Consider the following 144,179-nt stretch of genomic DNA (forward strand, 5'->3'; position numbering starts at 1 on the left):
TTCTGTACTCCATCCACATCAGGGATTTACTACAGTTCCATATGATATTTCATAGTTTTGAAGTCTTTAGTATTGTTCTACAATGTAGAAAATAGTCAAAATACACTGTCAGAAATAGGGTTCATGAGGAGTCCATTTCTGTCCCCAAGGTACAATCAACACCCTGAGGGCTCATTTTTGGACCTCAAGGTACCATTTAGGCGCAAAAAGGTACATATATGTTCCCAAGCAGTATATAAAGGGTCCCAGTACTGTAAGTACTTTCGAGGGAACTGTCCCAGTGACAAGCTGCTGTACCCCTAAAGGTACAACAATCTACTTTGTTTTCTTAGAGTGTACAGAAAAACTATGAATGAGTAGGGGTGTCCAAACTTTTGACTGGTGCTATATATTTGTTTCTTTATTTACCCAAAATGATTAGAAAATTATGAAACTCATTAGTTGTTCACTTTTTTATTCAAAAAAAATTGAAGAAAATTTGTTTTGTTGCATTTTATTTCTGGTGTGTGTGTGTGTGTGTGTGTGTGTGTGTGTGTGTGTGTGTGTGTGTGTGTGTGTGTGTGTTAATTACCAGTAAAGCAATTTATAAACTTGTCCGATATTAAAATTATTAGTGATTTATTGTTGGATGTAGACCAACTGTTCCATCCCTGAAAGCTGGACTGAATTCTAATCATCACCACAGCATGTTCTTAACCCATAACCCCTGATGATTAATTAGAGTGTATGTTACTTTACCTGCACTTTACTCAGTGCCACAATAATGAAGCCAAGTGGCAAATCATCTCCTGATGATTCCAGACCCCAGAGACAGAAACAAGCAACACCTGGGGGATTTCACCCTCCATCCTACATTCACACGCACACCCGAGAACATGTAAAGCAGACATCACACCCTGGCAATTCTTTCACTGTGCGCGTTAAATGTCTAACTTAGATCCTTGTCTAAATCAGACAACTCTCAAAGGATGGCAGCTTCTTTTCAGAGTACATGTACTATTAGGATTTACTGACAAAAGGACAACTGTGTGAAGTGTTTCAGGGGAATAGAAATGATAAGTTCATTAGCACACCTATCAGGTAAATAAAAGCTCCAGTGTGCTGCCCAGTTTCATGTTAACTGACAGCTAAAAAGTATTAGCTAATGTACAGTGATGCTTGAAAGTTTGTGAACCCTTTAGAATTTTCTATATTTCTGCATAAATATGACCTAAAACATCATCAGATTTTCACACAAGTCCTAAAAGTAGATAAAGAGAACCCAGTTAAACAAATGAGACAAAAATATTATACTTGGCCATTTATTTATTGAGGAAAATGATCCAATATTACATGGCAAAAGTATATGAACCTTTGCTTTCAGTATCTGGTGTGACCCCCTTGTGTAGCAATAACTGCAACTAAACGTTTCCGGTAACTGTTGATCAGTCCTGCACACCGGCTTGGAGGAATTTTAGCCCATTCCTCCGTACAGAACAGATTCAACTCTGGGATGTTGGTGGGTTTCCTTACATGAACTGCTCACTTCAGATTCTTCCACAACATTTTGATTGGATTAAGGTCAGGACTTTGACTTGGCCATTCCAAAACATTAACTTTATTCTTCTTTAACCATTCTTTGGTAGAACAACTTGTGTGCTTAGGGTCGTTGTCTTGCTGCATGACCCACCTTCTCTTGAGATTCAGTTCATGGACAGATGTCCTGACATTTTCCTTTAGAATTCACTGGTATAATTCAGAATTCATTGTTCCATCAATGATGGCAAGCCGTCCTGGCCCAGATGCAGCAAAACAGGCCCAAACCATGATACTATCACCAACATGTTTCACAGATGGGATAAGGTTCTTATGCTGGAATGCAGTGTTTTCCTTTCTCCAAACATAACGCTTCTCATTTAAACCAAAAAGTTCTATTTTGGTCTCATCTGACCACAAAACACTTTTCCAGTAGCCATCTGGCTTGTCCACGTGATCTTTAGCAAACTGCAGATGAGCAGCAATGTTCTTTTTGGAGAGCAGTGGCTTTCTCCTTGCAACCCTGCTATGCACACCATTGTTGTTCAGTGTTCTTCTGATGGTGGACTCATGAACATTAACATTAGCCAATGTGAAACAGGCCTTCAGTTGCTTAGAAGTTACCCTGGGGTCCTTTGTGATCTCGCCGTCTATTACACACCTTGCTCTTGGGGTGATCTTTGTTGGTCGACCACTCCTGGGGAGGGTAACAATGGTCTTGAATTTCCTCCATTTGTACACAATCTGTCTGACTGTGGATTGGTGGAGTCCAAACTCTTTAGAGATGGTTTTGTAACCTTTTCCAGCCTGATGAGCATCAACAATGCTTTTTCTGAGGTCCTCAGAAATCTCCTTTGTTCGTGCCATGATACACTTCCACAAACATGTGTTGTGAAGATCAGACTTTGATAGATCCCTGTTCTTTAAATAAAACAGGGTGCCCACTCACACCTGATTGTCATCCCATTGATTGAAAACACCTGACTCTATTTTCACCTTCAAATTAACTGCTAATCCTAGAGGTTCACATACTTTTGCCACTCACAGATATGTAATATTGGATCATTTTCCTCAATAAATAAATGATCCAAGTATAAGATTTTGCCTCATTTGTTTAACTGGGTTCTCTTTATCTACTTTTAGGAATTGTGTGAAAATCTGATGATGCTTTAGGTCATATTTATGCAGAAACATAGAAAATTCTAAAGGGTTCACAAACTTTCAAGCACCACTGTAATGTAATAATGTATGGAGAGCTAGTTAGCTTGTTAAATGCATTAATAAATCTAGATTAAGGGAAAGAAACAAGCATATTATTCTCTTTTAAAAAATTTACGTACGTAGCACGTCCTGTTTGCACCCTTAGCAAAGTCAGCCAGTCATTTCTCGATATCTTTAACCGTGAGGTGACATCTTGTTGAACAGGACAGTTACATGATAAACTGCATGTTCCAGTCAGCCATGCACACTAATTAATCTACCTAGTTCTACCATCAGCCAGATCTCAGCTGATGTGTGTATTGCAGCAGGCAGTGGATTATGGGAAACTACGAATAAGAAACGGATAGCCTGGATACATAAGGTCCTTCCTAGTGATTTGTAAAGCAAGCCCTGCCTTTGACTGGGTTCATAAGAAGGTCAGATATTTGACAACAGAGTTTGTGTGTGATCATGTGATCCATGATCCATGCTGTCCTTACCCAATTCCATCCATCCATCCATTATCTGTAAGCGCTTATCCTGTTCTACAGGGTCACAGGCAAGCTGGAGCCTATCCCAGCTGACTATAGGCGAGAGGCGGGGTACACCCTGGACAAGTCACCAGGTCATCACAGCGCTGACACCTTACCCAATTGATAGATTGAAAATCAATATATATCCAGCTGGAGAGCTTTTTGTAAATCCACACCATGGACTCACAACAATATCTGATGAACAAATTACTGAAATGGTGTAGGATTATGCAACAATGATTCATGTTCATTGGAGCACGTGGATACACTGCCTCCACAACCGGTTTGGGCAAACATATATGCTTATACACACACACACAAGGACAGAGTAATTAATGATAAAGGAAGTGTGTATGTGTGTGTGGAGACAGTGGGAGGTGGGAATTCCTGTGCAACTTGTTTACGTCAAGCATCCACAGTCCACCATTACGGGTGCCAAGCATTTCACTTGTAATCAGTTACTTTCAAAAGCAGTAATTAGAAAGACGGAAAATTTAATTGCATGGTAAAAGGATTTTTTTATAACATCATACCCTTATATGAACCATTGACTGACTAAAAAAAATCCCTCAAAATAAGTTTTGATCACTTTTTAGCGTGCTTTGGAAAAGAGAGTGGATTCCTTTTGTGCCGTGCAAATTGTAGCCCCCCTTTTCCCAGAGTACCTTCTCTACGACTACGATATTTATGTCAGCTCTGCTGGCATTCCTTCACCCACACACTACATATTTAGCAGGGTTATTTTTGTAGCCATCTGGTGGGAGTTTGTGGAAAAGCTAAAAAACTCCACTGGAATCATTACCACTAACTTTTTATGGATGCGGTGATGGTGAGTCAAGCATGCTGGAGCAATGATTTCATGCGTATGTGAGAACCGGTGGTACACTGACTCAAAGCACAACATCATCTACACCTCTGAGGTGCCAGCCTCGCTTAAATATGGCTGCAAGTTACATGTTGCTTTATATGAATATGGATGTTGGACTTTTACAAGTTTATTCCTCACCCACATCCTTGACCACAAACATCCCCAGTTCTGTGACCAGGAGCCAGTGGTGCTTGGCAACTTTTCATGCAGGGAAACCCTTCCACCCACAGCCTTGAGACTGCATACCAAGAGCTGTGTAATCACTGAGAGTTCAGCAGGCCACAGCTGAAGACACGTGGACATACTTCTACGTACATCTGCTTCTATACAGCCAATCTGTCCCTTATGTTGCATGCTCTCTAACACTAGATTTATGGGTTTATACGCTTCATTTCTTAGAGATGGTGCATTGATTACCTCAGCATTTCAGCCATTTATACAAATTTGAAGGTATTTATAAAATCTTATTAACTCTTTCAATAAAGCCATGACAACGACAGCTGGAAGATTCTGTTTTGTTCATTTATGCAATAAACAGTCTTTCCAAGGATGTAAGTCAAGGAAGTGGCTAGGACCAAAACCAGCCAAGGACTGTGTTACACAAAATAATCTGTTGCCCAGCAACACCAAATCTCCATTATCAGCTGAAACAGATTGAGATGGAGAGTAGCCGAGCATGTATTTCAATCCAGCAGCAGGTGGTTTACAAAGCCAAGGGGCACTATTCAAATTTATTTTGGGATATAAATTTAAGGATTTTGACAACGTGTTGGAAAGTATAGCCAATTTATGATCTCAGAGTACCAGGAGAACAGCTATAATCAATGCTGTAATGCTTGGCTTACATACAGTATATCACTTTGGTTGTTAGGATTTGGACCTCAATTACCAAGAGGGTTTTTCGTTTTGTTTTTTTTAACGGAGCCATCAACCAGTTAACTCATTATCAGAATAACAGAAATGGTGTCCAATCCAATTAGCTTACAATAGTAATAGACCCTCTACTGTACTCATGAAATGGACACTAGATCCCCAATGGGCAGACACAGCATCAAATATTCCCTGTCACTGACCACCTGTCACTCCTTACAGCCGGAAAACCACATACCATGTGCTTGTGTGCTGTTTGTGAAGCAGAGATAAAAGAATGGTGTTTATGGTCCAGCAGTTGTTTTTTTGTTGTTTTTTTTTAAGTAGACAGCCTTTCGATTTCATAAAATCGGTGAAATTTAGTTCCCTGTGAAATTTGATCGTTGTGATATATGTTTATTTCTGTAATATCTTTAAAAAAAAAACAGGCCATTCTGTGGCTGGGAAGTTATTTAATTTAGGGGATGCCTGAGCAAATAATGTGCGTGAAATCGTTTGCTTCGCACAGTCAAGCAGACAGAGGAAGTCCATGTGCGCATGCACAGGTTTACCTTCACTATCTTCATCTTTTGGGTTTTACAGCAGCTGACATCCACAGTGTTGCATTACTGCCATCTACAGGTTTAACTTGACCGTGCACTGACAGTTACATCATTTTGTTGCTAAACGAACAGCTGATCACACTGAGGTGCTCGCTGACCGCCGATATTTATTAGTTTGGTCTTGCATTTTCTTTCCTTCGCAACATAATGTCTTTTCTTCCTGCTTTCCGTTACTATAGTCGGTCTTTCACGTTTCATTCACATCCTCCTTTTTTCTCTCCCTTTTCAAATTTGTATCCCACAATGCCTTGCATGAACAGGGAAAGCCCACCACATGATGCATGACGTAGTATCTTGTATTGCATCATGGTGAAGCAGGAAAAAATAGCGGAGAATTTAGGGCCACGTGGCCTAAATTCATTAATTGTTCTATTTAAAAAATCTAATAAAATTGGAAGTATGTGATTCAAATTCAGTAGCTTTCGGCCCACTAAACAAAAATAATTGGGTGTTGGGGAAAATTCTTTTTATGACCTACACTTGAAAAATCTGAAAGGCAGTCTACCTTTAATAATGGCAGTCTGTTATCATGTGATTTCCCTTCCCTGTCGTCTTTCCATTAGTAGGCAGGGATTTTTATATGTGATATATACCGTCTGTCTGTCTGTCGCCATCCTCATAATTGCGGGTCGGCGATCTAGGAAGCTATCAACTAGCTTACCTGAATTCTCTTGGGTGATTACCACCATACTGTACGCAGGTAATAAGTAGGCAATAAATTATTCATAAGAAATGTAATATCACAGGTTATCATGTACTGATATGTGATATGTGTAAGGGATAAAACACGACAGGATGTGCTATTTTTGCTAAAAGTAAATAAATAAATAAATAAATAAATATTTTAATTTACAAAGGAAAGACACATTGTGCTTTTTCACCATTTCTAGTTACATGTAATGTGGAGCAACTGTCATTCTCTCACCAGTCTCTCACTCTCTTGCAGTTAATAAGGCCAAATAGTTGTCATGATACTAAGAAAATAGAAAGTGCAAAGACGTTTGTCTTGGAATGGCAGACTGTCCTAAGACCAATCAAAATCAAAAATGCAAGAACACTATTTATTTATATAATGTGCTGCAATATTATTTAGAAGCATTGCCTGTATAATAATGTTTATATAAGTTATTATGCATGCCATAAATATCTCATCTCATTATCTCTAGCGGCGGCACGGTGGTGTAGTGGTTAGCGCTGTCGCCTCACAGCAAGAAGGTCCTGGGTTCGAGCCCCGGGGCCGGCGAGGGCCTTTCTGTGTGGAGTTTGCATGTTCTCCCCGTGTCCGCGTGGGTTTCCTCCGGGTGCTCCGGTTTCCCCCACAGTCCAAAGACATGCAGGTTAGGTTAACTGGTGACTCTAAATTGACCGTAGGTGTGAATGTGAGTGTGAATGGTTGTCTGTGTCTATGTGTCAGCCCTGTGATGACCTGGCGACTTGTCCAGGGTGTACCCCGCCTTTCGCCCGTAGTCAGCTGGGATAGGCTCCAGCTCGCCTGCGACCCTGTAGAACAGGATAAAGCGGCTACAGATGATGAGATGAGATGAGATTATCTCTAGCCGCTTTATCCTGTTCTACAGGGTCGCAGGCAAGCTGGAGCCTATCCCAGCTGACTATGGGAGAGAGGTGGGGTACACCCTGGACAAGTCGCCAGGTCATCACAGGGCTGACACATAGACAACCATTCACACCTACGGTCAATTTAGAGTCCCCAGTTAACCTAACCTGCATGTCTTTGGACTGTGGGGGAAACCGGAGCACCCAGAGGAAACCCACGCGGACACGGGGAGAACATACAAACTCCGCACAGAAAGGCCCTCGCCAGCCACGGGGCTCGAACCCGGACCCTCTTGCTGTGAGGCAACAGTGCTACCCACTACACCACCGTGCCGCCTGCCATAAATATTTATTTTCATATTCTGTCCCATCTAACCCCTTGAAATGTCAAACACTGTATCAAGACCATTAATTTACAAGTATGTTTTATAAGGTATATTATGTACAATGTGATCGTGTTACATGTTTTCATCAAGAACATTTTTCTGTAAGAGATGATTCACTTTTTTAACACTTTGCATCTTGGAGACTTTATCATAATTTAATTTCAACCGCAGTTAAATACATACCAGATGCTGCCAAATAGTATGATGTCAAATGATCACTTAGGCCTAATTATGAAACGTAGAAATAGAAGACGTTTCTTTCTCTTGTACGTTGCCACAGTGCTAGTAAAACCTGCTATCTTATACAACTATAGGTTACTTCATGTAAAAAATAATAATAATAAAAATCTATTGCCGTATAGACTAATTCAGAGGTCTGTCATTGTGCTTAATGAGTTCAAAAGACAAACAGTGTATAAAGTTTTATGATAAGCTGTGTTTATACTAGCAATCCTAAATTCTTTGGAAACCATTTTCATTGTTACATTAAAGGGCACAGAAAGTGGCATGTAAATCACATTTCTTCGAGTCTGGAGCAAAAAAGAGATGATGTCCAGCTTACACCACTGATGCAAATACCAGAATAAATTTCTCAGCCAATACTAGTTTTGCCTAACATGTCTCTCATTTTCTCTACAGCTGTGTTTACTTTCTCTTTTCCACCACCAAGACCTGCATGATGGTGGTGCGAGAGGTGTATTTTTAGGCATAGCTGAAAAATGATCACCTTGAATCATGTAATCAGCTGGAGATAAATAGGGGGTGTGGTGTTTCTGTAGCTCACTGAGTGTTTACGTAAAGGGCGGTGTCTGTTTTAGAGGCTGAACATTTGCACTACTATATACAGTACCAAGCAAATGTTTGGACACACCTTCTAATTCAATGATTTTATTTCTTTTTATTAATTAAAAGTCACGATGGATGTAATTTATCTTTACTTACTTGAGTGGTTCCTGACATAATCTGGATTACTACAGTCGTGGAATAGGGCTATTTACTGTATTTTTTTTATTTACTGTTTGATCTCAAACACATTAATAAGGCAAGAAATTGCACTAATTAACGTTTGACGAGGCAGAGCTGTTAACTGAAAAGCATTCCAGATGACTACCTCATGACGCTGGTTAAGATAATGCCAATAGTGTGCAAAGCGTCATCAAGATAAATGGTGCATACTTTGAAGAATCTAAAATATGAACTATATTTTGTTTTTTGAACACTTTTTTGTTTACCACATTATTCCATATATATTCCAGATGGGTGGCACGGTGGTGTAGTGGTTAGCGCTGTCGCCTCACAGCAAGAAGGTCCTGGGTTCGAGCCCCGGGGCCGGCGAGGGCCTTTCTGTGTGGAGTTTGCATGCTCTCCCCGTGTCCGCGTGGGTTTCCTCCGGGTGCTCCGGTTTCCCCCACAGTCCAAAGACATGCAGGTTAGGTTAACTGGTGACTCTAAATTGACCGTAGGTGTGAATGTGAGTGTGAATGGTTGTCTGTGTCTATGTGTCAGCCCTGTGATGACCTGGCGACTTGTCCAGGGTGTACCCCGCCTTTCGCCCGTAGTCAGCTGGGATAGGCTCCAGCTTGCCTGCGACCCTGTAGAAGGATAAAGCGGCTAGAGATAATGAGATGAGATGTTCCAGATGTTATTTCATAGTTTTGATGTCTTCAGGATTGTTCTACAATGTAGAAAACAGATAAAATACAGAAAAGCTTATGAACGAGTAGGTGTGTCCATTTTAGAAATCCGCAGGTGACACCTTGGCACTTGGCACCTAATGTATAATCTATAATGTTTTCTCCAATCCCTTTTCAATGTAATATAATTAAGCTTACCTGAGATGAAAACTGTGACTCTTGACCCTTCTTTCAAATGAAATATATGAAGGAAGTTTTCTTTTTCTTTAATTAACATCCACTGGCAGGTTTTGTTCTGTATTAACCATTACAGAAAAGATCCTGTCATGATAGAGTCATGACAAGTTAGGAGAAGATAACACAAAAATTCACACTGGTGTTGTTTCCAGAATTTAAGTTGATATCCACATACTTTTGTACGGTACCATTGGCTGCAATTAGGGCCATAACCTTCTGAAGTCACTTACACTTGCAGTATGCCACACCCACAAAAAACCCAGTATCATTAGAGTAAAAAAAAAAAAATGGCCAAGCACCATGTAACGTTGCACCATTTAATAATTGATGAGGTTGAAAGAGTCCATCTGCAATGTGTCACCACAGCTCATCCCTGAAAAGTAATTGCCACTCTGTAATGCATTTGCTTAGTGGATTACCAGGCCCAGGCTCTGTTTAACTGGTTTATATGCCACTCAGGAATAAAATTCAATTCAATTCAAATTTCATTTCAGTCCAGTTTTATTAGCATAACACTTTTTACAATAGATATTGTCACAAAGCAGCTTTATAGAAATTCCAACCTAGATTTAGATGAACAAGCCAGAGGCAACATCCATTATCTGCCGCTTATCCTGTTCTACAGGGTCACAGGCAAGCTGGACCTGATCCTAGCTGACTATGGGCGAGAGGCGGGGTACACCCTGGACAAGTTGCCAGGTCATCGCAGGGCTGACACAGAGACAAACAACCATTCACACCTATGGTCAATTTAGAGCCACCAATTAGCCTAACCTGCATGCCTTTGGACTGTGGGGGAAACTGGAGCACCCGGAGGAAACCCACGGGGAGAACATGCAAACTCCACACAGAAAGGCCCTCGCTGGCCGCAAACCCAGGACCTTCTTGCTGTGAGGCAACAGTGCTAACCACTACACCACCGTGCCGCCCCCAGTGGCAACAAAAAACTCCCTGAGACAACATGAGGAAGAAAACTTGGGAGGAACCAGACTCAAAACAGAACCCATCCACTTCTGCGTGACACCAAATAGGTGGGTAGGTGGGTCCAAATCATTCAAATTAGTCATTTATTTTGGAAGTCAAACTCAAACATTACTAACCCACACAGCAAACTGACATTGACCCAACGTCTCTTTTGGGTGGACATAATTACACTGGACCAACATTGAGCTGACAGGCTTGCAGCAGATTGGCTGCTGTTAACCCAGAGTCGGTTTGCTACCTGGGAAGTGTCTTGAAACGATACTCAGTATGGGTGTATACTGTAGAGTCCTGATATAGAGTATGAATAAGAGTCTTAGGATAAGCACAGATCTTTAAAATTACATCAGCAGGTACAAATTTACAGCATCCAGAACGTTTTGGGAAGTGCAGATCTTTAGGGTGTCCACAAGGGAACAGCTAGAGGAGCAGAAAGTGAGTCACAAGACAAGTCATAAGAGAGTCATTGGTTCTCTGTGTAATTTAAGCTAAACAATAAGATTACCTGCGTCATCATTGTCAACATTGTTTTGGAAATAAAAGCTGTTGCTTCAGTGTCTTGCAAAAGTATTCATCCCCCTTCATGTGTGTCCTGTTTTGTCGCATTACAAGCTGGAATAAAATGGATTTTTGGGGGGTTAGCACCATTTGATTTACACAACATACCTACAATTTTAAAGCTGCAAATTGGGTTCTTTGTGACACAAACAATAATTAAAATAAAAAACTGAAATCTGGAGTGTGTATAGGTATCCCCCCCCCCCCAAAAAAAAGTCAATACTTTATAGAGCCACCTTTTGCTGAAATTACAGCTGCAAGTGTCTTGGGGTATGTCTCTATTAGCTTAGCACATCTAGCCACTGGGATTTTTGCCCATTCCTCAAGGCAAAACTGCTCCAACTCCTTCAAGTTAGATGGGTTGCATTGGTGTACAGCAATCTTTAAGTTATGCCACAGATTTTCAACTGGATTGAGGGCTGGGCTTTGACTAGGCCATTCCAAGACTTTTAAATGTTCCTCTTTAAACCACTCCAGTGTAGCTTTAGCAGTATGTTTCAGGTCATTGTCCTGCTGGAATGTGAACCTTCGTCACATTATTGTTTAATTATTGTTTCTGTCACAATAAAAATAAATTAATTAATAAATAAATAAATTAATAAATTGCACCTTTAAAGTGGTAGGCATGTTGTATAAATCAAATGGTGCTAACCCCCCCCCCCAAAAAAAAAACAGGACAAACACCAAGGGGGATGAATACTTTTTCCAGAGACTGTAGTTCTAGAAAAAGATGGGAGGGGATGGAAGGGGATAAATAATTTGTACTACAGTTTAAAACAAGGCATGGGGTTTTTAAATGACGACATTCTCCAAGGTTCACCATTTCCCCGACTCTAATCTTTAAGTGATTTGGACTGTACTCTTTATTATGGCATCTACTGACATTATTCACAACCAGTGGTAGCTTCTCTTGGCCATTACTTATCACTTTGGCCCTGAGTGAACAATGATTAACAATTCTATTCTGGGAATTTTGAAGTCTATAAAAATAATATCGACTCATTCATTTCCTTATTACCCGAAGTCCATAATAAACAGTAAAAGCCCCGAACCTAATTGTGAAACCAGCAGATATCTTCCTTGTGCCTGTCACAGGCAATATAATGAGCACAGCCTCATGCAACATGTAAATGTGTTATAAATCTATACACAGGTGGCCTGTGTGTCCGTTCCAGGCAGAGTGCTAATAGTTTCTGTGCCATAGATATTTTGTTAACCAAATCAAATCAAATTTGTAAAGAAAGCTGCAGGGTTTGTTTTTGTTGCTCATCTGGAGCCAAATACACTCTTTCCATCTCTCATTCTCTCAACAACAAACATACAATTACACAAATCGAATCATCATCTCCTCAATGGAAAACTCGTTAGTCAACAGCTAAAATTTGTTATTGCGATTATAACATTTTCTGAGCAAATGATAATCTGTACCATTCAAATCCTATATATGCCATTACTGTTGGTCAGTAAACAAACCTGAATGTGTGCGGTACATTTGGATTTAGCTGGAAAGAATTTTGTTGCTGCAGGTTACAAATCTAACAGTTTTGTTTATTCTTCAGTGGTGTACCACAAGGCTGTGTACGTGATCTCTTTTTATTCCATAATTTCAGTGGAAACAATATAAAGCTCGTTTCTTATTTTCTAACACAACACAATGATCTATTTTAACCAAGTATGGTTTTGAAAATATTATATGGCATGGTGGTGCAGTGCATAGTGTTGCCCCTCACAGTTCCAGGGTCCCTGGTTTGATCCTGAGCTGGGGTTACTCTCTGTATGGAGTTTTACATGTTCTCTTCTGAGTTCTCCAGCTTCCAAAAAACATACCAGTGGACTGGCTATGCTAAATTGTCACTAGATGTGAGTGTGCATGGTGCCCTGTGATGGACTTGTGCCATACCAAGGGTGTATTTCTGCGTCACACTCAATGTCTCCAGGAAAAGGATGAAACTTTCATGAGCATCTGAATGTGAGAATCGTGTGTGTGTGAGAGACAGAGAGAGAGAGATATTAGGCCTGCAACAAACCTTTACATTTTAAATGCCAGATGTGGACAAAGTACCCAACTTCATTACTTAAGTCAAAGTACAGATCCCACTGGTCAAATGTTACTCCAATACAAGTGAAAGTTGTCCAGTCAAATTACTGAAGTACTTGCTTTTAAAAACACTTATGAATTAAAAGTACATTTTCTGTCAATGCATCACTGTATTATTGCCACAACGCTTACAAAACCTAATGCCGTTACCAAAATGAATGCATGCTGTGCATCATGGTGGTTTAACATTAAGCTAGCTAGTCAGTGAAACTCCACCTGACATGCTAGTAAACTCTTTTCAAACTTGAAATCATATTGGGTAGGTAACACTACTAGAAAAGAAAGATTTCTACATTCTGTATATTTGGCAAGATTATGCTAAAACATATTTCTGAAAGGACTTCAGATAAGTTAATGTTATTCATGTTAGCGTAACTGTTTTTACATGCTAACTAACAGTGTCCAAGTTAACTAGCTATGTGTTAACGTTAGCCATGGACAAGGTGATGGCAACTTGGTGGGCAAATCCATAGAAAGTCATTTGACTAACCAGTCTGCATCGCTATTGCAACGTTATCGCTAGCTCTAAAAGCACAGACAACTTCATTACAAGCTTTCTCTTAGAATAAAACCTTTATATACCTCAATATGCTTCCACAGGTTGGATGGCGAGTTTTTGTAGGCCGTGATGTGGTTCGATTTCAGCAAACAAAGCAAACATTTAAAATGAAACAAATCTTTAATCCTTTCAGAAAACTGAAACATGGGTTCTAGGTATGGCCATGAGTGCGTGCATTCTCCAGAAGAACCGCCTGCTTCCATTCTGCCATCAACTGATCGTGTTCAAATAACACTGCGGAGAAATCATCGAACTTAATTTTATACAGTCTGTGGACATGACGTGACCCTAGTAATTACTGATCGGCTGTCTCAGCGTCACCTGTGAAAAAACTAATCACGTTTTGGAAAAAAAAAGAAAAAACATCCACTTTCAAAGCCGCTTCATAGTAACAAGTAACGAGGACCTTGATAGAAATGTAGTGGAGTGAAAAGTACGATATTTGCCTTTCAAATGTAGTGAAGTTAAAGTCATAAGTTTCCAAAAAAAATACTCAAGTAAAGTACAGCACTCAAGTAAATGTACTTCGTTACTGTCCACCTCTGTTACATGCAAGAGAGGCAGTTAATTGCACATTATTGGTGTCTTTTGTCTTTTTAAAAATTTTTAAATTCACATAGATTTTTACAACTTCGGTTTGCTTTATAATCTTTAGCCTGGATTGTATTTATGCATACCTGGTATTTTCATATTCAAGAACATTTTCATTCTCACTCAGGTCGCAGGTGAGCTGGAGCCAATCCCAGCTGACATTGGGCAAGAGGCAGGGTACATCAAGGTCAAGGCTTTTTTATTGTCACTTCAGCCATATACAGTTGGTACAGTACACAGTTAAAATGAAACAACGTTTCTCCAGGACCATGGTGCTACCTAAAACATCACAGGACGACAAATCTACAAATAACAATATAAAGTGCATGTGTGCAGCGAGTGCAAACATTGCAGACTATAAACTACACAAACAACATAAAGTGCAAACATCAAGGACAGTGCAAAAAAAGACAACTAGCACAAACAGACAGTATCGTGCCAACCAATACCTGTCACTCAGTGCATTTACATGCACATAGAGAAAATCGAATTTCTGCCGTAGCTCGACTGAAATCGAAGTTCTAAATGCCATGGAAACACCTTAGCTCGGCTGAAATCGAACCGAACTGGACTGCTCATAATCGAGCAACGCGACCTAGATTATGCGATTGTAGCCGAGCTACTTAGTGCATGTAAACCCTATCGAACTACGTAGTCAAGCTACTTACTTCAGCACTGCCCCTTCCGGAAGTGACGAGTGACGAGACCACAAGCGGGAAACACAACAGCCTCGGTCGGCATGACAACAGTAGTAGAAACGTGCACTTCTGGAGCAATGAGGAGATAGAGTTCATGCTCATTCAGCTTAAGGAGTTGAATATATATATATATATATATATATATATATATAAAATAAAATATATATATATATATATATATATATATATATATATAAAATATATATATATATATATATATAAAATACATATCTCGATGTTGCTGTCCTCGTCGTCGTTCTTCTTGTGAACACGGAACTGATAACTTTGTTTATACTCTTGTATAGCTCTTCTTCATGACGACAACCGGAAGTGCACCAACACGATGGGGCGTGTAGCGCCACCTGTGGCTTGGGTGCACAATGTACCTCACACAATAGCTCGATTTCCTTGTGTGCATGTAGGATTGGATTTCTCTGGCACCCCTGCTGGGACCCTTAGCTCGATTACCGACAGTAGCTCGATTTGGATGTGCATGTAAACGCACTGACTGATAATGTACGGAAAGTTTGAGTGTGCGTTTTGAGGAATCACTATGTTCAAATAAATCTCTCATCTCATCTCATCTCATTATCTCTAGCCGCTTTATCCTTCTACAGGGTCGCAGGCAAGCTGGAGCCTATCCCAGCTGACTACGGGCGAAAGGCGGGGTACACCCTGGACAAGTTGCCAGGTCATCACAGGGCTGACACATAGACACAGACAACCATTCACACTCACATTCACACCTACGGTCAATTTAGAGTCACCAGTTAACCTAACCTGCATGTCTTTGGACTGTGGGGGAAACCGGAGCACCCGGAGGAAACCCACGCGGACACGGGGAGAACATGCAAACTCCACACAGAAAGGCCCTCGCCGGACCCGGGGTTCGAACCCAGGACCTTCTTGCTGTGAGGCGACAGCGCTAACCACTACACCACCGTCCCGCCTGTTCAAATAAATCAATAAATGTAAACATTGTAAAAAGTGATAAGTACTCGTATTGCTCTTCACTGTGCAAAGACTGCAGTGAGTGGTGTGATCAACAGTCCATGAGTATCAGTCCAGTCCCTCAGAGTTGAGGAGTCTGATAGCATATGGGAAGAAACTGTTACAAAGCCTGGCTGTAAAGGCCTGAATGATTCAGTACCTTTTTCTAGACAGCAGGAACAAAGAGATTGAGTGTGGGGTCATCCACAATGCTGGTGGCTTACCGGATGCAGCGTGTGGTGTAAATGTCTGTAATGGAGGGAAGAAAGACTCCGATGATCTTCTCAGCTGTCCTCACTATCCGCTATAGACCCTTTGCACTGATGTCACATTTACCTTAGCAACCATCACTACCCTGTGCCTGGGGGACAAGCGAACTTTGTTCGCATACTGAACCCAAGCGAAGATATCCGGCATCTGTTGCTGTTGTCCGAAGAAATCTACAGCTAAAAAAGCTCCACTACCGGATTACTTGGATAATCTTAGTCAGAAAGAAGCAAAGGCTATATATACGTGGAAATTAGAGTTTATTAGCGGTTATGATCTGTACAAAATTCCTCGAAACGACTGGAGTGACGGTGCAGATTTGTGGCCTAGCATTAGCGTTAGCTACATGTTGGAATATACCTTCTTTTTCCCGAAGAATCCCGACACAGAAGAACACTTAAAAAAAAAACCTTCTTTGTGTAAAGACTTTTTCCTGACATCAGCTTTTGGGGACAGAGTGTTGCAAAAGCCAAAGCATTTACTCTCAAAGGACTCCTACCTGAACTGTGGGCTAGATCAGTGATTCCCAACCACTATGCCATGGCACATTAGTGTGCCATGGGAAATTATCTAATTTCACTTAATTGTTCCAAAAATTATTTATTTACTGCAAATAATTTGTCTTCGTTCATCTATGCTAGCGACATATCGTGACAGGCAGAACAATTATATACTCTTACACTACATGGCAGCAGGTAGCTAATTAATCTGTGTATCTGCCTGTTGCCATTCAAATTATTTAGTAATGCTTCAGGTGTGATAGCGGTGATAGTGAGGGATAAATATTTGAAAAGAAAAAGTACACAATCCAAACTGGGTCCTGGAGAAAATTCTGACCCAGATGAAGGCCCTAGTATGAGTAGAGGTCAGAAGAATGCAAAAAAGGTGATTTTCCACAACCTATCTATGCAAGCTGTGCTTTTCAAGCATGACTGCTATAAAAAATAAAAAAGGAGAGTGACTCAGAGCTGTTGAGGAAGATCTTCGTGTGTGTTTTTCTTCAATTCCTGTGAGTATATCAGCTTTGTGTTCAACTAAACAGGCCCAGGTTTCCCACTGAGCAAGTAAATTGTGAGTAAGTTGAGACTAGATGATCATTGTACTTCATGATACACACTTTTTGTTACATTTTTTTTGGTGGTGTGCCGTGGGATTTTTCGAATGTAAAATATGTGCCGTGGCTCAAGAAAAGTTGGGAAACACTGGGCTAGATGGTATTCCCACCCTTCCATGTCTCAGCAACTCCATGGACATCTAGTTACACAGCTATTTGCACTATCATTTATACAGTGATGCTTAAACAAGACCTGAAGTGTTATTTGTAAAATAACAAAATATCTTGCTCTCGACTTTCAAACAATATTGTCAGATTTTATTTTAATTTTACCTAAGAGTGGATGGTACAATAATTACAAATGCTTACAGAATCAGCACATTCCAGTTGTAGCTGTAGTCATATAGTAATTATAATCACCCTTGTAATAATAATTTCAGTAAACGGTGAATGTTCAGTTCCCTCTTCATTTATTCTTGATTCAAGAGGCACAACTGAGTCACATAGGTTGATAAGTGTGTAATGGACAATAACAATTTTATCCAAAATATTTTTTTCTGCTTCAGTCGATTTATTCATTCATGCAGCTGTTGTAAAGTTCAATGTGTTTGTGTAGAACACTCTCGAGCTATAGGGTCATTACTACACTCTGACTCCATGGTGACATTTTGCACAGGACTGGGTTCCTCTGATAACAGAAACACAGCTCCAGCGCTCTCTGCTCTTAATAATTTCTGTTCTTTCAGGATATATTGTGCATGTCGCTCCTTGTTGGGTTTTTTACTGAATTATGTCCAAGTTGTTTGAAAACAATCTGGGTTTTCCGTGTCGAATAAGGAAGGAACCAAAAACAGCGCAAAAATGAACCACGTTGAAGACAGATTAAGCCTTGCTTACATGAAAGATGGTGTCTGTTTGACCCCCAGGTGTAATTATCACGTGATGAGTGACATCATGCGCAAGGGGTCTATAGGGTCTTGCGATCTGAGACAGTGCAATTCCCAAAATGCTGGACATCCTGGACAGGTCACCTGCCTATCACAGGGCTAACACAGAGATGAACAACCATTCACACTCACATTCACACCTATGGGCAATTTAGCGTAGCCAGTTGACCTAATCTGTATGCCTTTGTACGGTGGGAGGAAACCAGAGCACCCTGAGAAAACCCAGGCAGGCATGGGGAGAACATACAAATTCCACACAGAAAGGCTCTGGGTCGATCAGCAGGTTCAAACCCAGAACCTGCTTGCTGCGAGGTGACAGTGCTAATCAGTGCACCATTGTGCTGCACTATGCAAGAACAAATGATGTATTTATCCATGTATTGTATTATCACAGTCAAGAATACTCAACTTTTTCAATATGACTTCCCTTGCCTCCATGCCATCTGGGCCCATCTGTGCTGCTATAGCAATGAAAATATTAAGACTGGGGTCTCAGGCTTGACAGCCATGCATGTGTGTGTGTGTGTGTGTGTGTAAGAATGTATCATTCACATGGCACAGATGGAGGCAGTACACATGCCACCCCAGACCCAAGGCCTGCAATGTCCAAGCAGCCTAACTAAGAGCTTCATGAAACAAGTCTAAACACTCAATTAAACTCACACAATAAAAGTCCATCCTTCCATCCATCCATAGCTGCTTATCCTATACAGGGTCACAGGCAAGCTGGAGTCTATCCCAGCTGACTATGGGCAAGAGGCGGGGTACACCCTGGACAAGTCGCCAGGTCATCGCAAGGCTGACACATTGAGACAAAAAACCATTCACACTCATGGTCAATTTAGAGCCACCAGTTAACCTAAGCTGAATGCCTTTGGACTGTGGGGGAAACCAGAGCACCCGGAGGAAACCCATGCAGACACGGGGAGAACATGCAAACTCCACACAGAAAGGCCCTCACCAGCCACTAGGCTCAAACCCAGGACCTTCTTGCTGTAAGGCGACAGCGCTAACCACTACACCACCATGCCGCCCCACAATAAAAGTCATAAACATGTTATCACACTGATAAGGCAGCATAACAGGCATGTGGAGTTCCTTCCTTCTTGTATTTCCTGAATATCGTAAGGCAGAATCCCCTCTCACCGGACTTCAGCCTGATATTTCCCCACATAAGTTTTTATCCATATGTCTTGCAGTGACTTGCAATTGTTTACTTTTTACAGAACATTTATTATTGTAGAGCACTGGATATCATCATAGCTTTGCTTTTTGATTGACAGGCTGGCTTGTCAGTCATCAAGATTAGAGGTCATAACCACGTCTCTCCAGGGTTCCCTTTTCTAGTCAGGAAAGATCAGCTGGGAAATTGTCTTCACTGCCCTTGACTGCATTCTCAGATCCAATCTCATGTCGCCCCGCAAATACCACACACTTCCCAGAAACGTTTCCCCCAATTGCCAATAGATGTCTTTTGGAGATGGAGTGTGGCACAGGTGATGCAATTTTAAAAAAAGAAGACCATTTTCACCGCCTGTTTTAGCTGACGGACTCTCCATCTCACCCTTGCACATCTATTAACAGACATGAAGGAGCGAGCAGGCCAACTTAACCTCCAGGAACAAGTCACTCTATTTTCAGCAGTCAATATGCAACACAGATAGGTGGGTGCTAAAGCGGTCCAGATGTCCCCTGCCCCCAACCACCTGGTCTTTTATTCTGGGTGGAGGGCTGTCTTTAGGCTGGATTAGTTTACCGCTGTAGGGTCAGCCTGCATTTTGCCACACACACACTTCACTGGCTTTTGCAAGGTTCTCTCAGTGGTGCAGATAAACCAGCAGCAAACCTCTGCACACTGAACATATCAAATCGAGCTGAACGCTTTCTTCCAGCAGCACCTCTTTTATTGTTGAGCTTCTAGGACAGACCAAGTTATGTCATCTGAAAGTTACAAACAAAAGAGGAACACTTCAGGAAGCTAACATAGTGAGGCTTATGCACAACATGGGATTTCTCTGTCACACTCAGATTGTTTTTGACATTTTTCACTTATTTGTTCCACTGGGATCTGTTTGTTTCACTAAAAAGAACCGTTTGCTCTTAATAGTCATTCCTCGTTACAAGTTCTAAGTCTCATACATATTAAATTCGAGTGTTTTATGATTATGTCTCCCAGGATTCAAACATGGGATGGCAAACCCTGGAACACTTTGAAGGTACAAGTTTTGCCGAGTGAATGAATAATCTCTATTCCACTCCCTCTCATGCTCTTCTTTCTGTTTTCTAGCTTTTTTGATGTGTTTTTATCTTCAGCCATGGAGAATAATCCCATTAGCAATGCTGCTGCATATTCAGCTTGTGGCACATCAGTGCTGGGACAATGTACCGTACAGGAACTGGTGAAATGTTTGCTTGTGTTTAGTTTTCACTCTGATTTCAAGTAGTGCATTATGGTAGTTAGAGAACTACTGTAGATACGTACAATGCTCAGGAGGAACTTATGTGGTTAGATAAACTCCTTTATGGGGCGGCACGGTGGTGTAGTGGTTAGCACTGTCGCCTCACAGCAAGAAGGTTCTGGGTTCGAGCTCAGTGGCCAACAGGGCCTTTGTGTGCGGAGTTTGCATGTTCTCCCCGTGTCTGTGTGGGTTTCCTCCGGGTGCTCCGGTTTCCTCCACAGTCCAAAGATAGGCAGGTTAGGCTAATTGGTGGCTCTAAATTGACCAAAGGTGTGAGTGTGAATGGTTGTTTGTCTCTATGTGGCGGCCCTGCGATGATCTGGCGACTTGTCCAGGGTGTACCCTGCTTCTCACCCGTAGTCAGCTGGGATGGGCTCTAGCTTGCCCGTGACCCTGCACAGGATTATGGGATGGATGGATGGACGGACGGATGGATAAACTCCTTTATTTATATAAGTTTATACATTTATACAAGTTTCTGTTTCAAGTTCATTTAGAGATCACAGAATTTGAAATCCCCATAATGTGCACACAGTGTGTAACTAATGTGGTAGGAAAATGGATAGTAGGACTGTATCAGTGTATCATGTATCATTGAATGATGACACACAAACAACAAAACCTCTCGTAAATTTAACTAGCATTACTTGCATGCTAATTTTAAAATATTTATGCACATAATGTGATTGTCAATTGCTCCTGACAGACTTGTATATATCATGGAAACTCATACTGCCAGCAGTCTGACTATTGGTATGATTTAGTTACGGAACAATGTAGTGCAAGATTACCACACCTTATTCACCTATGAATCAACAATCTGCAAATTTGGGGACGCTGAATAAATGCTGATCAAAGTACAGTTGTGTTTACTAGCATCTGTGTAAAAAAAAAAATTCTTACATCAATGATATCTGAATTTTGCACATACCAATTGTTTATCTAACTGAGACACGATACAACTGCACATTTGAGGGTTTTTCGCATACAAAAGTGGCCTAACAATGGCAGCTTGGAGATGCAGGTAGTCGAACTCACAACCTTCTGATCAGTACCTCAAACCCTTAAATAATTAAACATTAGATAAAGGTTTTTGTAGATATTCAGCTCAAAATGGAAATGTTATGAGAGGTCATTAGGGACATCCATATCGCTAATGCAGGTCCAACCAGTTGCTTGTAATCCTGCTCTTCATGTTGACTCTAATTAAGTCAGTGCAGTTCAATCAAATTAAAATACACGGTGCTATTTAAGAGGGGTATTTTGGAGAAAGTCATATTCACGAAGTGGAAATTAACTGGCTTGCATGCTAGACACATATTTCAATTGGAAGCCTGAAATAAATAGCTTTGTGAGCTCTTGCTGGCCATGGGCGCAACATGCCAGTGCGGAAGTGGCAGAGGGTGCAGCCATTTTAAGGCCACCTCCTGGCATGTGCTGACGGGAGCAGGGCCATTGGAGCTCTCGCTGTCTTGGCAAAGTCTATTATGAAATGGACTGAATGACACAGGTTCCAAATACGGACCCAGGAGAATGAAAGCCAAGTGAACCCTCTCACCCCGGCCGACTAACGAGCTTGTGCTCCAAAACAGCGGAGGGGAATTAACTGTGTGGTTTGTTAGGCTTGTAACGTTAGTCTTCATATCAATTTATCAGTAATGGATAACATGTATGGAAGTTGTAAGTATTCCACGAATGCATTTTAAAAAATTTCCTTTTGTTTTGGTTCCACCTGTGCAGTCTAGGTCACAACACATATGACCTGGGTGCCATCCCGACACATATTTTTGTGCAATCATGCCTGGGTTTGTTCTTGACAGAAGACAGAGCGAATACACAATGGGCCTCATTTATCAAACTGCACAGGAATAAATTAGTTTCAAAAATAATTTGCAAGAGCATCAAGAAATGTGGTATTCATGAAAATCCAGTGAGGTCAGAAAAAAACGTTAAGCCCCTGAGACTGGAAATTTTAAATATATAAAGAGACTCATGAATGTGAAACCCAAGTTGATTGGTTTCAAATTGCAAAATTGACCTGAGTTACTGCAATTTGTGAAAAATGTGGACTTATTATATTATATTATACTAAAAAGACAATTAAGACAAATATGACCAGCTATTCAGTTATGACAAAAGTAATGGCCCCCTGTAAAAGGATATGCTGCAGTGGATGAGGTATATCGTTACATTACAAGACATTACATTACAGGCATTTAGCAGATACTCTTATCCAGAACGACGTACAACACCACCATGACATACCCACAGCAGTGGGCAGCCTGGGGAGCAGTTGGGGGTTAGATACCTTATTCAAGGGCATTTCAGCCATTCCTGTTGATCCAGGGACTCAAACCAGTGACCTTTTAATCCCAAAGCTGCTTCTCTAACCTTTAGGTAATGGCTTCCTGCTGAAAGATTTTGTGCACTCCGTGCATAGGAGGTGCTCTTTCACAGTTTAAGAGTCATTTTTACCTCGCCCGTGACGGAGTAAGCGTGGTGAGGTATTGTACTCAGTATGGTTTGTTTGTTTTTGTTTGTTTGACTGTTAACAATCTAGCGTCTAGACGGTTGCACCAATAGACTTCAGATTTTCAGGGTAGGTGGGCAATGGTCCGTAGATTACCTGATTAAATTTTGGGGGTAATTGGGTCAAGGTGAAGGTCAAGGTCACCAGAAAGGTCAACCTTTCAGTCAAAATAACATATTTTCCATTATAACTCAAAAACGGGTGCCAATAGACAGAAGTTTACTATTATGAGCATATATGAATTCCCATATGGCCTTTCATTTGGCACCATGATCTTTGACCTTGAGTGACCCTGAAAGATCAAACTCAAGGTCACAGATTTTCAGAGGGCTGGAACTTGAAAACGGTTGACGGTAGACAGATATTTACCCTTATCTACTTATAGGAAGTGCCATATGGGCTTTCATTTGGCACCATGACCTTTGACCTTGAACGACTCTGAAATGTCAAACTCAAGGTCATGGATTTTCATAGGACTATAACCTGACAGCTGATGATTGAGAAATATTACCATTATCAACATACAGTATAGGTATAAAATAAGTGCTATTGGGTGAGGTTTGTTTTGCCTGGCAACACTTGTTGTTGTTGTTGTTGTTTTCCTGCTCTGTGAGCTTCACTAAAGGCAAATCAGCTTTATCATGAATGAGTTTGTTGATTTATGGGTGACTGGCATTTACCAACGGACACATGAGTACAAAAAAGGAAATTAGCATGACGAAAACTTTTGTAAATCTGGCCTAAAATTGGTTTGGCCGGCAAAACATTTACACAGAGCTTTGCAAAATGATCCAGCATGGTCCAACATGAAGAGCATCCTATATTTGACTTTTTCACAGGAAGTGTGCTCAGAGACTGTGGGCAATAGGCAGGCTAAGGGATAAAGCAGAGAGGCAGAGGATAATCTGGCTTTCTGCAGGCCTTAACCATCCACTCCTTTTTTCTTATTAGAAAAAATTTGCTGCATTAGCAAAGGACTGTAAAGCCTTATTATGGCTAAGGTTTAGCCAAGTGTAAATAGTTAATTCAGACATGCTCTGCATAAGCATGGCTCAAATTTTAACTTGTGGTAAGCATAAAATTTAACCAGGGTTTAATATCAAAACTCAGCACGGGGTCTGCTAGATTTAGCCTTAAAGAAGGAAAGAGGAGGCCTAGATGGAGACTGTAGATGATTTACTGCTTCGGATTTTAAGAAATGAGTACAAGTCGAGTTTCTTCTATCATCTCGATGCAGGTTTTGCCAACTGTGGACCTGAATGATAAACACTGAACGCTACCAGACTCCTGGAGGTAAAATCACTCTGGGTGGTTCACTCACAGAATTTAATATCAGAAGAAGATTTCGCTCAAGTGCTCGATTTCTTTCAGTCAGTCCTGCAGATATTACCGAGCCAAGTTCCTCAAGTATGTTCTCCTCATGAAATGGACTCACGCTGAGAACTGAAGCAGTCATTAGTGGCAGTGCTTAGCTTTCATATATATTTCTGTCCTCTGTCAAAAAATACATGTATATGTGCTAATCAACGACTTAACTCCTATCAATCTACAATCACTGGCCACTTTATTAGGAACACCTGTCCACCTGCTTGTGCATGCAGTTATCCAATCAGCCAATCATGTAAGTACAGGTTAAGAGCTTCAGTTCATTTTCACATCAAACATCAGAATGAGAGCAAATGTGATCTGAGGGACTTGGACCATGGCATAGTTGCTGTTGCCATACGGGCTGGTTTGAGTATTTGAGAAACTCTTGAACTCCTGGGATTTTCACACACAACCGTCCCTAGAGTTCATACAGAATGGTGTGAAAAAGACAAAAAAAAGCCTTGTTGATGAAAGAGGTCAGATAAGAATGGACAGACTGGTTTGAGGTGACAGGAAGACAATGGTAACTCATATAACCACTCTTTACAACTGTAGTGAGCAGAAAAGCATCTCGGAAAGCACCACTGCTTGAAGAACGCATCGGGTTCCACTCATATCAGCCTGGAAAAGGAATCTAAAGCTACAGTGGGCACAGGCTCACTGAAACTGGATTTCATTAATTATGCTATCCACATTCACTGGATATGAGCAATCACACACTCTGATTGGCTACTCTACTACTACTAGGATATCAGCTCAGATACCGTGAGTAGAGAAAAACAAAATGTCGGAGCATGTTACTGAACCAATCGAGGACGGAATAAAAGCTCTACTTGAAAACAAAACTCCGAAAAATTTTTAAAAATCGCAATAAAATATGGAATGAAAGTATTTCATGGTAAGAACGTATCTTTTTTATTTTTCAAGAATTATTATAGCATTTTTCACAAATTGCTACCATCATTTCACCAGTTTGTTTGCATTCTAAGTGGAAATGATTTTGTTGGATGTTTTGTATGTCGTTTTTATTTATCTCATCTCATCTCATCATCTCTAGCCGCTTTATCCTGTTCTACAGAGTCGCAAGCAAGCTGGAGCCTATCCCAGCTGACTATGGGCGAAAGGCAGGGTACACCCTGGACAAGTCGCCAGGTCATCACAGGGCTGACACATAGACACAGACAACCATTCACACTCACATTCACACCTACGGTCAATTTAGAGTCACCAGTTAACCTAACCTGCATGTCTTTGGACTGTGGGGGAAACCGGAGCACCCGGAGGAAACTCACGCGGACACGGGGAGAACATGCAAACTCCGCACAGAAAGGCCCTCGCCGGCCACGGAGCTCGAACCCGGACCTTCTTGCTGTGAGGCGACAGCGCTAACCACTACACCGCCGTGCCGCCTTGCTATCGGCTCATGTATGACTCAATTTCGTGGAATAACTGTTAAGTATGTGTACCAATCAATGTGCTAATCAATTAATAATGTTATTAAAACATTGGATTTGTAGAGAATATAGCAGGGTTGTGTACAGAATGCTTTAACATTTAGACTGGATCCAGAAACAGTTGACATATGGGCTACGATTTTTAAGACCCATCAAGCCATTAACCTTGTTTTGTTGTATTTCAGTAAATTAAAGATTATTTCGCAATGTCATTAAGACATCAGTTAGAAATGTATGTTCCTGAATTATTTGAAGTAAATCGAGGACTGTCCAGCTAAAGCCTGTTCTACTTTAATTAAGGGCTACAGTCAGCAGTGTCCCCAAGGTAGTGTTCATCTGAGCAGATTTTTCCCTCTGCCCAAAGTGAACCCCTGATATGCTGAGGTGGCATTTCATTTCGCATTTTGCAGCAGCCTGTGAAATTTGAAACTGTCAAATGAGAGATTTGTATCAGACACCACAATTAGCCTTCTTCCATGAAACATGTAACAGCAGCCTGAAGAGCACAGACAGCACACTAGGGACCTTATTAGCATCTTATCCAAGGTACTGGCCAAAATATAGAGGGTATGGCTTTGGATTTTGCTGCCACCTGGTGGTAAAAGCTTTCAACAGCACCCTCTGGGAAGCAGGAAGATGTCGAGGAAGAAGAAGAAGAAGCAGAGGAAGCGGCAGGAAGAGGAGGAGGAGGCAGTGACTCCTAGTGGCTAAGTGGATTAAGTGCATTTTAGCATAATAATTCTGTAAAGCATAGGCTCCTGTTAAACATCCTTTCAACACACATACTGAGTTTATAGTATACAATTGTAGGAGAGTAATGAGTAATATATAATCACACTATCTGGTGTTACCCTGATGAGGATGGGTTCCCTTTTGAGTCTGGCTCCTCTCAAGATCTCTTCCTCATGGTTTTTAAGGGAGTTTTTCCTTGTCATGGTTGTCTCTGGCTTGCTCATTGCTTGATTAAGGCTCATCAGTTTGTCCACAGGGCTTTCTGTGAAACATATTCCAGCCTCCTGCTACAAAATGAGGCTACATTTAGTTTTATAATGTCAAATGTTCTCAAACCAGTCCCGTTCCAGTTTTATTGAACCACAGTGTCTGTCGATTAAACGAAATGCACCGAAGATGCCATATCTCAACGTAGGAATGAAAGGAATGCTTGGCTGTGGCAGGAGGCAGGCAGGCGGTGCAGGGGTCGCTGGAGGCTGGGTAATGGCTCACCACATAACTGGAGCGTGAAACCAGGAGTTTGAAACACAGCAGGGGAGCGGATGCTCATTACGAAGTGCTTGTTTGCTTGATTAGTGCCAGGAAGTTTAGGCATTGTATGAGAAGATCTTCGACGTCTGTGGGGTACAGGGAGTATCACAGATAACGCCTTTACTTAATGAAAGCAAGGGAAGGAAGTAATCTCTGTCTGTTCAAGGCCACTGTGTGCATCCTCATTTTCTTTGCTTGACTTGGCAAACACTCTTTATCTTTCACAATTGTGACAGGTTTGCCTCATTGTTCCAGGCTATATATCAGGAGACAGGCTGACAAACATGCAGTATGTCAGTGTGCTTTAGCTCCTGTGCCTGCTCTGCCCTGAAACAATGCATAAGAACTGAGGCTTTAACTAGCATACCATACTGTAGGCAGGGAGATACCAGCACGGCCAACTGGTATATACTGTATACTCGAGCAAGGCTAAGCTTTTCCTCTGTCAAGGAAAATATGTATAAAAATAAGGCTCGGGTTTTGGCATTCATGTTGTCATATTTGCTGTAAACAGCAAAAAATAAAAATAAAAATTACAACAGCAAAAACAATATTTATTGTCGAATCAAGAACAATAGCATAACAAACTTCCATCCATCCATCCATTATCTGTAGCCGCTTATCCTGTACAGGGTCACAGGCAAGCTGAAGCCTAGGACGACAAACAGCTATAAGCAAAATACACAGAATGGTATAAAGTAGAAGCTGAGGCTGATTTCTATCTAGCCCAGACTGTAGATTCACACAGCTTATTGTTGACGGTCATGTTAGGTGAACACAGAGTGAAACGCTCCCTCGACTTTGTGTGAATTTGGACTAATTTATTTCAGTCTGCTTTACTGAAACATCATTAACGTCATCAGTAGTGATTGAGAATGCGTACATGAAATACAATAATAAAACATTGAAATAGTGGGTTTAATAACTATGAACAAGGTGGATGACTTTCATGAAAGCATTTTGAAAAATCTCTAAAAAAAATAATTAAAAAAAATCAGTGTGTGTGTGTGTGTGTGAGGGGCGGCACGGTGGTGTAGTGGTTAGCGCTGTTGCCTCACAGCAAGAAGGTTCTGGGTTCGAGCCCCGGGGCTGGCGAGGGCCTTTCTGTGTGGAGTTTGCATGTTCTCCCCGTGTCCGCGTGGGTTTCCTCCGGGTGCTCCGGTTTCCCCCACAGTCCAAAGACATGCAGGTTAGGTTAACTGGTGACTCTAAATTGACCGTAGGTGTGAATGTGAGTGTGAATGGTTGTCTGTGTCTATGTGTCAGCCCTGTGATGACCTGGCGACTTGTCCAGGGTGTACCCCGCCTTTCGCCTGTAGTCAGCTGGGATAGGCTCCAGCTTGCCTGCGACCCTGTAGAAGGATAAAGCGGCTACAGATAATGAGATGTGTGTGTGTGTGTAGTAGTTGTAGTAGTTTTATGTCTATGCTAGAAGACTTGAAACCTGATTATTTCATAACATTAATGGCAAGTTACTCAAACTTTTTTCAACCTTCCTGTTGAATATCATGACAGGCCTTGACTGGCTACGAGTAATACTTTTTTTTTTTCTTATAACACATTTGACTACTAAAAACATTGTTGGGTATGTTGTGGAGTAAGAAAGTGTGTAAACTGGGTATTGAAAAGGCTAAAATTGCTCGATATGCGTCTCCAAACATGGATGCAAAAGTTGAAATTCAAATGCTGTTGACAGTCAAAACAATATATAAGTCCAGTTATATGTAAACAAAGAATAAATATATTGTTTTAGGTTTACGTTTTTATTTACTCAAAGAGCAAAACGTCAAGAAGAAAATATAACTGGTTAATGAAATTGTCATATTTTCAACATGTAAAATAACAAAACAAACCACCAAACCTCATTTTATAATTATTTTGGTAACACAAGTCTTGTATAGTACTTCATGCTTTACTCATCAGAGTTACAAGCAGTTATATATCTAAAACTAGCAATCACTGGCATTTCTATTTTTCTTAAGACACCAGCTTGTTTAAAGTTTAGCACCAGGCTCTTTATAAAGCCTTGGTCAGAAATTAAATCTACAAGTAGTTAATGATGTTAACAACCAAACACTGTATGCAGAACTCAACAGAACAGAAGGTCTTGATCAAGATCCTCTCGTGGGGCATTGTGTCTGACTCGGCATTCTACACTGATTTTACTCAGAGGAAGCCGAGAGAAATAATTAGAGTTTTTAGTGGCACAGATGAAGTGATGAAGAATCTTCGTTGCAATGGCTGAAGGCCTGAAACGCCCTGGTAGAGGCACATCATGGTATAAAATAGCTCCCCTTCCTACACATCCTGTTGTCTTTTATTGACGTCCTTTAACAAGCTGCAGACTGAAAGCCTCCTACACAGACATGGCCTGTACATAAAGACCTCCTGGGGCTGAAGATTCTAAAATCATATGCCAGCTCAGAGTATTCTGAAGACCTAGAACCTATCAAAACAATTCCAAGACAAAATTCTGGAAAAGCATCTAAAGCGTCTCTCCATCCATCCATTCATCCATCCAAATTTTTGGCCTTGACACAAAGTTTTACATGTGGCAGAAACCCAGTATTGCTCATCATAACGAGAACACCGTTCGCATAGTGAAGCATGGTGGTGGTAGTATCATGCTGAGTGTTACCCTTCACCCTTAACATTTTGGCAAACGAAATAGATTTTTCCTACCATGTCAGTATTATTTGCTATTTTATGTATATTAATGATACATAATCCAAATTTCATCTATTTCACTTCCAGATTATAACACTACAAAATGTGAACAAGTTCAAGGGGGTGAATACTGATGCAAGCCACTCTAAATGTTCCCTCTAAAAGAGCATCTGGTCCCAATGAGCCTGAAATACAGAAATGGCCCCATACAGAAAGATCTCCTGGGGCTGGATTAAAAATGGACAGAACTGTCTAATTATGTGACAGTTTAGCGTTCTGAGCCAGAAACTTTGTGTTCTCACTCCCAGGCTGGTTCTCTCTCTGCTGGCGACTCAGCACGGCTGTGACGACATTTGTTACACCTATCACAGAGGTGGATTAAATGCTGTCCTGTGTTACTCTTAGTAGCACCAGGCAAGTAGGTGGAATTTATGCGAGTAGTTTTCCAAATGCAGCTGTAGAATCGGTCACTTAATTATGACTTATTTGTTCTACAAGATCTTCTGCTGCATAGCTAATGTAGAAGAGATAAATTGTAAAATAAAACCATGGGCAGTTATGATGCTACGTGATGCTACCACCACCATGCTTCACTATGGGAAAAGCAAGCTCATCCCCTGCATAGCTAATATAGAAAAGAGAAATTGTAAAATAAAACCATGGGCAATTACGCCTACTGATGAGAAAGACGACAGCATTGTATACCAGTGAAATAGTGTCTCTTCTAGCATGTATGCAGTGGGCACAGTAATCAGTGGCTCACTGAAAGGTTTGATGAAGATGAAAATGATGACAATGGCTTGCATAAGTATCCCCCACCCCCTGAACTTTTCCACATTTTGGAGTGTTATAACCTGGAAGGTCCTTATTTACCAACTCACTGACTTTTGGTGAACAACTCCTAGAGGCAGAGTCATGGTACTGCTATATTCTTTCCATTTTTTTTTTTAAATAATGGATTGAATGGTCCTCCATGGGAGCATCAGATTTTGGGATATTCCATAACTGAAATCTGACTGATACCTTTCCAGAACTTTGTCCCAGCCTTTTTTTTATTATTTTTTTATTGTGTTTTCATTTTCACGGTGCTGTTACTTTCGATATTTTATCTAACAAACTCTGCGACCTTCCAGAAACAAGTGTATTTATTCTGAGGTCAATTCAACTAATTATATGACATAAAGTGAATTAACAATTTCTAACACTTTGTTGATTGCAGCTAGTGGGTGACATTACGTTGATATATAGCTAAATAACTATCTGTGCCGAGTTTCCCAAAAGCATTGTAGCACAAAGATCATCGTTAAATGGTAGAGCGAGCAGCACAATGAACACTCTCTCTCTTAGTTAAGATGCTCTTAGCATTAAGAGGCTTTTGGGAAACCCACCACTGTTCTGTTGCATGCTATTTTTGTTTTCCTGGTTATCAAGTGCCTGTAAATGCGTAGTTTTCTTTACAAAAGAAGAACGCAACAGTTTGGTGATGTCATGGGGTTGTTGATTTGTTGCAAGAAAGGGATGTGCAATCAAATATTAAGTGTTATTTACTTTAAGACTATCTGTTCCAATACATTTGCTCACCTAAAGATTGCACGGGCTTACCCCAAAGGTGCCATCTCGATGTAAATATCAGCTAATGAAAGCTGAAATTCTGATTTGTTGCCTCATATTCTGATCTCAAACGGCTTCAGTAAATAGCAAAATCGAAAGAATTGGCCTTGGTGTTCCATTACTTTTGGAGGAGACTGTGTGAGGCACTGGGAAGAGAAAAGCGGTCATACTTATTTCAGTGAAAAACTTGCACTCAAGCTACATGCCTGTTTTCAGTGTTGTGTAGGCGTTTAGGGGAAGGTGTGGGACGGGTCATGGTGATGCTGGGTAGTTGTTTCTCTTGTGGGTTGCAGAGCTGCACAGTGCGCTGCATCAGGGAACTGCCCAGCCCCTGGGGCACAGGCAACACGGCTTCTACCTGTAATAGGTGATGAGAGTTGACGTGGGGCAGAGCTGCATGATAGGGCTCCTCAAAGCCTGAAAATGGCTCAAGCAAATGTGAATCATTTGAGCAGGGGAGGTAGCTTTCCTCTAAAAGGCAGTGAAGAGTTCCTCTGTTCAGCACCTGTGCTCTTTTCCGCACAGGCCTCAGAGGCTGGCAAGCCTGCACATTGTGTCTGGTCTTTTTCATCAAGTCAGGAGTGATGGGGTAAACGCCCTGTACCACTGGACTCTGGAATGTGATTCGGGGATCCTGGGACACTTTGTTAGATGAGGATGAGGGCAGGTGCTGGCAGCTTGCTTTTATATGCCATGTCTTTTCAGGAGGACGGCTCTCACTGAGAGGTGCATACTGAGGAAGACCGGCTAGGCAAGGATGCTGCGTCGAACCCATTTCCACTTTGTTTGGCCTTCAAAAGCAAGAAGAAACAGGACAGCATTAAACTTTGATGTGACACATGTGCACATACAGTAAAAAGAGTGTAAATGAAACACCAAGTGAAACCAGAGTTCAGTTAGAGTCTACGCATGGCCACGTGGGTTTGCTCCGACTTCTTCCTTTTCCTTCTACTTTTCAGCTGGTAAGTGGATTAGCTACTCAAAATTGCCCCAAGTGTAAATGTGTACTGGTGTATTCCTGCCTCTTGCCCAGTGTTACTGGGATAAGTTCTGGATTCCGCCATGATTCTGACCAGGATAAAGAGCTTACTGAAGGTGAGTGAATAAAGTACAAGCAGAGATGGACAAAGTACCCAACTTCATTACTTAAGTCAAAGTACAGATCCCACTGGTCAAATGTTACTCCGATACAAGTGAAAGTTGTCCAGCCAAATTTTTACTTAAGTTCAAATACTAAAGTACTTGCTTTTAAAAATACTGAAGTATTAAAAGTACATTTTCTGTCAACACATCGTTGTATTATTGCCACAACGCTTACAAAACCTAATGCTGTTACCAAAGACAGAAATGCGAATTCACAAAATGAACGCATGCTGTGCCATCATGGTGGTTTAACGTTAAGCTAGCTAGTCAGTGAAACTCCACCTGACATGCTAGCAAACTCTTTTCAAACTCGAAATCATATTGGGTAGCTAACGCTACTAGCAAAGAAACATTTCTACATTCTGTTTATTTGGCCAGATTATGCTAAAACATTTCTGAAAGGACTTCAGATAAGTTAACATTATTCATGTTAGCTTGACTCTGTTTTTACATGCTAACTAACAGTGTCCAAGTTAACTAGCTATGTGTTAACATTAGCCGTGGACAAGGCGATGGCAACTTGGCGGGCAAATCCATAGAAAGTCATTTGACTAACCAGACTGCATCATTATTGCAACGTTATCGCTAGCTCTAAAAGCACAGACAACTTCATTACAAGCTTTTTCTTGGAATAAAACGTTTATATACCTCAATATGCTTCCGCAGGTCGGACGGCGAGTTTTTGTAGGCCGTGATGAAGTTTGTTTTTGGCAAACAAAGCAAACATTTAAAACGAAACGACTCTTTAATCCTTTCAGAAAACTGAAACATGGGTTCATGGGCCATGAGTGCATGCGTTCTCCAGAAGAACCGCGTCCTTCCATTCCGCCATCAACTGATCGTGTTCAAATAAAGCTGCTGAGAAATCATTGAACTTGATTTTATACAGTCTATAGACGTGACGTGACCCTAGTGATTACTGATCGTCTGTCTCAGTGTCACCTGCGAAAAAACCAATCACGTTTTAGAAAAGAAAAGAAAAAACATCCACTTTCAAAGCTGCTTCATAGTAACGAGGACCTTGATTGAAATGTAGTGGAGTAAAAAGTACGATATTTGCCTTTCAAATGTAGTAAAGTCATAAGTTTAAAAAAAAAATACTCAAGTAACGTACAGATACTCAAAGAGTGTACTTAAGTACAGTACTCAATTAAATGTACTTCATTACTGTCCACCTCTGAGTACAAGGTTGCGTAAAACACCAGTTATATTTTGTACTGTACATTTTGTGAAATAAAGATGAGTACTGTTAAAAATAAAAGCAGTTATGAATCTTCAAGGAATTCATCTTTTACCTTTCAGAAAAAGTCAGCTTATGATTCAGTCTCATCTCACTGCTTGCTAGTTAACTTTCTCCCTGAACATTTTCTTCATTTTATTGTTCCACTTTAATTTTAGTTTAATTTATTTACTCTCTCTGCCGTAGAAGCTGATAGTTATGGATATATGTGTGTTCTTCTAACGTTGTCTCCTTCACCTTTCTCTCTGTACCTACATTTCTCTCTTCCTGACATTTCTGAATTTCCGAGCACTTTGTCCCTGTCTCTCTCTCTGTCTCACACACACACACACACACACACACACACACATGGTGTGAGCAACCAGCCTTATCATAAATAAGCAGAAAATAGCTCTGTGTGCTTCTGCTGTGCAAGATATTTGCTGTGCACTTTTGAAATTGCACTCGCGGACTTCAACAAACAAGTTTTTTACTGCAAAGTGAAGTTTAGCTGAAAGCAACAGCAAAAAGCATTGTGATTGTGACACCTGGAATTATTTCAGAGCGCAAAGAAAGAATGATATTTTTTTCGATAAATGAGAAAATTGCAACCTTTTATCTGACATTAGTTTCAGAGTACATTGCCTTGTGTAGCTCATCGTTCTTTAAGAGTGTTTTACCTGCATCCAGCTCGGCATGGTGGCCTCTCCAGAACTGTGGATTTGATGGCAGGAAGAAACCCCCTGGTGCGCGTACATCCAGTACCTTTTACCACCAGAGTGCATCTACAGAAACATTGAAGGTTCCATTTTTCCATCAGGCACAGTTTATATGGGGCATGATCATTTGTTCAGACATTAAAAGGAATGATTTTGTATATTCTAATGACGATATTTCATTAATTACTTGGACGTGACCAGAAGTGGGAGGCTCAAGTCAGAGATGCCTTGTCCTTTGAGGCCTGCGTGTGACCTGTTAACCTTAGATTCAGAGGCCAATGCGTTCATCACCATGGGCAGGCTTTTTAAGCTTTGAATATCATCATCATCATCATCATCATCATCCTGATGTGTTCCTTTAATGAGATGAGGCAGTGTGCCAGTTACATCCTACAGATGATATAAACATGACAAAATAATCAACATTAATACAGCTCTACTTTGTAATATCATCTCAGGAGTTTTCTGTGTATGACTAAATATTTAGCAGTTATTCCACAAAATCGAGTCGTACATAAGCTGGTAGCTGATGAGGCGCTTAGCACCGAGTCGGCTATAAGCGATGTATGATGAGATTAAGTGGAATAACTGTTTTATTCTATCCACATTCACTGGATTTTGAGAAACAGAGCATTTTTATTTTGATTTTTGCAAATTCGATAAATAAAAACTTGATGCAAAATGTCCGACAAAATCATTTCCATTTAGAATGTAAACAACCCGGCGAAACGACAGTAGCGAGTTGTGAAAAATGCAGTAATAATAATAATTCTTGAAGAATAAAAAAGATACATTCTTACCATCAAATATTTTCATTCCATATTTTGTTGCTTTTTTTTTTTGTATTTTATGGGTTTTCTTCGGCGGTTGGCAAACCAACTTAAAGGTGCATTACTGCCACCGACTGGGCTGGAGTGTGGAACAGGCGATATTGGGGGGGGGGGGGGGGGGGGAACTATATTCTCATCTCATCTCATTATCATTATCTCTAGCCGCTTTATCCTGTTCTACAGGGTCGCAGGCAAGCTGGAGCCTATCCCAGCTGACTACGGACGAAAGGCGGGGTACACCCTGGACAAGTCGCCAGGTCATCACAGGGCTGACACATAGACACAGACAACCATTCACACTCACATTCACACCTACGGTCAATTTAGAGTCACCAGTTAACCTAACCTGCATGTCTTTGGACTGTGGGGGAAACCGGAGCACCCGGAGGAAACCCACGCGGACACGGGGAGAACATGCAAACTCCGCACAGAAAAGCCCTCACCGGCCATGGGGCTCGAACCCAGGACCTTCTTGCTGTGAGGCAACAGCGCTAACCACTACACCACCGTGCCGCCGGAACTATATTCTTTTAGCCATTTCTGTTTCTTTTAAATACTTGATAATTTTTGGTGTTTTGTTTTCGAGTAGAGTTTTTATTTCATCTTCAGTTGGTTCAGCAACACACTACATCATTTTGTTTTTCTCTACTCACAGTATATGAGCTGATATCCTAGTAGCCGAGTAGCCAATCAGAACGCGCCATTGCTCATATCCAGTGAATGTGGATAAAATAAAATATTTTAAAAGTAGCATGGGTGTAAAGCAATAAAGCAATGCCACTATCGGTATCTGGACGTGTTTAGTGCTCCAAATATTCATCTCGTCTCATCATCTCTAGCCGCTTTATCCTTCTACAGGGTCGCAGGCAAGCTGGAGCCTATCCCAGCTGACTACGGGCGAAAGGTGGGGTACACCCTGGACAAGTCGCCAGGTCATCATAGGGCTGACACATAGACACAGACAACCATTCACACTCACATTCACACCTACGCTCAATTTAGAGTCACCAGTTAACCTAACCTGCATGTCTTTGGACTGTGGGGGAAACCGGAGCACCCGGAGGAAACCCACGCGGACACGGGGAGAACATGCAAACTCCACACAGAAAGGCCCTCGCCGGCCCCGGGGCTCGAACCCAGGACCTTCTTGCTGTGAGGCGACAGCGCTAACCACTACACCACCGTGCCACCCCAAATATTCATATTTAGATTTAAACCTGAAGTGGGTGTAGCTTAAACCAGGTGTTTTATTCTGTTTTTTTTTTTTTTCTCCACATACATGGTCTTTGAATGATTCTTAGCTTTGGCTCCATCACCCCAGTGAATAACTGCTCTCAAATAGAGGTGTGCACACAATGTTTTTTTCTTCCACTCGTGCAGTTATTTCTGTTTTTACCTGCCCGTGATAATTTCCAAAAATTTAGTTGCTTCTATTTCACAAAACAAACTCGTAGCTTGATTTAAACGATCATGATGACCAGGCAGTTACTAAGGATGAGTCACTGAAGGTTGCATGTTCATGTTAGTTTATGTGCATGTTTGTCACATGAAAATAGAAAACTCCTGCTTGCACAATTTCCCAAAGCGCACCACTAGTCTCAACCAGAAGCCCTGTGAACCTTTCTGACAAGGTTTCTTTAAAAAAAAAGTGCGCCTCATATTTAGATCTGTATTTGTATGTTTGGAATACATTAACTATCCGTTCCAAATAATACATTTGATTACATCTGTAATCAGAAACAAGTAGCCAGTCCCAACAATGTGTCCATGTCATGAAGTAATGCAGCTGTAATCCTTTCAACAGTTACCTTACGCTTTCGGATTGAAACCGGTTCAGAGAAGTATGATGGTACTGGAGAAACCTCACGAGATGGAGACTGACTTCTTCTCGTCCTACGATGGTTTAATTTATGGACATGTACCGCAGCAGGCCTGGTGTCAAGACAAAAGCTACACATTATTCCTCCTTTTTAGACTACTGACTTAAAGTACTGGTACTTGAAATTGCATAGTGTTTTTTTTAAACGACAAATTATGTTCCTTAAGATTTTAATGATCGAATTGCCAGATAAAAAGTTTACTGCTGTCTCTTACCAGTTTGCAGCCTCCTCCATGACAGCGTGTCTATCTGTTATGCCCATTTCCTTCACCTTACATTCCCTCAAGATGAGAAACATTTTAGAAAATGAGTTGGGGTGGGGGGTTATAATCAATAATTCTAAGTCCTCCAATCTTATAAATAATAATTTTTAATTAAAGTTGAGATTTTGTTGTGCAGTGATTTCACTATTACTATAACCAGCATGGTTTCTAGAATTCCATTAATAATGGGACTGCATTAGCATATAAATTGGTGTTTTGCTGCATTAAAGCAAAGCGTGCACCGAGGGGAAAAAAATCTTTCTCTCTTTTTTTTTGTCACAATGGTGATAATTTTTCCATTGCTGATCCAGGAGAATCCTGTGCTCAAAGATAAATTAATCAAGTGCACAATCCACCATGAAATAAACTAACGTATGCCTCTGTTCTTTTCTAACCATTCATGTATTATTTCAATCTCACATCTGACTGTACACGTTCAGCTTAGAATAAAATGAAAGCTTTTACAGCAACACAAAGTAGGAAAAAACTTTTCTTACCATTGCTTTGAGTTTCCGAGTCCCAAATCAAACATAAAAACACAGTTAATGGTAATTTTCTTGTGTGCTACAAGCTAAAGAAAGCATGTAATTTAAAAAAATTAATTAAATAAATAAATAAATAATAAAAAAATTTAAAAAGCTCAATGGGCTGACTTCGTCTTCACAAGGAGTCTTTCTGGTGAAGAATGGACGTTGCCCTGTCCGCTCTAGCATAGCAGTCCAAGTTAGAGCCTCCAGATCTCTAGCTTCTGATTGGCTGGTGCTTCTGAGCAAGACCCCATACAGAGTTGTTGAGAAATTCCTTCTGCTTACAGAACAGTTTGCTAAAGGATCACTACTACAAACCATAAGACTATACACAGCCCCCCCTCCAAAAGTATTGGAATGCCAAGGCCAATTCTTTTGTTTTTGCTATACATTGAAGACATTTGGGTTTGAGATCTAAAGATTAATAAGAGACCATAGATCAAAAGTTCAGCTTCTGTTATCTGGCATTTAACCTCTAGGTGTGTTAAACAACTTAGAACATGGCAAATTTGTTGGCAGACCATCGATTTTTTTTTTTGGTAAGCAAAAGTATCGGAAAGTAAATTAAACACTACATTTTCAGTAAATAACACTTAATTTTTAGTTGCATGTCCCATAGCTAGCAATCCGCTGACATTACCAAACTGTTACATTATTCTCTTGAATGGATGGGGCAGGATGGGGGTGGCTTCTCCCTTCAGTCTCCTCTTCAAGAGGTAAAATGCATGCTCGGTTGGGTCTGCTGATTGACTTGGCCAGTCTAAAACCTGACACTTTTTCCTCCTTGATGAAGTCCTTTGTTGTTTGGCAGTGTGTTTTGGGTCATTGCCTTGCTGCACAATGAAGCTCGTCCCAATTAAATTGGACGTGTTCCTCTGTAAATTGGCAGATTGTTTCTGTAGACTTCTGAAGTCATTCTCCTGCTACCTTCATGAGTTCCATCATCAATAAAGATCTAGCTGCAGCCATGACACTACCTCCATTGTGCTTGACCAGTGAGCTCAGATGTTTTGGATCATGAGATGATCCTTTCTTTCTCCACACTTTGGACTTTCCATCACTTTGGTAGAGGTTAAATTTGGGTTACAGAACTTTCGTGGCTCATCTCCGTATTTCTTTGCGAGTTCCAATCTGGATTTTTGATTCTTAATGAAATGAATGGTTTGCATCTTGTGGTATGACCTTTATATTTCTGCTCTTGAAGTCTTCTTTGAACGGGGGATTGTGATACCTTTACACCTGCCCTGTGGAGGTTGTTGGTGATGTGGTTGACTGTTGTTCATAATGTCATCAACTTTTTTCATTGGCCGACCTGTTCAACATCTGATTGTTAGCATAACAGAGGTTTCTTTCCTTTTCAGGACATTCCAAATTGTTGTATTAGCTATGCCCAATGCTTGTGCAATGCCTGATTACTTTTCTCTCTTTTCTCCCATAGTTGGCTCTCTGGTCTTCATTATGGTTTATCCATTTTTTTTAACAAAAAATGCAGTCTTCACAGGTGAAACCCAGGGCTCATACCAAGAGAAGACATTCAGAGCTGTTAACTGGGTAAACAGCCATTCTAACAGGGCACATCTGGGCAACAAGAAACACCTGTCACTCATATATGTTACAATATTTTTGGTCACTTGAGAAACGGCTTGGTTCAAACAAAAGGCGCCATGTTGTAAGTTGCTGACACACATAGTCGATGTAAATATCATGAAATGAAAACTGAAATTCTGAGGGGAAAAGTATAAAACTGTAGTTTTTCTTGTCACTGGGGTGGTAACCTCAAAGGTATATATTTCATCTACAAATGTTAGTGTTTTTTAAAAATAACTTAAGTTACATACACAGGGTGTCCCAAAATTGGATCCATAGGCAATTATTTAAATCACAACAAATACTCTCTAAAGAATCCTGTCTTGCATATCTGAGAACAACTTCATTTCAAATCTACTCTTGTTAGTTTCAAAGCCATTTTGGATCTGAAATAGAAAGAAAAATAGTAAAGCTAGACGGCTTTTCAATTTCATAAAAGCGGTGAAATTTAGTTCCCAATGAAACTTGGTCATTGTGATATGTTTATTTCTGTAATATCTTTAAAAAAAAAAAAACAGGCCATTCTGTGGCTGGGACGTTATTTAATTTGAGGGGATTCCCGAGCAAATAATCTGCATGAAATCACTCAGTTCGTGCAGTCAAGCAGACAGAGGAAGTCCATGTGCGCAGGTTTACCACCTTCTTTTCCTTCTTCTTTTGGGTTTTACAGCAGCTGGCATCCAGAAGAAATAACCTTTATTTGTCACATGTACACTTCAAGCACAGTGAGATTCATCCTCTGCATTTAACCCATCTGAAGCAGTGAACGCACGCGCACACACCCAGAGCAGCGGGCAGCCACACTACAGCGCCCGGGGAGCAGTCAGGGGTCAGGCACCTTGCTCAAGGGCACTTCAGCCCAAGGCCGCCCCACGTTAACCTACTGCATGTCGTTGAACTGTGGGGAAACCGGAGCACCCAGAGGAAACCCATGCTGACACGGGGAGAACATGAAAACATCCACAGTGTTGCATTACTGCCATCTACAGGTTTACCTTTGACCATGCACTGACAGTTCCATCATTCTGTCGCTAAACGAACAGCTGATCGCACCGAGGTGCTCGCTGACCGCCGATATTTATTAGTTTGGTCCTGCGTTTCCTTTCCTTCGCAACATAATGTCTTTGCTTCTCACTTTCCGTTACCGTAGTCGTTCTTTGATGTTTCATTCGCACACTTGCGCCCTCCATTTTTCTCTCCCGTTTCAAATTTGTATCCCACAATGCCTTGTACGAACTGGGAAAGCCCACCACGTGATGCATGACATCGTATCTTGAATTGGGTCATGGTGAAGCAGGAAAAAATAGCGGAGAATTTAGGGCCACGTGGCCTTAAATTCATTAACTGTCCTATTTAAGAAATAATAAAATTGGAAGTCTGTGATTCGAATGCAGTAGCTTTCGGTCCACTAAACAAAAATAATAGGGTGTCTGGGGGAAAATTCTTTTTATGACCTACACTTGAAAAGTCTGAAAGGCGGCCTAGCTTTAAGTTTCATATAAGGAAAAATGCCTATGGATCCAGATTTCAGGACACCCTGTATATGGACCAAAATTAAAGTCACACTACGTGCACCTTTATAGGTAAAAGTATGAGGAAAAGTACAGTTTAGTACCCTTTCCCCCCAGAGGTTGTAAGTAATGCAGTATCAGTGAAACATGTATAATTTAACGCATCCTTGTAATCACTTTTATTCTATACTGCGGAATCCTATAGATGTGGATAGGAGACCCTATTCAGCAGGCAACTGAGAGGGGAAACAAGTGTGCAGACTAAACATTTGACTTGTTATGGCCTCCTGCTGCATTCCACCCGTGGGCTGATTCCAGCTACAATAATCATTACCTTGTCCTTTCGTTCTTGCACACACATTTAGCATTAACGTACTCGGTTCAGTTGATTTTTACTTTGCTGGTAGACTTTCATTATCGAGCGACTTTTTGAACAATGATGTCACAAAGGTATTTGAAATGTGTAACTGATCAGCAGTAAGCTGCATACATGTCAACCTTTGGTCAATCAAACCTGTATAACCAACCTCCGAAATCCGTATTTCCCTTATAAAATTCGTATAAGATGCAAATTAAAATAATTTTCCTAAAATTTGAATGATATATCCCAGTTACTTTTTATTCAATATTAATAACAAACCTTCAGAATGAATACAAAGCTCCAATGTTTGACAAAAACACAAAGTGTCACACTAATGTTCTGAATTGTACTCCATGACAGCTTTTTTTTTTTTTTTTAGCAGTCTGCACCAATACCTCACTAGGCTGCATGTCACAGCAAGTGTCTGTGTTGATCTTGCCGGAGTGCCCATTCAGAATCTTTTCAGTCGCTAGTGAAAGTCACTCAGGTGGAAATACGCGTTTCAAACAAAATGTTACTTCCCGGTTGGCGGGATTCTCGCAGTGCGGTGTGCGCATGATCAAAAGTGGAACGAAGTCTCGCTACCACAAGATAACGCGCGATTTCATAAGACTCTTTACTGGCTGTCTGTGCTTTCTGTGGTGTACAGTACGTTTGTAAATGTTATGCGCTCTCTTATCATCGTGGGAATTGATTATAGCTCTAAATAAACATTGAAGTTTTTTTAAAGAATCCGTATAATTTTATTTATACGCCCGTATACTACGTTTATTGAATCAAACCCGTATAAAATACGGACATTCCGTATAGGTTGACATGTATGAAGCTGGTTTTGGGCTGAGGTCAATTATTCAGGGTTAGAGGGAAAAATAAAATAGACTTCTTCAAGACAAAGGATAATAATACGCAGCATTTTTCTTTCCCCAACTGAAAAAAGATCAGCATTTTCAACTGTGTGTGGTAGATGAGGCGTAGCATAATATAATTGACATTTTTTCCCCTTTGCCTGTTGGTGCATAGTGATATAAAAATTAAATGATGTATTGGGGGGGAGTATTTTGATGGAAGACAAAAACTAAGAACTGTGTCTTAATGAGGTCACTAATGAGTCCGTAGCAATATAAAAATAAAATAAAATCCATTTTCACTTCAACTTCCCTTTAATACCTGTGATTCTACAGACAGCTTGTCTTTTTGTATTTCACCAGCAACAGCAATGTATGGGTTTTATTACAAATAAGATCCCCGCCGCATATTAGAGCACACTGCTGAAGTGAAACTGAGGTTTATGAAGATGTTGGACTGCTTCCTCTCTCATGGCACATTTCTAAAATCTATTAAAAAGCAGAGACTGTTATATGCCAACAAATGCACCATGCTCTCGCCAAATTATTGATTCCACACTGGCCCACTGCTCCTCTTGGAATTACGACTGATCTAACTTACCCAAAGATATTAAGCTGATGATTTCATTATCATGTCCGTAACTTACCCAAAGATATTAAGCTGATGATTTCATTATCATGTCCGTCTCCATACAGGACAAAACGCAAGCAGAAAATGATTTTAGTGACATTCCTTCCTAAAGAACGTCCTTGCCACAAACACACGGAGCATGCAATTACTTTACTTCTTACCCTCCTGGACCGTGATTTATACTTGGGTAATCAGGGCACCGAGCCGACATTCATCACGTGTGACGCTGAGATGTTGGGTAATTTCCCATAAAAAAAAAAAAAAAAAAAGTAAGGAAGTAGGCATGAAACTGGAATCTAAAGTTAAAAGCAAGTTCGCTAAACCAACCTGGAAAATCTGATATACACGCGCACAGAGCAAGAACTCACTCACTCACATGGGTGGGTGCAGTGAATGTACGCTGTAACAACCCTGCAGATAATAACACAATACAACTCTCCACTAATTTTTATTCACGTGTGTGAAACTCACGTCCATACAGAGCAGTTATAGCAATGTTGAGTCAGATTTCATTTCTGTATGTTTCCGCCCAACAAAACGGTCAGAAAATCTTACACACTGAGAATGTATTTAGGTCAGTGGATGTCTAATACATGCTGTTTACACCATGTAAATCTGCAGATGATGGGAATGTTAAACTCATGTTTAGGGTCAAGAAAAGGGGTGAATAAAGCAGTATTCACTCGCCCGACAGCATCCTCCAACCACAGCACCACGTCTTTAATGGAATATTTCTAACAGATACATCTCTCTGTGAGCCCACCGACCTGGCAACCAGCAATTTAGACAAAAGTGATGAGACAAGAGATGACGTTCAAATTGTACAAAAACACCCATTAAAACTGGTCTGGTAAGAAAAACGGTAACATAAGCAAGAAAGATGGTCCTTAGATCAGGTGGACTGACTTAACGCTAACGTGTACCCCTGTCAATCCGATAAGAGTCTACAGTGAACAACGAAAAGAACAAATCTCCCCCATCAATAACATAAGTAAGCTCACACAGTCTGTCTCGATGATGTCTGTCCAAGTCCCTCAACTCAGCAACAATCAAAGGGAGAGAAACAACAGTGAACAGTTTCTCTATCGGGGCGGGGCGGGGCGGAATAAAAACATGAATGTGGTGATAAGCTTTGAAGCTTGAGACAGTGAACGTCTTCCTTTTTAATAATTTTGAGCTTTTTCTTATTTTAAGCCATTTCTTGTTTTTAAGCTTTTCGATATTTTCCTCCTATAATTGTTGATTCAGTGCAATGCATGGAACAATAAAAGGGTCCCCCAGGATTGTTGCAGCTTTTGTTAGCGAGCGATGGTGTCGAGTGTGCCGGATGTGGTTTAACTGGTGTCCATGGACTCCATGTTGGCCGATGAGGAGTCCCTCTGGATACTGTCGAAGATGGCAGCCAGCTCAGGATTGGAGCTGATCTGTGACTGAAACTCGCTCATCAGGGGGCTCTTCTCCGCCTCAGGGATCGTGAGCAGAGCCGCCACCGCCCGCATGGCTGACCGCTTCAGCTCATCCTGCTTTTCGAACTCCTGCTTTACAGAGTTCGCCTTGACCTAAGGGAACATGAGAGGAAACCCATAAAGAGAAAAGCGGCTCAAAATAGCACTCGGCACTGCTCCAAGCATGTGCTATCGTTCAAACTAGCTAAGGATGGACTGCTTGTGTGACTTTCAGGAGGAACTGCGATTTTTCACCTTTGTAGTGCATGTGGCTCTGAGAGGCTCCACTAGTCTGTCCAACCTCTGCAGCACAGCACTCGGACACAGAGTGGAGAGTCGGGCCAGCATCAGGAATGTCAGCATCTAAGAGGGAAGGGAGAGAAAAATAAATAAAATAAAATAATGGGCTATTCAAGAAATGTGAGATGTACAACATTAGAGTTCCAACACTGACATTTGTATCTGTTTAATGCTCTGAACATCTGAATCCAGATTTAAACCCAAAAATTAGGTGTGGCTTAAATCAAAAGGAAAACACTGGGGGAAAACCCAGCAGTGTTAAGCACAGCATATCTGACCACTTGCTCATGCATATATATATATATATATATATATATATATATATATATATATATATATATTAAAAAGTGCTGTCAAAAATGTCGCGTTAACTTGACTCAATTTTAACGGCAATAATTTTTTTATCGCGAGATTAACGCTCTGAGACATGTAGGTTTTCATAAGCTTTTGAAACTGCCAGGAACTTGGAACAGAACAGAGACTTTGCTTAGAAAAACGATAGCAGCTAGACTGTAATGTCACGCCCCGCACAACCAGAGTCCTCTGCCCTCCCCCCAAAGAACCAGCGCGGGCAGCTCGCGCTGCCGCGCCTCGGGACGAAGAGCCACGGTGCTCGGCTTAGGTTTCGTTTTCCCATCGGCAGCTCCAGCCCGACTTTGCAGTGGCTGTGACAAGACATGTTATACGGAGCCGTAGTAACTCGTCCCCTCACTTTTAATTATCCGAGCGCACGCCTTAACGCAAAGCGTGCGCACGGGTTATAACTCGTGCGCGCGCATTAATATCTCGTGCACACGCCTTATAAGTCGTTCCCACGCCTTATTTTTTTATTCACCATGTCCCCTCTACAGCTCCGTAGTGTTATGCTCTGCAATAAAAAAAAAAAAAAAAAAAATTGGTACAAAGCAAGCCCATTCACTTTATGCTGATAAGAGAATTACAATGGTTTTTCATGTGACAAAAATGTGCAATTAAATTGCGATTAATCGCGAGTTAACTATGACAGTCGTGACATTAATCGCGATTAAATATTTTAATCGCTTGATAGCACTTATATATATATATATATATATATATATATATATATATATATATATATATAAAATAAACAACACACACGGGTAATTCAAAAAGTTCTAAGACAGAAGTTATAAATTTCAAAAGGAATTCTCCGATGGAAACACTGCTTGCAGGTGTTTAGACTTAAATGGATATGTAGAGAAATAGCCTTGTTATTTTCATAAATAAGAGTTTTTTTTCCCCATTTGTCTTAGAACTTTTTGGACTTACCCTCATGTGCGTGTGATTGAGATAGATATACATGTTTATGAGAGAGAGAGAGAGAGAGAGAGAGAGAGAGACACACAGTATATTATATATTAATATACAACCCCAATTCCAAAAATGTTGGGACGCTGTGTAAACTAAATAAAAACAGAATGTGAAGATTTGCAATATCATGGAAACCCTATATTTAATTGAAAATAGTACAAAGACAATATCAAATGTTGAAACTGAGAAACTTTATTGTTTGTTGAAAAATATATGCTCATTTTGAATTTGATGTCAGCAACATGTTTCAAAACAAGTTGGGACAGGGGCGTTTACCACTGTGTTGCATCACCTCTACTTTTAACAACACTCTGTAAACTTTTGGGAACTAAGGAGACCAATTGCTGTAGTTTTGAAATTGAAATGTTGTCCCATTCTTGCCTGATATACAATTTCAGTTGCACAACAGCTCAGGGTCTCCTTTATCATATTTTGTGCTTCATAATGCGCTAAATATTTTAAATGGGAGGCAAGTCTGGACTGCAGACAGGCCAGTTTAGCACCTGGACTCTTTTACTACAGAGCCATGCAGTTTTAATGTGTAGAAAGCGGTTTGGCATTGTCTTGCTGAAAGAAAGAAGGCCTTCCCTGAAAACGATTTTGTCAGGATGGCAGCATATTGCTCTGAAACATGTATACATCGTTCAGCATTAATGATGCCTTCCCAGATGTACAAGCTACCCATGTCATGTGCACTAATGCACCCTCATACCATCACAGATGCTGGCTTTTGAACTGTGCACTGATAAACCGGATGGTCCCTCTCCTCTTTAGCCTGGAGGTCGTGGTGTCCATGATTTCTAAAAAGAATTTCTACTTTTGATTCGTCAGACCTCGGGACAATTTTGCACTTCGCCTCAGTCCATCGTAAAAGAGCTCGGGCCCAGAGAAGGTGGCGGTGTTTCTGGATATTGTTTATATCTGGTTTTAACTTGCATTTGTGGATGCAGTAATGAACTGTTTTCACAGATGATGGTTTTCTGAAGTGTTCCTGAGCCCATACAGTGATCTCCACTACAGACACGTGTCTGCTTTTAATGCAGTGTTGTCTGGGGGCCTGAAGATCACAGGCATCCAATGTCAGTTTTCAGCCTTGTTTCTTGCATACAGAGATTTCTCCAGACTCTCTGAACATTTTGATATTATGGACCATAGATGATGTGATCCCCAAATTATTTGCAATTTTACATTGAGGAACGTTATTCTTAAATTACTGCACTGTTTGCCCACGCAGTCTTTCACAGAGCGGTGAACCCCTCCTCATCTTTACTTCTGAGAGACTCCGTTTCTCTGGGATGCTCTTTTTATACCCAATCATGTTAATGACCTGTTGCCAATTAACCAATTTTTTTTTTTTTTAAGCATTACACAACTTTTTCAGTCTTTTGTTGCCCCTGTCCCAAATTTTTGGAAATGTGTTGCTGACATCAAATTCAAAATGAGCATATATTTTTCAAAAAACAATAAAATGCATCATCAGTTTCAACATTTGATATGTTGTCTTGGTACTATTTTCAATGAAATATAGGGTTTCCATGATTTGCAAATCTTCACGTTCTGTTTTTATGTTGCACACAGTGTCCCAACTTTTTTGGAATTGGGGTTGTAAAAAAATGAGAGATACACACATCATATTCTTTCCACATTCACTGGATATGAGCAAGCGCACACTGATCGGCTACTCTACTACTAGGCTATCGGCTCTTGTACTGTGAGTAGAGAAAAACAAAATGGCAGCGCACATCAAGTCAAATACACACACGTGTGTGTGTGTGTGTGTTTTATATATATATATATATATATATATATATATATATATCAAAATAAGTGACCGAGGTCTTGAAAGTACTGATCTCGGCCCAGCTGGTAAATAATATATTTTTCTTTACCAAATTCTAACAGAAAACGAGAGCACCTGAAAGGGAAAACCTACAAGTGCACTTCCATGGCAGGGAAAAAACTACATTTTGCCGCCTATGTAGTCCCCTATTTATACAAAATTGAGTCATTCAGGATTCAGCCATGTTTTTGCTCAGCGTTAGCAACAGTTAGAGGTTTTTAGCTTTCTCCTGAAATGTTTTCTTTTATTTCTTCTTCCTCAGGGTAGTAAAACTCGCTTTCATGTCGTTATCGCTATCCATGCTGTAAAATTAATGCTATTCTCCTGAGAAATGCTGGCAAAAATTCCTAAGATTTTTGATAATCTTACAAATAGATCTTATTAAAAAAAAAAAAGGATAAATGTTGACAAAAAATGCTACTATGTTTGTTGTTGTGAACAAGCGAGTCACCAGAGGTCCGTAACTGGGGTCCGTATCGTAGGATACAGACCCGCTCGCCAGCCAATCAGAGCGCAGGATTTGATGGAAACCGAACTGCGAAAAAAATAAATCACTTTATCATCCAGTATTTAAAAGAAACAGAAATAGTTAAAGAGTATATTTCCCCCAACTCTCCCCAAATTCTCCTATGCTATACTCCAGCCCAGTCGGTAGCAGGAATGCACCTTTGAGTTGGTTTGCCAACCACCAAAAAACCCTAAAGAAGAAGAAAATAAAATGGCAGAGCGTGTTGCTGAACCATCTGAGGACAAAATAAAAACTACTCAAAAACAAAACCCCAAAAAAAAGGCAAAAAAAAAATGTGGAATTCAAGTATTGATGGTAAAAATGCATCATTTTTATTTTTAAAGAATTATTATTATAGCATTTTTCACAAATTACTCCCGTCACTTTGCCGGTTTGTTCACATTCTAAGCGGAAATTATTTTGTCGGACATTTTGTACAAAGTTTTTATTCATCAAATTTGAAAAAAAAAAAGAAAAAAGAAAAAAATGCTCCGTTTCTCAAAATCCAGTGAATGTGGATAAAATAAAAACAGTTATTCCACTCACTCTCATCATACATGGCTTATAGCCAACTCGGTGTTACACGCCTCATTGGCCATCAGCTCATGTACGGGTATGACTTGATTTCATGGAATAACTTAAATATACAGCACCCCCTGTTCATATCTGTGCACATCCCTAGTCTACATGCCCATTATCTGCAATATGTAAAATGCTACAGAGGCTTTGATATGACTATACTTTATATTTTAAAAAAGAAAAAAAAAAAAAAAACACTTATATTAGGACACACGATCTGAAAGGCAAAAAGCCTTCGAGTCATAAAATATTCATAGTTTGGTGCACTAATGAGGAAATAATGGTCTACCTTGATATCATAATGGTCTTTGAGTCCATCTTCAACATGGTTAAGAAACTCAAAGATGTCAAGTCTATCGAGGCAGCTGTCCAGAAGAGTGTACATGCACTCAAAAGCAGCCTTCCGGATGTCCAGCCCATCATCCACTGTGTGCTTGAATGGACCCATTTCAACCTAACACACACCAAGGAGAAGCTCCGTGAGCTCTGAAAGAATAGCGACATTGACAAATGAAAAGAAAATAAGTTACACCGACCTCTCTAATCAGCTCTTTGCGCACTTTGGTCTCGTTGTATAAGTGAGGAAGTACAGTGTCCAAGAGGTCTCGGATAAGTGAGGGCTTATTATGGGCTGCAGAGTTGAATGTCACAAGGGCCACTCTTCGCACGTTAAGGTCTGGATCTTCCAACGTTTTTAGGAAATCACCTAAAATGATTGTTGTAAAACAGCGAAGAAAAAAAAAAAAAAAAAAGAGAAAATTAATTTCTTTTAAAATTTGGAGAAATGGAAAATATTTACATTCCGAAAGCACAGAGCTTACCTATGCAGTTTTTCAGTAAGGGATCAATTGTCTGTGGGTGGTCTGAAATTGTAAACTTGACAGCAGTAACTACTGAGCTTCTGGCATAGGAAGATCCTGGAAGCAAAAAAAACAAAACAAAAAGGAGTAGCCCTCAGTAAAGAGTACCGCACTGAAAGTAGACAATCAAAGTCAGGTAGGATTCATCGTCCTGCTACTGTCATGCTCCAACAACACACTTTTTTTTTTTTTTTTGGCTCTAATGAGTTCCTTGGTGATCATGAAACAGCTCACATTTTGTTAACCCTTTGAGGTCGAGAGCTTTGCCAGTGAAGCTTGGCAGGTTTAGAATGAGTAAGTGATTAATTTAGATAACTATCTTCGCAAGTTATCATCATCATACAAGCATGATAAACAAAACTTTATACTTTCCGATGTGCCCACTGCCAAATGGTAATGGCATGATAATCACTTTCACTCTTTCAGTTTTGATTGGTTTCTCTTTCGCGGTGGGAAAAATCTGTCAGCCAAAGTTGAGGCTATCTGGAGGTAAAACTTGTTGCGAGAAGGCACACGGATTTTATGCGCTTTGGATGATTCACGACAGCGATTCAATTCCGTCTTGACAACTGTGATAATGACGAGCGGTGCCTTTTTTAAAATTTAAAAAAAAAAAAAAAAAAAAAAAAAGATTTTAAACTTCGACTCGATCCAGCCAAAGATCAACTCAAGTAAGTGTAAATATTTCTTCTATTTATTATGAGCAGATCGGTTGATGTGTGCGCTGTTGTGCATATACAAGAAAAATGACTGAGGAATTTTTTCCAGTTAAAAGTATTTTCCTCAAAAATAGTTAATTTTGCTATACTTTGAATTTAGAGAGTAAAATTTGGAGTTGGAGTGGGAGCAAAAGTTAGAGTAATTGTCGAACAGAGTTGGTTGTGGCTCTGAACTGAGTAAAATAGTACAAGAGTTAATTTCAAGATGCACTGAAGAGAGTCAAATACCAGATAAATTAAGTTGTTGTAAAAAGCAGTTTTAGAATCGTGTGGGTTGCATGGGGGGGGGACCAAAAAAAAAACAAAAAAAAAAAACACATGACCTTACCCATTGTGTCGAACCGTTTTGATCACTTGACTGGATGGGATTAAGAGTTAGCAGTGGGAGGGGTTTTCACTCTTCTCAGTAAATGGAATTTTTTACTCTTCTCATTGAATACCCCTCCCACTGCCAACCCTTTATCCCAAAAAATAGGACAATTTTTCTGATGGCCAGTTAATTGTCCAAATCAATGGAGCAGATTTAAGTTACACTCCTAAAGGCCAATTTATGCTGACAACCCAGTCCTCGCAGACAGTGTCTGCGTAGCCCCCCCACCTTCGCAGACGCTCTGCGCGCACCTCCCAAAAACTGTGACCACCGCAGAAGCCTCGCAGACAGCGTCGCAGACAAGAGGGCTCTGATTGGTCCACTCTACATCCGCTGTACACGCACTTCCGCTTCCCTACTTTCCCGGTTTGTTTTGTTTTCACGACCACCATTTTTAAAAACACGAGCGAAGATGGAGCAGCACGAAGAGCGGTTGATCGAGGAAGTGAGGAAGTACGTACATCTATACGACTCCAGTTCTCGTCATCATAAGTAACCGGAGGATAAACACTCCACTAACCACACCCACCAACTACTCCTAGCGATTTCGCGACTTCGCGCCCCCTTGCGTTGTGGCGGTGAATAACATCGCGCACACCTATTACTCCCCGCTCAACGATAAATTACAACTGTCTGCGAAAAGCTATCTGCGAAAGCCTTGTCGCAAGAGCATGCAGAGGCCTTAAGACTGAACAGAATCACCTCAAGTGACCAAAACGGTTCATCACACTGAGTAAGGTCATGTTTCCCCCCCCCCACACACACACACATTCCAACAGAGTTCTAAAACTACTTTTTACATTATCTTCATTTATCAGGTTTTTTTTTTAAAAGTACAATCAATCATGACATACATACGATAGATATTATTGTAGCTGAACTTGTGCTGAATACAAAAAAAAGTCATAGGACTTTGAAAATACTGCTTAGATTTGTTGAAATTGACAGAGTATGCCAAAATCATTAGTGCGTTAGAAAATACCCTCAGACCCCAGAGGGTTAAATTCAAATCTCGTGCCTGACACGAGGACACGATGTTGTTTAGCTGCCTCAACTATGTTTACTGATGGAAAGACCTAGGACTAAAGTGAGTGTGATGCAAACCTGATAACAGATAGCCCTTTAGCCTGGGCAGTAGCGTCTCAGGGTCTATAAGCGTGAGCTTGCCCAGGCATTCCGCCACCACGTTGCGGGTGCCCTCCTCTGTACACTCGCAGTGTTTGAGCAACAGAGCCCACACGTTCTCCACGTATGGCTTGAGGCCGCCTACTGATGCTGAGCTGATGATCTCCTTGAGCGAGTGCAGCAACAGGTACTGGCGCTTGGGTTGGCCTGAGATCTCTTGCAGTACGAAGGGCAGATACTCAGGCAGGTTGCCAACACTGATGCTGCCCAGTGCGTAGGAGGCAGCTGACTTCACCTCTTCGCTGGCAGAGGAGAAGGCATCCAGGATGACCGTTTTGAGTTCAGGCTGTCCACTCAGGTCCACATGATGACCCACCTCACCCAGGGACAGCAGTGCCAGCAGGCGGATGGAGTCAGTGGAACGCGAGTTCTTGACGTCCTGGATGAACTGACCTACTACAGCAGGGCCCTCTTTAGGGCAGGCACGGGTGAGGGCTGCCACACACTTGGCGATGGAGTAGTACGACTGCTTGTGGGTGAGCGAGGCACTCTGTGCATACACAGGGCTGGTGAGCATGCGCAGCAGGTCCATGTACCCCAGGCTGGCTGTGCCAGTGGTCACTAGAGCCTGGAAAAACTCTAGCATGGCTCCAAGAGCACCACCTTGCAGCAGCGGTGAGCGCACCAGTGCAATGAGCTCTGACAGGATGGAGCCACTGATCTTGGCAAGAGAGTCTGGGTGCACACGGGCCAGCGTAGTCAGAAAGCTGATGGCCATCTGTGAGACATGCATGTCACTTTCACTGATGAGTGGTGGCAGCTCATCGAGCACAGCGTCAATCATGGCTGGCGTCACACTATCACTGTAGTTCTTCACCAGTATGTCCAGCGCTGCCAAAGTACTTAACTTCAGCGCCCGCTGGTTCTTACGCAGAAACGAGGCCAGAATCGGAACTGCGTCGGCTAGGATGGGACGGAGGTCGATCTTGAGTGGTGAGCCAGCAATCAGCGTCAGAGCTTTCACCGTGGTCAGTCTGGTGATCTCATTCCTTAGCCGCTCCAGAAAGATGCACAGCGTACCTGGGAGGTCTGCGCCCAGACTGTCACCGAGGTTGCAGATGATCTGGCCCATGCAAGAGATGGCACGCTCTTTGACCTCCTGATCAATGTCAGCTGCCTTAAGACGCTTGATGGTGCAGGCAAAGAGGTCGCTAATGTAGGGCGAGGCATCAAAGGCATCTGACTGGTCGAGGGGCCGGATCACCCGCACCAGCTGTTGGGTGACCAACAGGGCTTCTGAGGTGATCTTGTAGAAGGGATCGCCCACACAGGCCACGACAGGGGGCACCAAGGCCTGAACATGTGGGTGGAAGACTTGAGGCTGGTGATTGCACAGGATCACATATAAACAGGATAGGGCATCAATCTTCAGATTGGAGGAGCTTGATTTGTCGTTCAGAGAGAATATGATTCCTAAAGGAAAAAGGAGGGAGAAGTTAACAGAAAGGGAACAAAGACAAAAAACAAACAAACAGAAGTTTCAAAATTGTCTAAAACTACAATGATATAGTGATGGGCTTTCACACAACATATGGTGCAGCTCAGGTAACTGCTGTTCCTTCTACCTTGGTATGTAGGATGCCCACAACTAACTCTCCTGGATTTTTTAACAGAACTCAAAGAAACACATCGATACAATTTGATTGAAAATCAATTAAATCAGCTGCTTCCGATCTGTGTATGTCCACTCACCATCCGCTTTATTAGGAACACCTGTCCATTCACGCAGTGATCTAATCAGCCAATCACGTGGCAGCAGTGCACTGCTTAAAGCATATATGCACAGCCATGGCCTCATTTATTTATAAATGCCTTGAGACCTCAAGAACGGCATAGGAATAGTTTTAAGCGTTAACAATAAATCTAATTAATTAATTGTAAAAATTACTATAAGTGATTCACATAGGTAGCGGTCCGAGTGAACGGCGTCGACATCCGTGACGTCACCGCAGGAAGTCTATCGGTCTCGTCGCCATTTCCGCTATACTAAAAACACAGAGCTAACTGCAACTCCGATCCTCCATTTTGAGCTAATTTATCACCATGCCACGTAGATGTATTGCTGGCGGGTGCAGCAACACGACAGAAGGTGGATTTACGTTGCATTCATGGCCCAAGAATGTTCAAACTGCAAAGATTTGGACGCGTTTTGTGAGAAGTTCATGGGCACATTGGGCGCCTACGAAGTGGTCTCTCCTTTGCTCTGCACATTTTACTGAAGACTCGTACGAAACCTCTGATCTGTTGAGGAGCGGTGGCTATAAGCCCGTATTGAAAGAGGGTGCAGGACCAACAATTAAAGGAAAAGAAAACTCAAGTATTTATTTATTTAAAAAAGGAAAGCAAGTTCAGTTGCACCAGTTGTCCTGGAGTGTGAGCCAAGGGATCATCATCTAAAACCTGGGACGGGACATATCGCTCGGACAGTGACCTCCCTGCAGTTGTTGCTAAAACCAGTGATGTCCCGTCCCAGGTTTTAGTAATCGCCTGAGCCGAGCAGTAATGGCGGAGTACTCCGTATGGAGAAAATGGAGAATGAGTGGACCAGCTGTCTGATTTCTCTGCTGGATATGCTCGCCTCAGCAGCTGTCTCTCACCCTTACATGGAAGAAACAAATGAACGGAGAACTGAACGAACAACTGAAAGTCAGATTGTTTCAAAACAAATTGGTCACAAGATCGGCCGTCAAGAAGCGAGAACACAGACGGGTAAGCTGCGACTCATTTGGATACAAAACACCACCACCATTCATTGTTTCCCTGCATTTAGATTAATACATGTAACTTGTATTGCATGTTTAAGTTACCGGTATAAGATTATTTAATTTGCTTCAGAATGTGATCGTCTCAGTTCATCTGATTATTTAAATTAGCCTTTTACGTTTCATCAGTGAAAATGCATGCATGTACATGTATGTTGCATAAGTTATAACACCTATCCTGTTTAATGAGAGTCAACCCACAATCAATGAAGTCAAATCAGTCTTAGTTGAGCTAGTCGGTAACGGTATTTCTTACTTTCATGATAAATTTTTATTGATATGACTTTGGTCTATAGCTGTCAAAGGCCTCGGCCTTAAAACCGGTTACCGCTGTGACATCACACACTCAGGGCTGGCTGGCTCAGCGGGGCAGCTCAAATGCCAACTTTGCTGTCGATTTTTACTCTCAAAAATATATTTTTTTTATTCCCATTTATGCAGCATACAAGAGTCAAGGATGGAGATACTATCCACTCAGAAATTTATTTAAAAATAAAGGTTCTGCGTATCTCCTTTAAAGTATTCACCCCCTATAGTGTTAGTATAGTATAGCTCAGCAGGGCAGCTCGAATGCCAACTTGGCGGTCGAGTTTAACTCTCAAAAATATATACGTGGCATGCAAAAGTTTGGGCACCCTTGCTGAAAATGTCTGTTAACTGTGAATAGTTAAGTGAGCAGAAAATGAACTGATCACCAAAAGGCATAAAGGTAGAGACAAGACATTTCTGTTCAGCATTTTCTGCAAGATTTGTGTATTATTTTTGTTTTGTACAATTGGAGTGTGAAAGAAGAAAAGGAACACCATGCGAAAGTTTGGGCACCCCAATACATTTGAGTTCTCAGGTAACTTTTAGCAAGGTTGCAGATCTTAATTAGCTTATTGAGCTGTGGCTTGTTCAAATTCTTCGTTAGGAAAGGTCAGATGATGCAGATTTCAAAGCTGTATAAATTCTGACTCCTCAAACGTGTCCCTAAAATCAACAACCATGGGCTCCTCTAAGCAACTCCCTCGCATTCTGAATAATAAAATAACTGATGCTCACAAAGCAGGAGAAGGCTACAAGAACATAGCAAAGTGTTTTCAGGTAGCTGTTTCCTCAGACTGTAATGTTATTAAGAAATGGCTGTTAACAGAAACAGTGGAGATCAAGAAGACTTTCTGAAAGAACTGCTCATTGGATTGCTAGAAAGGCAAATAAAAACCCCTGTTTGACTGCAAAAGACCTTCAGAAAGATTTAGCAGACCCTGGAGTGGTGGTGCACTGTTCTACTATGCAGCGACACCTGAACAAATATGACCTTCATGGGACAGTCATCAGAAGAAAACCGTTCCTGCGTCCTAGCCACAAAATTCAGCATCTGAAGTTTGCGAATGAACATCTAAATAAGCCTGATGCATTTTGGAAACAAGTCCTGTGGACTGATGAAATCAAAATAGAACTTTCTGGCCACAATGTGCAAAGGTATGTTTGGAGAAAAAAGGGTGCCAAATTCCAGAAAAAGAACACCTGTCCAACTCTGAAGCATGGGTGTGGATCGATCATGCTTTGGGGTTGTGTTGCAGCCAGTGGCACAGGGCACATTTCACTGGTCGAGGGAAGCATGGATTCGAATAAATACCAGCAAATTCTAGAAGCAAACATCACACCATCTGTAAAAAAGTTGAAGTTAAAAAGAGGATGGGTCCTACAGTAAGGCGATGATCCAAAACACACCTCAAAATCTACAATGGAATACCTCAAGAGGCACAAGCTGAAGGTTTTGCCCTGGCCCTCACAGTCCCCTGACCGAAACATCATTGAAAATCTGTGGATAGATCTCAAAAGAGCAGTACATGCAAGACAGCCCAAGAAACCTGTAGAACTGAAAGCCTTTTGCAAGGACGTGTGTGAGAAAATCCCCCAGGTAAGAACTGAAAGATTATTAGCTGGCTACAAAAAGTGTTTACAAGCTGTGATACTTGCCAAAGGGGGTGTTACTAGGTACTAACCATGCAGGGTGCCCAAACTTTTGCTTCAGGCCTTTTTCCTTTGTCACTTTGAAAATGTAAAAGATTTGTTTTTGGTTAAAATATAAAGGGAATGAGTCGTCTTTAACTTTATGCCTTTTGGAGATCATTTCATCTTCAACTTGCTTAACTGTTCACAGTAACAGCAATTTTGACCGGGGTGCCCAAACTTTTGCATACCACTGTATTTTTTTTTTTTAATTCTCATTTATGCAGCATACAAGAGTCAAGGATGGAGATACTATCCACTCAAATTTATTTAAAAATACAAAAGGTTCTGCGTATCTCCTTTAAACTCGTGCAGAAACGGGTCAAAAGCTTCAGTTAAACGTTCACATCAAACATCAGTGAAGAAAAGGAACGATCTCTGACTGATCGTGGCTCGGTACCAGAAAGGTCGGTCTGAGTATTTCATATGATCATCAATGATCATCTCCTGGGATTTTCACACACAGAATGGTGAACATATATTCAGAAGCAAGAGGACATTTCAGACAGAAGTCCTTCATCAGCTGCTCTCTCTACCCAGTCAAAAAAGTTTGGACACCCCTAATTCAATGGTCCTTCTTTACATTTTATCAATTAAAATGCTTCACGTGTTCAAGTAATGATGGACTGCGTTTGTCTTTACTTAACTGAGCTAGGGATGTTAACCGATGACCGTTTGACCGATGGTTGACCGAATCAGCGTCAACCGGTTAATTATTTTTTGGTTGTCCGTTAAGAAAAAAAATCAATCGTTTTGAAGCTGCCGATTTTGGAGCGGAGAACCTGGAATTCTGTGTTGTAAACGCTTGGGGCATGCCATGCGGTGTAAGGACGACAGCTAACAAATCAGAAACACCCATTCAGTCATGTCCCGCCCTCTCACCCCAGTTGAAGACAGCTGCCACTCGGCAAAAGAAAAGTCTCAGTGTTGGATTACATTTTACTACGATGTTAACCAGGTACGTAACATCAAGGAAATTCTTGACTATCAAAGAAACAAGAACACGGCGCATGAATGAAGTCGATGGTTGATTAGTCTGGTGAATATTAATGTCAACGTAATAATAATACACAAGCTTTGAACTAAAACCTGGTTACTCACTGATGTTACTTAGCATCAGACAGTTGCTATATTAGCTTAGCGGCTAATCAGCTCAGCTCCAGCTATCCCATTCCCAGTGGCTGTGCACAATTAGCAGCCATGTAGCTGGAAAACAATTGCAGTATGAGGTCTCTGTGGCTCACTTCGAAGAAAATGCCTAGTCCGTAACAGTATGCAATATCAACCCAGCCTATTGCAGTTATTAACACTGACTGTATTTGTGAAAAATAAAAAAGTATCAGCTAGACTTCTTAGCTTACAAATTATTTTTTTTAATTATTATTAGAAGGCACATGGAGTTTAGTCCTGCCTTGGCCAGTGCATTCTGAAAGTATGTTTCGGTCTGTAACCGACAATGCATGTTATTGCAGATCATATCTCTCCACACAAACTAAAGGCGCAGATGCCGACTTTTGAAGGGAAGGGGAGAGAATGAAATGACAGCGGTGTCTGGACGGGGAGTGACAAACGCAGCTTTTATGTCTGTGAGCCAAGTCGGTGACGGCTTCAGAGCAACTTCAATACCATGCAGTAATGGCGTGTTGATATTGGTAACGGCGTTATAACGATTGTAGCTAATTAATTAGATTACCCAGCGTTATGACAGCCTTTATTTTAACGCCGTTATTCCCATCACTGAATGTTATGTACTTCTTCTAGCACTTGACTTTATTTTCAACGCCATCATGGTAGGGATGGCGAAAACTAAAAAAAAATCTTGACTGACCACCAAGCCTCATTAGCCGGTTAAAGTCGGTTAACCTATGAGTTTAAAATTCTAGAATTGGAATTATTACAGGGATGCAAACGGCGCGCCTTTTGGCGGATGCCGCCCTCTCCACGGCTGAATCGCGCAGATCCGACCTTCCTTTCCCAAGGGGGGGCGTTGGAGCGTCCGACCACAACTTCATCAAAGCAAATTCTGCATATAAGCAAATGCCGCCACAGTCCATGAAACACAGGAAGTACAAGCACGAGAAGAAAACAGCAAATCAGAAAGCCGCGCGCCCGCGCAAAATTTAACGTGCGCATTCTGATCTACTGATTGCGCAGCTTCCGCGCAAACGCGCGCAGCCCCCCGATCCACTGCCCTCCTTTCACACCCCCCACGCCTCATGGACTGCAACAGCACCCGCCTATTTAGTAATTTTAATACAGAATCCACCTTGAAATTACAATCGGACACTCCAACGCCCCCCCCCCAAAAAAAAAAACAAACGGATCTGCGCGATTAAAAAAAAAAAAAGTCGGCATCTGCATCTTTAGTTTGTGTGGAGAGATATGATCTGCAATAACATGCATTGTTGGCTACAGACCGAAACATACTTTCAGAATGCACTGGCCAAGGCAGGACTAAACTCCATGTGCCTTCTAATAATAATTTAAAAAAAATAATTTGTAAGCTAAGAAGTCTAGCCTGATACTTTTATAAAAAAAATAAAAAAAATAAAAACACACAATAGTAATTTGTAAGCTAAAAAGCCGGTGTCTACACTTTTCTTTCACCGAGTGGCAGCTGGGCGGGACATGACTGAATGGGTGTTTCTGATTTGTCAGCTGTCTTTAACTGGGGCGGGACATGACTGAATGGGTGTTTCTGATTTGTCAGCTGTCCGCTCCAAAATCGGCAGCTTCAAAACGATTGATTTTTTTTTTTTTAACCGACAACCAAAAAAAAATTAACCGGTTGACGTTGATTCGGTCAACCACCGGTCAAACGGTCATCGGTTAACATCCCTACATCATGGCCAACTGAAACTGTCTCTAAGCTGGAGCCATTTGTCCTCCGCTCCAATACAAACCCCTCGACATCAGTGCCGCGTTTGACTAAATGTTTCGCGCTGTAGAAAAGGTAATGTGAGTGGAGGGCAGCAACTGGGACTGAATGTGTGGATGCTCACGGTTAGATTTAGAATAGATTCTAATAATTCCAATTCTAGAATTTTAAACTCATAGGTTAACCGACTTTAACCGGCTAATGAGGCTCGGTGGTCGGTCAAGATTTTTTTTTTTCCCCCAGTTTTCGCCATCCCTAAACTGAGCGGTTCGAGACGTACAGCAGACTAGTTGTCAAATAGGGTTATTTCCTGTATTTTTATTTACGATTTGATTTAAGAAGGCAAGAAATTGCACTAATTAACTTTTGATGAGGTACCTGTTAATTGAAAAGCATTCCAGGTGACGACCTCATAAAGCTAGTTAAGATAATGCCAATAGTGTGCAAAGTGTCAAGGTAAACGGTGGCTACTTTGAAGAATCTAAAATATGAAACACTTTGTTTACCACATAATTCCATATACAGTGCCCTCAACAATTATTGGCACCCCTTGTAAAGATTAGGAAACAGGAAAAAGAAAATTCATCTTTTGGTGAAGTAGCTTCATCAAACACTGAATAAATGAGAAAAATCCAACCCTTCACTGAAAAATTTATTCAGAGAAAAACAAATCCCTCATCAATAAATTACAAAAACATTAATGATGTTCATTTTCAACAAAAACACGTGCGCCACTATTATTGGCACCCCTGGAAATTATAAGTGAGCACAATGCAACTGAAGCATGGTGCCAACTCAAAACAGACAAACCCCAAGCCACAGCGAGGATAAGTATAATAAATAAATACTTCATAACATCAATTCGCTCTCATGGGCAAGACACACCTGGGCCCCCCCATGCCTGGAATGGTATTTGGGGGGGGGGGACCCCATACAACACCAAAAGGAGCAACAATTCTGAGGGTGGAAATGCCCTGTTGATTCATTTGAGCTGTCAAGAAAGATACAGAAATTCAAGTAAATCATTCTTGACGACCATGGTGAGTAGAAAGCATCTCAGCAGGCACAAGACATCAAACCTTGAGATGGATGAGCGACATCAGTTGACCACATTGGGTTCCACTCCTGTCAGCCAAGATCAGGAACCTGAGGCTATAATGGCCACAGATCAATCGAAACTGGACAGCTGAAGATTTTTTTTTTCCAGCAGGGGGGCCTGTAATCACCTGGTCTTTTTCCACTCCTTCACAGAGCCTGTACCCTCTTCCTGTCAGCTCTGGTCATTCTCCTCTGATCTCTCACATCAATCAAGTGGTTCAGCCTGCAGACCCTCCACTCAAAGGGTTTTTGGTTTGGGTTTTTTTTTTTTTTTTTTTTCACAGCAGTCTCTGTAAACGCTCGAGACTGTTGTGTGTGAAAATCCAAGATGATCAGTAGTTTCTGAAACACTCAAAATCAGCTCACCTGGTACCAACAATCACATCATGGTTCAAGTCACAGATCACCCTTTTCCCCCACGCTGATGTTTGATGCGAATATTCATTGAAGCTTTTGATCCGCATGATTTTATGCACTGTGCTGCTGCCACTAGGGATGTTAACCGATGACCGTTTGACCGATGGTTGACCGAATCAACGTCAACCGGTTAATTTTTTTTTGGTTGTCGGTTAAAAAAAAAAATAATCATTTTGAAGCTGCCAATTTTGGAGCGGAGAACCTGGAATTCTGTGTTGTAAACGCTTGGGGCATGCCATGCGGTGTAAGGACGACAGCTGACAAATCAGAAACACCCATTCAGTCATGTCCCGCCCTCCCGCCCCAGTTGAAAACAGCTGGCACTCAGCGAGAGAAAAGTGTAGACACAGGCTTTTTAGCTTACAAATTACTATTCTGTTTTTTTTTTTAAATTATTATTAGAAGGCACATTGAGTTTAGTCCTGCCTTAGCCAGTGCATTCTGAAAGTATGTTTCGGTCTGTAGCCAACAATGCATGTTATTGCAGATCATATCTCTCCACGCAAACTAAAGGTGCAGATGCCGACTTTTTCACGGCTGAATCGTGCAGATCCGATTTTTTTTTTTAAGTGGGGGCGTTGGAGTGTCTGAATAATTTCATCAGAGTAAATTCTGTATTAAAAAATTACTAAATAAGCAAATGCCGCTGAAATTATTCAGACACTCCAACGCCCCCCCCAAAAAAAAAATCGGATCTGCACGATTCACCCGTGAGAAAGGCGGCATCCGCCAAAAGGCGCGCTGTTTGCATCCCTGTTAAACTCATAGGTTAACCGACTTTAACCAGCTAATGAGGCTCGGTGGTCGGTCAAGATTTTTAGTTTTCGCCATCCCTAGTTGCCACATGATTGGCTAATTCAATACAAGTGTTCCTATTTGTATATTGAGAGAGGAGAATATAGAATTATTATATAGATATTCAGTCCTAATTCTAACTGAACAAACAGGTGTGTGTGTGTGTGTGTGTGTGTGTGTGTGTGTGTGTGTGTGAGTGAGTGAGAGAGAGAAAACATTCAGGCCACTCTAAAAATGCAGGGGATGCCAGAGGCACATACCTGGGATGAGCACTGGGATGTGCTGAGTCAAAGCCCCAGGGAGCACGTTTACCAGTTCTGTCAGCATGTTGAAGCAGCACTGCCTGGTCTTCACACTCTTCTCCTTCATTTGTTTATGCAGGGCTTTCACAATCATGGGCACCTACAAACATGCAAAATTGACTTACAACCTCAAAATCTGAAGATGTTTTGCTTATGAAACATGAATGTTATCCCGTGTATACACAATCCCGTGTATACAGGGACCTCCCTGCACTTTTTTGAAATTTTTGAAAATGGGGGAGAATTCAGTCAGTCCCATAAGATTTAAAAAAAAAAAAAAAAAATCCTTTAATGACAAATTTATTCAGTAACTTGAACGAACTAGAACTTATTTTCATAATAAAAATACATAAAACATACATCAACATTGAAAATACAACATCGGGTACATATAGGCTTACATGTATCAACTATATTGTCTCATGACAAGATTTGGCACTCGATATACAAGTACATGTACTGACATTTATGCTAATATTCAAAACCTAGCTATACTCCCTGCATTTCAGGCCCTTCCAAAGACGTCTAGGAACAGACCAATCCAAGACATTATCAGATGCCCCTTTTCCACCAAATCAGTTCCAGGGCTGGTTCGGGGTCAGTGCTTAGTTTGGAACCAGGTTTTCTGTTTCCACTGACAAAGAACTGGCTCTGGGGCCAGAAAAACCGGTTCCAGGCTAGCACCAACTCTCTGCTGGGCCAGAGGAAAGAACCGCTTACGTCAGCAGGGGGGGGCAGAGTTGTTAAGACCGACAACAATAACAAGACCGCGAAAGATGGCCATTTTTAAGCGATGAGAAGCAGCAGCTGTACAAACGCAAAGTCATCCATTATTATTATTATTATTATTGCTGTTGCTTCTTCCGTGTTGTTTTTGCTTCGATATTCGCGCCAAGGTTTATGCAAACGTAGCGACATAACCAACGTATACAACGACGTAACTGACGTATACAGCGACGTAATGGCGTGGCTTCCCTTAGCACCGCGAGCTATGGAAAAGCAAACTGGTTCTCAGCTGGCTCGCAAGTTGAACGAGTTGTGAACCAGCACCAGCACTGGCCCCGAACCAGCCCTGGAACTGATTTGGTGGAAAAGGGTCAACAGAGGGCTGCCCTAAGCTCTGGCCCATCTGTCCGAATTCTTATACGAGCATTCAGTCCAGGCTGGGTTGTTCTTGATCTTAGTTTGGTCTTGACTATTTTCATTTGGCTAGTTTGAATAGTCTCTCTGACTCAACTGTTGAGTGGTAGTGTCAAAATTGCTGCAGCTAGGAAGGTGTAACTCTTGAATTCTTCACATGGCCCAGCAAGGAACCAGCGAATGAAGGTGGACAGTTTCATGTCTCTTTTCCTGTACAGTAGGGCTGCTCGATATTGGAAAAAATCAATATCACGATTTTTTCAGTAAATATCGATATCGCGATTTTTAAAACGATATTTATACACCTTTTTTTAAAGCCCTGATCATCAACACCTGAGGCACCGGGCCACATTTTTATAGTACAGGCCTCATCGGCTACCTGTCAACCCTTCCCGTTGTACCCTGAAACGCCTTTTACTTAAACTATTTACTGTGCAAGCGCGTACTTTGCATAGGTCCTATCGCCTGCACAAGGCTCACGTTCTCCTCACTCAACATTTCCGATCACAGAGGATGGAGCCAGCGCTGCTATTACCAGTGATTACTGCGTAACGTCCACACTGGCTCGTAGCCAGAAAAGGATAAAATCTCTCTCTCACACACACACACTACAACGTAAGCTTGTGTGTTGTTAAGACACCAACATTAAAACACGCACACACACGGACTGGCCATTGGGAGTAGCGGGAGTTTGTGGGCCGGCGGAGAAAAAAAAAAAAAAAAAAAAGTTGCGCGCTGGCCTTTAATATGATAAGCAATGTTAACAGTTTCTTAAAGAAACTTAACATTGCTTATCATATTAAAGGCCAGCGCGCAACTGTTTTGTTTTTTTCTCCGCCAGCCCACACTGAACCACCGGGAAAACTCCCGCTACTCCCGATGGCCAGTCCGTGTGTGAACACGCACAATATAGAGACAAGTCCTTAAGAATTAACATACATGAAAATAGCTCAGCGGCATGTAAACACTCCCTGAAAGTGTAGGTGGCACTGCGGCTAGATGCTACGTGAAATGGCACAAGGCAAACACCATGCTTCGCTCAGTCAACAGACAAAATCCACGAACCCAGTAGTCCTCCTACTACTGTGGGTTAGTGTTCTGTGGCCAAAAACACCCTACGCACAGTCATTCCAAAACATCCCCACTAGTTGCAGGTTATGTCTCAAATACAGATATGCGTTGTGGATTAAGCGATCTATTTTCAAGCATCAGGCTTCTCTTCCTTCATCTTCCAAATGTGGACTCCGCTATCTTTTTGGCATGTCAGCATTGAAATACCATTTGCAGAGATATTTCACTCGAAAAGTAAAAGCAACACATGATTAGGGCTACATGATTAGCAGGGGGACACCGTTTTAAGCGCACGGAATTTTAAAAACAATGTAATTACATCTGAGTCCGTCTACATCGCGCAATAAACCCGTCCTTAGCAGAACCTACTTCAAAGCATGATGCTAGCTGCAGATGCACAAGTCAAAATCAAATGAACCCAAGTAAACATGCCGCGGCAGGCAACATTAATAACCAAATTGCCTTACCTTAAAACGCTGCCTTGACCACAGGACGACTCGCAATTATTCCACTTAAATCCACACGGTTTAACACATCTAACACAGCTAGCAAGCTGGATATGTGCTAATATTGTTGTGCTTGTTTTCTTCCGTAGATGCCATTTTTACATTACCCAGTCCCACATCCAAAAATATGACGTAAATATGTTAATTGTATTATTATAACTATTAGCAAGCAAATCAAACAACATATTAACAAATCAATATATCAAATCACCCGACACGTATGAAAACAGAAGAATTGATTTTTTACTGTTGCGGAGATATCGCGGGAGTAGAATGGATGACGTATGCAAGGCTACGGTGTGCCTTAGGGGACAGAAGGGTTCGTTTTACCTTACTGTCACGTCAATGTTATTGTTGTTTTATTGCCATTGTAGAAATATTGTGCACGTCCCTTTCGACAAATGACAAAAAATCGTTTCATATCGATATTATGAATTTTGATATCGTTTGACACCAATATCGATATCGCGATAAAAATACGATATATTGCACAGCTCTACTGTACAGGAGGTTCAACCTCAGCCAGGAAGTCATCTTGTTGGAAGTATGGCTCCATGTCAGAGCCAGCATGCTTAGTGGAGTAGAAATCGATAACCTCTTCAAACTCATCATGAAGGTGGTTTTGTAGGTCACTGATAGAAGCAGGAACCATCATTGAGTTGAAAAAAAGTCTTACTTGAGCCCTAACAGTTGGCCCTAGCCTCTCTAACATGACCTATCAAAGCCTGTATGAAGGGATCTCATGTACAAAATGTTATTTACCAACTGGGAGGTCCGTATCATGAAATACCGTGACCAAGGTCTTGAAAGTACTGACTGAGGCCCTCTGGGCCAAGGTCACGGTATTTCACCATACGGACCGACCTTAAGCTGGTAAATAATATATTTAATTTTTTCTTTACCAAATTCTAACAGACAACGAGAGCGCCCGAAAGGGAAAACCGAGGCGAGCTGCCATTTTGAATCCTCATTCACGGCTGTAATGCAAGTTGCTTCCTCCTCGGTATACAAGTGCACTTCCATGGCAGGAAAAAAAAAAAAAAAAAAAACTACATTTTGCCGCCTATGTAGTCCCCTATTTATACAAAATTGAGTCATTCAGGATTCAGCCATGTTTTTGCTCGGCGTTAGCAACAGTTAGAGGTTTTTAGCTTTCTCCTGAAATGTTTTCTTTTATTTCTTCTTCCTCAGGGTAGTAAAACTCGCTTTCGCTGTGAAGACTGTCGTTATCGCTATCCATGATGTACAATTAATGCTATTAAGCTGAGAAATGCTGGCAAAAATTTAAGATTTTTTATAAAAATCTTATAAATAAATCTTATAAAAAAGACGAATGTTGACAAAAATTGCTATCATGCATGTTTGTTGTTGTGAACAAGCAAGTCGCCAGAAGTTTGTAACCGGAGTCCGTACCATAGGATATGGACCTGCTCGCCAGCCAATCAGAGCGCAGGATTTAATGGAAACCGGACCACGAAAAAAATAAATTGACTTCTTAAGGTCCTCAGTAGACTTGCTACTACGCAATTCTCTCCTCCCACTCATATCGAACATGGAACATTTTTCCATCAGGAACTTATCCAAATCTTTTAGATGGGGTCCACCTTCTCGGAATATTTGTTCTCATTTTTGAATACAGTCTTTACACCAATCATCAAAGTAATCAATAGTTAACCTATCACCTGACACGTACTGTAATCTTCTCTGGAGCTTAGTAATAATGGCCAGTGAATATATTCGATAGCTATAATACCTCATTCAGCAATCTGAACTAGCACACAATCACATGCATGTTGAGGTACACTCCGTTTGATCAGTGAGGCCAAAAAATTTTTTGAACTTTTTTCGAAAACTTAAGTTGCCTCACTGGCGGCACAGTGGTGTAGTGCTTAGCGCTGTCGCCTCACAGCAAGAAGGTCCGGGTTCGAGCCCCGTGGCCGGCGAGGGCCTTTCTGTGCGGAGTTTGCATGTTCTCCCCGTGTCCGCGTGGGTTTCCTCCGGGTGCTCCGGTTTCCCCCACAGTCCAAAGACATGCAGGTTAGGTTAACTGGTGACTCTAAATTGACCGTAGGTGTGAATGAGAGTGTGAATGGTTGTCTGTGTCTGTGTGTCAGCCCTGTGATGACCTGGCGACTTGTCCAGGGTGTACCCCGCCTTTCGCCCGTAGTCAGCTGGGATAGGCTCCAGCTTGCCTGCGACCCTGTAGAACAGGATAAAGCGGCTACAGATAATGAATGAAGTTGCCGCACTCATTAGCCAGTTTGATATATTTTGTTCTGTTTAGATACACTAGGCTGTACTTAACTAAAGTTGTGTGTCCCTTCGAAGCATTAACATCTTTCTTCTTTTTTGAGCTAGACGAATATTGGTTTTTAAATGACGTGGCAGATATCAGGTGAAAACAGGGCCATTAATTTGCTGTCTGCTAGACAAAATGGCCGACAAAAAGTGCTGCCACCTTCGGTGGGTGGGAAAGAAAGAAAGAAAGAAAGAAAGAAAGAAAGAGAGAAAGAAAGAAAGAGAGAAAGAAAGAAAGAAAGAAAGAAAGGAGAGAAAGAAAGAAAGAAAGAAAGAGAGAAAGAAAGAGAGAAAGAAAGAAAGAGAAAGAGAAAGAAAGAAAAAGAGAGAAAGAAGGGAAACACTGCCCCCCCGATTTAAAAAATTTTGTCCTTTTTTGGGGTGGTGATCTCCCCCCCCCATTCCGCCCACCTAATTTCCCCTGACAATATATACTCTGGTGTGTGTGTGTGTGTGTGTGTGTGTGTGAGAGAGAGAGATCATTCTCTACCTGACTCTGCAGCATTGTGAGCGGAGTCTCGCCTTGTTCCATAGCGTCAGGGTCACATAGCCAGCTCTGGGCTGGCCGCGTCTGTTTTAGCAAGGACAGGTAGGCGTGGAACACGTCAGCCTTTACGTTCTCCTCACGTTCCTTAAAGCGAGCGATAAGCGCCGGGGAGACTGTGCGGTAGAACTCGGGTAGCATCTCGTGCCGGGTGCTCACCACAGCGTCTAGGCATTTAGCTGCCGCTCGCCGCACCTTCCAACTCATGTCATCATCATCGCTGTATTCATCATCGCTTCCTGCAATGGTTCGGAGGGACCGAGTTGGTTACAAGTTGATGAACAACACGCCACAGCCGTAGAGTTAGTTACAACTCCTATTGTGAAAAAAAGTCTCAACACTTTCAAAATCCTTTTATTAAAATCACCTTTAATAGCTTCTGCACAGAACCTGCCTTTAACTACACAGAACAAGACGGCACATGCTCATCACGTGCACTTAACACTGAAACGGAGAAGAAAAACTTTGCCTCTCAATGTCCAAATCAACTCCCGGTTCTCATCTTCTCCCAACAACTAACTATAGGAGTCAGAGATACCATCAATCAGCACTAGCATTTTGATTGACGGGCTTCTACTCTTTAGCCAGTGACCGTCTCGTACAAAATTTCCTTTGCAAATAAAACAAAAGGACCTGTATTTGGCCTAGTCATGTGCTCAAGTTTACACAACTGATATTATTGCCTAAAGACAGTCTGGCACATCCCCAGAACGAGAGGAAAGCCATAACTGGTCTCTTACCAATCTGCTGCTTTCAGGAAGTGACACACCGTCAATATGGAGAAGAGATTTTGGTGCAAGAACCAAACTTCATCTGTACAGGTTACGGGTGTTACCGTGGCTCTTACAGCAAAACATAGTTTTGCTAAAATGATGAGACACATGGAGGTCCTTATCCACCTAGCGAAGGTTGGATAGAGACCTTCATACCTTGGTAGTCTTCATCAACACCGTCTGCATCCATTGCATTCTCATCTTCATCCTCATCATCGTAGTTGTAGTTGGGGTCATAGGTTAAGTACTTGAGGCAGATGTTGATGATTGTTGGGACGTGGGGGTAAACCTCTTTTGGACACCTAGATACAGAAGCGGAGAGTGTGTGTTACTGAATTAGACAGTTCTGAAAACTGTTCACAATTAAAAGCACATGCCAAGTGGGGTTACAGTAGGCGGTGTTCTCTTCCCTGTCTTCTGTTCAGCTCTCAGCCTGCAAGCTTATCTTGGAAAAACACAAGCAGATAATCCTCTCTACATATCTGTCAGTTCTGCACAGCTGAAGAAATAGAGTGTGTTTAAACCCACAGGAAGCACATTTATCGAAAGTACGAGAAGAGAAACGGAGTCTGTGGCTAAAATTCATTTCTCCGACTGCAAGCCACTATAATGAGGTGATGAGGAGATACGGAGACTGAACGAGCGAGAACAAGAAATCCTGACATTTATGAGGTCGAATCCACGGCATCAATCCTCACAGCGGTTCTTTTCCCCATCTGAGGTTTTTTTTTTTTTTTATATGAGGAGCAAAGCAAAAACTTTACCTTACACGTCACATGACTTCAATAAACCTGTCAAGGAAAGATCTTTCCTGCTCTTGCCCTCTACCAGTTTGAAATGACACTATAGGGGTGTTCACACGGCACATATTTGCATCGATGCTGCACTGATGTATTTTGTTGCGATATATCTTACACCGGTGTAAATTTTGTGGAGCGTTCACACGTCACAAACCTGCTTACTAGAGAGAAGCGTGTTAGCACCGGTGCGGCCCCACTTGCGTTCACACGGCAGTTTTTGCGACCGTGCTATGGACCCTTTTCACGTGACGTCACGACAAACGCGGCCGCCATTTTGGACATGTACTACCAGTAGTTTACCACAGCCAACATTGAGGAACGGCAGCAAAGAAAGTGTTTATTTTCAGCAAGACTTCCATCATGCCACTATATTGTTGTGCACCTGGATGTAGTAACCATCAACAAACAAGGCAAGGGTTATCATTTTATCGGATCCCGGTAGATGCTGACCGACGGAGAAGAAGATGGATAGCGGCATACCAACGCTTGTGTAGTGACCACTTTGTTGGAGGTAAGACGAATAAAATTAGCCAGAAAAGGCGTTACATTGCTGTTAACATTCCATTCTAGTTTACTGTAATTATGATCTGGCAGCTATTTACACCGGAGCCAGTGTAAATAGCTGCCGGAGCCAACGTCCGAGCTTACCGGAGCGCGCGCGCTCGCGGCCGGCCGGAGCAGCTCGGACGTTGGCTCCGGCAGCTATTTACACTGGATCCGCTGTAAATAGCTGCCAGATCATAATTACAGTAAACTAGTAGATACAGTTTTCTGCATCTCGCTCCTTTTTCTTTTATGTTTGTCGCCTTCCTCACATTCAAACCGATTCGAGCCGAAGTCCACTACATATCCAAAATGGCGGTCGCGTTTACGAAGGTCACGTGACTGAAAAGGGTCTATACGATAGTAATAATGCGGAAATTAAATATGCGCTTGCGTGAAAATGTACTTCCTTTTCCCGGTTGTCATGGCATCACCAAGCGCCGGGAAAACAACGTGGATAAAGACACCAGTGTTGCCAGATACTGTTGACGTTTTCCAGCCCAAAATATGTTCAAATCCGCCAAAATGCACTTAAAACCGCCCAATCTGGCAACACTGGAAGACACGCAGTTCTGTTGTTGTTGATATTCGCCATTTTGGAAGCGCAAAATACCAGGATGCAAATTATGCAATGCCCATATGTAATCAACTCTCCTCATGCGTAGCGAGTCTACCCCTGTAGCGTTCAGACGTCCCATTTTATATCGGTGCTGCCCCGCAAACCAGCATTTACTCCGGAGTAAATTTCTTAAACCACCTCCCGAGCAGGGTTAGATTTGCACCGGTTTAAGCAGCTTTCAGGGGCTACACCGGTATAACTTTGTACCATGTGAACGCTCTACCGGGGCAGCCCCGGTGCTACACCGGAGTAACAGTTGCCGTGTGAACACCCCTTATTAGGACAAGATAAAGAAGTAGGAGTAATTACTTTCATTAGTCACCATTCAAGCACTTAACTAGCCTGTTATTCTTCTGGGTAACACGATGTTAGCATCTAGATACTCACGCAACCAAAACTTGAGACTGTACAGTTTTTACTTGCTTATATATGACTTGTCATCTGCAAATACAAACCTCCTGACGAAGGACTCGAAGGCTTGTATGCAGTACTCCCTCAGCTCATCATCATCAATGTTACAGAACTTCACCACTAATGGAATGATCTTCTCCAAGTACTCGCCTGTAGAGGATATGAACAGGACCGTTAGCGTTCGTCCATCTATTACGTACATGTCGGCTAATCTTTAAAGCAACAGCTGGAGAGCTGAATTTTAATTTAAAAAAAAAAAAAAACAGCTCAGAAATAAAACAACTTCACAATTGTGCCTGATAATGGTTTCTCTTTTTAGCCCAGATGAATAAAAGATGTCGCACACAAAACTTAATTAAAACTAGTAACAAGAGAGAGAACTACAAAACTGCTTTGAATGCACTCGACTGAAGTAATCTTGCACATCTTAATCGCTGCCGCCTTTGTCTCATCAAACGGAGCTGGTAATTGGCCGATGGTTGAACACGCTCGCTAGTGCAGCTAACCTAAATGACTTTCCACTTCATTTCACCCACGCCACTCTGCGTGCGTCTCAGCAGTGCAACTGTGGGATGCGGCACGGTGACAGGGTGACAGGTAATAACTGCGGAGCTGCAGATCACCCCTCACCTGTCACACGCCAACGTTTGAGAAACTTGTGCAGCCTGCTTCCAGAGACTTATGTTCCAAGTGCAGCCTGGGAACTCTCAGAGATCCCTGACACAGCCAAGTGGTCAGCATTTTTTTTTTTACAATAGTGGGCATCACTGCCCAAGTCATTATATCTATCTATTAACTACTTATTAACCTCATTTGCTCGGTCTTGACGGGGAAATATCAGGCCGAGGTCGACAGTGCGGCTCGATCCGTACAAAAAGATCGAGGTCTGATATTTTCCTGTAAAGGCCGAGCAGGCGCGGTTGATAAGGAGTTCTATGGCTTTTTTTTAATTTCTAAGATTATAATCGGCAGGCAGCCATTATAAATGAGGCAGGACACTGCTTTCAGTCACGTCATATTTGTAACCGAGTTGCTTCACGCACGCAGGATAAATGGCTTGCGGTTTCAAAACAATTTCTGTGAGCAGTTTCTGAATGCTCTTCGTTGCTCATTTCTTGAACAACTCTGTGACGTTTTGTCTTTTGTTTCAGCCGTTTTTGATTCCGTTTTGAATTCCAATTAACCTTTTTTGGTCGTTTTGTTTTTTTGCAACATTGAAAGCCGGCACCTTGGAAAGAAAGTCTGTAAAATCGCCCACAGGCATTACGGGAAAACTGCCCACCAAGGAACCAATCAGAGTGCACGATTTTACCGGAAGTAGCTTGTGCCGTATAAACTATGTTTCCGTTTGAGAGTACGTCATGCGCATTCTGGCTGCCGCTTCTCACTGGAGCTTTTTATTTTATTTTCTCTCTTTTTTTTTTTTATTAAATTTTTTTTTGTGTGCGTTTGATGTTTGTTTTTGTCCGCCGGTGGTGGTGGTGGTGGATCAGCTCCGGACCCAGTTTTGGGTGTCGGTTCCCTCCAGGCCTTGGTTCGCCGTGAGTGATGCCTGTGCTCCTAGCTATGGACTGCAGTGAGCTCGTTGCTCATTTTAACATCGTGGTTGTCCAGCGCTCTGTGCTTTCCTGCTTGGCGTGATGTTCCGAGCGATGTTGCTCGGTGGCGTCGCAGCGGCTGTGCGGGCGGTTTGGGACGTACCAGCGCTCTGCATGGTGGTGCTTCTGTGCTCGCTTTGTGGATCCATGGCGTGGTGTTCTGAGTGATGTTGCCAGGCAGCGTCGCGGTGGCTGTGCTGGCGGTGTGGGACTTGTTTTCGTGCGCCTTTTGGCGGGACTGTGGCTGCTACACCATTGGAATGACATCCTGGCCTCTATTTGGTGGACTCCCCCTTTTCTCCCTATAATTGTAAAGCAACCTTGGGATTTGAGAAAGGCGCTATATAAATTGAAATTATTATTATTAGGGCCCGAGGACCGTTTGGTGCGAGACCCTATTGTTTTTCGAAGGATTATTATTATTATTATTATTATTATTATGCCGTGTTTGGCCTTATATGCACGAAAACTCATGAAATTTGATACACACAGTCATTGTCCTTGCTACTCAGCCACAGACTCTTGGCCCGGGCATGGCCCCGGGACTTCATAGCGCCCCTTTTTCCATTTCCCATTGAAATGAATGGGTAGAACTTTGGAATGATGTCATAAGGCCATTTGGAGTGAAATTACACATGGTCATTTTTAACGTACTCCTCCTAGACAGTTCAACAAATTCATGTCAAACTTGGCAAACATGATGCCAAGATATTGCTGAAGTTGAATTGCTAAGGGATTTTTGATATGTTGAAATATTATAACATATAATATGCCAAGATATTACTGAATGTTGAATTTGACATCTGTAGGATATTGCTGAATGTTGAACTCGATATCTTGTAATATGACTGATTCTCATACTCTTTAGCTGTTATGGGCCTGTCTGATGAACATTTGATGAATATATGACATGTGACGGTTTTGTTGGGTGGCGGGATGTCCTGGGTTGCGGAACCACATGTGCGAGGGCCCGTCAAGGCCACTAGCGGCTTTAATTCTTATTATTACTACTACAGTTATCAGTCTGTTTGACTAGTCACTTGAATTGAATGGGTTAAATACAAGTCAAAAACAAGCAGCCTTATAAATGTCAAACTGAATCTAACGACATCTTTAATAAAAACAGGAGTCATCAGGAGATGACATATCCCCCCTGGGCCCCACATGAAACCCCACACCAAATTTTCCCAAGTTGAACTGGTTGCCATGGAAATACAGAAAAAAAGGGGGGGTGGGGGGGGGGGGGGGAGACACAGAAATCCCAAAATGTCAAAAGGCACAACTCCAGGTCACTTAACATAACGGTCAGGTTTCATGAAAAAAAAAAAAAAAAATTTCCTAATAGTTTGGAGTTATGCTCCAGAAACTAAAATGTTCACTTATGGACGGACGGAGCAAGAGCTATATTCCCCCCCAACCACCATATTATATGCCGGGGGGATAAAAAGTGTGTTTTTGTGGTGAAAATCTTAATAAAAAGCTCTTTGGCTCCAGTGAATAACCACAGCATTACTGAACACATTTGCATAGTCAGATTATGTTCATAGAATAATTCTACACCAAGAGAAACAGCAGGGATCCCAGACTGCAAAACCACGTCTGACCCTGTGCACCATCGAAATAAGAATCTCTCCAAGCGTGTTTATTCCTGCTATTCTACAAATCTGCAATGAATTGTGCAAAATAAACAAACAAACCACCCATGTGCCTAAAGCGAAGTTCAACTTGGAACAGTAATACAACAAATTAAAATGGCACCAACCCAGAATGTGTGCCTCGACCCTGCAGCCCTGTAAATGAATGAATTCTAACAAGATAAATATTAAAGGGGAACAGAGGGCAATATATCAAGTAAATATAACAATAAAACACACATTAACGAACCTTATTCAAGACTTACAAAAGTTTTTTGTTCTAAGGTTGGAAAGTTATAGTGTTTTGAAAGTAGCTCGAGCAAACTATTTCCGCAGTTTGAACAGCCCGCCATGATATTAATTTTATCCAATCAGAATGCACGTTCATTTTCTCTGCGTGACACTCATGACGCATGTATGTGCCCAGTTGTGTTGGCTCGTTGAGGTTGGGAATAGCACGTGTGATTCGGAAAGTAGGATGATTTGTAAGTGATCGGCTACACGGTGCCACAGTGTGTTGCTTTCGGGTGTAATAACAGGACCGATGGAAAGCATAACGATCCTCCAGACGTGTCTTTTCACTCGTTTCCGCTGAAAAACACCAAGCGAGTTCGAGCTTTCTTCTCTTCTTTCGTCATCACCGGAGTCGAGAGTACCTCTCCTAGGTTCAAACTGGTACCCTTCTAAGCCATAGCCTGCTTGCAGTGTGTCTTGCGGGATCTCTTCGTATGATTCGACAGAGCTGTCGCTTTCACTTGATGCGCCCGACGCCATGATTACACGCTTCTCTCCTAGTGCAGTGGGTAGGGCTGACGTCACGGTCTTTTAAAAATGGCGACTCTTGTGCCGTTTAGCGTACCGACTATTATATTTACAATTACCAAGATATTTCGTTGTTTTCTAGTATATAAATTTGATAGAATATTTAAGAATACGTTACTTTGTCACATCAGCAACTGTATATATTATATTTGGTACCCCTTTAACAAAGATACAAATAAATCCATTCTGAGAGCAGATTCTGAATTAATCGATCATTCACATGTACCCAAAATTCAAACATGACTTCAGTGGGTTCAACCGTTAATCCGGGGAAGCAGTGCGGTTCTATTGTAAAAACGGTTCCGATTATTGTTCTAAAATAAATGTAAGGACGTAAATATGACTCCTTTAACTACTTGTTCAAGTCTACTGTAAATGCTCTGTAACAGGAGCCACGGGGAGGGGTCCTGGAGGTTACCAGACTCATCCAGCAAACGTAGAAGAAACAATGAACTGGATTATTAACAGACTATTAAGCTACGTGTAAACACAGGCGAGTCAGTGATTCAGCAACTCAAAGCTAGCGGAACTAAAAGTGTGCCTTGGGAGGTTATTGTTGCCAATGTGATTGCAAATGTAGTGCGTTTCAGATAAGCACTAATTACGGTTTTATCCGGCTCGTGAATTAACGAGGTGAAAAAGAAAAAGGCTAGAAAGCTTCCACATAGACTAATGCTACTCTCTCACCAATTCTGTGGCCGGCTTGTCGGCTGATGGCAGCGATGCACTGGATGTACGTGCGAGTGGTGGACATGGAGTCGTTGCGCGAGAGCTCGGACAGCAAGTGCTCGATGAGGTCGACAAAGACGAGGTTCCCACAGCTCATGACCAGATGACCCAGAGCTATAATGGTTCTCTTCCTAACAGCCAACCGAGGGCTGGTCAACTGGGGCAGCAAGCAGCTCAGGATAGAAGGGTGGAAGTTCACCAACAAGCCTCCTTGTCTAAATAAAATTAAAAATAATAAGAGATATGCATTAGAACATATCAGCTATCTACTGGTATCACACAATATACTGAAAGGAGCTTAAAAGCAAATTTGGTCATTTTTAACACTAAATCTCATCATTAAACCTTGAAGATGAGCAATACCCAAGTACAATTTTACCAGGATCGGAGAGTTGTGTCTGTGCACGCACGCTGCTCTAAATCAGGAGCATCAGGATGTGAACGTTCACAGCAATGCTCCTGATTGCCTCTTCTCAAACTTTGATCAAATTACACCATTTTGTCATTAGGCTGCTTTTCTTATTCGAGTCTAAAACAATACGATATGAATAATTTGAAGAGAAACTAATGACAACATTTTTTCATATGCTATTCACTCAATCCACCTAGATTAAGCCTCAATAAAGTCTTTTTACATCTCATCTCATTATCTGTAGCCGCTTTAACCTGTTCTACAGGGTCGGAGGCAAGCTGGAGCCTATCCCAGCTGACTACGGGCGAAAGGCGGGGTACACCCTGGACAAGTCGCCAGGTCATCACAGGGCTGACACATAGACACAGACAACCATTCACACTCACATTCACACCTACGGTCAATTTAGAGCCACCAATTAGCCTAACCTGCATGTCTTTGGACTGTGGGGGAAACCGGAGCACCCGGAGGAAACCCACGCGGACACGGGGAGAACATGCAAACTCCACACAGAAAGGCCTTCGCCGGCCGCTGGGCTCGAACCCGGACCTTCTTGCTGTGAGGCGACAGCGCTAACCACTACACCACCGTGCCGCCCTATACTAAAAATGTTAATGTGATAAGATGAGAAATCAGAACATTTTCCTTTAACATAAAAATGGGGGGGGCGGCACGGTGGTGTAGTGGTTAGCGCTGTCGCCTCACAGCAAGAAGGTCCTGGGTTTGAGCCCCAGGGCCGGCGAGGGCCTTTCTGTGCGGAGTTTGCATGTTCTCCCCGTGTCCGCATGGGTTTCCTCCGGGTGCTCCGGTTTCCCCCACAGTCCAAAGACATGCAGGTTAGGTTAACTGGTGACTCTAAATTGACCGTAGGTGTGAACGTGAGTGTGAATGGTTGTCTGTGTCTATGTGTCAGCCCTGTGATGACCTGGCGACTTGTCCAGGGTGTACCCCGCCTTTCGCCCGTAGTCAGCTGGGATAGGCTCCAGCTTGCCTGCGACCCTGTAGAACAGGATAAAGCGGCTAGAGATAATGAGATGAGATAAAAATGGGGAGTTCTTGGATTTAAAGGGGAACTGAAGGCAAATTTTTTTTCTCAAAATTCTCTGTCTCATTTTATAAAATGTAGCAGTGCATTTTTGAGAGCTATTTTGTCACTGCTATAGCAAGTTATGAGTGTTTGAAACATGCTATGTAATACATCAGTCCGTATGTCAAAGCAATGGCCGCAAACAAGACTCACAGAGACCTGTGCAGGCATGCCACTGGGGACATCTAAAAAAAAGTGAATGTCAAGCCAGAAGCCAAGACCTTTTCACAGAATTCATAGCACATATTTCAAAATTTGAGAAACGTTTAGAATAAAATGCATGCAAACTTTCAAATTACAAGAACATAATTTTTCACACTTTCAAGAAATCTCATGACCACTGAGGGGTATTTCATCTGACTGGCTCCACTCCTCGGACTAGTGGAGGGCCACTAAAACTTATTAAAAATGGTAATGGTGTTTGATAAGTTTTTTTTTCAGTAAATATTACTGAAACAGGATAGCATTTTTTAAAAATTAGTTAATACAAAAAGACACAATGTACATTATTTCATAGCTCATAACTATTATATTGCTGAAAAATTACACATCAGAAGTCGGCAGCATGCTTTTTCTTGGGTGGTTTACTGTCTGTTACCCCTTTTCCACCAAATCAGTTCCAGGGCTGGTTCGGGGCCAGTGCTGGTGCTGGTTCACAACTCGTTCAACTTGCGAGCCAGCTGAGAACCAGTTTGCTTTTCCATAGCTCGCGGTGCTAAGGGAAGCCACGTCATTACGTCGCTGTATACGTCAGTTACGTCGCTACGTTTGCATAAACCTTGGCGCGAATATCGAAGCAAAAACAACATGGAAGAAGCAGCAGCAGCAACAACAATAATAATAAAGGATGACTTCGCGTTTGTACAGCTGCTGCTTCTCGTCGCTTAAAGGTCCCATGGCATGGTGGTTTGTTGATGCTTTAAACGGGCTCGTGGAGGCTTCCGGATGTTATATCCGCAGCCTTTCTCGAAATGAACCCTCGGTACGTAGATATAGCCTCCTGGGAGAAAGCCCCATTTCAGCGCTTTTCCCAGTGCGTCGTTTTGCTAATGAGAAGCAGGAGGTGGGGAAGGGTAGACGGTGGGGGCGTGCCATGGGGGGAGGGGCTGCCGTCTGCCTCCCAAGCTGGCCGAGAGCGCTCCTCGTCGGGCACGGCCAGGCGGGCGAATGCCCTGGTCCGTCCGCCCTGTCTAAAAAAAATGGTACAACTCGAGCCCATGTACCTGGCTAACTGCAGGAAGCAGTTAGCTGCACAGCTAATGTAGCCATTGCTAGGCTAACGCACCGATTTTAAAACACGGCAAAACGACCAGTTATACACCTACTTGTTCGGTGTTTGTTGCTGATGCGGCAGGGATGCTTGGTACGGACCCAGGCTTCAGTGACAGTTGATGTGCAAAACCTGCCCTGTACTGTCCCAAGTTGGGGAAACATTCCTCAGGAAAATGCTTCCGACAAACATACACCGTCTTAGGTAGACTCAACGGCGTATTATTGAAGTAAATAAAATTAAGCCACTGCGTCTTCAGGGGCTCTCCCGTTGGCAGTAAAAACAGACTCTTTTCTGTGTTGTCACATCCATGTACAGCGCAATTTCCATGTTGTGTCTTCTATGGGCTCCTCACTACAAAATGTAGTCATGTGTTCTGCGTATGCACAGTAGGCTTCGCGCATGCGCAGTAGGCTTGGTAGGACAAACAGCAACTTTTGAGTTGGGCGGGCAATCCATACAGTGGGTGGGAATCCAGAGGGGGGGGCGTGAGGATCATCTCCCTTGCTGACGTAGGCAAGGGAAGAGTTTATCAACGCGCCGTTTTGACGCGCCATTCTCAAATGTTGGGCATAGTTTGGTTTACACATTATGAAATTTCTAGCCGCTGGGGTGACTTAAGAAGGTCAGAGGAACTCATTTTAACGTTAAAAAAAACTCACAAAGTGAAAATTTCATGCCATGGGACCTTTAAAAATGGCGATCTTTCGCGGTCTTGTTATTGTTGTTGGTCTTAACAACTCCGCCCCCCCCCGCAAGCGGTTCTTTCCTCTGGCCCAGCAGAGAGTTGGTGCTAGCCTGGAACCGGTTTTTCTGGCCCCACAGCCAGTTCTTTGTCAGTGGAAACAGAAAACCCGGTTCCAAACTAAGCACTGGCCCCGAACCAGCCCTGGAACTGCTTTGGTGGAAAAGGGGCATTTAAGAAATGACTGCCTGTCTGATTCAGTCCATGAATCAGCTTGTAAGCTGCACTACTTCCTGCCACGTGAAGTGCATCCAAGGCTTTTTTTTTTATCTTTAGCTACTTCTTTACACAAGGCTACAAGATCTTCTACATCACTCATGGCCAGAGTTTTCTCTGCAGCAAAAGCTAAGATTAAAGCCTGAAAAAAAAAAAAAGTTTTAAAAGAAGTTAAAATCACAGTATATATCTGCTAATATCAACATGTACAATATTTAAATTCAGGAAGCATTAAACCACAACATTAACAGTTTCATGCAAAAGCATATCGGCCTATAGTCCATTAGATTCACTAACTGTTCTATCGTGTATTACGAAGACTCACGTACACTAAACTACATTTGATTAGTTAAACTTAGCCTGCAGTCGATCTAAATATTTAATAAGTTTTATCTGTATAAAGTTACTTTAGTGAGGTATTTTCATGACTTTGCACTTGTAAGTAACTCAAAACTAGATCTAAATGTCAAATCAGTAGCATTTCATTCTAAATTTGAAACTTTTCTCTACAATTAGGAGATATTATATTCTTTGCATTGTTTGACAGTTAAGAGGAAAGTGCCAAAAACTTCGGCACAAAGTGGTTTCTTACCTCAATATGCGCTTTCCCGTCCACAAATGGCGTCAGACGCTTAGACTGTGTAGCTGCAGGCTTTTCTGAGGCGTGTAAGTCAACAGGGCTAATGCCACATGTCAGATCTGGTTTTTGTGCATCTTCCCAGCGACGAGTGAAAAAATTACCCGGCAGTTGATGATTTGACCGCTTTTCATACAGTTTCCGTGCGTTCCTTTTGTTTTGATATGGCTGACCAGGGCAACGCAACCACGATCAGCACAGTCAGTCTCTGCATCACACAAGACGCACCTGCATTTACCAGCAACGTCAACTTTCCGGTAATATTCGCCCACAGTAGTGCCCATTTCTTGATCATTATAAACGACTTAATGGTTTTGAACACCATTCCCAATTCCATTTCACTCTGCACCCACTATCAACTTCCCTTGCTCGGTTTTCTTCTTTTCAATCAATCATTTTTGCCATTGTTCAAAATATTCGCTTTCGAACTTCGGAATGCGGTTACCACGTTGTAAACAAGCAAGAACGAGCTACAATATATTCACGTCGCCGATCGGCTACATTACTAACGCTTGACACATTTTCTTCCAATCACGAACCTCGTCTCACACGCATAATCGGAGTCAAGGTCAGTCCGTAAAACACGGAATGGGACACGGAATCGGATGCAAAATAGCAAACATTACGTTTGCACATTTACCGCAAGTCAACACCTCTCCTGATTGAGTATTTTGGCATTTCACAAAATTTTCAAAATTTATTCAAATCCGTGAATTTTCGCGGATCTGCGACCAAATAGCATGCCTGGACCTGTGCGAGACATTGTAGGACGGAAGTAAAATGTACAGCGGAAATCCAAGTGACCGACATCTGCCAACGTTGTCAAAAAACGCGCGTGCCCTCTTTCGAATGCTGACGTAATCAAGCTGGAAGTTTTCCCTGTGTCCAAAACAGGGCTTTGAACCAGAATTTTTTTCCTATTGGTTCGTTCCGAACAGAAACGGAATTTTAACGTTTCCGGTTTCGGGTTCCACCATTAAATAGACGTTCCCGAACCGGGTAGAACAAAAAAATTTCGTTCCCGGAACGGTTAATTACGTTCCCTGTCAGCTGTTTAACAAATGGCTATAAAATTATGTCTCTGTCTCATCCAGCTTAAGCCAAATGTAGGCTAATTCTATTACAACCTTCATTAAATAAGACAAGAAATAATTCAAAACAATTATTATTTCAAATGTTGGCGATTTGGATTCTCAGTATGTCTTCCCATCTACACAAACAGAAAAAGTGCCAAAAATGAAAGATAATTCGTTTAGTGTGTTACCAAAGGCGAGTCAGGCCCTATGCATTGATAGGCTAACAGAGGTTAACGTCATTTAATGTTCGCGAGCCTCTCATTAACGTGGACAAATATATTGATATCGTGTTTTAAATTGACGTTTTTGAATAACGATAGACTGCAATATTTACCTCTTATTTAAGATGTGGAGACGTGATAGTAGTCCACCCTCCCGCTCTCTCCATTCAGTCAGCGAACGTCACACAGGAAGTGAACCCCAGCGGGTCATAGAAACTTGCGCAGGAGAAGAATGACTTTTTTATTTGTAGGCTACGGAAACTTTGAGGAACGAAATAAAAACCGGTATTAACCGGTTACCATTATTTTTAATAAGCGTTTCTGTTCCGGAACATAAAAAATAATAAAGTTTCTGGTTTCGTTTCTGTTCCATGTGAAATAGAAAAAGTTCCTGGTTTTCGTTCCTTGAACCGGTTCAAAGCCCTGGTCCAAAATCTCTCCCTACTCACTATATAGTGAGGACGCCATTTTGTAGTGCTGTCTGAAACCTTAGTGAGGATTATGTAGGAAATGCGCTCAGTATAATATGGATTTATCACAAAAATACATGCATGTGTTTTATTATTTTGAAAACCCACCAGCCGCCTGATCCGTTTTAATTGTGTGACAGTAATGACGTAAACATCAGCGTGACGGACTCGTCCTTATCCTGTCGCCGTTCCAACTCTTCTCTACTCCACATTATTCCATACAACTTCGAACCAATCTCCATCACTGATGAAGCTGGCAAATCTTGAAATGAATCTAAATTGGAATGATTTGGCGATCTGGCCGCTGTGAAAACGGTTTTCAAAACGGCAGCGCCGACACTTGACGTTTCGAAGACTCATGAAGATTGTGCGGATAAGCGACACCTGCCGTGGACCAAACGCACTACATTCAACATGGCGAAAGGCCGAAAAGTGTAATACGAGTCACGATATAAGGTTAATAAAACTGAAAATGTAATTGAATAACACGTTAATTAAGAAATAAATCAAGTTTAAAAATGACTTCAGTTCCCCTTTCAGTACGCCATGCAAAGATCAGTCTGGAAACGGACTCCAAGAGCTCGGCTTGGTACATAATTTACTACATGGTTTGCCTGACAAATGTGTTTTCTAATTTTTGCTTCAGGCTTTGCTTGATGTTTAATAACATACAGGATGCTGGTACAGAGTATGGAAGGTTTTGTTTTTGCATCTAAACCCGTCTCAGCTATTTAAACTGTGCATGCTTCAGAATTCTGTCATGAACGTTAGGAGCGCAATTTGGGGAACATTCAGCGCCCGACTTAATTGCTGACTGCAGAATAAAATCATATGAGGAAAAGAAATTAATGGTTCTATTCGTCAGCTACAACAGCAGCTAAACTAGGAGCTCTACAAACACATGCAGCGCCGTGCTTTTCACTGCAAAAAAAAAAGAAAATGGTCCAAACCATCAACATGACTTAAGGTTGTGTGTCGGAGTGTACCTGCACAGCATGTCCGCCATGATGTCCAGGGCTTCGAGTTGCACTGACACATCCTCCTGCTTGGCAATAGCACTTGTGAGACGGCCTGTGATCTTTTTACAAACACTGGCAGCAAGGGCAGAGCCTGCAGAGAGAGACACGAGAAAGTAGAGGAAAAGAAAAACACCACACACAGACTGTCTGAACTTTACCGTATTCAAAAGAACACTTTTTATGAGAGAAAATCTCTCTCGGAAAGATTACCGCTAGATGCCGGCGGGAGCTCCCCAATCACCGTCTTCAGACCAATGCTGGAAATGTCTCGAAGCTGCTCTTTATCTGACAGCATGTTCGTGCACAACGTGTCCACAATCGTCTCAACCTGGTACTCCTTCACTTTGCTCACGAGTGGTCCCAAACTAGGATACAAAATCACCACCATTTTTACAACAGCCTATAAACAGGCTTTTAATAAGCTCAAAGGTTTATGGTCATACTTATTTTCTAGTGACAGATTTTTCTGTGCTCAACAATACCTTATACCGAGTCTAACTCCGTGTAGGAGGATGATACAGGTTAAAAAGGCCTCGAAGGCCCAATAAGTAATTTATGTCCAGATTAAACAAGATCAACTGTGAGCTACTGCTCACTTACGAATCCCCCCCCCGTTCTCACTTATCAGAACGCAAGCAATCGAAGGAATAGGACACTTATTATGAAATGTTGACTTCAACAAATAATTAACCCTGAAAAGAAGCAAGTAAAGAGCAGTGTTCTCTCCAGGGATTTCAAATAGCATCCTGGTAAACAAACAGTCATTTTGAAATCGTGTCAAAATCCACGCTATAAGTTTCATAAATATGTTCAGTCGGTAAACAGGAAGTCGATGTGCGACAGACGTGACGTCACGACAAACGCGGCCGCCGTTTTGGACGTGAACTACCAGTAGTCTACCACAGCCAACAATGAGGAACGATGGCGAAGCATCGAAAGGAATATAGCCATCAAAGAAAGTTTTTACTTTCAGCAAGACTTCCATCATGCCATTATATTGTTGTGCACCTGGATGTAGTAACCATCAACACACAAGGCAAGATTTATCATTTTATCAGATCCCGACAGATGCTGACCGACGGAGAAGATGGATGGTCTCTAAAATATTGGCAAAATAATGTTTGACATAGCAATCGTGTGTAACGGGAAGCATTTGCATATCCGAAGTGTTGTGTTTACATCAAAGATAAAATAAACCGATATGACAACGACTGCTGCTGCCAGGTTGGGGACACAAACTAGTAGAAAGGAAGTGTGCCAACAGTGCCAACACACTTCCTTTGTGGTCGATTCTGCTTTAAGGTAAGATGCATTTAATTATTCGTCTGCTGTGGGTTTGGAATCGGTAGCCTGACCGATTCGTTCATGTTTGTGGTGCCATTTGTTTGTTGACGCGTGTTGAAATGGAAGATTGGTTGTTGACATGATTTCCAGTGATGCTTTGGTGCTGCTGTGGATCAGATGTGTTGAGTAGCCTGACTGTTTTTTTTTTCTTGCGTGTGGTATCGTTGTTGACGCGAGGTTGTTTTTTGAACATGCCAATGCGGACACGATTTCCCCTGATGAGTTATGACCTCAGACGCGATGCGTGTGTGGAGGTGTGGAGTCCGCGTGATATGTGCGTAAGAGAGGCTTCTCATGTGTTTGGAGATCCGCGCTCTGAGACAAGCGCAAGCACCCCCCACCCCAGGGAAAAAAAGGGACCCCCCAAAAATATCGGCATAGTTCGAACACTGGGTTGGAGAAAGTAATGGCAACTAGCGAGTGCACAAACCATAGAAGGTAAACTGTACACAGCGCCAGGGCAGTGTGATGGTATGTCTACTTTTAGATTGTGTTAGCTTATCAATGAACACACTCGTCACTCGACGAGTTTCACGTCTTTACGACGGATACTTAAATGCGTGTTAGGCATTATTGTTGCAGTCTAAGCAGTCATTGTAGCAGCTAGATGAGCGAGAACCGAAAGGGTCTGTGCCATAAACCGTTATTTCTTCATGTCCAAAATGGCGGTCGCGTTTACGAAAGTCACGTGAGTGAAAAGGGTCTATAGAACCCCAACCTTTACCTCTATTAACAAAGCTTAAGACTTTAAATATTACTGATATCAATAGACTTGAGCTAAATATCTTCACGTTCCAATTTCTTAGAAATTCTCTTCCAGACACGTTTGATAGTTTTTTTAAATCTTAATTCCCAATTTCATGCTTACCAAACTCGACAAAGCGACCAACTACATATCCCCCTAGTGCGAACATCCCTAGGTTAAAAGAGCGTTCAATACAAATGTGTAATTGAATGGAATAACCTCCCCCTCAAAAGTTTTACATCCATGATTAGTTTTAAACGTAATCTCAAAAACCACCTATTTTCATTCCCCAGCCACACTTGACCTTTATCTTTAAATACAGTTCAGTCTTGGATCAAATTGTAAAATATTACACTACACCATGCACCAGGCTTCTGTTATTAGTATAATATTTATTCATCATTCAAAAGTCAATTATACTTTTTTTACTTTATGTATAGATCCTAGGTTACATTTTATTTGTTTCTTATTTTCACTCGTTAACTTATAATTTTGTTATCTGCAATTGACATTGTTTATATTTATTTCAGTTATGATACCAGTCACAGTTTAATGTATAATTTTGTTACCAATTATATTATCTTACTATTGTTAATATAGTTATTCTCCAATTTGTTAAATTTGTATAAATTACTTGTTAATTTAAATGGGGGAAGACTTAGAACAAGCCATTGTGCTTTTTTTCTTCCCCCAGCACGTTTTCTGTTTTTGTTCCATTTATGTTTTCTTGTAAATCTCTTTTATCATGTGCAAATAAATCAATAAAAATAAACCTGAAGCTCAGTACCAAATATCAAGCAGTTGTCATTTGTAGTTGCTGAAGAAAGTACTACGAAAATTTTGTAAATCCATGCTATATGTTTCGTAAATACATTGTCAGTAAACAGGAAGTCGATGTGCGACAGACCTGAAAACGGTATACACAGTATAGAACCCCAAGCTGAAGCTCGGTACCAAATATCAAGCAGTTGTGATTTGTGGTTGCTGAAAAAAAAAAAAAGTGTTACAAAAATTTCGTAAATCCACACCATATGTTTCGCAAATACATTCAGTCGGTAAACAGGAAGTCGATGCGCGACAGACCTGAAAATGGTATACACGGTATAGAACCCCAAGCTGAAGCTCGGTACCAAATATCAAGCAGTTGTGATTTGTGGTTGCTGCAAAAAAGTGTTACAAATATTTCGTAAATCCACGCTATATGCTTCGGAAATCCAGTCGGTAAACAGGAAGTCGATGTGCGACAGACCTGAAAACGGTATACACGGTATAGAACCCCAAGCTGAACTTTGGTACCAAGTGGCTATGATTTGTGGTTGCTGAGAAAAAGGGTGTTTCGGACAGACGGAAATAAACCAGGGACCCCCCTTCCCCGTCCTTCGGAACAGGGGTATCATAAAAATAAATAAATAAATAAATGGAGAGATTTAATTTCCACGTGCAATTGGATAGACCCATCATTGTTCATTTTTAGACTGGGTGTTATCTAAAAATTAATTGCAGGAGTGCTCAAATCATAGTCTGGGCTTTACATTTTATTTATTTAGTCTGGTGGACAAGTAGATCCAAGAACCAGAGAACTAAAACCTATCCTCCTGGCTATTAACGTCTCCAAAACAGAAGTTTTCATTTGGTGTCTGTGTTTAAACATAATGCACTTCTCAGTGAGGTGATATCTGCTGAGGCTGGAACTACACAGCGGAATCCTGCTGCTCTACAACACATTAAACAAGCAGTGATCTAGCTGACATTATAATCATTTTAATTAGGCAGATTAATTAGTGTGAACAGATCTCAGACAAGCTTTTCACAAATCAGGAACATGCAGTTACCCCACAGTTCGACATAAGGGAAAATGATGGTTGGTAGACTCACGGTTTTCAGCGCGAGAACAGAACACCACGACTTCGGGACTTTTTGTCAAGGTCAACATGAAAAAAAAATACCAGAAATGATAAAGGCTACAGCTAGACATTTGTCCTCTCCCTGGGAATTTATGCACACGAAATGGCCAAATGTATGTGGACACCTGTCCATAATACATGTGTGCTTGTTGAACATTGCATTCCAGATTTATTCAAGTCAATTTATTTGTATAGCGCTTTTAACAAAGACATTGTTGCAAAGCAGCTTTACAGGGAAAAAAAAAATGAAGACTTTAAAACATATGAGCTAATTTTATCCCATTCATTCATCCATCCTATTTACAGGGATGAGAATTTTCCGCCGATTGGCGGATTTCCGACTTTTTCAGACCAAAATGATCGTTTTTGAGATCGCTGTAAATCCGTTGAGATTTTTTTTTTGGGGGGGGGGGGGGGGGGGGGGGGGATGATTAATGATCTGTGGTCACCTTATAACGCAGACATCCCAAGTGTCCCGGGAGTCTCCTGCATATTGATAGAAGCGAGCAAGAGCGTGCGCGCGCAACATCTGCATCACGCATCTTAGAATGTGCGCGCGCGAGGGAGACTGCGTGCAGTGTTGCCAGATACTGCTGACGTTTTCCAGCCCAAAATGTGTTCAAAACCCGCCAAAATGCACTTAAAAGCATCCAATCTGGCAACACTGCCTGTGTGCCTGTTCATGTAGCGCATGCCAGACAAAGAGCATCTTGATTGGGTTACTCAGCAAAATAAGCCAATCAGCTTTCAGTGTGGGCGGGCTTTTATCTCTTTTCTCGAGGACCGGAGTTTTCAGTTGTATTGAGTCAGTGCAGCCTACAGGATCAGCATGGCAGAGAGAGAGCGCGCGCCCCAAAAATATATATATCAATTACATGTCATATAAGTGTGTATCTTTTATAAATGGGGTTAGCTTATCTAATGTAGCATGTTGGGGAGAATCATAGTATCATATCTATATTTCTGATGAAATTTTAAGTATGATACCGTGTATAACTCTCCTACTTATTGCTCATTTCATAGGAGGACGGAATTGCTGGCGTGTGCCGTGCGGGAGCGTCTGCCCAAACTTTTTAGGCCGAGATGAACTTATAGTTTTTGATTTAAAAAAAAAAATAAAAAAATGTCCAATATGTAATGCCCATTGTGCATGCCTGTGCTTTAATTCAAAATTACCATCTCGATCTTCAAATTGACCGTATGGTATATGTATTACATTACACAACATCCTGTCCAGATAAAACCGAGTTAGTACACACAACAGTTGAAAGGGAAGTGATGAGTGATGTCGAATGTTGCCTGCTTAATATGCAAGACCTCCTGCTACCATGATAACATCAGAAGAAAGCTTAAGAGAATTATATGATAGAACTTTTTTCTGGTTTGCACTTCATTGTAAAGGATTAGAGTATTCAAAGGCATGAATAGCTAAAATGCAGAAATATAATACTGTAGAGCTCGTTTATATTAAAAGGTGCATTGATTTTTTTGAAATCATCGAATGTGAATTGATTAAAAACAAGTCTCTTGTACCATATTAATCATTTTCACCTGGGAGTCCACCAAGAAGGGGAATTTATTTCCAAATACATTGCAAATTTTTGCTGATAAAATTAATGGTTTTGGGGTAAAAAAAAAAAATAGCCAAAAATCATTAGCCCCATGGGCCCCGCCCCGGTTTTTTCAGACTTTTAAAATATTTTTCATTCTCATCCCTGTATTTATTTATTCCCATCTCTGCTCTTCTGGGAAAGCTTTCCGCTAGATTTTGGAGCGAGGCTGTTGGGTTTTGCTCAGCCACAAGAGCAGTAAGCAAGGTCAAGCACCAATGCTGAGCAAGGAAGCCTGGGGGTGCAGGTACCGGTACAATTCATCCCAAAGACATCTGGGTGGGCTAGAAACTAGAGTTCTTCCACTCCAACCTTGGCAAACCATGTCTTCATGTAGCTCGCTTTATGCACGGGGACAATCATGCTGGAACAGGTTTGGACCTCGACGTTCCAGTGAAAGCAAACTGTAATGTTACAACATACAAAGACATTCTCGACAATTCTGTGCTTCACACTTTGTATCAAAGGTTTTGGGAAGAACCACGTATGGGGGTCAGGTGTCCATATACTTATGCCTTTGACCAGTGTACTCGCTCATTTCCCTTCAGCTACATTCATTCATCCTTTCAATGAGCTAATCAGGTAGCCATAAGTTATTACATGAACTGCGAGTTGGCCTAGTGATTAGGGATGTCCCGATCAGGTTTTTTTGCCCTCCGATCCGATACCGATCATTTGATTTTGAGTATCTGCCGATACCGACTCCCGATCCGAAACTTCTTATAATCCATAAAAAATAATAAAGACGAGGAAAGAAACGGATCCAGGATGTTCCTCGTTTTTTTTTTTATTTAACACCTTATTTTAACATCCAACAACTCCGTTAGCAAACAGAGCACTTACGTGAGGTAGTTTGAAGAATAAATAAATTAAAAACATAACCTTAAAATACCTGGCAGGAATGTAAACAAATTTTTAAAAAAAACCTGCCACAGTGCCAGTAATTTGCTTTTAAGAACGCATCTCACAGTGGTATACAGTAATTTCAATTAAGGAAATGAACGTTTTTCTTGATGAAAACAAGCATTTCTACCCTTTCAGGTTTGAGCCTGTTTTTGTCATCCAACACGTTTGCAACAGCACTAAAAACTCGCTGTATTGTGTCGGGTGTTTGTTTTTCAGGTGCCGTATCAGGTTTGTTGTATTAAATGCGGCCCTTTCCTGTCCACCCCCTGAAATTCCAACTTGACATATTTCACAGTTTGCTATGGCAATGTTGTCATCAACTTTGAAATACTGCCACACCGCAGACATGCTTTGCTTTCCGCTTCGAACTGCTTCCGTGTTCAACTTTGCCGGCAACGGGCAGCCAATAACCAATAGCGTCTCCGCTACAAAGTGACGTCATGCCGCACGTGTTGATGTTGCTGTGTTGAGACAAGAGGTCTGGTCTCACTCTGTGCCAACGCATAGCTATTGATGTGTTAAAAATGAGAATATATTATATAGATATATATCCGATCCCTGATCGGGAGGTAATGCCCGATTCCGATCGAGTCTGAAACCACGTGATCGGGCCCGATTTCCGATCACGTGATCGGATCGGGACATCCCTACTAGTGATTAGCGTGTCTGCCTCTCGATCGGGAGATCGCGAGTTCTACTTGTGGTCAGGTCATACCAAAGACCATCATAAAAATGGTACCTACTGCCATCTGGCAAGGCACGCTGCAGTACAGATGTGAGTGGGGAGTCAAACTCTCGTGATTACCAGAGGACCAGCCCCCCCCCCCACTGTAACCCTAGTTAAGTAATAGGCAAGAGACCGAGGGCTACAGAAACAGATCAGTGCCGCCTAATGCGCCATACAGTGTGGGAAGGACTTTAGACGTCATTACATTATGCTTATACGGCAGCAGGGGCGTGGTCGAGCGCCAGTTTATGAACGGAGGGCGAGGCCAGGGAAGGTGAGTGCCAAAGCGGATGCAGCGGTGTCTAATTAATGTGTGTTTTGCAGTGATTGACGTGGGCTCATAAGGGGAGGGAGAGCCGAGACGAGGAGGTCTCCCGACCGGAGCGTCGTGGTGTGTGTACGCTAGGGCTGCACGATTATGGAAAAAATGATAATCACGATTATCTTGATCAAAATTGTAATCGCGATTATTAATCACGATTATTCTTGATATTAGGGAAATCACTTAAATTTTATTTCACTATATTCAAACAAACAATATGAACAGCTTTCAGTGCAGAATGAAATTTAAAAGAGAAATTCTGATTTCCAAATGACAAATAAATGAAATTTATCCAAGAAATTACCAAAGGATGAAGGAACTGAAAACTCGATTGCAACAATTACATAGCATTATACTGAGGCCTACAAGTTTTTAGCTAGAAAGACCAGCCTATCAACATGCTCTGGCTTTAAACATGAGCGAAGGCAGGTCACAACATTGCCTCCAGTGCTAAATAGTCTGTTGTTCCGACATAGTTAGCTTTTCTCTCTCACCTCAATCTGTTACCTATTCTCACGCTATCACCCCTTGAAGAAGATACCGCTGCACTGAAGCTCTGCGCACTTGGCCAGTGTTGCCAGATACTGCTGACGTTTTCCATCCCAAAATATGTTCAAAACCCGCCAAAATGCACTTAAAACCGCCCAATCTGGCAACACTGCACTTGGCTTGCTTGCTTATTTAGGCGGAGTAATGAAACCTTACATGCGTCGGTTCGCCCCCTAATGGTTTGGCAGAGTACTGGTCAAAAAGTGCTTGATCAGATATGCAGCAGAGCCCGCATTTTAAATGGAAATAAATCGCAATTTTCATTTAATTTAATCGTGGCAGCCAAAATCGCGATTTTCGATTAAATTCAATTAATTGTGCAGCCCTAGTGTACACGCGCACAGATGTCACAAGAGAAGCTGAAAAGCTTCGTGTACAATAAACGTAGGGAATTTGTACCACTACCTACCCGTCACCTTGATCGTGGATGGAGTATTTTCTACACATACGACTAGTTATAAAATACCTGGAGTGCCAGTAGTGCTTCCCAAACTCTATCCTGCATGTATTTTAAAACAACTTGTGCTTTCAGACCCTGACTTGCAATGAAAGTTTCGGTCGACTGGCTGCTGATTCTGAAAGATCGCCATCCTTTAATAGAAACTCATTATTCCATCATGAAAAACAAAAAAACAGTCCCGCCCACAGCCAGACAGCAGCATCCCGGCTGGTGTCTGTAGTCACACCCCCATGACAATCAAACTTTTTGAGTCAGCTTGGAGAAAATTTTCCATGTTTTCTTGTCAGAGAGAAAAAAAAATGTTTATATAAAAAAATAAATAAATAAATGTTGAGCCACTGTGATTTTCTCAGGATTACATGTTAATGAATGTAAATGAAGGCAAATTTACTCTGATGCTTCATCCTAAATCACTCCGCTCTGTCAATCATCACATTTTACACAGCTGTGGTCTCCTGGAACTGCGCTTTCACTGACAGTCTAAAATATATTTTTTAAGTCGCAGTCATGGGGAAGACATGCCTGGCAACACGGTCAGCATTCTTTTATCTTTGTGTTGCAGCCAGACTTCCAGCTAAAACTACATGCAATACGTAAACCCTTACTTAAATGTGACAACCCTGTTACACAACCAGGGAAAACCCTTTTTTTTTTTTTTAATTTGTTGCACCAAAATATACATCTCCATACAATCCTGCCAGTACCATTTCACTGCCAGGTTCTGAACTTCTCCATTTTTGTCTTCCAGAAGTTTGAGGATCATCTTGACCACTTTCCGCTCACTGTCATCGTCCAGCTTGATCGAGTCCTTCTGCAGCTCCGACATCAAGTCATTAGTGGCCATGAATCTGTAGGAACACAACACATCCTGATTAAGCTAGAGACTGAAAGCCTGCAATCGCATGCAAAGGAAATACACAGATTTGCCTGAAGTACAAAACGCGTGTTGATTCGCTTATTAATATAGAGCTCATGAACAGTTGTCGTTTTCAGATGGAGACGGGAGCAGTAAATGCATTTCAAGCTCTTTTCTTCTGCAAGCCCTCCCTTTCCAATCTGTGGTGCAAGAAATACAAAAAATAAAAAATATGCATTGATCCACATTTAATTCATCCGGCAAATCGAGCATCATCCTGGTCTTTCACCATCCTCCAAATGTTCTCGCAGGACCATTTTGTTTGCAAGCATTATTACGGAGTCCTATACACACAAACCCGAGTCATGGAATATTTTTAAAGAATTAAAACAGGTTTTAAAACCAAACTTTCCACTGGTCAGCACTATTTATACAATTTGGAGATCCTGTTCAACACATTTTACAGCAGACTCCTGTGGTGCCCAAGTTAAGGTGGTCTTTTAGACAAGCTATTTGCAGCATGGTTAGTTTTATTTCCATATTCATGATGTATATATTTGGTTTGAAGTGAATCCAAACAGCAGATGGAGTAAGTTCTGGTTGCAATGAATAAAATCCGAACTTGATCTTGCAGTATTTCAAACTAGCAGAGTGTCCAATCGAAGTTCATGCAAGACTGACAAACTTTACCATAGCATGCTTAAAGCATATACGCAGAGCCATGGCCTCACTTTCGTTTATAAACGCCTTGAGACCTCAAGAATGGCTCAGGAATAGTTTTGAGCGTTAACAATAAATCTAATATAGTCATTTTTACGATTAAAGTGATTCATATAGGTAGCGGTCTGAGTGAATGACCTTGACGTCCGTAAAGTCACAGCAGGAAGTCCATCGGTCTCCTCGCCATTTCCGCTATACTAATAACAGAGCTGACTGCAATGCCGATCCTCCATTTTTGAGCTAATTTATCACCATGCCACGTAGATGTGCTGCTGGTGGGTACAGCAACACAACAGAAGGTGGATTTACGTTGCATTCATGGCCCAAGAATGTTCAAACTGCAAAGATTCGGACGCGTTTTGCGAGACGTTCATGGGCACATTGGGCGCCTACGAAGTGGTCTCTCCTCTGCTCTGTACATTTTACTGAAGACTCGTACGAGACCTCTGATCTGTTGAGGAGCGTTGGCTATAAGCCCTACTGAAAGAGGGTGCAGGACCAACAATTAAATAAAACTACAAGAAAAGGAAAATAAGTTCAGTTGCACCAGTTCTCCTGGAGTGCGAGCCGAGGGTTGTTGCTAAACCCAGGACGGAACGGGACGTGACATATCGCTCAGGCAGTGACCTCCCCGCAGTTGTTGCTAAAACTGGTGACGTCCCGTCCCGGGTTTTAGTAATTGCCTGAGCCAAGCAGTAATGGCGGAGTACTCAGTATGGCGAAAATGGAGAATGAGTGGACCAGCTGTCTGATTTCTCCGCTGGATATGCTCGCCTCAGCAGCAATATCTGGCCCTTACGTGGAAGAAGTGAATGAACGGAGAACTGAACAAACAACTGAAAGTCAGATTGTTTCAAAACAATCAGCCACAAGATCGGCCTTCAAGAAGCGAGAACACATACGGTAGGGCTGCACGATTATGGAAAAAATGATAATCACGATTATCTTGATCAAAATTGTAATCGTGATGATTAATCACGATTATTCTTGATGTTGGGGAAAATCACTTAAATTTTATTTCACTATATTCAAACAAACAATATGAACAGCTTTCAGTGCAGAATGAAATTTAAAAGAGAAATTCTGATTTCCAAATGACAAATAAATTAAATTTATCCAAGAAATTACCAAAGGATGAAGGAACTGAAAACTCAATTGCAACAATTACATAGCATTATACTGAGGCCTACAAGTTTTTAGCTAGAAAGAGCAGCCTATCAACATGCTCTGGCTTTAAACATGAGCGAAGGCAGGTCACAACATTGCCTCCAGTGCTAAATAGTCTGTTGTTCCGACATAGTTAGCTTTTCTCTCTCATCTCAATCGGTTACCTACTCTCACGCTATCACCCCTTGAAGAAGATACCGCTGCACTGAAGCTCTGCGCACTTGGCCAGTGTTGCCAGATGCTGCTGACGTTTTCCAGCTCAAAATGTGTTCAAAACCCGCCAAAATGCACTTGAAACCGCTCAATCTGGCAACACTGCTGGCTGGCTTGCTTGCTTGCTTATTTAGGCGGAGTAATGAAACCTTACATGCGTCGATTCGCCCCCTAATGGTTTGGCGGAGTACTGGTCAAAAAGTGCTTGATCAGATATGCAGCAGAGCTCGCATTTTAAATGGAAATAAATCGCGATTTTCATTTAATTTAATCGTGGCAGCCAAAATCGCGATTTTCAATTAAATTCGATTAATTGTGCAGACCTAACAGACGGGTAAGCTCCGACTCTCATTTGGATACAAAACAACAAAAACAACTCATTTACCTGCATTTAGATTAATACATGTAACTTGTATTGTGTTGATCAGTGAAAATGCATGCATGTACATGTATGCTGCATAAGTTATAACACCTATCCTGTTTTAATGAGAGTCAACCCACAATCAATGAAGTCAAATCAGTCTTAGTTGAGCAAGTCGGTAACGATATTTCTTACTTTCACCATAAATTTATTGATATGACTTTGGTCTATAGCTGTCAAAGGCCTCGGCCTTAAAACCGGTTACCGCTGTGACATCACACACTCAGGGCTGGCTGGCTCAGCGGGGCAGCTCGAATGCCAACTTTGCCGTCGATTTTAACTCTCAAAAATATATATTTTTTTATTCCCATTTATGCAGCATACAAGAGTCAAGGATGGAGATACTATCCGCTCAGAAATTTATTTAAAAATAAAGGCTCTGCGTATCTGCTTTAAAGTATTCACCCCCTACAACTTGAACTGAAATGTAATTGAGATTATATGGGGAGGGCGATATTTGAGCAAGTCGTTGTATGCATCCGTATACTCTAATAACGCACGCTTAACACTGACGGTTGGTCACCACACACAGTTGCGCGTTATATTTATTAAACCAATGGGGGGGGAAGGAAAAAAAAAAAAAAAAAAAAAACAAACACCACACTTAACATCCAGAATTCTGGAAGCACAGGTGAAACGCCCATTTGTGACACAGGCTTTACATTCATTAAAACATGAGTGAACGTGTTGCAACGCATTACTCACTGAAGTCAAATACTGGCATCATTTACAGGGTTTAGCGCGCTCATGTGTGTCAAATAAAAGCAGAGATGAGGTGCGTGTGTGTAAAAATCACCAAGTGCTTTCAAACTACGCAAGATAACTGAAGCAAGCTGCAGTTGAATTTACCACTGGCTGTTACTGGGATAAAAACAGGGACGGTGGAGATTGAGGTCACAGAAAAATGCATGCCATATTATTTTGTCACTGTCCAAAAAGCCCTGCTATACAACGTGTGTGTCTCAGTATGAACAAGTATCACTCCGATTTGAAAAGCCTATAATTAATTGTACACGTGTACACAGCTCATACTCGCTCTCTAGCAGAGGGGAAACAGACCAGACACTGGGTTTACCACATCCTCAGTTATGCGTCGAGAACTTTCAGTAGAAATTAATCGGAACGGTTAGATTTATTATCTGCTGGTTGCTCAGTCCATTAGCATGTTTTTATTTAGAAGCAAGGGTATGTAATTTGAGAAACCAGCAAGAATAAGCTACATTTTGAAAGCATCGAGTGAAAAATCCCACCCAATTGTTTCAGCCGTCCCTCAAAGCCACTCCTCCAAAACACAGGAAACGCGCACTGCCCGATTACTGCCGAAGGACGAGACCATGAGGAGGAGCGAAGCACATCGTTGTCTCATCCAATCGTATATTCGTATGGGCGCTGTGTGAGATGGCTGCCTCTCCAGTAGCTCTGTAAACCTCTTTTTTCCACCTTTTTTTTTTTTTTACAAAGACTGTGTTTAACTATATAACATGGATATTTTTAACTTTAACACACAACCAGGAGGCAGTTCTCTCACTTATTCGAGAAAGGAGCTGCTGGCCCTGAAAACAATGGGACGAGCCGGGATACGACACCCCATCCCGGCCGAGCTGAGGAGGAAACCCAGGGGCTGCAAAGCCGGAGCTAAGCTAAAGGCTAGGCTAGCGGACAACCGGCGGCGCTACAAACCATCCATTCCCTCCGTTATCATGGGGAACGTGAACTCGCTGCTGAATAAAGTCGACGAACTTTCCGCTCTGAACAACCAGCAGATTTACCGGGAGAGCAGCTTATTTATCTTTACAGAGACATGGCGAACACACCTTGTACCAGATGCTAACGTGGACCTGCGGGGATTCACTGCTGAGAGCGCCGACAGAGACACTAACACATGCGGGAAAAGCAAAGGTGGGGGACTCATCATTTATGTTAACAATCGCTGGTGTAACCCGGGACATATCGCCGGAAAGACAGTTTTATGTTGCCCGGACTTGAAGCTGCTAGCCGTTAGCCTGCGGCCATATTATCTGCCGAGGGAGTTCAGTCACGTGATCATCTGCGTTTACATCCCTCCGAGGGCAGCCGCAGCCGCTGTATGCGAGAGGATTCACTCTGTCGCAGCAGAGTGAATCCTCTGTCCACACTGTGAGGACATAGAGGGGCTGACACACTGTCTGACAGATTACCTCAACTTCTGTGCAGACGTGGTCTCCCCCACTAAGACTGTACGGTGTTACCTTAATAACAAGCCATGGGTAACACAGGAAGTCAAAGCTGTCCTCAACAGGAAGAAGGCCGCCTTCAGGAGCAGGGACAGGGAGGCGATGAAAGCAGCACAGCAGGAGGTGAAACGCTGCATGAGGGAAGCTAAGGACAGCTACAGGAGAAAGGTGGAGCAGAAGCTGAAGGAGAACAGCATGAGGGAGGTCTGGGAAGGTGTGAAAACCATCACAGGCCACAATACAAAGACCAGTGTCGTTGAGGGGACAGTGGAGAGGGCGAACGAGTTGAATGACTTCTTCAAATCGGTTCAACCAGCCCACGTCCCCCCCCACCCTCTCCCTCACTGCAGCCATCTCTCCTTCTTCCCTCAACACACCTCCCCCCAGTCATCACAGCAGCCCCCTCCTCCCCCACCTCAACACAGACTCCTCCATGCATTACTGCAGACCAGGTCAGAGGTCAACTGAGGAAGCTTCACCCCAAGAAAGCAGCAGGCCCGGACAAGGTGTGTCCACGACTACTGAAGACCTGCGCTGCTGAACTGGGTGAACCACTCCAACGCATCGTCAACCTCAGCCTGCAGCTGGGGAGAGTGCCAACCCTCTGGAAGACATCATGTATCGTTCCAGTTCCCAAAAAGAATCGGCCCAGCAAGCTGAACGACTCCCGACCGGTGGCGCTCACTTCACATCTGATGAAGACGTTGGAGCAGCTCTTCCTCAGCCTCCTCAGACCCCAGGTACAACATGCCCAGGACTGTCTGCAGTTTGCGTACCAGGCAGGTGTCGGTGTGGAAGACGCCATCCTCTACCTGCTACACCGAGCCCACTTGCATCTGGATAAGGGAAATGGCACAGTGAGTATCCTCTTCTTGGACTTCTCGAGTGCCTTCACTACCATCCAGCCCCTACTGCTTCAGGACAAACTGAACAGGATGCAAGTGGACCCCTGCCTGGTCACCTGGATCTCCAGCTACCTCACTGACAGGCCGCAGTACGTCAGGCTGAAGGACATCACCTCTGACACTGTAATTAGCAGCACTGGAGCACCCCAGGGCATGGTGCTGGCCCCTCTTCTCTTCACCCTGTACACCGCGGACTTCTGCTACAACTCAGAGCTGTGTCACATTCAGAAGTTTGCCGATGACACAGCCATCGTTGGGTGTATCAGTGACGACAGAGAGGAGGAGTATAGGAGCCTGGTGAGGGACTTTGCTGTGTGGTGCAATAGGAACCATCTGCAGCTCAACACCTCGAAGACCAAGGAGCTGGTCATTGACTTTGGGAGGCCCAGACCAAGGTCACGACCAGTTCTGATCGAGGGAGTCAAGGTGAAGGCTGTGGATTCCTACAAGTACCTCGGGCTGTGGCTGGACAGCAAGCTGGACTGGACTTGCAACACCAAACACTTATACAGGAAGGGACAGAGCAGGCTATACTTCCTTAGGAGGCTGCGGTCCTTTAACATCTGCAGGAAACTCCTGTGGATGTTCCATCAGTCTGTGGTCGCCAGTGTCCTGTTTTACACCATGGTGTGCTGGGGGGCAGCACATCCAAGGAGGACACATCCAGGCTGGACAAACTGATCAGGCGGGCCGGCTCTGTGGTCGGCATGAAGCTGGACTCTGTGGTGACGGTGGAAGAGAAGAGGTCTATGGACAAACTATTGAACATCATGGACGATGCCAGTCACCCTCTGCACACCGTCATCAGCAACCAGAGGAGCCTGTTCAGTGACGGAATGCTCCTTCCCAAGTGCAGGACGAACAGACTCAAAAACTCCTTTGTCCCTCACGCCATCAGACTGTACAACTCCTCTCTGGGGGGGAGGAGGGGTAACAGGAGGACAGAGGACGGGAAGGAGCAGTAGCCTAGCAATAAGCAATACCAGACAATGCGCAATATAAAGTGCAATATCTTTCCTGCTTTCCCCCACACACACTTACCCTAACCCCACTTCTCGCCCCTTCCCATATCTTATTCTTTTATATATGTAAATACTTAATTTATCTAGAAGTTTTTCTCCATTTCTTTTCTCTGTTTATCTGTAATGATGCTGCTGGAATCTTAATTTCCCTGAGGGAACCCACCCAAAGGGATCAATAAAGTTTTATCTAATCTCACTACCTCATGTCTCATTCATCAGCAAGAAGACACCTGACATTATCATAAGGAATGTAAATAAACATGGCCATTGTTAGTACTCACAGCTGACAGCTCGCTCGCTAGCTTGAGCGACACCATCTGCCGAGACTTGCGGAAGACTCCGGTCGCAAGGAGTGCACGGGAGCAGGTAGCTAGAGGAGCTTATTACAGCCCTGTAATTGCCATAGATCACAGAATCTCTCATCTTAATTGTCAGAGCATTTGATTTGGTCACTGCTATTGGGATGTAAAGAGAAAAACAAGATGACCGAGTTATCCATATCCCCCGCCCTATATACCAATTATATACCAAGTTTCAAGATATTATTTGTCGCATTTTGCAAGTTCTGCTGCAGGAAACCAACCCTACCTCTTTACACGGACCTCAGCAGCCCAAGGCATAAACCCACCGGACCTTTGGTTCAAGTGAGCTAAAAATTTCTCACATTTCTTAGGATCAAAAGGCACATATACATTACTTAATCAACACACATACCAACTTTCAAGACCGGACCACTCATAGTTTTCAAGTTCTGCTCCGGAAACAAAACCTACCCCTAAGACTAACCTGAGAGACTAAGTCTGAAATTGCTTCCATGGAAACATGAAAAATTAAAATCTCTCAAATTTCTGAGTATGAAAAGGCACATCTACATCACCTTGTTAACATGTGTACCAAATTTCAAATACATATAATGAATAATTTTGGATATATGCTCCGGAAACGAACATTGCTCTTAGAAACTCAGTCAAAATCTTTTTTTTTTTAATGTAAAAATTTGAACATTACTTTTTTTTTTCAAAAATCCAAAATAGCAAAACGCACCAGTTCACATGTTGCTTGATATGTATACAAAGTTTCATGAAGATATCTTCAGTAGTTTTCAAGATATGGCCTGGAAATGAAAACGTGACCGGATGGACAGAACCCATTTCTAAATCCCCCGCCAAACTTCATTTGGGTGGGGGATAATAAATATTACAAAGAAAAAAAAATGCTTTGAAAAAAAATAATAATAATAATAATAATAATAATTACCCACCCTAGCTTTAATATTCCAATTCCCACCAACCAACCTACTCTCTCCAAAACACACAATCTACCAGTGTAACACACTTGGAGGAAAGCTCCATCAGCCCTCTTCCACATAAACCCCTTTTCCACCAAATCAGTTCCAGGGCTGGTTCGGGGCCAGTGCTGGTTCACAACTCGTTCAATTTGCGAGCCAGCTGAGAACCAGTTTGCTTTTCCATAGCTCGCGGTGCTAAGGGAAGCCACGTCATTACGTCGCTGTATACGTCAGTTACGTCACTACGTTTGCATAAACCTTGGCACGAATATCGACGCAAAAACAACACGGAAGAAGCAGCAGCAGCAACAACAATAATAATAAATGACTTCGCGTTTGTCCAGCTGCTGCTTCTCGCCGCTTAAAAATGGCGATCTTTCGCGGTCTTGTTATTGTTGTTGGTCTTAACAACTCCTCCCCCCCGCTGACGTAAGCGGTTCTTTCCTCTGGCCCAGCAGAGAGTTGGCGCTAGCCTGGAACCGGTTTTTCTGGCCCCAGAGCCAGTTCTTTGTCAGTGGAAACAGAAAACCCGGTTCCAAACTAAGCACTGGCCCCGAACCAGCCCTGGAACTGCTTTGGTGGAAAAGGGGCAATACACAAGCTGATCGGTGCCGATGACTGGCTAATGTCACTATGACTGATAGATAGAGAGAGAGAGAGAATATGCCATTCCGTCCACCCAGACAGCATGGCTACAGACAGCTCTGGCATCATCAGGATTCAAACTATTTCAAATCCATTGGCATTGTAAACTGGTTAGCAACCACCCACCCAACACTTATTTAACACATTCAGGGATTTTCACGGAAGTGAAAGCTACTCGTTTTTAAACTCCAAACAAGAACACATCCCCTCCGTTTCGGGTCCCCTCCAAAGCCACACCCAGAACGCATGGGAGAACATCTGAACACGACTGCAAGAGCTTTCTAAACTGACAAGCAAGTTAAGATGCATTATAGTCCTGATGGGTTAGACTTTGGTGGTACACATTTCTCTTTATTTTTCCTTCCCCGACCCTGTAATGCCACCGAGACCAGTTTCTCCTCAGAGGAAATTTTACCGATAGCTGTTGGCTGAAGTAACGCAGCCAGTCCGACACTGAAGACTAGCAACAGTGGCATTATGAACCGAACAGAAGGACAGCCAGATGCCACATCTGCACAGGAATACTCAAGACCTGATTTAAAACACATTTCCCTCTCATCTCGCATGTCATAGTTTTGGTAACCTCATCACAACCCACTTTGGGAGAAACACAAAGTAGATTAGCTTTTAGGCACCCGTCCTGCCTGGGCGTGAACATCAAAGCTGCTGTGTCTGAGCTTCATAAGTGAAAAATCAGCATCCAAACCGAGGCGCATGCCTCCATCACACAGACAAATACAGCCTGTGAACAGCTGCTTTGGCATAGGTTTGACAGGAAGCAATTTTTAGAGAGCACAAGACAGGATGAATAATGCATAGGGGTCCAATCAACTGCAGGGTAAATGAACGTCTGCACAGGGGAACAAAATGGTGAGCAGACTAACCTTCCAACGGGGTAATTTTACGCTAAAATAGGAAATCAGAGCACACAACAGATGAAGATTTAAGAAGCATTTTATATACCTTTGAGGCCGATAATGTGATATTCACAGCAACATGGAAGCATCATAAACCTTTCACTACTGGAGGAAACCTCTCCTGTTACACGAATATACCATGGCCAGAACTGTAAGTGTAGAATGTTTATGACATTAAAATTAGGGATATGCCTTCTGCCTATTAATTTACATAAATATACATTATCGTTAATGAATGGATATCCAGTGAACCACTAGAAGGGAAACACTGTGCTGTAATGAGGCCATCCTTAAAAAAAATAAAAATCTGTTTCCTGTCCACCGGGTGAGCAAAAAAATTCAGTCAGGAGGGAGGGATATATATATATATATATATATATATATATATATATATATATATATATATATATATATATATATATATATATGGATAAGAAATCGCAATGCTGCGTTTGCTTTTTCTTTCAGTACTTTATTACAAAAGCAGACACATTTAATAAAATGACAGTTTAATCAACTGAAACTTGTACAAAAACTAAGTTCGCATTTTAAATGGTGACCGCAACATTTGCAAAACTTTTACAAAGGTGCTTAAAATGTCCGACACACGCACTTTTTGTAGTTCTAAATCGACCGTTAGGCCTAGTTCGGATGAAATTACACTATTAAAATGATCACTGAATGATTTGCTTTTCTGAATCTTTACTATTTTGTTGTTCGCTAGAATACCATTTTGCGATTTCACACTTAAGCAAATGTTTGAAAACTCCGGATCGCCTTCCTTCTTGGTGGCTGCCTTTTTTTTTTGTGCCGCACGGCGCATGCGCAGAGCTGATTCAGTTCAGAGTGCGCGCGCACTCGGCGGAGGCAGTAGTGTGTCGGAAGGAACAGAAGCAGAGATGACGCTTATTTTGTCTCCGGTAAACCAGTCTTCTCTCGTTCAATTACGTGCTGGCATCAAAAGACACCGTTGGTTGTAAATGAAACCAAACTGAGTGGTTGGAGTGTATTCTCATACACAAATGGAGAAATGTTGGCTGAGTGTGTAATTGTGTAGCCCCACTGCAGACCGTTGTCGTTGTTAATTCATAGCATGCTCAGCTGCGTGAATGTGTCATGCACCGAAAATAAGAGATTTACAAGCCAGGAACACCTCATGATGCAATACGCAAGAAAGGAAAGAAGATTTACTGCCATTTTACTTTGTATTTGAGGAAAGTGAATAAATAAATGGTCTGTGGAAAATACATTTAATCCTGGGAACTGCGTGCACAGGAGTTTATTTTGTGTTTACTAACCCCTCCGGCTGGCTACTTATTTGTCATGGCTGGCTAGTATGAGCCTTAGTGGAAAGCCCTGGGAATGCGGAAATGTCAAGTTCAATTTTAGATTTACGAACCCGAAAAAAATGTCGAAAAACCGGCGTTAAAAAAAAAAAAATTAATTTCAACCGCACAAACGGCACTCACCCGGCCGGTGGACCGGAAACAGAACATTTTTTAATAATGGCCTGAAATATCACCTTCTAATGCAATTACCTTGGAAAATACCTAAATAGCCAGTGTAGGAAATGGGTGCCCGCCCCACCGCCCGTTGCGGTCAGTTTGCAACAAGGGCGGAATGAATTTATAAGTTGCCAGCCCCACGGGCGGTCCCTCTTTGAGAGGGTTCATCGTTCTCTCGATAATTCATCATATTGAAGGACTTTTCAAGACACTTTCACTAGATTCTGTTGGTTTGTTTACCGACGTGGGCGTGGCCATATTGTTTTCGCTTAGAAATGAAACGAGCGCTCCGATTGGCTGTTGCTTCAGCGGTTCAGCCAATCAGAGAGCTCGATACACACAGCTCAGTCAAATCCACCCCAAGTCTCCCCAAGTCACATCTATGTCTGTGACTTTGAAAACCAGTGTCCTACCACATGAGTTTTGTCAAAATATCACATAAAATTGATTGTTAATTGTTCCAAATATCTGAAAATGTTGTATGACTATCTTGGGATAAAACCACCTGAACCAAAGACCTCTCAAAAACGAAAACAAACTGAAGGAGAGAAAGAAAGCACAACAAAAATATGATAAAGATAAGAGAAGGAGAACTGTTGCGGACAGTTGGAAGCAAGAGTTTGACTGGCTGATATCCGATGACAAACTATCTACTGTAAGGTGTGTAGAGCTGCATATTAAGTTATGCGATATTACGCGGATTATAGTTGAAATTGGGGCAGGCAACTTTTCAGAGTTGCCTGCCCTGTGGTCTGGCTGATATTTTCCATGAATTTCCTACATTGAATAGCATTATACATGTTCAGCTGGCAAAGAAAGATTAAAACCGGAATGGCGAATATTTATTTATTTATTTTTTAAATTACATGAAATTCCTCCAAAAATTGTGAGGGAAGTTGATTTCAGAAAGCAAGCACACCTTGATGAAATTGCCAAAGTTTGTTAAAGGGGAACTGAAGTTATTTTAAAACTTGCTTTATTTCTTAACGTGTTATTCAGTTACGTTTTCGGTTTTATTAACCTTATATCGTGACTTGTATTGGCGTATTATATTCCACTTATCAGCCTTTTCGGTTTTTAGCCATGTTAAATATAGTGTGTTTGGTCCATGGCAGGCATCGCTTATCCACGCGATCTTCACGAGACTTCAAACGTGAAGTGTCAGCGCTGCCATTTTGAAAACTGTTTACACAGCGGCCAGATCGCCAAATCATTCCAATTTAGATTAATTTCGAGATTCGACAGCTTCACCGGTGATGGAGATTATTCCAGACGACTTCGAACCAACGTTGAGGAGAGAAGAGTTGGAAAGACGACAGGATAAGGACGAGTCCGTCACGCTGGTATTTACGTCATTACTGTCGCACAATTAAAACATGCCAGATCAGGCGGCTGGTCGGTTTTCAAAATAATAAAATACATGCATGTATTTTTGTGACACTGAGCGCATTTCCCACATAACGCTCACTAAAGTTTCGGACAGCATTACAAAATGGCGTCCTCACTACATAGTGAGTAGGGAGTGATTTCGGACACAGGGAAAACTTCCGGCTTGATTACGTCAGCGTTCGAAAGAGGGCACGCGCGCGTCTTTTGACAACGTCGGCAGATGTCGGTCACTTTGATTTCCGCTGTACGTTTTACTTCCGTCCTACGATGTCTCGCACAGGTCTCAACGAATCCCGTTTACGGCCATTGCTTTGACATATGGACTGATATATTACAGAGCGTATTTCAAACACTCATAACTTGTGATCGAAGTGACAAAATAGCGATCAAAAATGCATTCCGATATTTAATCAAATGAGATAAATAGAATTTTGATGATAAAAAAATTGCCTTCAGTTCCCCTTTAATAATCAAGGGCATAACTCTCATAAATTTCAATATGTGTATAACGGTCATATAACACAGCCTTTTGCAAAGTTTGGTGAAATTCCTCCACAACTTGTGAGAGGAGTTGATTTCAGAAGAACGTACACCCTCATGAAATTGTCCAAGTTATTTAAATCAAGGGTCAAAACTCTGGTCAAATTTTCACAAACAAAATTAAATTGCAACACACATATTACCGTCATATAACAAGGCCTTCTGCCAAGCTTCGAGAAATTCGTCTAAAAATTGTGAGAGGAGTTGATTTCAGAAGGTGAGCGCTCTTCCCGGGACAGACGGACATTGCCACGACATAATCACTCTTCGAGCCTTTTGGCCAGCAAGGGATAAAAACGATACATACTGCCATCTGGCGAGGCACAGCGCGATACAGACACGAGTATGGCGTCAAACTCTGGTGGTTACCAGAGGACCAGCCGCCCACATAATAGGCGAGAGACTGAGGACTGCTGAAACGGCGATCAGCACCACCCGATGCGCCTTGTGGCATGGGAAGGACTTTGGTATTTATCACACCAGTAAATAAAAACACAAACAAAGGCTCTGTTTTTCAAGTTCGGGTAGGTAATACTTTGAGAAGCATTTTTTGTTAGATTTCTTGAAATTCTTTTTACATCCTGACAGCAATAAATAAAATTCTGACAATAAAAAGGAAATAAATAAATAAATCTCTGTGACAGTCATCGGGCTGTAAAAAGCCAGTCCAATGGTTCATTTCCCTCAGCCCGAATGAAACGAACAGATGTCCGACCTGCACGCACGCAGCCTGTGCTCTCGTTGCGCGTGACCAGAGTCTTCCACAAGGCGAGACAGACAAAATACTAAAGCTAGCGCGCTAGTCGACAGCCGTGAGTACAAACAATAACCATGCTTTGTGTTTACATTCCTTATGATGATGTCAGGCGCCTTCTTACATACGAACGAGACATGAGGTAGTTGGATACGACAACGATGTGCCTCGTTCCTCCAGCAGTAAGCGTTTCATACGTTTTGGAGGACTGGCTTTGAGGGACGGCTGAAACGACTCGGTGGGATTTTTCACTCGATACTTTCAATATCTCACTTATTCTTCCTGGTTTCTCCAAAATGACATACTCTAGCTTTAAATGCAGCGTCTGGTGTAAAATGCAAAACGAGACAGGGCAGCTGAAAACGTTGCTTCTGGTGTAAAACAGGTTTAACCTGCAAATCTGAAGTACCCGATGTGCGTCTACCGTCGCGGCACTTTTAATAGAGTTGTACTCAAGTTTCCCGGAAATTAACGTATTCTCCCTCATGTCCCACGAGCTTCATATCTGACCACCTGCTCCATCCTGCACGAGAGCCAACAACCACCTGCTCCAGAGACTCGACAGTTCTCTCTGCATCGACATATTCCCCACATGCGGCCTTTTCCTATTCATATTCTCTGACCGACTTCCTGAATAACAAATACCCAAACAGAGATTTTAGTATTCATATGCCGGCACCTCAATCAGCAAGCTGGGTATGTGAACGCGCAGAATTAAAAACACATTCACTTGGAATATACTCAAGTTACGCACATGTACATACAATGCACGACTGAAACGGTGACTCCCGAAACGTGTTCAGGAGAGAACGTGGGACGTTTGAAATAACGTTCTGCCCGAGGAACACCACAGGAGCTCCGTGGCTTTCTAACCAGCATGCAGATAGAGGAATCTGTTTTTCACCTCCACGGCATGTAGATTAGGGAAAAATGCATTTCCAGTCCAGTAAGTAACAATACGCAATATCTACAAAATGCACAAAACACCACCGGCATTTCTGAGCATCACTAAACGAAACAGCTATATGACTAAGCAGTGCACCATACTCCCATGATACTGTAGTTATACTTTTCTTTTTGGTCGGCTCACTACTTTCCCCCCCTCACAGCCACACTCTCATTCAGCATATAATGAAAACATGATAAATACCGACAACATGCGCGCTGTTTTACACTGTGCGAATTCAGCAATCTTTTAAGATTAACTTGCGAGCAAAACCAGGTCATGCACAAGATAGTGTCACGCAAACAGGAACAAGCTCTCGGTAGAACAGCAGGAATATCATGTCCATGTCTAAACGGTGAAGGCGAGTTTGGAGTCATTTGCTGGTAAAAGACGACAGCATGGCATGCCCATTCTTCAAAATGAATTTGAGGTAACAAAGATGTTTTTCTGTCCATCAGCATGTTTCTCTGATGCGTCACCATTCTCACGACCATACATGTGTAACTGTCCCATGAGGTTCATACAATCCTATGCTGTCCTCCTATTGGTGACTTTTACACAAGGGTCCGAGCTAGGGATGTTAACCGATGACCGTTGGTTGACCGAATCAACGTCAACCGGTTAATTTTTTTTTGGTTGTCGGTGAAAAAAAAAAAAAAAAATCAATCGTTTTGAAGCTGCTGATTTTGGAGCAGAGAACCTGGAATTCTGTGTTGTAAACGCTTGGGCCATGCCATGCGGTGTAAGGACGACAGCTGACAAATCAGAAACACCCATTCAGTCATGTCCCGCCCTCCCGCCCCAGTTAAAGACAGCTGACAAATCAGAAACACCCATTCAGTCATGTCCCGCCCTCCCTCCCCAGTTAAAGACAGCTGACAAATCAGAAACACCCATTCAGTCATGTCCCGCCCCAGTTGAAGACAGCTGCCACTCGGCGAAAGAAAAAAAAGTATAGACACAGGCTTTTTAGCTTACAAATTACTATTTTTTTTTTTTAATTATTATTAGAAGGCACATGGAGTTTAGTCCTGCCTTGGCCAGTGCATTCTGAAAGTATGTTTCGGTCTGTAGCCAACAATGCATGTTATTGCAGATCATATCTCTCCACACAAACTAAAGGCGCAGATGCCGACTTTTTCATGGACTGTAACGGCATTTGCTTATGTAGTAATTTTAATACACAATTTACTTTGATGAAATTATTCAGACACTCCAACGCCCCCCCCAAAAAATCAGATCTGCACGAGCCGTGAAAAAGGCGCGCCGTTTGCATCCCTGTTTAAACTCGTAGGTTAACCGACTTTAACCGGCTAATGAGGCTCAGTGGTCGGTCAAGATTTTTTTTTAGTTTTCGCCATCCCTAGTCCGAGCAGCCATTTTGACAAAAAAAAAAAACATTTAAAGGGGAGCTGAAGTCATTTTTAAACTTGCTTTATTTCTTAATTAACATGTTATTCAATTACGTTTTCGGTTTTATTAACCTTATATCATGACTCGTATTGGCGTATTATATTACACTTATCAGCCTTTTTGGTTTTTAGCCATGCCGAATGTAGTTCGTTTGGTCCACGGTAGGCGTCGCTTATCCACGAGATCGTCACGAGACTTGTGCGAGATTTTCAAAGGTGAAGTGTCAGCGCCGCCATTTTGAAAGCTGTTTACACAGCGGCCAGATCGGCATATCATTCCAATTTAGATCCATTTCGAGATTTGCCAGCTTCTTCAGTGATGGAGTGTCAGTCCTGTGCGCTGTGGCACGTGCACCTGAAGGCGCACCTCGGGCTGCGTGCACGCCGTGAACAAGGTGCACCTGAGCTCAAATAAGGAACTGTGTGTTTGCCTATTTAAGGAGTGTGCTGATTGCAAAGTATTACTTCACGCGCGTACACATTACCGAGCCTTTCTACCCGCTGTTTTGATTTCCTGTTTCACGATCCATGTGCCCGTTTCTCGTTCTTGTTCTCGCTTAGCCTTTGATGTACTGTTTGTGCCTCGACCGACCCTTTTGCCTGTATTCTCGTTTTTGATCGAGCCTGCCGTTTTGGATTGTTTGCCTAAGTACTGTATATATTGTCTCACTGTATATATATTCTACACTTTATTAAACTGCATACTTCCGCACATGCATCCGCCTCCCTCGCGTACATGACATGGAGATTATTGCATACGACTTCGAACCAATGTGGAGTACAAAAGAGCTGGAATTTATGTCATGACTATCGTGCAATTAAAACGTGCCAGATCAGACAGCTGGTGAGTTTTCAAAATAATAAATACATGTATGTATGTATTTTTCTGATAGATGCATATTATCTCATCTCATCTCTAGCCACTTTATCTTGTTCTACAGGGTTGCAGGCAAGCTGGAGCCTATCCCAGCTGACTACGGGCGAAAGGCGGGGTACACCCTGGACAAGTCGCCAGGTCATCACAGGGCTGACACATATGGCCCTTTTCCACTACCCTTTTTCAGCTCACTTCAGCCCGACACGGCTCGCGTTTCGACTATCTAAGAACAGCTCAGCCCCCAAAACTCGCATGGTTTTGGAGTGGGGCTGAAGCGAGCCAAACCGAGCCGAGTGGGGCTAGGGGCGTGAGGAGACACTCCCCTGTGCACTGATTGGTGAGGAGGAGTGTCCTCACATGCCCACACACGCCCCACGAGCACGCTGGGATCTGTAAACACCGTAAACCCGGAAGAAGGAGAATTATGAATTACGAGAATTATGAAGCCTTATGCGCCTCGCCTCATCTATACGCTCTTGCCAGTATCTGTTGGCGTTGTCGATGACAACAAGCCACAGCACCAAGACCAGCAACACTAACGACTCCATGTCCTCCATGTTTATTGTTTACTCTCCGGGTCGTGACTCGTGAGACAACCGCTTAAAAGATCACTGATGTCACTGTTTGCGCCGCCTAACGACATCATCTGACGTCCACCCACTTTTGCTAACTCCACCCAATGTGTCCACCCACTTCCAGCCAGCACGGTTCAGCGCGGTTGTAGTCGAAATGCAACTCCAACAGCCCCACTCAGCTCGACTCAGCACGGCACGGCTCAGCCCTACTCAGCCACGTTGGTAGTGGAAAAGCGGCAATAGACACAGACAACCATTCACACTCACATTTCACACCTACGGTCAATTTAGAGTCACCAGTTAACCTAACCTGCATGTCTTTGGACTGTGGGGGAAACCGGAGCACCCGGAGGAAACCCACGCGGACACGGGGAGAACATGCAAACTCCACACAGAAAGGCCCTCGCCGGCCACGGGGCTCGAACCTGGATCTTCTTGCTGTGAGGCAACACCGCTAACCACTACACCACCGTGCCGCCCTAGATGCATATTATACGAAACACATTTCCCAAATAATCCTCGATAAGGTTTCAGACAGCACTACAAAATGGTGTCCCCACTATATAGGGCACTATATAGTGAGTTGGGAGAGATTTCGGACACAGGGAAACCGTCCAGTTTGATTACGTCAGCATTCGAAAGAGGGCGCGCGCGTCTTTTGACAACGTTGGCAGATGTTGGTCACTTTGATTTCCGCTGCACGTTTTACTTCCGTCCTACGATGTCTCGCACAGGTCTGAACGAATCTCGTTTACAGCTATTGCTTTGACATATGGACTGATATATTACAGAGCGTATTTCAAACACTCATAACTTGCTGTAGCAGTGACAAGATACTAGCGATCAAAAATGCATTCCGACATTTTAGAAAATGAGAAATTGAATTTTGATGATAAAAAAAGATTTGCCTTCAGTTCCTCTTTAACAATGCCAGGTGCTTTCGAACATTGCTGGTCTTAATTCATGACGAAAGAATTCTTTCACGATCAGTGGTGTGTGTGGAACAGATTTTTTCAGAAAAATCACACTTGCTTAAGAGATAACTTAAAAGATGGAGAAATATTTGGGTTTTTTGATCGATTCTTTCCTTTTCATGAGTGCTCCATACACAACATGACCAACAGTATGTGGACATCTGACCAATACACCCATATGTCCTTGCTGAGCATCCCATTCAGGATCAAGTCACATCTTTTCCATTATAACCACCTCCACTCTTCTGGGAAGGCTTTCCACTAGATTTTGGAGTGTGACTGTGTGATCATTAAGCCAGCGTTTCTCAACCTTTTTGCAGTCACGGCACCCTTCAGAAGTACGCAAATTCTCAAGGCACCCCCATATAAAATATACGCAGTCACGCTGACCCCGGCAGTGACGTTGTGACGTGGGAAAGGGGGCCGTGAGAAATTTTGATGATGCATGAGGCGGCGATGATCTGCATTAGTGTAACTATCGTTTTTTGGAATTTTAATTCATTTTATTTATTTCAATGCTAGAATATATAAATTTTTGACGGCACCCCGGTTGAGAAAGGCTGCATTAAGCTACAAGAGCATTCGTAACGTCGGGTGAGGAGGCCTGGGGTTTCTTCAGTGCTGCAGCTCATCCCAAAGACGGAAACAGAGTTGAGGTCAGAGCTCTGCCCAGGACACTCGAGTTGTTTCACTCCAACCTTAGCAAATCATGTCTTCACAGAGTCCGCTTTGCGCACAGAGATGCTCGTGTTGGGACAGGTTTCCGCCTCTAAGACATTCTAGACCAGTGATTCCCAACCACTGTGCTGTGAGAGATCATCAGGTGCACCGTGGGAAATTATCTAATTTCACTTAATTGTTCCAAAAATTATTTACTGCAAATAATTTGTCTTCGTTCGTCTATGCTGGCAACGTATAGTGACAGGCAGAACAATTAAATACTCTTACACTACATAGCAGCAGGTAGCTAATTAACCTGTGTATCTGCCTGTTGCCATTCAAACAATAGATTTAGTAATGCTTCAGGTGTGATAGCAAGGGATAAATATTTGAAAAGAAAAAGTGCACAATCCAAACTGGGTCGTGGAGAAAATTCTGACCCAGATGAAGGCCCTAGTACGAGTAGAGGTCAGAAGAATGCAAAAAAGGTGATTTTCCACAACCTATCTATGCGAGCTGTGCTTTTCAAGCATGACTGCTTTAAAAAAATAAAAAAGGAGAGTGACTCAGAGCTGCTGAGGAAGATCTTCGTGTGTGTCTTTCTTCAATTCCTGCGAGTATATCAGCTTTGTGTTCAACTAAACAGGCCCAGGTTTCACACTGAGTAAGTAAATTGTGAGCAAGTCGAGATGAGATGATCATTGTACTTCATGATACATACTTTTTGTGACATTTTTGTTTGGTGGTGTGCCGTGGGATTTTTTGAATGTAAAATATGTGCCACGGCTCAAGAAAGGTTGGGAAACACTGTTCTAGACAATTCTTGCCCCTTTTCCACCAAATCAGTTCCAGGGCTGGTTCGGGGCCAGTGCTTAGTTTGGAACCGGGTTTTCTGTTTCCACTGACAAAGAACTGGCTCTGGGGCCAGAAAAACCAGTTCCAGGCTAGCACCAACTCTCTGCTGGGCCAGAGGAAAGAACCGCTGAGTTGTTAAGACCAAAAACAATAACAAGACCGCGAAAGATTGCCATTTTTAAGCGACGAGAAGCAGCAGCTGTACAAACGCGAAATCATCCATTATTATTGTTGTTGCTGCTGCTTCTTCCGTGTTGTTTTTACTTCGATATTCATGCCAAACGTAGCGACATAACTGACGTATACAACGACAACTGACGTGGCTTCCCTTAGCACCGCGAGCTATGGAAAAGCAAACTGGTTCTCAGCTGGCTCGCAAGTTGAACGAGTTGTGAACCAGCACTGGCCCCGAACCAGCCCTGGAATTGATTTGGTGGAAAAGGCGTATCTGTCCTTCAACATTGTAGGAACAGTTTGGGAAAGACATACATATGGGTGTGATAGTCAGGTACGCATCCACAGACTTCTGTGCATCGATTTCAGAATACGTTTTCCGTCACTGGCCGATTCCCACCGCGATACCATGACACCGTTATATTTCCAGTCAAAAAGTTATCATACCGTCAAAGTATCAAACCGGAACAGTCCTACTGTTAGTGAGAGACTTGTGCAGGCTTAACTTGATTAAACCTGTCACTAATAATCACCAACTTGGACACGAGTGGAGCTAATACACTTAACCGTAGACAATATTGTACAGAAAACGGAAAATAAACTGAAGAAAGGCGCAATTATTGAGTAACAGAACAGTAGCTAGCTAAGCTAAGCAGTGATTAGCCACATTCCGGAGCTAGCCGTGTGCACTAATAATAATAAAATAAATAAACAATGCACTGTGTTGTCAATGTGCAACCTTGATTATGGTTTGTAAAGGAAAACCCGTTACTCCTGAGTTAGCACAAGAGTTAGCTGCTAGCGCTAATGAAACTGAACCTGCTGCGATTGAGGTGTTTAGCTAGCCGAAGCTAATGTGCACATAAACACACAATTCGTGCACAAAGCGGGTTTAAAGAGCACAGCTGCGAACACCAACCACACCTCTATACGACTGAAAACATAGCAACACGACGTCTGAGAGTGAAGCTAATCTGCTAAGCTAATGCTAATGCTAACGCTAGCTAACCAACTCAACAAAACAGCGGATGATCCGCGGCCTAGCCAAGTTCCAGCTAAAGCTAAAGCTAAACTAACTCACATCACCGCTTCGAGCTCAACGCGTCAACAGCCGCAACTCCGAGCCATTTATTTCTCTCGCCACATCCAGCATGAAGTGCACAGCACCGCACCGCACCTGAAATCCTTATCGCTTGAAGTCATCTTCTCCAGCAGGTTAGAGATGTGATACGAAGCACTCGCCATGTTTGCAGTGCTCTGTGTGTGTGTGAGTGACACGGCTTTGCTGCTAGCAACCACTTGTAAGTGTGAATGCCGTCTCCTCTGTTTCCTCTCTGCTGTACGCGGCTGTAAAGTAAAGCCCGGTTCTCCACGATTTCGTCGCTTTAACTCGGAACCAAGCGGTGATGAGCGGCTCTACAGACTCCAGGAGACTTTCATCCCGTTCCTCAGTTCGGCCGTTTGAATGAAGGCAGGTCCGACTGCACCGTGCAGGAGAGGGAGGAGCCGCGGAGCCACACCAGCAGCGCCGTTACTCGGGTCAAAGTTGAGGGGAAGAGCCTGTGGGCGGGATTTCACTTTGATTGACAGCTGAATTGTCGTATGGGGTCTGGAAGCCAACCCCCCGGAAATGGAAACTCAGTCTGTTGTTTTCTTTTTGCGACGCGGTAGTGTATTTACAAAGTAGACGCAGGGATGCAGTCGTGTATAAAAGACTTAGGCACATGTAAAGAAATACTGTAGACCAATATGGGTTAAACATAATTAAATGAAATTTTCAACATAAAAAAACTACAAACAGTAATCACCCAGCAAAAGTCAACATTTGGTATGAAACGGCCCTTTCGTTGAAAAAAAATTGAGCAGCGTCTACAATTATCGACAGCTTAACGATCTTTTGGCCATTGCAAAAGTAGAAAAGACTTTCAAGACATAAATTGTGCATGAATAATGACTCAGACTCCCACTGGGGGGGAAAAAAAGAGATGATTACCGATTACTTAGCGTATCTGATCGAGTGACACCGTTCCACAATTATCAACACCATTGTCTACGGTTATCGACACCTTTGTCCACGGTTATCGACACCGTTCCACAATTATCAACACTTTGTCCACAGTTATCGACACCGTTCCACAATTATCGACACTTTGTCCACAGTTATCGACACCGTTCCACAATTATCAAAACTTTGTCCACGGTTATCAACACTGTTCCACAATTATTGACACTTTGTCCACAGTTATCGACACTGTTCCACAATTATCGACACCTTTGTCCATAGTTATCAACACCGTTCCACAATTATCAACACCTTTGTCCACAGTTATTGACACCATTCCACAATTATCGACACCTTTGTCCACAGTTATCGACACCGTTCCACAGTTATTGACACCTTTGTCCACAGTTATCGACACCGTTCCACAGTTAGACACCTTTGTCCACAGTTATTGACACCTTTGTCCATCGTTATTGACACCTTTGTCCAAAGTTATTGACACCGTTCCACAATTATTGACACCTTTGTTCACAGTTATCGACACCTTTTCCACAATTATCGACACCTTTGTCCACAGTTATCGACACCGTTTCACAGTTATCGACACCTTTGTCCACAGTTATCGACACCTTTGTCCATCGTTATCGACACCTTTGTCCAAAGTTATTGACACCATTCCACAATTATTGACACCTTTGTTCACAGTTATCAACACTGTTCCACAGTTATCAACACCTTTTCCACAATTATCGACACTGTCCCACAATTATCGACACCTTTGTCCACAGTTATTGACACCGTTCTACAATTATCAACATCCAGATGATTATTTATGAAAAATAATCGGTATGTGGGCCCTGTGATGACCTGGCGACTTGTCCAGGGTGTACCCCGCCTCTCGCCCGTAGTCAGCTGGGAGAGGCTCCAGCTTGCCTGCAACCCTGTAGAACAGGATAAGTGGTTACGGATAATGGATGGATGAATGAATGAATCAGCATGTGGTATTAAGTTAACAAAACATAGTTTTTATTTAAAATTTGTTTTACACAGACTTATCTTTAGTACAAAATATCTTTTATATAAATATATGGATGTCGGTGCTTACGTAAATGAGGAAGTAATTATATTGTTTGTAAACAAATGAACTGATAATGTTTAACCCGTGTCAGAAAATCTTTTTGTTTCACTTTCTACCCACTTTCTAAGTATTTTCATAGATCACATTGTGTTGATCATTCGTTGTTGTTTGTATTAATTTCTAGTTTTTTAGTTTACCAATAAATGTCAACAGGGAATTGACATCATAACCACATGAAAATCCAGGTCAAAGGTCACATATCATTCCTCGAACCAAAATATAAAATGTCTACTGATATTGTAATATGTGGTAGATATTTACAACAAACTGCAAAAAAAAAAAATTCTGAATGGAATCGAAAAATCTGAATATTTCAAGCATGTAATTTTTTATATGCTAGGAATTTAATTCTGTTCTAATTCTATTTATTGCCATCGGATTCCAAATGCTCTATAAACATTCCATTCTGTTATGAATCAGAAGAAAAAAATTATTATAAATCACAGCACTTTTATTAAAAAAAAATACATCATCTACTTCAACAATGTTACGCAAAGATCGATCCATAACAGTTGAAAATGTCACTTAATTCCACAGGGTGTCGATAATGGTGGACACCGGTGAAAGTGATCACGATTATCGACACCTCACGTGACTTCTCAAATGCACGTTTAGACACAAAATGCCGACTGTCAAATGAAAGAGTAAGAAACAAAGTAGGTTTTGACAAGGAGATCATGAAATATCGGTGACTTTGAGAAGTAAAAACATGTCCATGATCTTTCCACCATGCTTACCTGTGATGATAACGTCCGGGTTTTCCTCAAACTGCTGATTGCGCTCAAAAAAATTCCATCTCAGGTAACAAGCTGTATCATCAGACGACAAGATCAAAGGGTGAGGGCGGGTCTTCCTATTGATTAATTAACCAATAATAACTGTTGTATCTGAAACTCACTATCGTAAAATTGTTTTTTATTGGTAAATCTGAAAAGGTGTCGATAATTATGGACTGTTGATAACTGTAGCCGCCGCTCTAGTAGTCTCAGGTACAATGAGTGCAGTTTTATAAGGAAATGAGCTGTAGGTTTTACTGAGCATCTTGCAGAACCAGCCACAGTTCTTCTGGACACTTTGACTAAAAATATCAAATATAAAAATATGAGAGGGTCAACGACCCATGTGACCTCGATGACTCTCCTTAGGGTTGCTTTTGGTCTACAAGAGGATAAATACCTGAAACTCCCCACTCGTCAGACAGAATTGAAGAAGCCTTTCAGATGAGAGGTGACATGTCTTCAAGGATTTCAAGCAAGTCCAGTTACCTTCTTTAGCACCTACGGATTACGATGACCTGAATGACTGAGAACGTTCACAGACAGATGTATTCATTTGTTTTTGCAATCTGTTGTATGGTATTGCAACAGACAATTCTCCTATGACACAGTGATACAGCTCTTCATGATGCTCTCAGTGGTCCTCATGTGGAATAGAGAAGATGGCGCTGTGTCCTCACCATAGTCTCATCAGGAAATGGAGACCCTGGTGGGACTTTTTTGTCTGGAGAGATGGTGTCAAGGGTCAGGTGAAGCAACTTGGAGACCTCTTGATTGTCACAAAAATCATGCTGTTGATATGATAACTGCAGATCTCCCTGAAGTTAATAATAATAACTCATCGACAAGTTGTTGTTTCTACACCAGTCTTCAAGCTGCTCCACCTTTTGTCTGGATGGTAAATTAGCTTTGTTCCTGATGAGGCTCACCATTGCCGTGCCTTTGACTGATGAAATCACCAAACTATGCTGGACTCAGGCACTTTGGGAGATCCATCCATTACCCATAACCACTTATCCTGTGCAGAGTCGCAGGCAAGCTGGAGCCTATCCCAGCTGACTATGGGCGAGAAGCAGGGTACACCCTGGACAAGTTGCCAGATCATTGCAGGGCTGAACCATAGAGACAAACAACCATTCACACTCACATTCACACCTACAGTCAATTTAAAGCCACCAATTAGCCTAACCTGCATGTCTTTGGACTGTGGGGGAAACCGGAGCACCTGGAGGAAACACACGCAGGCACAGGGAGAACATGCAAACTCCACACAGAAAGGCCCCCGTTAACCACTGAACCCAGAACCTTCTTGCTGTGAGGTGACTGTGCTAACCACTACACCACTGTGCCGCCACATTGGGAGATCCAGAACCTATCCCAGATACAGCATGGATGTGATGCCAGTCTGACACAGAGTCCCATTCTCACACACACACACACACACACATTCATGGACTCGATCACGTCTAGCATAGTCAATCCACATATCTGCATGTTTTTGAGAGGTGGGAGGAAACCAGAGAACCCAATGGAAACCCACATATACAAGAAGAACATATGCAACACCCCAGAGACAGTAGCCTGATCTGCATCACTGTGCCAGCCCTTTTTATATCAGTGGATGCAAAGTTGAAGCAGCATCATATTAAACTAGGCAGGATTATAGTCTATTTTTTCTGCCTGGTTTATGATTTTAAAGCCTGTGAAAACGCCATTCACTTCTGTAGCGCCGTGTACTGGTCCATGACTCAGTGGAAGACAGGAGCTTAAACATTATTTAGATTACACTGAGGGCTCTGTCACCAGTGCATGACACAGTCATACAGCGCGAAGCTACATTTCAGCTTCCAAATCTAACAAACGTTTTTATTACACACACACACAACTGCAATGGCTCTGTTCTGAGATAAGGACTTATCTGGACAATCTTGACTGCAATACAAATATTCCATTATATTGATAAAGTGCAATAAAATGCAAATAATAAAATATGATCACACTGACATTTTGAGTATTCAAGGCAACTGGTCCCAAATTGATTTCCAAAAGCTTTTTGATTACACTGGTGGCAATCTAGTGCCAATTTGTTTCCAATTTGCCATAAAAATCCTTTATGATTTCAAAGAATACCCACAACAGCTGTGTACCAAATGCCTCTTCGATGGACAGCAGGTGGCAAAGGCATAAAAGAAAATTGAGAAATGAGTTTAGTGTTGTGGGGAAGAGCATAACTTTTTTTTGCCGGACACATTTACTAGTTAACACTATGGGTTAACTAAAAGGCTAACTACTAGCTTACAGCTTTACGAACAAAGCACCAAAAAAAGAAGAGAAATTATCCATTCCGCACATATCCATCCATCCATCCATCCATCCATCCATCCATTATCTGTAGCCACTTATCCTGTCATACAGGGTCGCAGGCAAGCTGGAGCCTATCCCAGCTGACTACGGGCGAAAGGCGGGGTACACCCTGGACAAGTCGCCAGGTCATCACAGGGCTGACACATAGACACAGACAACCATTCACACTCACATTCACACCTACGCTCAATTTAGAGCCACCAATTAACCTAACCTGCATGTCTTTAGGGGAAACCAGAGCACCCAGAGGAAACCCACGCGGACACGGGGAGAACATGCAAACTCCACACAAAAAGGCCCTCGCCAGCCCACTGGGCTCGAAACCAGGACCTTCTTTCTGTGAGGTGACAGCGCTAACCACTACACCTCCTCTGTGGAGTGGAGGCCTCCGTCAGTCGTAATCAACGGGCACGTCTCATCAGTTGCAGTTGGAGCATCTTCGGCGGTGACTGAAGAGCCCAATCCTGAACTGGCAGGCAGGGTTGCAGATGTTGCAGACAAAGGTGGCATCTGTGCGTGGGGTCATACGCCTTTCTTTCCTTCAGGCCTGCTTGTTCTCAGCAGCATTAGCAAGCTTTTCTTCACCGAGCATGGTTTGCTGTTTCACTGCACCCTTCCAATTGCTGCGGTCAGCCACCAGCTCTTCCCAAGAGTTTATGTCAATGTCCAAAGCCTTCAGGTCCCTCTTGCAGACATCCTTGTATTGCAGTTGGGGGCGGCCAGTGTTCCTTTTGCCAGCCGCGAGTTCACTTTCAAGGATGTCCTTTGGTATGCGACCATCCTCCATGCGCCGTACGTGACCCAACCAACGCAGGCAGCATTGCCTGAGGAGGGTAACCATGCTTGGGAGACCAGCTTAAGACAGGACCTCGGTGTTTGGCACCTTATCTTGCCAGCTGATGTTCAGGATGCGGCGAAGGCAGCGTAGGTGAAAGGAGTTGAGTTTCTTCTCCTGCTTGGCATATGTGGTCTATGTCTCACTGCCATGGACCTCACATATACAGCAAATGTTATATTTTTGTTCAGAACTTTTCTGTACAATCAGAGGTCTCGAAGATTAAGGTGAAACATTCTGCCATTTCGGTACTGAGATAAATCTTCATGTTATAGTCTTTTTTTAGATAGCCATGTACCCTGTGTCCTAATTCCATTGGCTGGCAGCATCAATGATGTGTGAATGTGAAGTGTCAATCATGCACACAGTGTTCACATAGCAGCATGCATTCCGGCACTTGCTGTTTTATGCAAACTGAGGTAATGGAAACATATAGACCTGACCTCATTTCTTCTGAGGTGGACAAAAATACAGTACTAGGATGTAACTTTGCTGAAGTCGAGTTAATATCATTGGGAATAGCGTGAATGAGTAATTTATCCATTATTTAATCTAAGTCTTAAAGAGGAGAGGTTAAGCAAAATGAGCAAACTCTAATGCGATGTTAGTTCGATTCAAATTGAGGCTAAAAGATCTCTTAATTAAACAGACAGACAGTGACCCTGCAGCGGTGAATGACAAAGAAGACGAATGGGCGCAAATGGGGTTTAATGATGCACTTTCTGTTTACAAAGGTTCCCTGGGGCATTAATCAATTATCCCACGCTAACAGTCCCCCTTCTCTGTGTGTCACTTCCCCTCTCTCTCTATGGAATTTCAAAGCAATAACCCCTTCTCATTTTGATAAACTTCTGGCTTATGAAACGTTTAAGCAACTACATTCATTTTCATTGATAAGCCCTGACCTCAACTCATAGCACTTAATATATAATAAATGCCCTCTCCCACCCACTGTTCCAGTTACGAGTTATTACAGATGGAGCAAAGTCATTAATATGAATAGACCATAAATATGTCTGGTGCAATTACGTTATTTATTCAATGCAGAGAGCTTTAAGGCCCAATTCCCAGAGCTCTGTCTTTTAATGCACATTCATATGCATGCAAGCCTTTCAATTCCTCCTCATTCATCTTCACTATCACAAATGAGACTGCTGATTCACGTGGCGGAGGCACACAGCTCATTTCATTACCTATTCTCTCCAGCTTAACAAACAGCTCATCAAGGAGAATGGAAGGAAAACATTATGTTGACTATCCTCATGTGGCAAATTCATGGGAAAAAAATGCAATTGCACTTGCACTCTGTGCAAATGCTTTTTAATGTCCCTAGCTACCACCATTATGATTAACATCATTGCTATTTATATCACAGAACTGTCAAATTCTCAAATCTGATTGGTCTGATGGCAGCTCTGACGGCTGTAATTCAAATCACTAGTTTATACTGTATGTGCTTTTTATAATATATTTAAATAATATTGGATGGCGCTGAGCTGTCGAGTTGAAGACAAGTTCAATATCATGCTAGCGGAATGGAATAGAATAGAATAGAATAGAATACCTTTATTGTCACTATACACATGTACAATGAGATTAAAGCATCTCCAATAACAGTGCAAACAGCATGTAGAGAGGGAGAGAGAGAGGAAGGGGGGGAAGGGAAAAAAAAGGGGGGGTGTAAGGTGCACAGTCTGAGGTGTATGTGTTGTGTTACACATTATGGAGTGAGGTATTGCACATATAAAGTATTGCACAGAGACAGTCACATTGTGAATTATTGCACGAGAGAGTCACCTTATAAGATAAAATATTACACATTATGAATTATTGCAAGGTAAGGTAAGGTGCACAGACTTGAGGTGTATGTGCTGTGTGTAAGGTGCACAGTCCTGAGGTGCATGTGTTGTGTGTAAGGTGCACAGTCCTGAGGTGCATGTGTTGCGTTTCACATTTTGGAGTGTGGTATTGCACATTATAAAAGTATTGCATAGAGAGTCACCTTATAAAGTACTGCACATTTATAAATTAGTAAAATAGTAAAATAAAATAGAATATAAAGTCAGAGCATATCCGAGTTCAGGGCAGTTATGGCTTTTGGAAAGAAGCTGTTTTTTAATCGATTTGTCTTTGTCATGATGCACCTGTAGCGCCTCCCTGAGGGCAACAGGTCGAACAGATCAAAGCCAGGGTGGGAGCTGTCCTTGATAATATTCTTAGCTCTGCTAAGGCAGCGGGAGGTGTAAATGTCCATCAGGGAGGGGAGAGGGCAGCCAATGATCCTCTGTGCTGTCTTTACTACCCTCTGGAGCCTCTCCCTGTCTACAGCAGTGCAGCTGCCGTACCATACTGTAATACAGTACGTCAGTATGCTCTCGATGGATGAGCGGTAGAAGGTCAGCAGCAGGTTGGAGCTTAAGTTGTACTTCCTGAGGACTCTCAGGAAGTGTAGCCGCTGCTGAGCCTTCTTAATGACTGCTGTAATGTTCTCTGACATACCATGACAAAAAGCCAGCCAATATTGATTCTCATCTCATTATCTCTAGCCGCTTTATCCCGTTCTACAGGGTCGCAGGCAAGCTGGAGCCTATCCCAGCTGACTACGGGCGAGAGGCGGGGTACACCCTGGACAAGTCGCCAGGTCATCACAGGGCTGACACATAGACACAGACAACCATTCACACTCACATTCACACCTACGGTCAATTTAGAGTCACCAGTTAACCTAACCTGCATGTCTTTGGACTGTGGGGGAAACCGGAGCACCCGGAGGAAACCCACGCGGACACGGGGAGAATATGCAAACTCCGCACAGAAAGGCCCTCGCCGGCCACGGGGCTCAAACCCGGATCTTCTTGCTGTGAGACGACAGTGCTAACCACTACACCACCGTGCCACCCCCAGCCAATATTATTATTATTATTATTATTATTATACATACACACTCTTCATATCAGCATTCTCAAAGGCCAACGCTAGCGCCGTCAGCACAGGACTGAAGTCACCTTCCAGCCGGTGTAGTGTTTATCAGTAGTGTTAGCGAATGTTAATAAAGCAATCAAGCCAGTGCTATCGAGAGCAAGTAGTACAGACTAACGACCAAGAAACTAAGATTTCTGTCTCCAGACTCTTCTTCCACGCATGCTCACTACACTGTAAAAAAAAAAAATCTGTGTAATTTACGGTCAAATACTGGCAGGTTAACTGGTGACTCTAAATTGAGCGTAGGTGTGAATGTGAGTGTGAATGGTTGTCTGTGTCTATGTGTCAGCCCTGTGATGACCTGGCGACTTGTCCAGGGTGTACCCTGCCTTTCGCCCGTAGTCAGCTGGGATAGGCTCCAGCTTGCCTGCGACCCTGTAGAAGGATAAAGCGGCTAGAGATAATGAGATGAGATGAGATTTGTACTTTGTCCCAACTTTTTTGGAATCAGGGTTGTAAATTGATGTTTACCTGTGGTAAATTGTGTTGGTTGGACGTGCAAAAAAGAACTCGACCTATTAAAGCTGTGATATAACAAGAAGAGAGGAAAAACAGAGGGTTCTGAATCTCCAAATGATTAAATGCACGCAGGAGGTTACTTCGCAACCGGCAACAAAGAAAGCAGACATGATATTGGAAATAAAGCAAGTAATTTAAAGTTGTGTTTGAAATGATTTTGATATTTACTCAGGATTAAATTTTGATGTCAGCAGCATCCTTTATTTATTTGCTCCAACATTGTGTGGCTGTGTTAGGCGACACTATGAAAAGTGCTCCTGGATGTGGTTCTTCCTATTGTTCTTTACTAGCTGGCTGGGGCGGAGAACATCTAATCTCTTTCTAAACCTCTTTCCCTCTCCAGCCAATCTGTTGTCTTCCCTCTGCTCTCTCTCGTCTCCTCCTCTTCTCACGCTTGATTAACAGTGAGAAGGAACACAAAGCTCTCAGCAGGGGATTCTGGTTAGGGAAGTGGGTGTCGATACATTCATATGGGTATGTAGTGTATTTGTGGATGTGTGTATATTAATCTTGTCACAGATCTTTCTTTGAATCATGGATGCTATACATATAGTACTGTTTGGAATCTACTCCACATCTTCATGATGATATGAGACAACATTTCCCAGTCCTGACCCTGAAGTACCATTACCTGCCAGTTTGAGTGTTTTCTCTCCTATAATCTGTAATAACGTTTGTCATACCCAGCTAGACTGTCTCTTGAGGAATTAAAGACATTCCAGAATTACTCAACACTCCAGTGCAGAAATAACTTCACTCCTGGTTATCATGAGTCCAGTCCAGACACATGTTCCTTATTTTCGTTGGTTGCACATGAGATAAATCACAGGGCGGGATGATGGTGCCTCACAGCAAGAAGGTTCCAGGTTCAAACCTCATGGCCGACGGCGGCCTTTCTGTGTTGAGTTTGCATGTTCTCACCGTGTCTGTGTGGGTTTCCTCTGGCAGTCCAAAGACATGCAGATTTGGTAAAACACCCAACCATTGGGGTTGTACAAGACAGTGCATACTTAGTGCTGGTCCCAAGCCTGGATAGATTGGAGAGGGTGTCAGGAAGGGCATCTGGTGTAAAACCTATGCCAAATCAAATATGCAGAACAGATCTGTTGTGGCAGCCCTGAACGAACGGGAGCAGCTGAAAGAAGAAGAAGAAGAAGCACACTAGATAAATCCCACACTACTCCACACTCTCATTGTGAGGCTTTGTTATCATCCTTCTTTGTAATTATGAGCACTTTTATTCATACTGTTTGTCTGGTTTTTCTCCACATTGCTCTGTTTGTGTCCTGTTTTGAACACTGATTGTGCCATTTGTATCCAACTGCTTCCATCTCATCATGATACAGTAGTAGAAGGATACTGGCCCCAGACCTCCATGCAAAATATTTCAATCTCATTTATATTCTTAAATTTCTGCATGTAGAGTCCGTCTTCAGTTAAAGCCACATTTTCATTAGAAATGCATCACTTGACCTGCGGGAGCGTCTGAGACCATCCATACAGACGGCTGATGAAACAGTTGGTTTTCCCAATGAGGAATTTCTGCACAAACATTCAGATTTTGACTTTGGGAAGGTCATTTGCATGCTCAACATCCTTATCGGGACACTGATCAGCATCATAACCAACATGAGTGGTGAAGAGTTCTAGCCTGGACCCGCCCATCCTAAGCGTGACGCAACACGAGGGCCTGTTGCGAGCTTACATGTAGTCTGGCAAGGCAAGCTATCTACAGCTTTTCCAAGCTCCCGAAAAATCGGGAGCCAATCAACTTTGAGCATCTCCAACGGCCCTGGGTAGAGGCGTGTTCAAGGCAGTGATGTAGTAGAACTGCGACCGGAAGCCATAGATTGTTTCCAGAATCTATGCCGGAAGCGCTTCATTCACTAGAAACATTACGAACATGGAGCAGCGGCAAGCCTTTGACACAGCGGTAGATGCTGTACTGAAAGCATTCAACGGGAAGTTCTCACTGAAAACGGAGCAAAGAACAGCCCTGGAGGTATTTATCTTCTTCCTGTTACTCAAGCAGTTTCCGTCGCGTCACATACGTCAGAGGAAAGAGTGATGTGATTGGTTTAAGCTTCGTCACAGCCTTTTCTGGCTTCGACCAGTAGCAAACTGAGGCATTTCAGGGAGGCGGGTCAACCACGCCTTTGGGAAACGGTTGGGCTTAATATCTTTGCCAGACCAAATGCTCGCAGAGCTTTGAAGTCGCGTTAGCCAGACTAGAAGAGTTCACTTACACCTCTACTAGACAGAGACGTCCTGCTCAGATGAATCCTGATCCTGGTTCCTGAAATCAAATGCATTTCATTATAAGCAATTTGAATACAGAGAAGCTGAGGATGTCATCCTGAAGCCCATTATCATACCATTCATCCATCACCATCACCTTGAATGGCTCCATGTGGCATGTTTTCTGGAAGAGCAAAATGTTCCAGTTCTTCCATAGCCTGTATACTTATGTCATCGTTGTGTTGCCTAGCTCGGTGTATACGACAGCGTGTTCCAGCTCCGACCAATATCCAACAATGTCACAAGGCTATATCAGAACCCGATCAAATCTATGTGAAAGAGATGTCACACTGCTACAGATCAATGGTGTGCACACCAGATACAAACGTGGAACTCATGTTTCACAACCCACGCTGTTTTTAGGGAATCTCTAAACTTAATTGTATATAAGCCTGGTTTAAACCTCAGACTGGTTTAAATCAATAGATACAGTAAAACCTTATTGAACTGACTGTATCTTGGTTGTTGGATTTCCGTTTATTTTCAGTACAGTCTATGAAATGGATGAGTGTTGTGATGACATTTTAGGGCTATGATCTTCAAAACTTCATGACAAAGTCTTAATCTCCTGGTCAGGGCAACCAGGTTTTGAGTTAAAATATCCTGGTACTCATTGAACATCATGATGGGATCCACCACCATCCAACCACAATTTTCAGTTGGTTTGGGTGCTTTTCTTGTATGTAGCCTCCTTTTTTGAATAAAATATTTTATTTTGTTCTCATCTGACCAGAAGACAGATTTCAACTATAGTTTCAATGATCTTCTTCTTCTTTTGGAGGTTCCCGTTTATTCGGGGTCACCACAGCAGATCTGTTCTGCATATTCGCGGATCAGTGGATCTGTTTCCTCCCTAATCTATCCAGGCTTGTGCCTGGCATTAAATAATCACTGGCTTTTGTACCTAATCTGCATGTCTTTGGACCTGCACCTGGAGGAAACCCACGCAGATGCGGGGAGAACATGCAAACTTCACACAGAAAGGCCCCTGTTGGCCACTGGGCTCAAACCCAGAACCTTCTTGCTGTGCAGAGGTGGACAGTAACGAAGTACATTTACTTGAGTACTGTATTTAAGTACACTTTTTGAGTATCTGAACTTTACTTGAGTATTATTTTTTTTGGCAACTTATGACTTTAACTTCACTACATTTGAAAGGCAAATATCGTACTTTTCACTCCACTACATTTCTGTCAAGGTCCTTGTTACTTGTTACGATGAAGCAGCTTTGAAAATGGATGTTTTTTCTTTTTTTTTCTAAAATGTGATTGGTTTTTTGCAGGTGACACTGAGACAGCCGATCAGTAATCACTAGGGTCACGTCACGTCCATAGCCTGTATAAAATCAAGTTCAATGATTTCTCCACAGTGTTATTTGAACACGATCAGTTGATGGCAGAATGGAAGGAGGCGGTTCTTCTGGAGAATGTATGCACCCATGGCCATACCTAGAACCCATGTTTCAGTTTTCTGAAAGGATTAAAGATTCATTTCGTTTTAAAAGTTTGCTTTGTTTGCCGAAAACGAACCACATCACGGCCGACAAAAACTCACCATCCAACCTGCAGAAGCATATTGAGGTATATAAAGGTTTTATTCCAAGAGAAATCTTGCAATGAAGTTGTCTGTGCTTTTAGAGCTAGCGATAACGTTGCAATAGCGATGCAGTCTGGTTAGTCAAATGACTTTCGATGGATTTTCCCACCAAGTTGCTGTAGCCTTGTCCACGGCTAATGTTAACACATAGCTAGTTAATTTGGACGCTGTTAGTTAGCATGTAAAAACAGAGTTACGCTAGCATGAATAACGTTAACTTATCTGAAGTCCTTTCAGAAATATGTTTTCGCATAATCTTGCCAAATAAACAGAATGTAGAAATCTTTCTTTGAATTTGAGTTTGAAAAGAGTTTGCTAGCACATCAGGTGGAGCTTCACTGACTAGCTAGCTTAACGTTAAACCACCATGATGCACAGCATGCGTTCATTTTGTGAATTCACATTTCTGTCTTTGGTAAAGGCATTAGGTTTTGTAAGCGTTGTGGCAATAATACAACGATGCGTTGACAGAAAATGTACTTTTAATACTTAAGTATTTTTAAAAGCAAGTACTTCAGTACTTTAACTTAAGTAAAAACTTGACTGGACAACTTTCACTTGTATCGGAGTAACATTTGACCAGTGGGATCTGTACTTTGACTTAAGTAATGAAGTTGGGTACTTTGTCCACCTCTGTTGCTGTGAGATGACCGTGCTAACCACTACAGCACCGTGCTGCGCAACTGTAGTTTCAAAAATGCTTGTTGAAATTCAGCTGCTGAATTTTGTATGTTGTTTTGAGGAAGGATTTCTTTCTTGAAACCATTTCAAGCAACTTGTTATGGCATTGGTGTGTTGGTTTTGAAACTTCATTGTACCTCACGATTCTCCTCACAGTCTGATCACATGTCCAATTCCTGATATTTTGCAACTGAGACTTTTGAAAATCTAAATTTTTGTAACTTTTTTACAGCAATGATTGTGCTTATTTTTTATGAAGTACACATGAATCTTGATGAACTGATCTTGTGCAGGTAAATAACCATCTGTCTCTTTTCTGTTGAATGTTCTTTGGCTTTCCCCCAAAGGCAACAGTAGATCTTCTGGAAGCTGAGAGAAAAAAATTTGTTGGAAGATGAAAGATGAAATTAGTTGCATTTATTTTAAATATTCTCTCAGGCGGCACGGTGGTGTAGTGGTTAGCGCTGTCGCCTCACAGCAAGAAGGTCCGGGTTCGAGCCCCGTGGCCGGCGAGGGCCTTTCTGTGTGGAGTTTGCATGTTCTCCCCGTGTCCGCGTGGGTTTCCTCCGGGTGCTCCGGTTTCCCCCACAGTCCAAAGACATGCAGGTTAGGTTAACTGGTGACTCTAAATTGACCGTAGGTGTGAATGTGAGTGTGAATGGTTGTCTGTGTCTATGTGTCAGCCCTGTGATGACCTGGCGACTTGTCCAGGGTGTACAAGATAATAGTTTACAGGGTGTTATCCTGTTCTACAGGGTCGCAGGCAAGCTGGAGCCTATCCCAGCTGACTACGGGCGAAAGGCGGGGTACACCCTGGACAAGTCGCCAGGTCATCACAGGGCTGACACATAGACACAGACAACCATTCACACTCACATTCACACCTACGGTCAATTTAGAGTCACCAGTTAACCTAACCTGCATGTCTTTGGACTGTGGGGGAAACCGGAGCACCCGGAGGAAACCCACGCGGACACGGGGAGAACATGCAAACTCCACACAGAAAGGCCCTCGCCGGCCCCGGGGCTCGAACCCAGGACCTTCTTGCTGTGAGGCGACAGTGCTAACCACTACACCACATATGCAGAATTTTAAATGTATCTTATTTTGAGTGTTATGGATGGATTACTTACACTATTTCTTTTTTGTGTTGCCTTTAGGTCCTAAAATGTTTTGAAAGATGTTTCGTGAATGTTTTCTTGGTTCATCTTCTTTGTCAGTCAGGTGTATAGTTTGTTTGTGCACGCAAGTCAGTTAAGTAGTCAGCTTGTTTTCTGTCACTTCAGTCTTTATAAAGGTTGACATAAGTGCTTTTATACCCAATGGAGTGCGACGTCTGGTTGGAACCATTGAAGTTGTGAGTGACCATTAAGTGCTGTACTAACAATAGCTTTGCGAAGATCTGAGATTTATACAGCGTTTACAGTCTCTTGCTTTCGAATGTTAACGTTAAAGCTAGACGGCCTTTCGATTTCATAAAATCGGTGAAATTTAGTTCCCTCTGAAATTTGGTCATTGTGATATATGTTTATTTCTGTATCTATCTCACAAAATATCAGGCCTTTCTGTGGCTGGGAAGTTATTTAATTTGAGGAGATTCCCTAGCAAATAATGTGCATGAAATCGCTCGCTTCACACAGTCAAGCAGACAGAGGAAGTCCGTGTTCGCGTGCGCAGGTTTACCACCTTCTTCTTCTTCTTCTTTTGGGTTTTACAGCAGCTGGCATCTACAGTGTTGCATTACTGCCATCTACAGGTTTACCTTTGACCGTGCACTGACAGTTACATCATTCTGTCGCTAAACGAACAGCTGATCACACCGAGGTGCTCGCTGACCACCGATTTCTATTAGTTTGGTCCTGCGTTTCCTTTCCTTTGTATCTAACATAACATCTTTTCTTCTCACTTTCCGTTACTGTAATCGGTCTTTCACGTTTCATTTGCACACTCACATCCTCCATTTTTCTCTCCTGTTTCAAATTTGTATCCCACAATGCCGTGAACAAACGGGGAAAGCCCACAACGTGATGCATGTTGTAGTATCTTGAATTGCATCATGGTGAAGCAGGAAAAAATAATGGAGAATTTAAGGCCATGTGGCCCGAAATTCATTAATTGTTCTATTTAAAAAATAATCATAAAATTGGAAGTCTGTGATTCAAATTCAGTAGCTTTTGGTCCACTAAACAAAAATAATTGGGTGGCAGGGAAAATTCTTTTTTTATGACCTAAACTTGAAAAATCTGAAAGGCAGTCTACCTTTAAAGGAGCTACAGGAATATCTGGCACAAGTACTGATCACTTCAATCTCTTGTATTCTTCTCATGGCTAAAAAGCACGCGAAGCACACATCCAAGTCACCAAAGGAATGGCTTCTGAAGAAGAAGATCAGTGTTTGGGATGACCCAGTCAGAGCTCAGATCTAGATCCTATCGCAAAGCTGTGGAATGACTTGAAGAAAGCTATGCACAGGAAATCCGCTCGCAATTTAATAGATGGGAGGGACACAGCAGTTATTTAAAAATATATCGCGTCCAAATGGGCAACGATCAGTAAAATATCAGGTCCATATGGCAACGCAACGCTTGCTGAAAACGATGCAATACACATGCCACACCTCTAGGGGCGCTGTAAGACGGTCCCTTCGGAGACACCAGAACAATAGAAGAAGTAAGGACGCATGCGCATAAACTATTATGCGCGAGACTTCATATTAGCCACAAAGTCAGGAAAATCTGTTCGTAAAATTACATTATAATGACCAAATACAATGAAAAGTATTTTTCCAGTCTCACCTGTGAAAGGTAATCCCATGTGATCTCGTTTGGACGGCAAACCTGTTGGTACAGTTAAACGCAGCTAATCTTTATTCTCCGCTTTGACCTATCCAATATGGCAGCGAGGACGACGTATGATTCTACGCGGAAGGCGGCATCTTTAATGGTCCGGAATAAATTGAATGCTACACGTTGATGGATTAATTTGTTGTTTCTCACCTGTGAAAGGTAATCCCATGTGAGCTCGTTTGGACGGTAAACCTGTTGGTACAGTTAAACGCAGCACATGAATCTTTATTTTCCGCTTTGACCTATCCAATATGGCAGCGAGGATGACGTATGATTCTACGCGGAAGGCGGCGTCTTGAATGGTCTGGAATAAATTGAATGCTACACGTTGATGGATTAATTTGCTCTTCTACGCCCTTTTTGAGGAATGTATTGTAGGACTTAAACCAACATCTGAAGAGGTGAGATCGCTCCTTTTTTTCCCTATTTTTGCTGGCGGGATTGACTCTGCCCTAAGGGCAGAGTCTCTCTCTCTCTCTCTCTCTCTCTCTCTCTCTCTCTCTCACTTTGCACCATTACACAATAAATATTCACAGTGAAAATATTTTGTCAGCGCGTTTCATGAACCACGTTATAGGATTTGTTGACAACTCGCATCGAGTTCGTTACGCTTCTACCCGGCGTGAAGCACTCACAGTTATGTGGTTGTGACATCATCGTAAACAAATCCGTTCTACTCATCCAGACGACTTCACAACGGCAATGTTGCCAGATCTTTCCACTCTGGAACCCGTTCTCAAAAAGATTGCGTTTTGGGCACCCAAAACGCCGGTGCCGTGTGGACGCCAGGCCTAAACGATAAGCAATTGTATCGGAGTCACCTGAATCCGTTGCCGTGTGGACAGGGCCTTAAATGTTGAAACTGTCTTCACTGTTCTTCAAGTATTGATTTAAAAAAAAAAATCTGTGCATTTTGAAATAGGTAAGGTGGATCATTTAAAAAATAATAATAAAAAATTTGCCCAAATGCTGTAGGGATAGAACTTTCAGTGCTTTACAGGTCATTACTAATTTTATAATCAATGTAAAATTTTACTGGAAGCCAATGTAGTGTGGATGGAATGGGAGCAATACAGCATGATGAAACATTCTGGTTCTTGTAAAGATAAGGCATTACAATAGTCCAACAACCATGCCCTAGTTTTATTCTGCAGCATGTAATATCATTGTGTATATATATATATATATATATATATATATATATATATATATATATATATATATATATATACACACACACACACACACACACACACACACACACACACACACAGTGGTGCTTGAAAGTTTGTGAACCCTTGAGAATTTTCTATATTTCTGCATAAATATGACCTAAAACATCATCAGATTTTCACACAAGTCCTAAAAGTAGATAAAGAGAACCCAGTTAAACCAATGAGACAAAAATATTATACTCGGCCATTTATTTATTGAGGAAAATGATCCAGTATTACACATCTGTGAGTGGCAAAAAGTATGTGAACCTTTGCTTTCAGTATCTGGTGTGACCCCCTTGTGCAGCAATAACTGCAACTAAACGTTTCCGGTAACTGTTGATCAGTCCTGCACACCGGCTTGGAGGAATTTTAGCCCATTCCTCCGTACAGAACAGCTTCAACTCTGGGATGTTGGTGGGTTTCCTCACATGAACTGCTCGCTTCAGGTCCTTCCACAACATTTCGATTGGATTAAGGTCAGGACTTTGACTTGGCCATTCCAAAACGTTAACTTTATTCTTCTTTAACCATTCTTTGGTAGAACGACTTGTGTGCTTAGGGTCGTTGTCTTGCTGCATGACCCACCTTCTCTTGAGATTCAGTTCATGGTCAGATGTCATGACATTTTCCTTTAGAATTCACTGGTATTGAGGTATTTCACCTGACGTCACAGGGTCACGTGACGCCCCGGTGTCCGCCATTTTGAACGTCAAGCTAGCTAATGTCAACAACAGTAGCTAGTATATTACTGTAGCAATGTTTACGTTCAGTCATTTGGATGACTGTTAAAACCTTTCAGTCTCAAGTTTTTCCTTTACTGGATTTACTAGTTTACTGAGCTAGCCCGCGCCGGCCGCCGGGGAGCTAGCGCGCGCCGGCCGCCGGCAGGCTAGCGCGCGCTAACTCCCAGCTTGCCCGAGCGCGCTAGCTCAGTAAACCAGTAAATCCAGTAAAGGAAAAACTTGAGACTGAAAGGTTTTAACAGTCATCCAAATGACTGAACGTAAACATTGCTACAGTAACATACCAGCTATAATGTTGTTGACATTAGCTAGTGCTAACAGCTAGTTGCTAATACACTGCTACAACTACACCGACCCTAATAATACAGTTCTTAGTCATTGCCTGGTAACAGCAAATTTATAACGGGCCATGTCTCAACAGACTAAGAAGTTATTTCAATGACATTTAATAACATTTTGTTTATCCTGAGGACCGAAAGTAAATGAAAATGTGAACAAACCTTAGCTGTAATAAGATGGCGACCACCGGCTCCAGGGACGACCCGCTGATGTAGGCATGTTACCCAGCCTGACACAAAATATTTGTAGGCATCCAAACTCCTATACGCTTTCAGATCAATACCTGTGTATGGCGATGGGTTTTTAACGACATAGGTATACAGATCATGTGGGCCGAAGTCAGGTAAAGACGAGGGCTTTGTGTACTTCCGTACGTCAGTGAGCAATCCTGGTGGAAGCAGGTAAATGTCGTTCTCTAAGCCTGCTAACCTCAATTTTTGCAAATACCTCTCCCTCTGCTCGCCCTGTAAATGCCCTACGTCGCTGGATAGTGAAGGTGTTTTCTGCATCTCGCTTCTTTTTCTTTTATGTTTTTCGTTTGTCGCCTTCCTCGCATTCAAACTGATTCGAGCCGTGCCGTCCAAAATGGCAGCATCACATGACTTGGTCACGTGGGTGAAATACCTCAATAATTCAGAATTCATTGTTCCGTCAATGATGGCAAGCTGTCCTGGCCCAGATGCAGCAAAACAGACCCAAACTATGATTCTACCACCACCATGTTTCACAGGTGGGATAAGGTTCTTATGCTGGAATGCAGTGTTTTCCTTTCTCCAAACATAACACTTCTCATTTAAACCAAAAAGTTCTATTTTGGTCTCTTCCGTCCACAAAACATTTTTCCAATAGCCTTCTGGCTTGTCCACGTGATCTTTTGCAAACTGCAGATGAGCAGCAATGTTCTTTTTGGAGAGCAGTGGCTTTCTCCTTGCAACCCTGCCATGCACACCATTGTTGTTCAGTGTTCTCCTGATGGTGGACTCATGAACATTAACATTAGACAATGTGAGAGATGCCTTCAATTGCTTAGAAGTCACCCTGGGGTCCTTTGTGACCTTGCCGACTATTACACGCCTTGCTCTTGGAGTGATCTTTGCTGGTCGACCACTCCTGGGGAGGGTAACAATGGTCTTGAATTTCCTCCATTTGTACACAATCTGTCTGACTGTGGATTGGTGGAGTCCAAACTCTTTAGAGATGGTTTTGTAACCTTTTCCAGCCTGATGAGCATCAACAACGCTTTTTCTGAGGTCCTCAGAAATCTCCTCTGTTCGTGCCATGATACACTTCCACAAACATGTGTTGTGAAGATCAGACTTTGATAGATCCCTGTTCTTTAAATAAAACAGGGTGCCCACTCACACCTGATTGTCATCCCATTGATTGAAAACACCTGACTAATTTCACCTTCAAATTAACTGCTAATTCCAGAGGTTCACATACTTTTGCCACTCACAGATATGTAATACTGGATCATTTTCCTCAATAAATAAATGACCAAGTATAATATTTTTGTCTCATTTGTTTAACTGGGTTATCTTTATCTACTTTTAGGACTTGTGTGAAAATCTGATGATGTTTTTGGTCATATTTATGCAGAAATATAGAACATTCTCAAGGGTTCACAAACTTTCAAGCACCACTATATATACACACACACACACACACACACGCATACAGTGGGGCAAAAAAGTATTTAGTCAGTCACCAATTGTGCACGTTCTCCCACTTAAAAAGATGAGAGAGGCCTGTAATTTTCATCATAGGTACACTTCAACTATGAGAGACAAAATGAGAAAAAAAAATCCAGAAAATCACATTGTCTGATTTTTAAATAATTTATTTGCAAATTATGGTGGAAAATAAGAATTTGGTCAATAACAAAAGTTCATCTCAATACTTTGTTATATACCCTTTGTTGGCAATGACAGAGGTCAAACGTTTTCTGTAAGTCTTCACAAGGTTTTCACACACTGTTGCTGGTATTTTGGCCCATTCCTCCATGCAGATCTCCTCTAGAGCAGTCATGTTTTGGGGCTGTCGCTGGGCAACACGGACTTTCAACTCCCTCCAAAGATTTTCTATGGGGTTGAGATCTGGAGACTGGCTAGGCCACTCCAGGACCTTGAAATGCTTCTTACGAAGCCACTCCTTCGTTGCCCAGGAGGTGTGTTTGGGATCATTGTCATGCTGTAAGACCCAGCCACGTTTCATCTTCAATGCCCTTGCTGATGGAAGGAGGTTTTCACTCAAAATCTCATGATACATGGCCCCATTCATTCTTTCCTTTACATGGATCAGTCGTCCTGGTCCCTTTGCAGAAAAACAGCCCCAAAGCATGATGTTTCCACCCCCATGCTTCACAGTAGGTATGGTGTTCTTTGGATGCAACTCAGCATTCTTTCTCCTCCAAACACGACAAGTTGAGTTTTTACCAAAAAGTTCTATTTTGGTTTCGTCTGACCATATGACATTCTCCCAGTCCTCTTCTGGATCATCCAAATGCTCTCTAGCAAACTTCAGACGGGCCTGAACATGTACTGGCTTAAGCAGGGGGACACGTCTGGCACTGCAGGATTTGAGTCCCTGGCGGCGTAGTGTGTTACTGATGGTAGCCTTTGTTACTTTGGTCCCAGCTCTCTGCAGGTCATTCACTAGGTCCCCCCGTGTGGTTCTGGGATTTTTGCTCACCGTTCTTGTGATCATTTTGACCCCACGGGGTGAGATCTTGCATGGAGCCCCAGATCGAGGGAGATTATCAGTGATCTTGTATGTTTTCCATTTTCTAATAATTGCTCCCACAGTTGATTTCTTCACACCAAGCTGCTTACCTATTGCAGATTCAGTCTTCCCAGCCTGGTGCAGGTCTACAATTTTGTTTCTGGTGTCCTTTGACAGCTCTTTGGTCTTGGCCATAGTGGAGTTTGGAGTGTGACTGTTTGAGGTTGTGGACAGGTGTCTTTTATACTGATAACGAGTTCAAACAGGTGCCATTAATACAGGTAACGAGTGGAGGACAGAGGAGCCTCTTAAAGAAGTTGTTACAGGTCTGTGAGAGCCAGAAATCTTGCTTGTTTGTAGGTGACCAAATACTTATTTTACCGAGGAATTTACCAATTAATTCATTAAAAATCCTACAATGTGATTTCCTGGATTCTTTCCCCCCATTCTGTCTCTCATAGTTGAAGTGTACCTATGATGAAAATTACAGGCCTCTCTCATCCTTTTAAGTGGGAGAACTTGCACAATTGGTGGCTGACTAAATACTTTTTTGCCCCACTAGCTGAGCAATATTGAGATGAAAAAGGCTTCAGGTGATATGATCTACATGATCTTCAAACAAGTGTCAGTAACCACGCCAAGGTCTTATACTTCTACGCATGATGTAACTGAAAGGCCATCCAAAGGTCCAGAGGTACTACAAAATCCAGAAGCTTACTTCTTGTGAGAAAAGTCAGACAGTTGAGTATCACCTTAAAACCATCCATCCTTCCATTATCCGTAACCGCTTATCCTGTGCAGGGTCGCGGGCAAGCTGGAGCCTATCCCAGATGACTATGGGCGAGAGGCGGGGTACACCCTGGACAAGTCGCCAGATCATCGCTGGGTTGACACATAGATACAAACAACCATTCACACTCACATTCACACCTACAGTCAATTTAGAGTTAGCCTAATCTGCATGTCTTTCAACCGTGGGGGAAACCGGAGCACCCGGAGGAAACCCACACAGACACAGGGAGAACATGCAAACTCAACACAGAAAGGCCCTCGTCGGCCACTGGGCTTGAACCCAGAACCTTCTTGCTGTGAGGCAAAAGTGCTAACCACTACACCATCATGCCACCCGCTTTAAAACCTTTAAAGGAACAGTCCACCGTACTTCCATAATGAAATATGTTCTTCTCTGAATTGAGACGAGCTGCTCCGTACCTCTCCGAGCTTTGTGCGACCTCCCAGTCAGTCAGACACGCTGTTACTCCTGTTAGCAATGTAGCTAGGCTCAGCATGGCCAATGGTATTTTTTGGAGCTGTAGTTAGATGCGACCAAACTCTTCCACGTTTTTCCTGTTTACATAGGTTTATATGACCAGTGACATGAAACAAAGTTCAATTACACAAATTGAAACGTGGCGATTTTCTATGCTATGGAAAGTCCGCACTATAATGACAGGCGTACTAACACCTTCTGCGCGCTTCGACAGCGCATTGATACCTTCACTCTGAGTTTGTATGTGATGCAGTGCCGTCTAAGGGCCCTAAGATCACGGGCCCCCAGTATGGTTTTTCGGCCTTGACCCTTACAGACAGAGATTCTTCCAGATTCTCTGAATCTTTTGATGATATTATGCACTGTAGATGATGATATGTTCAAACTCTTTGCAATTTTACACTGTCGAACTCCTTTCTGATATTGCTCCACTATTTGTCGGCGCAGAATTAGGGGGATTGGTGATCCTCTTCCCATCTTTACTTCTGAGAGCCGCTGCCACTCCAAGATGCTCTTTTTATACCCAGTCATGTTAATGACCTATTGCCAATTGACCTAATGAGTTGCAATTTGGTCCTCCAGCTGTTCCTTTTTTGTACCTTTAACTTTTCCAGCCTCTTATTGCCCCTGTCCCAACTTTTTTGAGATGTGTTGCTGTCATGAAATTTCAAATGAGCCAATATTTGGCATGAAATTTCAAAATGTCTCACTTTCTACATTTGATATGTTGTCTATGTTCTATTGTGAATACAATATCAGTTTTTGAGATTTGTAAATTATTGCATTCTGTTTTTATTTACAATTTGTACTTTGTCCCAACTTTTTTGGAATCAGGGTTGTATATCAGGCAAGAATGGGGCAACATTTATCTTTCAAAACTACAGCAATTGGTCTCCTCAGTTCCCAAACATTTACAGAGAGTTGTTAAACGTCGAGGTGATGCAACACAGTGGTAAACAAGCTCCTGTCCCAACTTTTTTTTAAATGTGTTACTGACATCAAATTCAAAATGAGCATATATTTTTGGGCGCATCGTGGCTCAGGTGGATAAGGCGCCATACCATAAATCCAGGGACCCGGGCTCAATTCCGGCCCGAGGTCATTTCTCGATCCCTCCCCGTCTCTCTCTCCTGCTCATTTCCTGTCTCTGCACTGTCCTATCCAATAATAAAGGTGAAAAAAGCCCCAAAGAAAAAAATTAGCATATATTTTTCAAAAAACAATACAATTTCTAAGTTTCAACCTTTGATATGTTGTCTTTGCTCTATTTTCAATGAAATATCAGGTTTCCATGATTTGCAAATTATCACATTGTAAACTGTAAATAAAAACACAGTGTCCAAACTTTTTTGGAATTGGGGTTGTAAAAGGTTCATCAGTATGCCTGCTAGTTTGCTCGAATCTGAACCTCACTGGTTGAAATGCATTATATTTGAATACACTATCACTAAAAAAAAAAGAAAAGAAAGAAAGAATCCGTTTTCAAACATTGTGTAATAAAGGTTTGCTTGAAAGGACAATCATGTCACATCCCACTGAGCCTTAGATAGATTGAGCCAAACAAAGTTCTTCAGCAGCCCAAACTTCAGACTGATTATTACTCAGTCCTTATGTGTTACCCATGTCTCCTCCAATAGAGCTCGATGCCCTTCCTATCAGCTCTGACCTTTCCTTTATTGATTCATCTCAGTGTCTGACTTTCTCACACTCTCTCTGAACCTTTGTGCTCTGCAGGTACAGTATGTGTAGTGGGAACCGTAGATGAGTATTTCTGAAGAATGTCTCTCACCAACACCCAAGGCACGACAAATTTGGTCGTCTTATTATTTTTTTCAGCAATAGATATCCTAATCAATGACGCTATCTTTGACAGTTGATTGCTCATCTCATCTCATCATCTCTAGCCGCTTTATCCTTCTACAGGGTCGCAGGCAAGCTGGAGCCTATCCCAGCTGACTACGGGCGAAAGGCGGGGTACACCCTGGACAAGTCGCCAGGTCATCACAGGGCTGACACATAGACACAGACAACCATTCACACTCACATTCACACCTACGGTCAATTTAGAGTCACCAGTTAACCTAACCTGCATGTCTTTGGACTGTGGGGGAAACCGGAGCACCCGGAGGAAACCCACGCGGACACGGGGAGAACATGCAAACTCCACACAGAAAGGCCCTCGCCGGCTACGGGGCTCGAACCCGGACCTTCTTGCTATGAGGCGACAGCGCTAACCACTACACCACCAGTATTAATTTTTATTTTATTAATTTAATTTCATTCATGCAAACTGAGGATAATTAAATTCTCTCATTCAAAATGCATACTTCATAAAACCAAAAATGTAGTCTTTTTGCTCTCAAGAGAATTGATTATTAAAATATATATATATGGGATTTTTTTTTCAGTCTTCTTCTGTAATGTTGTTCGAATTAGGCATAGAAATTAGCAAGTAAAATTTCATGAATGTAGCTCATCTCAAAACTCTGTGATGGCAACACCAGGAAAAGCTCAAGTCAAAGTAGTCTTAAAGTCTTAAAGTGCTCTGTCATAATGCCAAAGCCAGCACCATGGCTGCGAGAAGCGGTTGTGGATTAGAGCTGACTCTGCACTACATTTCCTCAGGCATGCCAGCCTAATGCAGCACAAACTCCTGTCATGCCTCCTGATTTCACTTCTGCCAGCAGTTATTTTGATTCATGGAACATTGGGATGTTTGAGAAGACTTATGTCAGAGGACTAAATAAAGACAAACTTATAGCTCGCTGTTTTGGAGAATATGTTCATGGAGCACGTCGGATTAAATGAGAAGATGATTACAGAAGAACTTTTAATTCGTGAGATGATAATGTTTCCAGATCATTTTCGATGTATATTATAGACCAGAAATGTGGTCTTGATGGTCTTCTCATCTCATCTCATTATCTCTAGCCGCTTTATCCTGTTCTACAGGGTCGCAGGCAAGCTGGAGCCTATCCCAGCTGACTACGGGCGAAAGGCGGGGTACACCCTGGACAAGTCGCCAGGTCATCACAGGGCTGACACATAGACACAGACAACCATTCACACTCACATTCACACCTACGGTCAATTTAGAGTCACCAGTTAACCTAACCTGCATGTCTTTGGACTGTGGGGGAAACCGGAGCACCCGGAGGAAACCCACGCGGACACGGGGAGAACATGCAAACTCCACACAGAAAGGCCCTCGTCAGCCGCAGGGCTCGTACCCGGACCCTCTTGCTGTGAGGCGACAGCACTAACCACTACACCACCGTGCTGCCATCATGAGGAATATTAGATACCATTCTATCCACATTCACTGGATATGAGCAATCGTGTGCTCTGATTGGTTACTCTACTACGAGGCTATCAGCTCATATACCGTGAGTGTCAGGTGTGCGAGAGAGGTGGATGTAAACGCAGAAGTGTTTATTATAATACTGTGCGATCTGTACAGGAAGTGCAGGAAAGCACACACAAAAGCAAACAGTCCAAATTGGCAGGCGAGGTCAAACAGGAAAACAGGCAAGAGGTCGATCGAGGCGCGAACGGGATATCGGAGGCAAAACGAGGACGAGAACTAGAACCAGGAACAGGAGTCGAGAAACCAGGAAAATCAGAAATACGGGAAACAAGGCTCGGTAATGTGCACTGAACGTGGCGTAATACTTCGCATCGCATTACCTTCAGCGCAATCCTTAAATAGCCCAATATTTAGTTCATTGATTGAGGACAGGTGTGCCTCGTTCACAGCGTGCGTACTGGAGCTCGTTTGGCGAGCGCGCGGGGCCCGAGGCGCACCTTCAGGTGCATACGCCAAGGCGCGTAGGACTGACAGTGAGTAGAGAAAAACAAAATGGCGGCGCGTGTTACTGAACCAACCAAGGGTGAAATAAAAACTCTACTCAAAAACAAAACCCCAAAAAATACAAAAAAGCAACAAAATATGGAATAAAAGTATTTGATGGTAAGAACCTATCTTTTTTTTTTTTTCAAGAATTATTTTTATTATTATTCTCACATTTTTCGCAAATTGCTACTGTCATTTCTCCAGTTGGGCGGCACGGTGGTGTAGTGGTTAGCGCTGTCGCCTCACAGCAAGAAGGTCCGGGTTTGAGCCCCGTGGCCGGCGAGGGCCTTTCTGTACGGAGTTTGCATGTTCTCCCCGTGTCCGCATGGGTTTCCTCCGGGTGCTCCGGTTTCCCCCACAGTCCAAAGACATGCAGGTTAGGTTAACTGGTGACTCTAAATTGACCGTAGGTGTGAATGTGAGTGTGAATGGTTGTCTGTGTCTATGTGTCAGCCCTGTGATGACCTGGCGACTTGTCCAGGGTGTACCCCGCCTTTCGCCCGTAGTCAGCTGGGATAGGCTCCAGCTTGCCTGCGACCCTGTAGAACAGGATAAAGCGGCTACAGATAATGAGATGAGATGAGATGAGATGAAATGAGATATGAGATTTCTCCGGTTTGTTTACATTCTAAGTGGAAATGAGTTTGTCGGACGTTTTGTAAAAAGGTTTTATTAATCGAATTTGCTCCGTTTTGCAAAATCCAGTGAATGTGGACAGAATAAAACAGTTATTCCACTCAATCTTGTCATACATGGTTTATAGCCGACTCGGTGCTACGTGCCTCATCAGTTATCAGCTCATGTACAACTTGATTTCGTGGAATAACTGTTAAATGTTTCCTTTACTAAAGATTATTATAACTTGCTAAAATAGCTTCTTCTTTTTTTTTTTTACAGCATAGAAAGCTTGTGACTGGAATAATGCAAGCAAAATTACCACCTGACCTTGACTACAAGCCCCCGAAAAACAATATTAGTTGGAAGGTAATCCTCTCCAAAGGCAGACTCTATTAATTTTTTTTCCAATTTCGTACCCAAATATATATCAAGGCAGCACGCTTCTTTTTGGCTTTCCTCCCATTCTTTTTTTCTGCTCCTGTGCCCTGGCTTCCTCTGCCTTTTAATATCAGACTTACATCAGCTTGCTGCCTGCGAAGAGGAAGCTGACTGACACTGGTATTTTATTCTGCCACACAAACAAGTGGTGAAACGGGCAGTAAAGCATTCTGATTGAAGTAGAAATCATATTGCCTTTGATTGCTCTGGGAAAGTTGAAACGCTGCCAGTGCCTCATGAATCACTTTGTGTCAGGCAGGAGGCAGGTACGAGCCAATAGGACAGACCTTTTACAGCTCTAGATGCACGCAGTCCCTGCTACATGCCTAGAACTCAAGCTTGTCATGATCTGTTGCCAGAATCTCTGTCAATAATTTCCCTTTCCTTTCATTCATCCTTCCCTCCTTCCCATTTGTAGTTTCATAGGATATTTAGTCAAACTATCATCAATATAATTTGAATGTATGTATTAAGACATTAATTAGGTATTGACGGGCATGGTGGTGGAGCAGATCGTGTTGCCGACTCAAAGCTCCAGGGTCCCTGGTTTGATCCTGAGCTCAGGTTACTGTCTTTGTGAAGTTTCACATGTTCTCCCCATGCCCATGTGGGTTTCCTCCAAGTTCTCCAGTTTTGTCCAACCTTCCAAATATGCTTGTAGAGACTGTTGATCTCAAAGTGTGTGTGTGTGTGTGTGCTGTCATCCCATTCAGGGTGTCTTCCTACCTCTCCACTGAAATGAAACCATAAGTTTTGATTACAGCTAGTGTGTACATAGGTTTGCCATAAAATGGTGGGAGTTTGGAACGAGACCGTCAATGACGGCGTAGCTCACTCCGGCCCCATCGAATCCGGAGAGAACGATCTAAAGTGGGCCAACTTGAGCAATAAATGTTGCAAGCTATATACAAGCTACATATAGAAGCTATAGACACCCTAGGAATACAGAAAGAATCCAAAATGGCGAGGAATTGACTGAGAAGAAAGAGGCGATTTTTTTTTTGTTGACCAGCTCATTAAGTCTTAATTAGTCCATAACTTCATTAATAATTGCAATTATGCAAATTTGCATAGAAGCTATATACACCCCAGGCAGACCTACCTTCCTGCCAAAAAGAATAAAAATCAGTGAAGAATTGAGATAGAAGAAGCGATTTTCGTCAAATTTGGACGACGCCAGATGGACGAAGGATGACAGACAACACATGATGGCATAAGCTCATCGCCTGTCAGCCGGAAGAGCTAATAATCCCACAGGATCCCAAGCAGCCAGTGGCAAGGCAGGTGGCAAAGTGGGTTAAATGTGTACCTGTGTGATTGTCTGTACGCTCTGCTATGTGATACTTTGGATTATCTAAATTGCATTGATGACAAGCGTGGGCTGTTATTTTTAGCTCTCGATAACACTGTAGTTTTACTTTGAAAGTGTTATAATTTATGTGACTCCAATTATTTTCATTTCAGACTGATCCTCATGAAAAAAAAAGTTCATATTTTTTCCAATAAAGGTTAAGATCGCATACGTGACAGAACCCTTCTTTTCTTTTTCTCTTTCTCTCACCCTGCCACTTACGCTCCTTTAATCCCAGGTGGTTTGTGACAGCATTCGCTCAGATGCTCAACAGAAGCAAGTCAGAATCACTAAAGGTCAGAATAGTGAATCAGCCTTGGCTTAAAGACTGTTATTAGCATTGACATTTAAGAGAAAGTGTGCCGTCATACGACTCACCTGGTTGCATAATTTTAGAACACAGTTTTCTGTAATGGTGTGATGAAGAAGAAGAAACACTCAAGCAGAGTGAAATTCATCCTCTGCATTTACCCCATCTGAAGCAGTGAACACACACATGCGCACACACACAAGTGAGCAATGAGCGCACACACACACACACACACACACACACACACACACACACACACACACACACACACACACACACACACACACACACACACCCAGAGCAGTGGGCAGCTATACTACAGCACCCAGGGAGCAGTTGGGGGTTTGGTGCTTTGCTCAAGGGCACTTCAGCCTAACCTCAGGCCAGAGCTGCCCTGTGTTAACCTAACCGCATGTCTTTGGACTGTTGGGGAAACCGGACCACCCGGAGGAAACCCACGCAGACACGGGGAGCAGGGCTGTAACTACCATTGAGGACACCGAGGTCATGTCCTCGGCATTTTTTTCCCACGGTATTTTTTTTTCACTCAGAAATGTGAAATTAATATATGATGAAAATCGTTCTGACTTTGATCGGTGGAAAATTCTAAATTCAGCTTGCATCCCCCTGTTCTCATTTGTTTGTCTAA

The 144,179-nt window shown here is 42.3% G+C and overlaps 2 protein-coding genes across 4 annotated transcripts; both read right to left on the minus strand.

The window, feature by feature from the left end:
• Positions 1 to 29,074: 29,074 nt before the first annotated feature.
• Positions 29,075 to 43,339, minus strand: si:dkey-39a18.1 (uncharacterized protein LOC557637 homolog). 3 transcript variants are annotated; one of them, XM_060903257.1, is made up of 5 exons: positions 37,500 to 43,339; positions 37,214 to 37,337; positions 34,763 to 34,965; positions 34,537 to 34,641; positions 29,075 to 32,285 (listed from the first exon to the last, which is right to left on the minus strand). In XM_060903257.1, exons 1-5 carry the CDS (start codon positions 37,580 to 37,582, stop codon positions 31,688 to 31,690), a joined length of 1,113 nt encoding a protein of 370 aa, XP_060759240.1. In that variant the 5' UTR covers positions 37,583 to 43,339; the 3' UTR covers positions 29,075 to 31,687. The 3 variants fall into 3 exon arrangements, with proteins under 3 accessions (XP_060759240.1, XP_060759239.1, XP_060759241.1); XM_060903256.1 differs by having other exon boundaries at positions 37,214 to 37,355; XM_060903258.1 differs by lacking the exons at positions 37,214 to 37,337; positions 37,500 to 43,339 and adding an exon at positions 35,376 to 35,436.
• A 102-nt stretch (positions 43,340 to 43,441) lies between these two features.
• On the minus strand, positions 43,442 to 114,145 carry cand1 (cullin-associated and neddylation-dissociated 1). The gene is made up of 15 exons (XM_060903255.1): positions 113,811 to 114,145; positions 92,310 to 92,453; positions 83,249 to 83,403; positions 83,006 to 83,129; positions 75,844 to 76,100; positions 71,147 to 71,252; positions 68,886 to 69,031; positions 67,903 to 68,195; positions 62,356 to 62,497; positions 52,067 to 53,560; positions 49,835 to 49,930; positions 49,550 to 49,719; positions 49,303 to 49,467; positions 44,710 to 44,817; positions 43,442 to 44,568 (listed from the first exon to the last, which is right to left on the minus strand). Exons 1-15 carry the CDS (start codon positions 113,876 to 113,878, stop codon positions 44,344 to 44,346), a joined length of 3,693 nt encoding a protein of 1,230 aa, XP_060759238.1. The 5' UTR covers positions 113,879 to 114,145; the 3' UTR covers positions 43,442 to 44,343.
• Between the last annotated feature and the right edge of the window lie 30,034 nt (positions 114,146 to 144,179).

Source organism: Neoarius graeffei, chromosome 21 (genome assembly GCF_027579695.1).
Source record: "Neoarius graeffei isolate fNeoGra1 chromosome 21, fNeoGra1.pri, whole genome shotgun sequence".
Taxonomy (NCBI): Eukaryota; Metazoa; Chordata; class Actinopteri; order Siluriformes; family Ariidae; genus Neoarius; species Neoarius graeffei.

Excerpts from the sequence above, each read along its gene's own strand:
- si:dkey-39a18.1 (XM_060903256.1), bottom strand. The coding sequence starts at position 37,582 with ATGTTTCTCATCTTGAGGGAATGTAAGGTGAAGGAAATGGGCATAACA. Across the intron at positions 37,356-37,499 it reads ATGGAGGAGGCTGCAAACTG|CTTTTGTCTTGACACCAGGC; the intron begins GTAAGAGACAGC and ends AATAATGTGTAG. Across the intron at positions 34,642-34,762 it reads CCACTTCTGGTCACGTCCAA|ATGCACTCTGGTGGTAAAAG; the intron begins GTAATTAATGAA and ends ATGTTTCTGTAG.
- cand1 (XM_060903255.1), bottom strand. The coding sequence starts at position 113,878 with ATGGCGAGTGCTTCGTATCACATCTCTAACCTGCTGGAGAAGATGACT. Across the intron at positions 92,454-113,810 it reads TCAAGCGATAAGGATTTCAG|ATTCATGGCCACTAATGACT; the intron begins GTGCGGTGCGGT and ends GTGTTCCTACAG. Across the intron at positions 49,720-49,834 it reads CTTACTGAAAAACTGCATAG|GTGATTTCCTAAAAACGTTG; the intron begins GTAAGCTCTGTG and ends CAATCATTTTAG.